Source organism: Zosterops lateralis (assembly GCF_965231275.1).
Source record: "Zosterops lateralis genome assembly, chromosome: 1".
Classification (NCBI taxonomy): domain Eukaryota; kingdom Metazoa; phylum Chordata; class Aves; order Passeriformes; family Zosteropidae; genus Zosterops; species Zosterops lateralis.
The window spans coordinates 99,122,042-99,243,937 of record NC_139762.1 but is presented as its reverse complement, the minus strand read 5'-3'; the positions used below and the strand labels follow the sequence as shown (position 1 = coordinate 99,243,937).

Below are 121,896 nucleotides of genomic sequence, written 5' to 3'. Positions count from 1 at the left end.
ACTACAATTCTAGGCAGATCGGTTTTTCTAATGTTAATGCTTGAATTTTCTGTTTTGTTTTGTGAAGGGAAGATATGTAAGTAGGAAACAATATGTCAGAGAGAGGCCAAGAGTTATTAAAATTTTTTTTTGCTATATAATATTCAAGAAAGATGTACTACAATGAATTACAATGAAAAAGCAGTTAGAATTGCATGACATAAATAAAAAATGTATCCCTGTTATCACACTGCATAAAATTTATTATTTCTATTTATTGAGCCATTAAAGTAGTAGATTACTTTAGTTTGAAGGTTGAAAAATGCAAAATAATTAGAGAATGACCTTATCACTAGAAAAACTTGTTACAATGATTTTTTCCAGATCTGTGCTTAAAAAACTATAGCCAATTCAAGACTTAAATTGCATGTGTTTTTGTCCCACTGTGTTTCAATTCGAAAGAGCACTGTAGGAAATAAACAGTATTTTCACAACATGTGAAAAGAGTAAGAGAACTAGAAATTGTAGCAGTAAAGAGCGCTATAAATAGTCCAGGCTTTCAAGGAGGAGACAGGATCAGTAGTTTTGGTTAGAAGAAGGGTGAGTGAAAAATGTGACCTCAGAAGGGTCAAGAAAAACACAAATACTACTTCCACAGCATACACTTTTTTTCCCATCTAGTATGCAAGGAATGCATCAACTGTAATTTATTAGTTATATTAAATACTTAGCAAAATCTCCGATTCTGTAGCCATGATCTCTAACAAAATAAGCAAGCATGGATTTAGCCTGCCATTTGATTCTTGCTACAAAGTAGATCTGTTAGGCCAGATTTTTATACCATGCAATTTTCAACATGTTGTGCAAATTTGGAACTTTGCAGAAAAGGCAACTATTAGGCTGCTTTGTCATCGGAAAGCAAGCAATGATCTTTTGGAGACAGATGTCTAGAGAAAACATTAGCAGGAGAAGAGGTTTTTCTTAAGCAGAAGACAGTCTAATTGTAAATTGCTAAATCAAAAATATGTAAGTATTTGCAATTTTATTACTAGTAATCCAGTATTTGCACAAAGATGCCACCAATGATTTTTTCAGTGACTTGCAGTATGAAAGCAAAGTAAGTTTTAGGGAATTTCTGGAGGTACACTGGTAATGAATTCATCCCTGAGGCAGTGCCATATGGTCAAACAGAGCTCCAAGAAGAAAGGATTCAGCCAACTTTTTCAAATGTTAGCATGTTTTATCTTGCACACTGAAATACAGAAAATGATAAAAGATGGGATTAGAATGCCAGTAGAGGTTTTGTGGGTTTTTTTTAATGAATCTGAGCTTTTTTTGATCAATTTTTCTAAAAGGAATTGTCTATGAAATTTTGTTAAATACTACAACATAATCCAGGAATGTATTAAACTCAGTACATGTGGGGGTCATGTTAATATTTACTTATTTATCAATAATTGTATTTGCTATTTTTGTATTGTGCTGTTGCAAGTGTTGTAGGTATAAGGTTGCTACTCAACATGAGAGATTAGTTAGGTTTTAAAAGGAAAAGATGATATTGCTTTTTCCCTGAGAGATGATTTTCATGCACTTAGTGGAGTGGTCAGGTTCTGCTCAAATACTGGTATTCAAGGTGACCAAAACATTTTTCCATGGATGGAAAACATTTTTCATTCAGTCAATAATATGTCACGAGAATTTAGTAATCCTATAAAAAAACTACATTATTTCTTCACAAGCGCAAATGAGAACACCTAAAAGGAATACTTCTTTTTTCAAGAGTGATTGGCTTTCTAGTATAATTTTCCTTTTTTATTTTCTAATTAGTTTGTTTTCCTTGTGTTTCCTCTTTATGGAGCTTTTGGAGGACATTCTAACCATCAAAAACCTAGAGGAGATGGTTGTTAATTTGATTATCCACTATCAAAATTAGTATTTAATTATTTTCAATTTCAAAAAGCAAATACTGTGATGCTTCTAAATTTATAAATTTATTTCTATGAATAACTTTATTTCCATGATTATCTCCCATTTATTTAAGCTCTTGATTATTTTTTTTTTGCTTTTTCTCACTAATTTTGCTTTCGCAGTTCTACTAACAAAATAATTTCTCTTGATGTAGTTTGCAGTGAAAGCTATTATAATGAATACAATTGCCTTCAGAAAATAAACATATCCTTAACTTTTCATTGCACCTAGATAAATGCCAACATTTACCTGTATATTTGGATCATTGTACTTGTCAAAAAGTATCTGTAAATATGGTAAAAAACGGAAAAGTATTCAGTTTTATATGAACGCAAAACCAATAAAGCCTTCAAGACAGGTATAAATTCACTTTTTTTGGAAAGCTCTAGTCATTCAACATTCAGGAGGAGCCAATACCTTAGAAGGGAAATATCTAGAACTTTGTGTTCTCCTCTTTTAGATCCTCCTACAAGGCAGGAGAAGTTCCCTCTTCTCCTTCTAGCCTGGTTTATGACAAGCATTGCTGATGGCACACTGTGGCACACAGCCTTGTCAGGCAGCCTTGGATCTGTTCAGGTCCCATGGGATGACTTTCTTCTCTTACCATTCCCTGCCTGATGGGGAGTTTTTTTAATACTTAATTGCAAAACACGCATCATCTTAAGGACAGCAAAATGAAGTTTCATGTAAAGTGATAGTGTCTCAACTGGGATTTCTAGTCAGCTATTAACAAGCAGAAATTCAAAGTTTAGTTAGGGAGTTAATTTTTAAGAAAGCTCACAAACTTCGAAATAATTTGCATAGTGAAATAAATAAAATGCAACATGAGAAATTTCTTGATTTGAAACTTAATATTATATATGACTTATTTCTCATTTTAAAAAATCTCTGAAGAAATCCGAACTTCTAAATAGATATTTATACATTTGTGGTTTCTCTCCAGATAGGAGAAGAACTGTTAATGCATTTTACAGTAATTAAAATTAGCAAAAATACAGAAAGTGTAAAGACAGCAATAAATATTATGAAGAAAACTCTACAATTTCAGGTCAGTAAAATAATTTGTCCATCTATTGAAATCTCTATCTAAAGATTCAGAGACTGAGGAATGATTTCAGTTGTTTTAACTTTTCTTTCTTACTTGAGTCTCAGAAAAATCTTGAGCCCCAGGGCACTCAGTGGGACTGTCTGAGGGCAAGAGCAGCAGTTTGTCTGTTGTTTGTTCTGAGCAGGAGGGGCAAAAGTGCAATCCTTTGATAAAGCAGGTTGAAGAACTCCTTTCATTTTCTTGTTTCCTTTTGTTCAGAGGGCTTTGTGGCAGGCTGAAAAAGCATCCCTACAATCCTAGGATTGTAGGTGCAGTTAACCTGGCCACCTCTACAACATTTTGTTCTATGAAGTTCTGATTTATCTTTATGTCTGAAGCTCTGATGGTGGTGTTAAGCTGATAGTGGAGTTAAGCTTGAGTGGGAGGAGTAACTTTGAAGAAGGGAATAAAGCAATTTGAAATATGACCTCCCAGTGTAGTGAATGGATAGGGGGAGGAGGTTTAACTGGAATGTCAAAGACAGCTCAATTTTTGCAATTTTTATATCACTTAAACCTCAAAAGGCAGACAGGTGAAATTTCTGATTCATTTACTTTTTGTGATGGCCATTACACTGATAAAAATCACACTGTTTTTTTGATCAAAGCACTGTTCAAATGGATTTTTCAAAACAATTTATCTGGCTAGTCTCTAAATTCATTGGCAACTGTTGGTTCTCTTCTATCAGTTTGGACATTTTTGACATCTTATTTTTCCTGTATTTAATTTCTAGCTTTATGAATAATCTATTTTTTTTAATACTGTTTGTGTACTTTCATATTCTGTTTAGTGTGAAGTGATTACTGTTTGAAATAAATGCTTACATTCTTTGGCATGCAAAGAACAGAGATAATCAATACAACAGCTTTTTCTACTGCTTTTTCTTTTCCAAGACAAAGAAGGCTTATGTTTCAGTTTGGAAATTGAAAAAAAAAATCCATTTCTTCAGGCATTTGTAGGATTTTCCCCCTGACTATTAATTAGTCTATAGTGTGCTTTTATTGAATGCTTCATTTGTTTAGTGTGACAGAAAATCAACAAAGACTTGGATTTTGTTCTCAATCTAGTTTGTATCTACCTGCCTATTACTCCCACTAAATACATTTCCCCCAAACAATGTTTGGTTATCTGTTATGTATAATTGAAAAGCCTCTTATATTGTTCATTTGTCATTCTCAGCCATGCATGGATACTAAGACTTGGAGCAAAAAATTGAACGTTTGCATCAGTAAATTGATTTTTGTGTTCTTGTACTAATCTTCACTAATCTTGTACTAATCTGGCATTTAGGCTCAGATGAAAACAAAAATAGAAAGAAAAAGGGAGGGATTCTTTCTTTTCCCCCCATTTAAAAAATCTTATATATTTTGTCAAGGCATTCACCTTCCTATCTTGTAGTCCCCTAATTAACAGGCACTCTTCTTTGTTGTGATTTGGTGGTATTGTATTTTGTTTCCCCATGGGCTTGTGTCCATTTAAATACAAGATTGTCAAGGTTGAATGAATATTGTTGTTTATGGTTTCTCATCAGCCCTTGGGACTACATTCTAAATGTAATTAAAAAAAAAAAATACACCAAGAAAGCAAACACTAGAAATGTGAGGATTCTTGACTTTTAATCTGGCTGTTACATAGAATGAGTTTTCAGCACTAAGCCACTTATAGGTGACAAATGGAAAAATTTCCTGGATCATTACATGTGTTTTACTAGATTTAAACTACAGTGAAGTGAAGTGAAGATCCTACGAAATGAAAGATCACTGCAATTGGCGAGGAGGTCTCCAGGAATGCTTTTTGAACAAAACCATGGCAGCCTGCACAATTCCTGCTAAATTGCCTGTTGTGGTCCAAGGCAGCCTGCAAGCAGAGCCAGAAAGAAAACTGCTCTTACAGACCTGCCCTGAAACATGCTCCAAGCAAACTCCATATATGCTGAATCCTCACAGTGTTTCCAGAAACAATGACTCTCAAGTTGCGATTTCTTTCTTCCTCCTTAATCTTCCTGAGCTTTCTGTGAATCAGGAAGCCAAATTCTGAAGGCACTTTGCTTCACAGAACAATCTCTCTTACTGATTCTCTAACAGACGAGACATAAAGATTTCCTGCACCCACAGCTGGGACAGTTTCTGATCATAATGAATCTGACTTTTTAATTTCTGGTACATTTTGATGGGCTTACCACTGATATGTAATAGAAGAAGAGGAGATAAAGTTTCTTTCTGTGTTTGTGGCCAGTAAGTTGAGTAAATGGGCTAGGAGAGGCCAGGCTGTTTTTAGCTTCCATCTCTTTTCTACCAATGGGCAGTGCAACCAAATCACCCTAAAGAAGCACAAGCAGCTGAGATTTTCTCCACAGTTCATTCATCATGTTACAGTTTGTATGCAATGTGAACACAGAATGTGCTTGTGAAATGGGTTTGCCATGGCCAGGGAAGTATTGGCACAGGTCAACTGTGATCTCAAAGTTGTTGAATCAAACACTTAAAAAAAAAATCCAGTTAAAAGAATATTTTTCCCATCAAGTTTATTATGTGAAATAGCTAAAACTGAAACAATTCTAAACACATTCGAGAAGCAGAAGAAAACATCTCTAAAAATCACATTGAATTAACACAGAATTCCTGTACTTTGCCAGTCATGTTTGATCTTTGATGTTTTGTAATAAAAAGAGCTATCTCCTTTATCTTTTTATTTAGAAAATGCTTTTCTTCAGCTAATTGTATGTGCTTTAAATTTCATCTTATCCCAGGGCTGCTAAAGAGCTATATTGGCTCTCAGCAGAGCTGGAAATAGTTTGTTCTTTATTCAGAAAGAAGGTGCATAATTACATTAAGCCTGAACAATGGTATACTTCAGAAATTGAAATGATGAACAACAAGAAGAACAACAAAAAATATGTACAGTTTGACACATTTAGTGTACTGATTATGAAAATTATTTCTATTTAGAGTAATTAAGGATTATTCTTCCATACTAATTTGCTTATGGAGTATAAGGCTAAAGAGAGAAATGTCAAAATGTGACAATAAGGAACAGTGCATAATTAATAAAAATGTTATTTAAACCCAAACTTTGAAATAATTTTAATTATAATTTCACATTTTAGGATAATGCTATGGCAAAAGAGAGAATGAGTGTATTTTGCCATCCATGACAGATTCATGTTTCTGCAAATGCTTATGCAAATCTATAAATACACCTGAGTGTAATTTTGGTACCAGAGTCTTGCTAAAAATTGGAGCTGAAGGAGCTATTTTATTTTTCCACTAAGAGGAGTCTGCACCAGGTGAGGAAGTACAAGATGTTAATAAGAAAGATTTTGAAAAAAGTAATGAAATAGCTGGTCATTATGCTAAGAAAATGAAGAGTGTCTTAAAAAAAAAATCCTGTAGATTATGCCATTTCCTTTTCTATTTATAAACTTGTTCACTTTGTCAAAGCAGCATTGCAAAGGGCATGATTTGGCATGCAAAATATTGAACAAAAGCAGAAGTTTTTATAAACTCTGCTTTATGTGCTTTATAATAAAAAGTGTTGCATGTAAAGTTCAAGGCATCACTGCTACTAAGCTGAAAAACAGGGAGATAAATATTGTCATAAATGGAGAATATCCACTAGGAACCATAAGGTTGTCGCCTAAAATTGTGTTCAGAACACTAGCAATGGTGCAAAGATTGCTCAAGAAGTCTGGAAACTCACAGATGACAAATACAACTGTTTAACAATTTGGCACACAGCATTGCAAATAGGCATCATTTCCCAAACGGCCATACTTGTCAAGTATTTGCCAAAATATGCAATATATAGAGATACGTACAAAATATTCTTTAACTCCAGTCTAATTACAAAGAGTTGAACAATTATCAGAATGAAACACTAGATTCTTGCTCATTTATCCAGGCTACAGGAGAGAGAGATCAGGGGTGATCTGAATACATCTTACAGGCACACAAGTAGCAGTTACAAAGTAAAGGGTTTTAAACATAAAACCAAAGGACAGAGGCCCAAAGCTGAAGATGAATGTATTCAGATTCTCATTTACTTTTTTTATAGTTAACAAGAGGTACAATGTGTGAAGGGTAAAGTCTTAAATAAAATTTAAATCTATGGGTGTCAGAATGCATGACCCTTGCAACATGGCTTAATTACTAGCTATTATTCTAATCAGTGATATTAACCACAATCATATTCTCAGAGGTCTTTAGCCACTGATTTTAATGGAAATGAGAACCTGAGTGCATCCCACTTGACACAATGTCCATTGTCAGAGTGCTCTCTGGGCGTTTTGCAATGGACATTTCTTCAGCAGCAAATCCTTTATGTGACACAGAGCATGAGCAAGGTCTTGCTCTGCAGTGGAAAAGTCTAGGACCCACCTACTTTTACACACTTCACTTTAGTTATTAAGACTAATTATTTCTCTGCTTATTCCCTAGATCTCTGCTCTAGGTAAAGGTTGCCAAATAATATGAACAGTCACTTAAAAATATTCCAGACATTTCCAGCCCAGTGGAGTTTAAATAGTCTTTACAGATCTCTAAAAGTAGATTTCTGAGAAGCTTCCCCTCCACCCCCTCCCCATATTGTAATAAAGTATCCTTTTACAAAAAGTAGAATTTCCTAATACACTGATTTGAGATATGTAACTATTTTAGACTTTTGACACTGTAGCTTTGAGGAACTTGTACATCAATTTTGCACTGTATGTCTTATTTTGACTTTACAATCTCTAAACTGTCTCTTGAGCAGTGATTTGTGAACAGACACAAGGATGGGTTGAATCTGAAAGGGGAGTGCAATGACTTCATTCTGTCATGAATTGAGATGCCTGTACGGAGCATTTGATGTGTGAAAGGCAATTTTCAAGTTTTCTGGTAGTTAAACATTTCTACTAGAAGTGAACTACCTCCAACCCTTCCTGGGATTGATTATTAATTACTCTATGGGATAAAGTCACAGTATTATTAATGGGAAACTGTGCAGATTAACTCTGGAAGATTCAGGAGGAAAAGAGGATTGAGCTTCACATATTAGTTTTTACACAGACATGGAGAGCTGGGGCATTTTTCTGTGCTGTAGCAAGGAGAAGAACTAAATTACTATGTGGGGAAATGTTTGCTGATAACACCAGTTTTCTTCCCCTTCCACTAATTCCTGCTTCTTTGCCAACCAGATTTTTATTACAGATGTCAGTTTCCCTGCTAGATTATGTCTTTGAATTGCTGCATTTGTGTAATCAAATCCTTGTGTTTAAACAGATTTATGTGCTCATTTAAGAGACAACCTCTTTGATTACTTTCTGTTGCAGGGAGAGGTATACAAAAAATACAATTATGTGACCTCCTGTATCAGGCTGTATGAGATATGATTGCAGGCAGAAAAAGACACACCCTCTCTCTGCATTTATGTCCACTTCTTGATTAGAAGCAAAAGGGATAGATTTAGCTGGATGCAAAATCTAAACGAATGGCTTCACTTTGGAGTTGATTAGCACATGATTGAATAGAAGTACAGTCAGAACTGGGCTGTGTCTCTCTGTAAGAGCCTGCTCAGACATATTCACCATGATCCTTGCATCAAGATTCTTTCCTCCCCAAAAGGCTAAAGCCTTGGTTGTAGGATACCCAAACTTGATTAAAAAAAACCCCAACAACACATCCATGACAACTCAAACTCTAAGTATTGGGGAATAGCTGGCTGTTTTCTATACTTTTTATATATGCAATAATACATAAGGCAGGACTCCACTGGACTCAAAGGATGCAGCTGTGGAGCACAAATAAAATCCAAATGGAATGTGCAAACAGAAAACAGTTGCTTTCTCTGTGTGTGTTTCTAATTCTTGTTGAAACCTGGTCAATGAGTTGCTTTTAATCAAAATCATAGGCTATTACTTAATATATAGAACATTTTTTTTGGAAGTATAATTATGGCAAGTCAGATCAGAATAGTGGAGATGCACAAGGAGAATAATGAAAAAATACCCCTTTTTGCTAACTTCTCTTGGATTTGGTAATCAAGGTGTGATATTTCATAAGTGTTATTGTAAACCTATATATAAATAGCTCAAAAAATAAGAAAAACTTCTTTGAGGTAGTGTCACAATTGTGAAATAGGAAAGAGGACAAACCTCTAGCTAATCAATATAATTAGATAATTTCAGAATTTTTGGTTTGTGTAAATTATCTATCATTTGCTCTAACACTGCATTAATTCTCTATTCTATTACAAGCAGGTGACAGACACAAACCTATTAGTAAACAGTTTAGTCTTAGACCTTTCACAGACATCTTTTGTTGACTCTGCTGTATTAGTAGAATAGTTACTATTGAGTTGCATTGATAGTTGGCTTGTCTAGCTCTAGTAAAATTACAAAAAACTCTCAGAAAAATAGGGCTAACTCCTCTGTTCCCTTGTCCCAAGGCAGAAAGACCTACAGCTATTCTAAGTTACACAGGTTACTTTTTTAACCTCTTATCAAACCCCTTTATTTCTGTGTATGTCACAACCTCCTGAAGTGTTTCCTCATATGTGAATTAAATTTCCTTTGTTGCAAAGTCAGTCATATAGAAATAGCATGATTTGAAAACGGAAATTGTGTTTGGACAGACTTGTTTTAACAGAACAATTACTTTTTCATACTTACTGCCTGCTTTTTGCTTTCGTAAGAGAAAAATGGAAAAGAAAGTAAAGGAAAACAATGAACTGTGAATGATTTTGATATTGAGGGACTCAAAGGGTCCCATGAGAGTTTCAGGTCAGCCTTTTCCTGATCCCATTTTTTGTATGGGACAGGATCTTCTGACATATAATAATGTTGTAATTATGGGTAACTAATTGAAAACCACACACTGTTTCTAGCCATTTTGCCTCTGCAAACCCATTCATTTAATTGTCCAGGGATATTAGAAGCAGTCTAGAAACACAGGACCAAAAAAGACTACAACTTAAACACATATCAAGTTCACTTCCCTGCAACAGAAGGAAATCAAGGACAGTACATCAGGAAGTTACATATCAATGAATTTTTTTTTTTGTCTCAGATAATAAAACATTTGACATTTCTCTGACAGAAGGGATTTGACATGACCACTGAAAAATCTGCCATGGAAGAGAGCAAGAGAGCTCAAGGGATGGTCAGTATGATCACACTAGCATACACCCAGAAAAATAACAGTCCCAGAAAGCAGTTTATGCTCAGAGATGCCAAAAAACTGGTGGTAAAACAAACCATCCAACCCAGCAGACATCCTCCATCCATCTGGAGAAGTCAGATGACACATGTGACATTTGATGTTATCTGTGTGTGTGTGGGCAAACTGGGGTGATGGATGCACTTGACCCCCTTAACCAAACTAGCAATAATTTGATAGATGCTCCAAAGGAGGTAAAAGACTGGGACACAGGCCAAGAATTCTGTAAGAAAGTCCACAAAGGGGCAGAATGGCTCCATGAGCATTGATGCATATGAGCTTGGAACATCAACTTTGAGATTAACACATGAATAGTGCATGGTTTTACCAAGAATCATTAATGAAAGAACAGAGAAAACTGTGGACACAAGGTGCATCATGCACCCCCTTTTCTTGGTATGCAATTTGACTGTGAGCCAACTGCTGTATCCCATGAATGTGACAGCCCAGGTGAGCCTTCTTTGAGCTGCCCCTGCTAGGCAATGTGGCTGCATGGCTGTGATCTCCCTGTTGGCTGTGAAACCTCTCAAGGCTGCTCCTTGAAGCAGAGGAGCTTTCTGCTGACAATAGATCTTTGGATGAGTCCCGTTTGAATGCTTTGTAAATTGCAGCTGGACTGGATGCCAGTGACTCTCTCCTTGAGATGGGATACCTCTCAAGGCCTGAGATTCCTTACTTGAGACAGAGAGACTCTTCTTCACCCAAAGAGACCCCTTATTCACAACAGATCCTCTGTAAATTGTTGACACCTTGCTAAATTTATACTAATGAAATCCATGCAGTTAATTCCTTTAGTTATGAACCATTATCCAGCTCTGAGACTAAGATTGGATCTAGCCACATCTAAATTTCCAAAAGAGTTCAGAAAGCAGGGGGTTCACCTCTGTTACTCAATGAGAGGGTCTCCTGTTCCCTTTTATGTCTTGGACCTCTGTGAATATCATCCTAAACTGATTTTAACTTGATTTTCCTATGTATATTTGATCCATGTGGTAAGTAAAAAGGACTTGTAAGAAGCCCTTGTAAGGTTTTCATCCATGTTGTAGGAAGCAGAATAGATTATGACACAGAGCAAAGAATAAGAAAAAGAAGGCATTAAGCCTCAAAGGATAGTTTTCAGCAAAAGGGAAAGAGAGTATTCCTCAGGATTTGCAAGGAGCTCGTGGATGCTGCTTGGTGATGCTATCTGGAGACAAACCATGCATGAAGAGGTGTAAATAGATAAATGAGGCAAAGACGACCTGTGGCTTGTGTGACTGGAAGAAGACTTAAAGAGGGGAAATGCAGATGATGTCAAACATCTTGAGGGAAGAAGGGCTGTACCTGATATACAAGGGTGTAAATGTATACAAGGGTGAAATATGTCTGTGGTAGGGTTTTCCTCTTTTCATGGTAAGACTAGGAGCAATAGGAGTCCTTCATGAAAAGGGCTACAAGCTCATAGGACTCTGCTCTGTGAAGTCTCCCAGATCACCTTTCTATGGATGATTTTCCAGTTTGCGTGTGGGACACTCCTTGGGGTGCCAGAAAACCTGTCATGGTTCCTCGTTATGTTCTGGTCTGAGATGCACCACGATGCATTGAGAAGGCTGACCTGGAACAGAGACTAGACAGAGCTAGACAATAAAGTAGGTATTTATTAAAAGGCCTTAAAGGATATACACCTTGGGCAGTACAAGAGCCTGGCTAGGGCTACACCCAAAGTGGACCCAAAATGGTCACAGAATGGCTAACAGGTCACAAGGTCTTACACTTTTATAAGTTTTGGTCCATTTGCATATTGAGATTTAATTGTCCAATTACAGCTTCAGATTATGAGGTTTCATCCTCCTTGTTTTCTCCCTTCAGTCCAGCGTTGTTTATACTTTTGGGCCTGAAAACTTGTATCAGTTGTCCTTCGTCTCTAGATTTGTTTTGTTTACCTACTCTGTGAAGAGAGCTTACCGGCACTTAATATGAAGCTCAGAACTACACACTCAGGCAGCACAGAATCTGGAAAACATGAAAGCTGAAACTTTAAGCATCAACAGATGTTGCACCGTATAGTTGTCTCTTATGTGGTGGTATATTGGGTATAAGTGCCAAAGTTTTAGTCTCAGAAGACAGGTTGACCAGAGTCAGTTCCAGATGGCTCTAAAACAGGTCATGGCTGGCCAAGGTTGACTCCATCAGTAATGCTGGTGACATCGCTGTGAAAACATATTTGAAAAAGGGCAAAGAATGCTGTGCAGCAGCTGTGAGAGAGAAGAGTGAGGAAAATGTGTGATAAATAGGTTTCTTCCCTTGTGAAGTGGAACTGATTCACATTGCTCAAATCACTTCTCAGGAGCTCTGAGGATTCCAGGATTAAGCAATATGTGATCACTGATTCTGAGAATATTGGTGCTGCCTGAACCATGATATTGTAAAAAGGATCTTCGAAGGAGCGACTGATGGTTTATAATTTTTCTGTCTCTTGATGTTGCAAATGATTAAGTTGATCCTATTAATTTCAGTTTGTGAATGGATTTGTATCTGTCATGAGTTTATAGGAGCGTAAAGAGAAAATAAAGGTTGTTTCATCTTCTGCCTGCTAAGCAGTATGATGATACTTGTTCAAATGACGATGATTGCTAAATATATCAGAGTAAATTATATCCTATCCTGTATGAGCAGTACTGCACTAAATTTTTTTTGTTGTCTTTTTTTCCTTTTTTTTTTTCCCTGAAAAACATAATTATACAGTGAAAAATCATTATTTCCTTGTTTACAAAGGTTCATGTGGCTTTGGCACCAGAAAGTATCCATTATCCATTTCAAAACTATGTTTTGAGGCAAACTAAGTAATGGCTCAAAGCTTATAGGAGAGCATCAAACCTCATGAAGCACTTGAAAATCATAATTTATGTAATAAGGTTAAAAAATAAGAAAGTATTCTAACTAACAACATAATCATAGAGATGAGATGCTTGCCTGCAATTTTCATTGGTAACACCAGAATGAATTATCTCTGATTATGACTCAAGTAAGTAGAAGAAGAGAGGTTTTAATGTTAAACTGCAATGGGTAAAAACTAGGTTAAACATTAGAATCAGGGTTTATGAAGTCCTGAAGAATGCAGTGGTCTATTGGTGACACTTCTGTCTGCCTTTCTTTCTGCAAGGTTCTGCCCTTTTTTTATTTTTTTTTTTAAACTTCAGGAAAATTCCTGAACTGTTTCCTGCAGGTTATGCAAATCAAATCAACTAAGACTTGATCACCAGGTCAGAACCGTAATTCAAAATCAGAAATAATAAGAATAGCAACAGCTTGGAGCACAATTATCAGTTTCTGTGGGATTTGACACAGTACTATTCCTTGGACAGGAACCTGTGTGCTGAAGCAAAGGAACAGAGTCCTGATCTTTGCTTGAAAGAGCAAATATATATCTAGAAAAGAAATAAAAATATATGAATAAATATAAACAGAAAGAAAAAAATATTAGGTAAATTAAAAAAAATAAGAAGAGAGACCAGCAGCCCAATTATTCTTTTCTAGAAATATAATGACTTTGTCTGGCAGGCAGCAGTAGAGGTCACCTGAACTATCCCCTTGCTCAAAGCAGGGTGAATGTAAACCTGGTTCCATATTGCAACCTGCAGTGCTCAAGGCTGTATCCAGCAGAGTTTTGAATAGATCTGAGCATGAAAACTTTACAGCCTCTCTAGCTGACCTGCAGCATTGTTTGGCTGCTCCAATCAAGACATATTTATAATGTATGGGATCAAAAGTTCATGCAAGGGATACAGTGCTGCTTAACTGTCTTGAGAACTAGTCTCAGTGTTTCAATCCTGTCCATGAAATGATGAAATACAATATGGTAAGTAAATAATTGTGTTCTAGTGCTAAAGTGGTAAATCTTTTTGAAATTTATTGTTTTATGACTGTGAACTGAGTTGAGACCAAGTATACGAGGCAAAAGGAAGCACCAGGAAAATTTTAAATAAATGTTTGTCTAATCTTTAAAACTCTTTTTTGTTAGGTTGATAAACTACAGAATGCTAATAACCAATGTTCTGGCACTTGACAGCTTGTTGTATGGATTTTGGTTTTAGCCAATACGATTATTACCACTAAATCATAGTAAAGAATATAGATACATGAACTTCCTTCATAACATTATTTCCCCAATTAAATAGATGCTGACATTTTTTAGGGTCAATACTTCATTGTGAGTGGGTAAAGAAGAATGTTCAGGCACAAACAAAAGCTTATTCCTTTAGGGTGAGATATAATCCTTAGTGTGAAACATTCTGAGATTTCCACCTAAATTAATTTTTAATGTTAGAGAAAACTAACTGAAATGCTTGTTTTTATATATGTAACCCTGCAGACAGCTAGTTCCATAAAAGCAGAAACAATAACAGAGTTCAGAAATTACAAATCATATTTACCTCAGTAATATATTAGTTTTGAAGTTAATTCGACTTAAATGCTAACGTTTAAAAAACAGTACATTGGAGTGAGAAAAATATTACAAGCTTCTTTATTGCTTTTAATTATACATCTAACACAAGAGTGGTGTCAAATAAGTCATTAAAGCACATATTGCAATGCTAAGCATTTTGTAATGAAGCCATGAAACTTTAGCTCATCAATGAGAGGCAGCAAGTGATCTGACAGCAGCCACTGCTACTGAGTGAGGCTGAGCTGCCAGTGGGATGCAGCAGTGTGTAAACAGGGACTGAGATGCCTCATGCTCTCAGGGTGACCATCCACTTGGCTATGTGGGTGTATGGGATTTACTTGCACAAAGTGGAACAGAGATGCTGACAGGAGAGGCTTAGACAAAATCCAACGTAGGATATAAAAAAGTCTAACCAGTTGCCAAATCGTTGTTCATATGTGGCAGAGGGTCTCCCGTGTCCCAGGAAATCTCCTGTCTCCCTGTAAAATGCCTGGCTTTGTTGCTTCAGCTGATCCCTGAACTTTGCTGCTGATCAGCTGAACTGCCAACACCTTCTGCACAGGTTGCTGGAGATCCCTGCTATAAGCAGTTGTCACTGCACTAAAGGCTGGATGAGGCAACTGAATCTCTAGAACAGAACAGAACATTTCAGCTGGAAGGGCCTTGCAGCAACCATCCCATCTGATCACTTCAGGAGTGACCAAAAGTTAAAGCATATTTTTAAAGGTATCCTCAAATACCTTTCAAAACCAACAGGCTCAGAGCATCAACCACCTCCCTAGGGTGTTTGACCAGGCTCCAGTGTTTGATCACCCTCTCATAAAGAAATGCTTCCTAATCTCCAGTCTAAGGCTTCTCTGGAGCAGCTTTGAACTGTTTCCATGTGTCTGATCATGGAATACCAAGGCGAAGAGCTCAGTACCTCCCTCTCCACTTCTCAGGAAGCTGCAGAGAGCAGTGAGGTTTTCCCTGACCCTCCTTTTCTCCAAACTAGAAAGCCAAAAGTCCCCAGCCACTCCTCACAGGTCGTGGCTTTCAACCCTTTCTCCAGCCTTGTTGGCCTCCTCTGGATGGATTTAACTACCTGAACATCCTTCTTAAATTGTGGGGCCCAGAACTGCACACTGATATAATCCAATTATATTGGGTAGTGTCCCTGAAAACCTTACAATCATTTCTAAATTTTTAATTCCACAAATTTCTGATTAAATGCTGCTGGAAATGAACTCAGTAATGTGAAGTGCCTGTTCAGAAATGACAAACTAAACAAGATTTTTGGATATGATTTCAAATCCTCCTGTTTTGTTTATTGTTTCAAATGACAATCTTATCCACTCAGCCTGTCAGGCACAAAGAAAAGGAAAGGACAGTTGGTTAATATGATAGCCCAAGTTTCTAGGTACTGTTTTCCCTCCCTTAGGAATAAACCTGAGCTTTAATGTTGTTGCTTTTATTGCAAGGTCTAGTTGGTTGTCATTTTCCAGCTGCTCCCAGCTTGAGGAGTCAGAAACTGTCAATTGACTTGGAAGAATTTTTCTTCGAGATGTCTTACTCTGCTTCAAGTTTGAGATGTTCAATATTATCCTACTAGGCAGAGGAAGATGTAAGAGAGGGGAAAAAACACATTTGTTAGAGAGTAGCTGTTGTGCCTTAATTTTTTGAAGAAGTTCCTGGAGACCAATCATTAGAAATGAACAAGTAGCATGCATTTTAACTTATAAACTGCCAGTTTCTCCTGTATCTCTTTTGAGAATAGCCCTTAATATACCAGATTACTCGAGTTTGGCAAGAGTTATTCTTAGTCTGGAGCTGGGAAGGGGAAAAAGTGAACCAGTTGCATAAACAGAGGTGTCTAATACTATTCTAGGTAGTTGTATAAGACATCCCTTCAGGTCCCCAGCTGCAACTCCAAAAGGAAGCAGTTCTTATGTCACACCTGACATATCCACCAGCCCACCCATCAGAGGTTGTGTGTGAATGTTGGGTCTCAGGTGAAAGAGAGCACCCGTGTTCAGGCAGTTGATCCATGCACTAGGATGCTAAAGCCCACCCAATGAGTCAAATGAGCTGTTTGAGCCCTCCCAACAAACCTACCCAACTTCTGTCAGCTGAGCATCCCTCTAGGGTACACTGGACTGGCCACTAATTGCAATGGAAGTGCAGACACATTGCCTGTACACAAATATCAATCTTCCAAATGGCTACCTTGAACTGTCTGAATCTAAAGCCTTTGGGAGCTAAAGCCCACCTTTACTGAGGCTTATACAGAGTGTCTCCCCGACAATTGTAATCATTTTGGCTGGGTTGTTTGTTCCTCATCTCTTGGATAGACTTGCACACATCTTATTCCTGCTTTCGTTGCTGGCTGTAAGAACACAGTAATTTTCCTTATAGATTTTTTTTTTGTACTCATCTATTTGATTTCTATGTGAGGGACAATATAATTGAATAATTTATTTAATTCTGAACAAAAATCATAGGAGTTTTTCATTAGCCTCTCTTTCTTCTCTTTGTTTTATATTTTATTTTAAATGTTCCATTTAAAGAACCCAGTTCAAAGCTTACTCATAAAATATCTGATTTTATGCTTTATCTGATAACTGTAATAGATGTAAAATAAGTAACTGTAGTTAGTTATTTTACATCTAATAGGGGTGAGGCTGGTACCCATTAAAGCAGTTCTTACTGCAGGACACTTAAATTACCTATTAGACTGATTTAAATTGTCAGGTACAAATTTTGTCTACAAAGGATGCTCCCCCTGATTTATATTCCCATAGATTTAACAGAAAAACTTTGTAGTTTTGACTGGTGTTATTCAAATGAAGAGTGTCTTATTCAATCAGAGGTCTTGTGGAATGAAGTACTGGTAAAATTTTTCACAGTGTTCAGTACAGCAATGAAAGCAGTTCCTCTCTCTATAAGAGACACAGTTACAGTCTGCTCTTATTAATATTCAATCAAATGTTCATTGGGTACTTGTTTTCTCCTCAACACAGAAGTTAACACATCCATTCCATAGGTTCCGTCATTTAAACTGAGCAATTTACATCACACTGGCACTTCCTAAATAATTTCTGCAAAAATAGCATTTGATCTGATTTTGCACATAGAAAACAAAATCTATATCTATTATTTAAAAAAACCCAAAACCAACCCAAACAAAAAATCCCCTAAAGAGCAAATTATTTTCTGTGTTTCAGCTGTGAGAGAAATATAAATCACCATCCTCTGTGGGATTCATTTTTCAGTATATTCTCTTTAGCTAGAACTAGAAGAAAAATCCCTTTATCTTCTCTGTGAATGTTATTCAGAGACAGCTAGAAATATTGTAGGAGGATATACATGTGGGACATAAAACCAGAGTATGGGTCTGGGCTTTTTAACATACTTTCAACTTTAAAAGAAACAAGTGTTAAACACAGAGAAACAGTAGTTTACAAAGATTACTTAGATGTTCTGGGAAACTGCTTTCCTTTGCATATATGTTGCAACTGTCCAGCATTGGCATCAGCAGCAGTTGCAGAAGAAGAGTTGCTGAAAAAAACCTAAGTACAAGCATGTTGGACAGCAATGGAGATAAAGAAAAGGCTGAAGAATCTGGTGGGACTTTTTTGTGTGTGTGTGTAAGAGTTTTTTTTTAAAATTATTTTCTTCTAATTAATATAAAGGAATTGTTACTTGATCCAGTGGAACAGAAACATACAAAAACATGTCAGAATATGGAAGAACAAAACTTTACAGACTTACCAGGCTCTGTCTGTGCCAGCAGCAGGACTGTTTGAGGTTACCACTGTGGCGATATGGTGCCCATTCTGGTATCCCCAGCTTGTTCTTGGAGTGCTGGTGAAGGTGTTTGGCACTTCTGTTCTGGACAAGTGTGGTTTAACAAGTCTTTAGCAACCGGCATATTCTGTGAAATATGATCCTACAGGTAGTGTCAAATCCCATTTTCACCTGGATCTAGTCAACTCTCCTGCATTGAACGTAAATGGAAACATTCAATTTAGGTTTTTTTTATTTTTATTTATTTATTTTTAAATGTTTTTGTTTGTTTGTTGATTTTGCCCAAACACATCCCCATAACGGTGCCACACTGAAGGTTTGAACAGTTTTTTTCACTTCATTTAAATCAAATTTATGTAAAGTTGCTACTGAAATTATCTATGCTACTACCTCACAACATTTGGTTTGGAGGCTGCTCACAGAATAAAACAAAAGCTCCCGGAAATGTGATGAGGCACCTTTTTCTGTGAAAGAAAATGGTTGAATCTCACAGGACTTTGCTTCAGGAAAGACAATTTCCATCTGATATTATTTCATCAGTTCTAAATGACGCATTCCACTTTTGCTGTGGTTAACTATAGAATAAATTTTAAAAGTTTATCTGTAAAAAGAAAGATCCTATAATCTATCTAACACATAATGAGACTGTTTTGATGCCAATATTCTTTTCAGAACCATTGTAAGTGTGTTTGGAGAACTAGCAAAGCCAAGTACTTCCTTTCTCTGAGGAATTTATCTCAGCAATCTTTTCCAAAGAGCTTCTCCCCTTTTTAATTATATGGCACATTTCATAGAAGTACATAGCCAATTTTATTGTGTTATGTTTTACTTGATGCATATTTTGATTTCACGAACAGATGCAATAGGGAATCTGAAGTTCCCAAGAAAACCATATTTAATTTTAAAAAAATTATCTATTGAAATATTGTAGTAGCCAATGCATCTAATTCAGAAACAGGAAATTTTGGATCACTCTGCTCGGCAGCATGGCAGATTTAAAGCCTCAGGCAGGAAAACTGTGGACAAATAATCTACAGAAGAAAAGTGGCCTGGAGAATATTGTTGTGGTTCCTGTTTGTGAGGGAGCAGAATTTTGCATATCCTTACACAAAATGTCTGGCTGATCTCTTCTGGTAGAAGTACTAAAGTGCATTGACTTGAATCTCCTCTTATATTTTTAGGTGATACAGACATCACTCAGACTTGTTCTTCTGGGCTCATTTATCCAATCTGATAGCACCAAAGTTTTAATACTCATTTTTTCTCAACTCTATCAAGCTCTCCCTCAAAATATTTATGGGTTGCTTTAAGAAATTTTATATACATGTCTAGAAATTAAGCCTTAGTAAAGAGGGTATTAATGAAGGGGCTGATATTTTTAGGCTGATTATGACTTTGCTACGTGTTATGTGTAGGTATCAGAGACTGTTTAAAAAGTGTTTTATTAGCAACTCTCTATATAGAGTTCCTGCTAATAGAGCAACTGGTTTAAAACCCACCTCAGCAGAGAGAAGATGACTGGTAGTGTTTTTCTCTGTCGCTCCATGGAATTCCCCTGGGCAGAAGCTCTTCTCTTACAGTACCTAGAAACATGGCACATCCTTGATTTCTGTCTCAGAGTTAAAATAAGAAAGACAAATCTCTCTCTGTCTCAGGGCTTTTATGGATTATTCATGATTGAGACTCAATTCTGGTTTTGCTTGGAAGTTGCAAGATAATTGCAAAAATAATGGGAAAAGTTTAAGGCTTTACTTTATTTCTGAAAGAAGTTTCCCTTTCAGGATATATCAAAACAGCAGAAAAATAAATCATGGGTCTACAACTTGTGATTACAATGAAGAAATTTTACCTTTTCTTATCAGCAACTGTGTGATAGAGGCATCACATAATGTAGAACCACAAGTTAGATTCAAAATTGCAGACTGAGGGGAAAATGCTGTTCAAAAAAAGCTGTTCAAATAAACAATGTCCAGTCTGATGTAATTCCAGATTTAGAACATGATTATTATATACTCCCACAATTGCAGATAATAGAAAACATGAAAATGTCATGGGAGATAAGATGGGTTTTAAATAAAATCTCAATTATGTTCCATCAGGTATTAATGTTTGTGTGCTCTGTAGTGTACTTGGTACTTAAAAAAATTAAGAAATGAAAATCCCACTTTCATCTGACTAGTAGGTATAAGTATCATTTTGAAGACTTCATTTGTGTGCAGAGGCTACAATGTACACCTACTGAGTAATGCAACCATGAGGGAAAAGTTAATCATGAAAGCACTTTCACTTCTTAAAAAAACTCCACTAAATCCCAGCCAGCACAGCTCTCAAATAGCCAGTATTTGCTCATGTCAGTTTGAATCCCTTTAATCTTTTGACATAACAGCCAGCATATAGCTCAAGCCAAGTCTACCTACCTACCATCCACACAAGAATTATGTCTAGCTAATTGTAACTCTGTGGTACTCTGTTCAGTGGTGTAAGTACCAATATTATCTTTCTCAGTGTTATAATCTGTGGTTCCACAATCTGACTGACAATCTGATCAATCTGATTGACCCACAATCTGATTTTGACATATGAGAGAAATAATTTGCATTATTTACAGGAATATTGTTTTGCTGTTTTGTTTTATACAGTCATGAGAGGTAAAGGTGCAGATAGATATTGGCTAATGGAGTGGTGCCTCAGGTGTGAAGGACAGTGGAATAAAAGCACAAAAGCACAAAGTCAGTGATCAAATTTGGACGGGACCTCTGGATGTCATCTGCTCCAGCCTCCACACTAAAGCAAGGTCATTACATCCATTGGCCAGGACCATGTCATAATGTTTTTTGGAATCTCAGAAAATGGAGACTCCACAATCTCTCTGGGCAAATTGTGCCAGTGTTGGGTCTCCCTCATAGTAGAAAAGTGTTCCTTGATCTTTAGAGGGAACTTCCTGTCTTTCAGTTCCAGCTCACTGTCTCCTGTTCATTCACCACCCTCAACCATTCCTGCGTAATTTTTTTCTTTTGCATCTAAGACATCTGAGTTGGAGATATGAGTTGGCATATCCAGTTTGGTGGTGTGTCCAAAGACATCTGAATGCTATTCACGAAGAAATCATATTCCAATGTGGAACTTGTGAGCTAAAATAAGGGGCAATCTGATAACTGTTGAACCAGATTTCAGTAATATGAAAATAATCACTTTTCCCCCCTCCTTGTAGAAAGATGGTTAAGACGTTTAGAATTACTTCAGAGACAAGAACAGCAAATAATTTATTATGTTCCATATTTATTGCAAAATTGCAGTATAAGACATGACTCAAGAAATATATCTCTTGCAAAAAAAACACCCTAAGACATTATTAGCTGACATGGAAACTTAAACTTAGAAGTGCTCTTTTTTTAAGTGAACAAGTGGGGTAATGGAATGAAGCAACATATTATGCTATTGAAACCCTCTGCTTTATAATGCACTTCATTTATAATGAATCATAGCAATTTTTTTTCCTTCTTTTATGCAGAATTGCTCAGCTGAGTCCACCAGCTTCCAAAGCAAAACACACCCCCAGAGTAACATATCATTATTAAATCCCTTTTCTGTAGTCTCACTAAAAATGCATGCCTATTCCCTTAAAATCCAAGGGGAACTTTCCTAATGTCATTCACAATGTGTGCTCTACAATAGTAACACTGCTAAAACAGGTAAAGTCATACATGTTGAATAGCAATAGTAAAAATAAAATTTTTAAAAAGGGGAAAAAAAGTGTGTTTATATCCAGCCAATATTTCCTGAAAATAAATATTATAACAGATAGAGGTGTAGACAGCTAGTGGGGATCTGTGCCTATGGAACAACAAATAGCATATTCAGCTTCATGCTTTGAAAGCAGAAATTTTCTAAACTAAAACCAGAGGATGAAGTAAAATGATTCTATACTTCAGCTGTATGCAGAAGAATATTGCTGCTGACTACCAGTGCATGAGTTACATAAAGCAACCTTCAATGAAAACTAATTCACTTTTGGTAGTTGCTGTCATGGCAAAGGCAAAGATAAAGGCCTGATATAACAGAACTGTTGGAAAAAAGATGTTCTGACTGGATTATTTGTTTGTTTGTTTGTTTTTTCCTGTGTGACATATTGATGATGGGTAGCTGGGGAATGCAGAAGGAAACTAGTGTGCCAGCCATATGTGGGCGTTTGATTATTTGCAGTGATGACTGTAGCTGTATTTTATTTGGGCTGAGTAATGTTCATTTTCTTCACAGCGCTGTTGGAAGGACAGTTTCTTCCTTCCATAGTCAGATATTTTAATCTGACACTTATAATAAAGGTATCATTACTCATGACTATGATTACTCTGTGATGCAGGCTGATAGCTCCATGCAAAAGTAGCCTTTTAATCCAGAATGGCTTGGAAAATGTCCCAATTTGAGATTCATATCAGGGAGTCAGCAATTTATTCCTTGATGAAAAAGAAATTTTGCCATCCAAAATAAAGGCAAACTCTTGATGAAAGTAAATGAATCACTTCTCTAACACTCTTCCAACTTTCTTGGGTTAAAGATTCTCATTTTCTAAGCACTTGTGTGTTGGTAATTATTGTACTTATTCCACATAAGACTAATATATATATTAGAATTTTGCAAAAATTGCTGTGGTTCCCTGGAATGAGAGGTCTCCAAGCACAAGTAGACCATTTTCTTCAGTGATGCAAGTTGTGTTATATCAAGGCTCTTGACTTTAGAGATAAAAGCAGATACATATTTCCTAAGAATTTATTCAAAGCATTTCAGTTTTTGTCTGTGGGATGTTAGACTTCACAGACATCTGAAACAGTGAATGTGAAAATGCAATTAATTAATACAGTGTTCAACTGGCACCCTGTACAAATACTAGATTAATCTGTCACTTGAGGATAATTACAGCACATCATTTAGACCTTAGGAGAGCTGTGGCTTTCACCACAGGTATACAATATAGAAACATCTCTCAGTACCCTTATTCTCTTGTCAGTGTTTTATTTGCTTATTGCAATTTCACAACAACATAATTTCTATAGTTATTGCTGTTGTTGTCATAACTATAACTACATTGATTATTCTGCCCAGGGAATTTAAATCTGGATTATTAATCTTAAACCTTTCGATTAATTATTGCTAACACTGTCAAGGTGGAACTGGCTTAACAAATTGGTGATTTAGTTGCAATCATTTCCAGCAGGATGAGACACTCTTCTTGAACTACAGGCCAAGAAATGGAGTAAGCCATGACTTGGCTTATTCTGGCTTTCAGTGACATGAGAAATACTGTCTTCAGAGATTCATTCTTTAAGGAAATGTTTGAATGAACATCATAATTCCTCTTTTACACAGGGCTTACCTTCTGTAACATGTTTTCTTTGGTAACTGAGAGGAATTTTTCGAGAAATAGTATTTTTTTGATGATATGTTTTAGTCAGAATACTCTTAATAAACATTGTTTTGACTGAGAAATATTTAATATCTTCCTCACTTCTATGGAATTGGCAATTGTTGCAAAAAGAGGCATGGTAATCTTCTACTTGTTAAAATTACATGGTCTACAATATGCATGTTGATGTAATAACTCTTTCAACACCACTTATTTAAGGGTGGGTAAATATTTGTCTGGGGCAATTTCCCTCTCTCTGTTTACAGAAGAACTAGATTAAGTGCTTGGACTAGATCTCTGACTTTACCCCTACTCCAGTGGATCACAAGATGTGCAGTTGAACTGATAGACATTTTCAGACCAAATATTTAGGGTTTTGAATAATTAAAACTATTGAATACCAAAGGTTAGATTCAAATTTAAAATGGGAATGAAAGCAAAAATTTTAGCAGTTTAAAACAAAATTAGATTGTTTTAATTCAATGATATGGCATGCTTCTATCCTAAGTTGGAAGAGTAACAAAGACATAAAATTAAAAAAAAATAGATCTTTCAATAATTGTCATCCACCATAAGTGGGTTAAGGTAGGAACTGTAGTAAAAAATTACTTGTATCCTGCTAGCATGGGATGAATTTTTGTTCTCTTAATATGAACTCTATGAGTTGATCATGTCTTTCTTTAATTTATTTCTAGTCTGAAATTATACCTTTTATACCTCCAGGATCTTCACTTCAGGCTTTTTGGCATTGTCAGCAATGCAGTTCTTGTTACTGGACCTGAACAAGAGTTGATGGTTGTTCTTGTATGTATTCTTTTGTGTATTGAGCTGAAGCTGCATTTCTGTTCCCTATTACTTTATAATTTACTTTCTGTGCAGTCATCCATATACTCTACCTCTTAATGAAGGTGTCAAAACCTCATTTTTTTTATTAACTTTCTGACTCTAACTTTCACAGACAACGAGCACTTTTTTTTTTTTTTTTGGCATTGTTTCTAACAGTTTGTTTATATCACTGCCAGTTACTGTGATCCTCCAGTTGTTTAATTTTCTTTCAACTAACCAAAGACAAGAGAATATTCAAGGCTTTTCTTTACTTAGTTCCTGCCTAAACACCTTCTCCTTTTCTATTTTGGCCCCAAGCTCCTTTGTTTACCTACCTCCTTTCAAATGAAAGTCTCAGCATTTTCTTTCCAGGCTGTCAATGGTTCAGAATATAGCAATTCATAAGAAAGAGTCCTGCTGCCAAAGTTATCTAACAAATATCTCTCTCTCTATATATATATAGATATAATTGAATTATCTGAACTGTTGAAGTTGGAGGTTTCATTAAAGCAGCTGAGAAATTGGAGCTGAAAAGTACTAAAAAAGTTGGTTTCTTATCTGTTTACTTGGCTGATGAGTCTCTGGCAAACCAGGAATATTTGTGGCTTTTAAATTGTGGCCTTAAATGTTACACTGATGTCAGGAACAAGATGTCTTTGATTCTGACCTTGCCTCATCCTGGGGTCAATTTCAGACTTCAGCTGTTTTAGCTTAAATTTTAACTCTCAACAAAACTTTACATTCATTTAAAATCTCAGAACTTTCTTCCCAGATTTAAATTAATTTGTTTGCTTCAACAAAGTATATGCTTTGTTGGTGAAAGTCTGCTGTCTTGTGATGGATCCAGTGAACAGAGAATAAGGAATGACATCTGCCTGGAATAAGCTGCAGGGGAAGCAGAGCAACAGAGAACACTGTCTCTCAGCAGATTTGTGGCAAAGATGGGAACAGGATCTACTCTTGCAACTCCCTCTCTTGGGACAAAAACAACCCTTCTGAAACTGCTGGTTAAAAATGTTCTACAGAAATTGCCTAGCATAAGATATTTTGAATTACTGCAAAATTTGCCAACCTTTTTATCAGAAATACTGCAGTGCAAAGTTAGCTCAAAAGAATTTCTAATGCCAAAAAGAAGAAAATTTCTTGAAAAAAAATCAGAAATGGTGAGAAATAGAATGAGGCCAAAGCTTTTGTTCATGCATTTAAATAAGTGTAGAGTGTTTAAAAAATATAGCACCCCTTAAAATTCAGAGGTTCAAATACAGACTGAAAAGTATTCACTTAAAATGCAAACATATAAAGAGTTTTAACCCCGGCATGCAGCAACAGTGTTGAGTGACATTAATGTAATGATTTTTCTATTAATTCTGAAATGGCTGTGGGCAAATATTAACTATTTGAGCTTAAAACAAAATTCAGAATAACTATTGCATCCTCCTGTGAAGATCAACAATTAGGAGATTCATAGTGTGCTTGCTGATGAAATAAAAGCTTTTAGAAAAAGTCACATATTTACTGGAAAAATAAAACATTTTCAAGACTGTAAGTTCCTTGCCTTGCCTTGCCTTGCCTTGCCTTACCTTGCCTTGCCTATGGATGAAACAACCAACCTGGTGCTCTTCTGTTGGCTATTAAATAGAGAACATCAGTGGAAATATGTGAATGAAATCAAAACACTCTAAAATTCCTTTCTAAGAAAGGAGAGTGCAGACTAAGTCCATAAACCAGTGCAGCCATGTGGGATGGGTCTCTGGCCTTGCCCACTCTCACTGTGTCCTGAACCCTGGGGATCTGATAATGCTGCCCAGGAAGACCCATTTACTGTTGGAAATGTCCCAGGGCCATAATGAGAAATTTGAGGAAGACCCCAAGACAAAGGCCTGGGAATGGATAGTTAGTAGCCACATCACTGCCCCTGGAGAGACTGACTGTCCACTGTAGGGACTCTGCTTTTCTTCAAACATTTTTGGATCAACCACAGAAGTACAAAGTTTATGCCACATGAGATTTCTGTGTAATATCACAGGGTGCGGGGAAGCTTCTTGCACTCTTTTGTTTCTACTTTATCTTTTCAAATAGAATCAGGCTGAGTTGATACTCTGCTTTATTTTGTTTCCTTTTCTTTTCATTTAAATTAATGTACTATTTTCCTCTTTTTGTTCATTGGTTAAAATGTTAACTAAAACTCAGTACATTCATAGTCCCTGAGGCCTTTCCACTTAAATGATTCACTGATTTACTGCAGAATCAGTATGTGTTTGCAGTTCCAAATTCGTATTCAGTCCATTTGGCAGATTTCATAGAAGAGCCATTTAAAAATAATTTTTCCAGATAGATAGGCTGACTCGAAATATTCCACAGTTTATTGGGTTTGAGATACTGTCAGCATTCATAACACTGCTGACAAAATGGGGAAAATGTAGTAGCTGGGTTTTTTTGTGAATTTTTCACTCTTATCCTTTTTCATAAAAGAATACCTAGTCCTGTCAATTGTATGACTTCTAGCATTTGTTTCTTGCCAACAGGGCTAAATATTTTCTGTTATAATTTATTTTTAATGAATACGATCTGGTTATCACTTTGGTGTTTATGCCTGTTTTTCAGTTACATCTCCTAGCACTTCCCTGAAAAACAGTGGAAATTATTTTTGCCATGTCTAAACTATCTCCTTTAAAGCTGTTTTTGATTTTCCACAGTTTTCTCTGTCAATTTTACAGCTTCTGTAATTTTCCAAAACCCAACAACTCTATATACTACTCATCAAAATCCACCTTGATACCATTGCTCTCAAAATCATGGTATGGACAAAAGGCATCAAACTTTGTTTATGGAGTTGAGATGTTATTGCTGGTTGAAACGTATAATCAGATTAGGACAATGAGTTCTCCTGAGTCCAGCTGCAATGATAGCTCTAATTAACATAGAAAGGTCTCATTAGTAATACAGTGCTAAATGTTATTCCAGAACGTCTGAGCATCAAGACCTTTTCTTCCAAAGCTGACTTCCAGTGTTGCTCTGGTGATGAGAAAGCTGGTATTTCTGACTTTCTTGGGAAGACCAGGAGGGGCACTTCACAACGAGGAGCTGACAGTGAACTGGTATCTTCATAGAGTAGGTGTGATACTCATGTCTTGTTTGCCTTTCTCCTCAGTATCTAATCTGCTTGTCTGATTTTGTTTGCATTTTTCTTTCCTTTAAGAGCGGCACCTCACAGGCTTTTTGTTCACTGTTTCCCAGTTAATATACTTTCATCCATTCTCCTCCTTGTCTCTGAAACCAATTAGTGTAACATTCACCAGGCTGCCCTCCTGCTCTGCCTGTGGTGTGACCTCTGTGATTTGTATTTGCAGTCTGAGCCCTCCTGCCACGAGGTGTGTCTGCACTTTGCCCCTGCACATTGTGTTCTGCATGGGCCCAGTCACAGGTTCTTATTGCTGTCAAACCAGACCAAAAATAATCCAAATTTAAGCAAGTTATTTGACTGATAGAAAATTGTTATTGCAGCTAAACTAAAGGTTCTCAGGCCAAGACCAGACCAAATAAGTTCTGAAACCTTGAAGCATCAGGTAGCTACAGAGCATATGGACCCTTATTAGAAATAAGTTGTATTAGCCAGGCTAAAAAGTTAAGTCTGGTGACCAATATGTGCTATATTCTGCTGTTTTAAGACAAATCTTTAAAAACAGATGTTTTGGTAAAAAAGCCCCAAGTTTCCCAATTTCTCTTGTTCATATTTCCTTGTTTGATAAATCAAATTTAAACAGTGCAATTGAAGAGCTTGAAGTATCATTTTTATTTTCTCTTCTTAACAAGGTATTTTAAAAATCTGTATTCATTTGTATGTACAGATAATTCTAAACAGTTTTTTTCCATTTCTCTTAACATATTAGTCAAATATTAGTATTATTTTCTCTATCATAACTTCATTTCTACTACCAGCTTGTTTAATTTTAAAAATAAACTAAAGCTTAGGTTTTATTTCAGCTTATATTCTTATGTCAGTGCAGAAGTCTGAAATAAAATGCTTTTTCATTTCATTGAAAACAAACATGCATCCTGCTTTTTCTTTAAATATTAACAACATACCATGTTATCTTCTTTTCTCTCATTAAGATTGGTAGAAAAGCTTGCTATTCCAAGTACTAAAGGTGACCTTTCAGACTGACTCCATCTTTGTAATTTCTGCAAAGAGCTTGCAGTTCCTCAGGCTGATTGTCCACCCTAAAAACAGTAGAACACATTAACGTTTATTCAATGTTTGCTCAAGCAGTGGCAGCTGGCCCAGGAGATTCCTTTGACTAACGCTATTATTAACAATAATTCAATATCTCAGGAAGGATTTGCTGCTCTATGAGAAAGTGATAGGAAAATTAGCTTTTAAAATCAGACACAGCATGAATAGCTTGCGTTGGTTTAGGAGACCCAAAGTATCTGGTGCTGCCACTGGAAAGTCTGAACAGAAGACTGTGAGAAGGAGTTCCTGTTGATGTTGGTAACGAGGGTCTCCTGGGATGACAGAAACTGCTTAAATTTCCCCAAAATGGGAACATTCTCTTTCCCAAAAATGGGTAATGTACTTGTGGGCAGAGCCTTTCCTTGTAACCATCAGATAACTGCAAAAAAACTAGGTACCAGCTGTATCTCAGGTATCTCTTTAGTCTAATGAAGAAAAGTAAGATCAGTAAAGTAAAAAAAAAGGTTTAGAAAATTCTCTGCATGTGCTCAATTTTTTGGTAACTTAGACGATTTAGAGGATTACTTATTCTTAGTTTAACTATGCCTGAGGGCCTCCTCTGTACAAGGAGGAGCAGCAGAGAAGGGCAGAGCAAGGGGCACTGCTGTTAGTGCAGGGCAGCCTCTGTGAGGGGAGCCCAAGGCTGTCCTTGGCTGTGCTTCCAGCCAGCTTCAACAGCCCCATCACAGCCCTCATCTCCCAGCCTCTACAATATGTTGCAGCTGGAATCCCCATTCAGGATTTATCACATGAAGATCACACAAATATCATCCTCAGAGTCTTTCTTGTGTCCATCAGGCAGTGTCCACGATAGCAAATTAAATAGGTGTACAACTGCTCTTGGCTCAAATGCTGGCTGGTGTTGAATTATTGCAATCAACTAATGCTACTAATTAATCTTCCTAACCCTACAAATTGGGGTGAGTGACTGGCAGTTTTTTATGACCCCTCACAAACCTTGCCTTGGAAGGTTTGAGTGTGAATTTGCACAGTCCAAACTCTATCAGGCACTTTAAAAATAATTAAGACAGAGATGTCTCAGCTGTAGCACCTGGAGAGGTTTCTTACCCTACTTTCCTTATCCATATAGCAGTAATTTTATACTTCACATTTTATTGCTTCTGTTTTATAGAAGTAATTCACAGACAGTTACTGCACTGCAGTCCTGTTTGATTCCTTTCCTACATTACTCTGTATTTGCTTGCCTGCTTCTGGTAAAGGTCCAGAGTCCATGAATCTGCCAGGTCTTTCAAATTTGAGTGTCAAGTTTTATGGTTCTTCCGAGCTGATCTCCGGCCAGCCCTGCTCTTCAGACAACCATATAAAAGAGTTATTCTTGTGGGTCCAGATTCCAGACAGAGAAGTGATCTTGGCTGGAAGAAGGAGTGGACTCACACTTGGTGGTAAGGAAGGTGTTTATTCAGGGTGAAGCCCAGGATGCAAGTGAGCTGTTCTGGCTCTTACCTGCCCCTAAGAACAGGGGGCGTTACCTTTGGAAATGAGGGGGAGTGACTTAGGTACAGGGGGCATTGACATGACCATTTTGGGGCAAAAGGGGAGTGGGGAACCTGAAACTTGGCTGAGTCACCTAGCTATTGCCAGAGTACTCAAGCACTAGGATGTGTCAATTGTCTTATCATGGAAAATACACTGGACTGGGAGAAGGCTATTGTGAGGGTAAACGACAGGTATTTGGAAAGGGGGTGGTAGGGATGAACTATTACAGAAACTTAATAACAAAAACCATACAGAACTCAAAATGCACCACAACAAGGTTTCATGACCTCTCAGTTTTGAGCACTGTAACTGTGGCATTCTTGATTCTTCTCGTCTTGACAGCAGAGCAGCAGTGTGGGTTCTGGCATGTAAAATATCAGTCTCAAGGTAGCAGAATGCAGAAAGGTGCAATTTAGCTGACAACCATCATATGGGCTTTTCTTGACAGGATGAATCTTGCACCTCCCATATTTGCTCCATATAAATTGCACATTACTGACTTGGGGTGTCTTAGGAAAAGCCTACATATGTTGTTGAAAGCATTTGTGTTGACAAACCTTTGTCTGTGCTAATTGCAATCAAACAAGAAAGCTGATAGAAATTGATTTTCTCATTATTTGGGAGGTATTTAAGTTGCAATATGGAATGGAATTCAGTCAGTTCTGCCTAAAAAATATAAAGGTAAAAAGATGAAATATTTTTTTAATAATTTCAGTTATAGTCAGTAAGCATCTGAGCTAAAAGCAAAGAGTCTTCGCTTTTCTTTCCCCTCATGGCTTTTCTTTCCATGAGAGTTGAATCTGCCCCTGCTACACAGACATCAACAGTTCTGCAACAAGCACAATGTTTTATAGTTTTTGTTAACTCCTTGGAGACAGAAATTGCATAAATCTGTATGGTGAAAAGATGCTTAGATAATGAATGGGAGCTGAGTATTTTGCTGATTTGCTCTAAAGCAGTACCCCACTACTATTACTGTTGTAATCTCCAATGTAAGAGCAAGCACTGTATACTTGGTTTCCACAATCTATTCTTGTTCAGTGAGTAAAATCTTATATTCTGATATAGCTGTTTCGTAACTTCCAAGTGGAACGTTCTAATTTGAAATCTTGTGAAGTAAAAATGTAGATAGAAGACATCTACTTAGGCTTATCCCTTATTTTTTTTTGAAGCCAGACCAATCTGTTTTATTCTGTCCATGACAGGGGCCAATGATAAAAGTGTCACCATGGGACACAACAGTCTTCTCTAAATGTCCAGCTTTACAAAATCTTGCTCTCAAGGGAAGTTTGTCACTATCTTTGAAAAGGTAGCAATGTTTACTTGCTTTCTGATACAGAAGAATTAAAAAGACTTTAAGGCAGGATTTTGAAACTTGAACAGTGACTCAAAGTTGGAGATTTGTAATCACTTTTGGCTCAAAGTTGAGTCAAGCTCACAAGCTCTGTGCAATTTCATATTCTTATTTTGCCTTTACATATCTCATTTTCTCATGTTTAACTAAGCTACATGGGGCAGAAAAATATATCCAACTATGTACTTCGGGTTTTTTCCTGGTTCTCTGTTAAATGAAGAAAGTTCTGACTTGCCTTAATGGTTCTACTGCTTATCTGGTGTAACTTTATCATTGCTCCTTTTACATCTCCTCTGTAATCTAAACAATACAAACCTTTTTTATTTTATACAAGACAGAAATCCTGCCAGACTAATTTTCTCCATTAGAAATGGGCGGAATATCAGAAGAACTATTTATCTTTTTGAATATCTGACTATATACTTCATGACAACTTCAAAGGTCAGACACTCTCCTGGTACTGCAAATGCTATTAGGTAAAAAAGATCAAGATTATATACAATTACCTTTTAGATGACACATGTATTTTGTCACTTCTTGAATCTGTACCAAACAACCCCAGATTTCACAGTTTTAACAGAAAAAATAAGATATACAGGGAGATTGCTATAGTAGCAAAATAAGCTATGTACAATACAGTAACAGGAAATTCATAAAGGTGAAACCTAAACTATTTTAAAAGTCAGTAAATTCTTAGCCTTATGAAACTTATAATTAAATAACATGCCAAAGATGACAGAAAACTTTGCAGCTAAAATTTTAAACAGCTTAGTCTCCAAGGACACACAGTGGGACAAATCTTTTAACTGAGATAAGGAAGGCATTAAATGAATCAGTTATCTAGTGGAAATGGGATTTAAGAATACATGTTCAGAAAAACAATGCAAGAAAATACCTGACTGGTGCTTGCAAATTTGTCAATGCTGCAAGCTTTGTGCAGTTTCCAGGACATCTGCAGCTGTGTTCTTGGACTTGGTGAACCCGTAGAGCCTCCTCAGTAGGATTTCTTCAGACTGAGCTAACTGGTTTGGCACCTTTCTTTGCTTGATTCTTTCAACCTGGCAGATAAGGTCACTTGACTGAGGCCAGAGTCTCTAGATTATTTCTGCTTTCTCTCTGATATTGTCCAAGAGGAAACATATGCTTAATCTGCCTGAGAACGTGGCAAATCAACTTTTGATGCAGACTCTGGCTTGGGGGTTTAGTTTTGCAAGTGCCCACCTGAACAATGAGGTGAGCAGACCACGCAAGAAACTTTAGCAGAAGCTGACCTTTGACACTTCCCATGGGCATGGCTCGATGGTATGGAGCACTGGTATCCTGAACTCCTAACTGCCTCTGATCCTGAAGTTGCCCTTGTGCTGCATAAGAATACAATACAAGGGCAACTTCAGGATCTGTCGTGCCTCGTGGCTGGGCACAACACTTCTGGTTGTTGCCTGTGTGCTGCCTTCATTGAGCACTGCCCTTGTGAGCACAGAGAACTGGTGTTTACCAGTTGCCTCTTGTAGACTTGAATCATTGTGGTAAAATGTGGTGAAAAAGGGGCAGCAGAGTGATCAAATAGATAGAACACTTGATAAAGAGATGAGAGTTTGTGTCCTTGCTTACTGAGACTCCCACTGCCTCAGTTGTCAGGTTGTTTGAACAATCCTTTACTCTCTTCAGGAGAATATTTTTTGAAGTTACAGTTGTTACATCCTTTATGATACTTTTCATCCTGTTCCCACTGCTCTCTACCCCTTTGTATTTTCTTCCTCATGTATTTAATTGCTACAAGGTATTTAATAATTTAATTAATTTGTAAATCTTTTTCTGATTATTCTATCATGTCTTAACACTTTTGACTAAGAGAGAACATAATATAGACACATTAGAATTTGAAGAAATTATTTCAGAAGAAATAGAAATTCTTCATCCTACAAAAGATTTTTTAAATGAAAGTGAAAATATGTATTCATTCTGATACTTTCTTTGTCTTTTGCCATTCTTTTCCTATATTGCTCTCTCATCACTTTCATGGCTGTAATTGTCAGTTCACCCACTTGTACTGCCTCTGACTTAACCCCTAACAGGAAACCCATTTGTCTACCTTAATTAATTCACCTATGGAATGATATAGAAGATGCTTCCATTTGCACATCTGGCCTTCTTTCACACAATTCTGCAGGCTATGGAGAAGCTGGCAGCATGGAGTTCATCATGGGATCCTTTTCCTAGCATATCTGTCCAGTTACCTGAGAGGCACAGTTATTGTTACACTCACTGTCAAGCAGCACCAGTAAAGTCCATCCTTCAGAGAATGCAAGTTCTTATCCTGTTGCTTTTTGTCTCCTGCCAAAACATATCACTGCAGTTTTTAATCACATGTGCCTTGCAGCTCTGTAGGCTGTGTGGACTATTAGAAATGACCATCCTAATTTGCATGCAGGGGTAGCAAGATACAGGGAAAGGGAGTCATTTTCTTGCAGATACAGCTTGCTTTCAACAGCACAGCATGCTTCCCTGTCACTCCTCCTCTTCATAGGTCAAAAGCTGCATTAATGTCCACCATAACAAACCATTTGGAGCTAAATGGATTCATTCAGGTAGAGCAAAATTTGACTCAGTGCTCTCGTATGAATTCTCCCACTCCATGGAAAACAGACCCAAACAGACATTAAGATTTACTCCCATTAATTTTAGAGTTCATTTTGAAACTTTGGCTCAGATATTGCATTTATAAATGTCAAATCACAAAAATAAAAAGTGTCAGCTTTTTCTTATGAATATTTTAAAGAAATTAAGCAACCACATTATTTTATGCTGTTCCTAATGCTAACTCAATTAAGTCTTAAAAAAATTAAATGAGCTTAATCAGTCCCTCTGGAGGTTGAAAACCAGATTGTTTAAGCATAGAAATATTCTTAAAAATCGAGATGGCAGGATATTTGAGGATTCACTTAGATAAAAATTACAGAGGGACATCTAAAGCTGGGATAAACATGACATCCCTTTTCCCTCAATGAAGATGTCAGATGTTAAAAAACTTTTTTTTTTTTTTTTTAAGTTGTTAAGTGATTTTGCTACCTCTTTTTTGTGCAAGCATTATTGAGTTTTGAGTGGTTGCTGGCTCAGTAGCACTGGTGGGCAAAGTAAACAGTCTCTATTTCCCCTATGAAGTAAGCATGAAAGTGGACAGTCACAATTATATGTGGCCCAGCATGCAAACAACTTATGAGTTCTTAATTTCACTCTCTTACATTCCAGTTACATAGAGTAGATTTCAAAATGTAGATTAAGTCAAACTGCATTGAAAGATCTCTCAAACAAATGAAAGGAGAGGATATGAAAAAAATAGGCAGTATTTGTAGAAAGCTTGTTCAAAGCATTGTGTTATAAAAGAAGTAAGAGAGAAGAAACTCTGATAAGAACAGAAATACTGCAGGTAAACTATATGAGAAAAAAGATTTATAATGTATGTGTGCAAAACAATACGTCACAGAAAAGGAATATTCAAAGTAGTTAAACATAATACTTTGGTTTTCGTCTAACGAGGAATGTATCTGGAAGGAAAACATTACATTCAACATGACAATAAGGGCACCAGTGCTTTTCCCAGTTCCGCATATCCACCAAGAAGCAACAATAACTAGATTCTGCTCTCAACTCAATCTTAAACCTGAATTTAAACCAGGGGAACTTTTTCTAATATGAAAATAGAATATACAGTCATTGAAAAGTGTGTTTTTAGTGTAGCCTTGAAGTTCTTGCCAGGATTTGCACTTATAGCAGGGTTATACTGTTATCTTTCCACTTTTAGGACTCAACCCCCACTGCTATTGGCAGGGACACCTCCCAATAGACCAGGTTGCTCAAGGCATTATTCAACCTTACCATGAATACTGATAGGGTCAGGGCATCCACAACTTCTCTGGAAAAACTGTTCCTGTGTCTAAGCACCCTCACGTAATATCCTAATTAATAATTCCTAATATCTAACTTAAATTTTCTCTCTTTCCATTCAAAGCCATTATTCCTTGTCCTATCACTACTGTTCCTGACAGAATCCCTCTCTGGCTTCCATGTAGTCTCCTTCAAATACTTGAAGGTTGCTGTGAAGTCTCCATGCAACCTTCTCTACTCTGGGTTGAACAGCCCCAATATTCTCAGCTCGTGATTGCAGAGGAGGTGCTCCAGTCCTCTCATTAATTTTGTGGCCCTGCTGCTGTCTTGCTCCAACTGTTCCATCTCCTTCTTAGGTTGGGGGCCCCAGAGCTGGATGCAGCACTCCTGGTTGGGTCCCACAAGATCAGAGTTGAGGGGCAGAATTACCACCTGTGACCTGCTGGCCATGCTCCTGTTGATACAACCCAGTATTTCATTGGCTTTCTGGGCTGTGAGCTGGCTCACGTCGAGTTTTTCATCAAGCATCACATCCAAGTCTTTCTCCACAGGGCTCTCAACCACTTCCCACCCAGACTGTGGGTGTGTCGGGACTGCCATGACCACGGTGCAGGACCTTCCACTTTGTTGAATCTCATAAGGTTTGCAGAGTTCCACTTCATGAGTGTGGCAAAGTCTCTGTGAATGGCATCCCTTACCTTCAGTGTGTCAACTGCACCACACAGTTGTGTTGTTTTTTTTTTTCCTTTTTATTTTTTTTTTTCCAATCACAGTGAGCCAATCCTACCCCAAAGCATTTTGGCTTTGCTTTTGAAAGTAAGAAAGAAGAAAATCGTCCCTCCTCTGATCGCCAAAATTAGATTTCCCTCATTCTTCAAGTGCATAATAAGGAATATTTATGCAAAGCAAATATTCAGTGTTCAAGAACAAGCTAATTGGGTTCTTTTCATAATTGGTAGTTTATTGCCTATTTGTATTCAAAACTGTTCCCACTGAACTCCCTGAGCTGTAAAAAGCAGACACAGAGCTTTTATATTACATACTTTTCTTAGCTGTCAAGCCTAACTAAAGAATCCCTCACTTTTATTTATAAAAGACCTTTGCAATATCTTCAGCTATGAGGAACAGGCTTTTACAGGTTAATGCTTGAACTGTTGCTGTGTCAATATTATTGTCCCATTCAGAGAGAGTGCAAGAACCTCCCAGGCTACAGGTCCATCCTTCCCACCTGGGAATCCCATTGTAGAAGCATTAGCTAGAAATAAATCGTTTTTTGGGGCAGTAGCCTACACCTCACTGTTCATCTTCCTCCAGAGTTCTCTTTTCAGATTCCTTGGGCTGTATTTCAAGGGCAGAGGCAGAGCAATTTCTTTGCTTCTTCTTTCAAGAATTTCATGTGTATCAGAGCACTATAAAAATATTGTTCTAGTTCTGTTTATAGATTAAGCACACTTTAGCCTTCAGTAAAATTCCCTGTCAGTGTTACTGAAAAGGAAGAGAAACAACCACCAGCAACTCATATAGGTTTTCTGTTGGATATATTAATGTTTATGGACTGTCAGATTGTTTTAGGGTAATTTTATTTTTTTTATTTTTTTTTAATTGTTTGTTTTTGTTTGTGCTGTATATTGAGTTTTGTACTTTTAAGATTAGTTTTGAGAGCAAAGTAGAAAAAGACAAAGTGTGCAGTTTGTTTTGAAACTAGTTTTTATTTTTTTGTATTTTTACTTTGAGACTAAGTGTGTTTAAGGTACAGATAGTAATAAGATTTTTTTTTGTTTGTTTTTAGTTTGTTCAGTTAGTTGAGGTAGAAAAGTTTCTTGAATTGGTGTTTTTTTTTTTTTTTTTTTTTTTTTTTTTTTTTTTTTTTTTTTTTTTTTTTTTTTCCCTTGAGACTGTTTAGACTTGTTTTAGATTAAAAAATTTAGGAGAGCACTGGTAGCTTGTACTTATAGCCCTCTGGGGCTTGAACCTTGGCATTTTGTCAGTGTCAGAGGAGCTTACGACAGCGAGAAAGCCGAGTTACAACTTATAGTAAAGACTTTTTAAATTTGCTATTTCACTTTAGAATAACAAAAGTTTTATTGTTTTATATTATTTACTTTTTATGCTTGTAAGCACTTTGTTTGTTAAATAAATAGTTTTTTCTACTTTTCTTTAAAGAAGTTTTTTTAGACTAGTTGAGAAGTACGTTTGTTTAGGTTTGTTTCTTGGAGGGATTTTATTTTAGAGTTTTTCCTTAAATTTGTTTTAAACTAGAACACAGATACAGACTACTTTTACCACAACAGCTAATCTGTGTTGCCGGGTAATTTTGCAGTGGATATTTCCCAAGTATAATAAATGTAAAGGTCAAGAGAAAAAAAATCCCTGCTTATAAATTTAATTTTTCTTTATGAAGCCCACAATGAAAACTGCTGAAACCTGGAACCTAACTCCTGCCATTTAATGTATTCCATGTTTCTAGCAGAAGTCCATAGATCTCTAGACATAAAAGGAATTTAAGATTAAAACTGAGAGACTACTGCACCCAAAGGATACTTTCCCTCCCAGCTTCTCATTTCTGCATTTGAAATATCTTGGTGTTATGCTACTTTTAATGAATTAATCTTCTCAAGCTGATAATATTTTTGTGAATTCCAATTAGCTGCTACATGGACAGAGCTTGTTGTTTTGCAAAATACACTGTTTTTTTGTCATTTTTGTTAGATCTAGCTGTATGGAAAGAGGAATTATCCACACTGCAGTTTATTTACTAGAAGAAAACATGTGGACAGGCTTTAATTACGGATCATGTGGAAAACATATCATTAAATATAAAATTCTTGTTAAGAGCCTTTGTTTAAGATAGAATTAAACCAAGGTGCACCTAACTACCGAAGTGGTATTTATGCTTGCTGTATAAAGTCAAAATCTTGAGAAGGTAAAATACATTTTTCAGATTCAATGGATTTTAATGGAGAGAGAATTGCCTTCTCAGATGTGTTATATAAAGAAATCAAACACTTTGGAAACCAGGACCTGTGTTTTCATCCATGATGAAAAAAGACAATGTTGGTCCCACATAGTTATGGTTATTTCATAAGTTGCAGTTTGGTAACAATTTCCATCAGTATTTCTACCAGTCCTGACTCTTCTTTAAAACCTTATTTCTGTAAACCCTTGTGTGGGTCTCTGTAAGCCTGTTATTCCTCATTCCCTCATACAGAAATATCTACTTTTCTTGTTTATGTGTACCACAAATTCAGCTTATATTGACCATCTCCAGATATAACAAGACCATAATTTAGTGAAGATGTGGAGAAGCAGCAGGGTAGAGGATTCCGTGAATCTGATCTCCACAGTGTAGATATTAATTAGAAAATCTTTGTGTGACTATAATTGATTTAGATATGGTCTTAATTTAATTTTCCACAGAATCTCTATTCTGTTGCATGTTTTAGTTTAGTTTAATGAGCACTGTTGGGTCTGATTTCTGGCCTCAGTACCTCAAACACTGAAAACCCCCCAGTGATTTTGAAAGACATTTTCTTGATCAAAGTGTCATCTTTCTGCCTCTGGGTATTGCAGACCCATGTATTCACTTTCTCTTTATGGACTCATTAGTTCAGCCTTGCTGCTCTGGATCACAAGAACACAGGGACAGCAGCCGTTTTTTTACTCTCTCCAGCAGCAATTTATGAAAGAGACTTTACATGGCAACATACATGATACCAGAGGATTTTACTTGGTTTTAGAAATCTTATAGTGCTATAATTTACTCAAAAACCAAACTCAGCTTCAGGAATAAAGTGAGGATGAAAAGATACTGCAAAGCATCAGCTCTTTGGAAAGAAGACATAGACTGCACAAGATTTTCAGAATATCAGCTCAAATAATTTTGCCCAAAGAGCAAAACAGGCAATACTACAGATGACACAGATGAAACTGAAAACTGTACACAGCATCATATGCAATCCTGTGGCCTCTTCTTTATGGATGGAGTTCAGTTAGCATTCACCTGAAAGGGTGAATCGCACCTCAACAGAGTTGGTAAAAAAGAGAAAGAAACTAATGCATCTTGCTGTTAAATCTTACAGCGGGAAGAATGTATGCAGCTTAGTAAAATGGGATTTTGAACTGAAACTAAAAGAAGATTGTAAGACTGCCATCCTAGAGCGATGAATAAGTATTTGTGCAAAGCAGAAAGACTATGTAAATTGCTTGGAAATACAGCAATGTGAATGCTTGGTGGAAAGAAGGTAGAAATAAAGTCAAAAATGTGCATTGGAACAAATATAAAGGCACAGTTCTACACTCTGAAGCAAGCCTGGGTCTTTGCAGTCTCAATCTAGAATATAGAATACCATAGAGGTGAATTGAAAGCACTAATTAATTAGCACTTCTCCAGAATCTGATATCTCCCGTCTAATTGTAGTAGATGGAGAAAGACAGAATGAAGAACCCTCAAATGTCAATGCTGTTGTCCATGGATGACTAAAGAATTATTGGGGTGGACCTTTTCAAAAGAGAGGTTGCAATGCATTTGCAAGCTCCCTTAAAAATCACAGATTGTTTGGACCTTTTAAAGAAAATTTACATTCCATACATGCAATAATGAGAATTGAACTGCATTGCTGATTGTAACAATAAGAACATGAGTTATACCTTGACAGTAAAATAGTTAAATAAATTTCAGAAATTAAGAAATATAGTAGCCTTCTTCCTTTAAAAATCTGAAAAGTAGTGTCAGTCTGTGTTTAACAAAGTAGATAAGTATAGAAGAAACGGCAAATCTCTGCAACACAAAGTGTGTGGAGTACCTGCAAATACTGGGTTGTTTGGTGAAAGGATGTGAGGACTGACTGTACTGTGATGTGTCAGGGGATATCTACAGTGATTTAAGCTGTTCAGGACACACAGGACAACTTTCAATTATCACTAATGGGATGTGGAGGTCTTTTGTTGTTCTCAGTCTCTATGTGCATTTCCTACATTACTTCAATATAAAAATGACAAATTTTGAATTTGAACATTTTCAGATATAAAAACCTCAATGAAAGTCATCTATTTCTCAAGATTTTCTGAGTCATGGGCAGGAAGCTTGTTTTGATACAAGACTGATTTTTCTGTTGAAACTTTCCTTTTTGCTACTTTGTCATTGCTTATTCTGTCTTGCAATCAGTGCCTTCTGCTATGGGCTTTAAGGCTGTTGTACTCCTGTGTGCAAGAGACCTTACTTCCAAAGAGAAGCTAGTGTTTTACTTTGCTGAGAAATGAGAAGTTTAATTGCTACAGGAGATGTGTTGACAAAAGCTGACCTGGTGTGAAGGGCTTTTACACAAGGCTTTTACACCCCTTGTGCATTTTCCAGGTCAAAACTGCTAAATCTGAATCTGGAGTAATCAGGTTTTTCTCTTCTTAGTGTCGCTACAGGCTCTCTTGAGTGCCCTTTCCATCTTGTTCATCCGTGCCTTTGGTAAATATTAGCCTAAGTCATAATTTTCAGATACACTGACTCTCCTTTATTTGTTACTGCCATCCTTTCTCTGCAGCTGTATAGGCTGATGTTGTTGAAAGAATGAAAGAATAGTTTTCAAATTGTATCATAGATGTCTTTTACCAATAATTGCAAAAAGTAAATATCCCTCAGTGTGACAGGAACAGAGAATTGCTGAATCTAAACCTAGAAAATACCTGTTTTGAAATTGGACTCTCTGATAGCCATTTACAAATTAAACTTTAAAAATATTTAGGGATTTTATGTTTATTCTTGAAATTCAGCTGTGTGGAAACACATTGGACTCAGGAATACACTGACCCAGGTCTAATTCAAGCTTGCCTTTGAAGTGTGCAAATGCAAACTTGCAGAATAGAATAATCACCTGTAATTACCTCCCACCACAGCACAGGCAAACAGCTGGCATGGTGCTGTTTGTTATATGTGAACATCGTGGTTGCAATCCCATGGAGCACAGATGTAAATTAACCCTGTCCCTGAAAGATTACAGTGAAAAAAACAAAATGAGAAAACCATATGTAAGCACATTTATAATAGGAGAATTATTGAAAAAGTCATTGTGAGGGAACAGAACAAGGAAAACATCTCATGAAAGATTTACACTGAATTTTAAAAATTTGCTTTTTAAAATATTTATTTTGGAGGATGTGCTGTGTGTCTGTCTCATTCAGAATTCCTACTGAGTCGTAGTTGAAAGAGTGATAAATCATTGTCACCTACAGTCTTGCTGCTTGGGAAAATCTGCACACATATTAACAGAAAATTACTCTGTGATAGCCACTCTTTACTTTTGAATGTGCAGTATGTAATGAAAGAGCTGCCAACAGAAACCTCCTCTCTTTTGGCAAAATGAAAAATAAAGTTAATTGATGATGGTATGCAGTCACCAGCTTAGCATATTTTACGACATAACATTGTGTGGATAATAAGTGTCTATCAAAGAGAGGTTTTTTTTCAGAAACAACACAGATTGGGTGTTAAATACAGGCAATAAAATACTATTAAGAAGTTATGGCTTTTATTAAAATGTGTTTGAATGCATAAGACACTTGTAGTTGTCCTATCTGAAGGCCTTGATTCCAACTCTAAAATGTAATTCAGCCCCAGAGAAAGACGGGTATTATCTTTTCTTGTGAAAGTGAAAAAATCTTGAAATTTGATAGCAGCGTAATGTAAAAAGCTGCCTTAATAAAAGTTTCTAAAGGGATATTTTGAATTAGTATTGCCTTGACATAGTCATTCTCTGGGTACAGTGTCCCTTGTCCAGTCCTATCCAGTAAAATCCATGGTAATCTTTGGTAAAAAACCTGCACAACTCCTGCGTTAAGAAGCTCTGTTAAGGTCAAGGATGATTTGCTATCTGTTAGACAGACTCAGGTCTACATTTTCAGCCTATGTGGAACAAATATCTTCTCTAAATGTTTAGACTGCATTTCAAAAATAAATTAATTAGTGAAGTTAAGATCAAGACTCAAGAGTCCAGGAGGAGGCAAGAGCTGGTAAAAGTCTGCAGAAAAATCACATATGACTACTCAGTGATTGAAAGTGTGGAGCTAAGATTGAATCCCTAGCTTGCCTTCCTGCTAGTCTGAGTCTTCATGCACTGCTGGAAAAAAAATCGTGTCTCTCTGCTCCATTCCCATTTAAGATATCCAATAAATCTTCAGAAGTTTTGTTGAAAGAAATGCTAGCTAGGGTGGTAGAGTAACTGGCATTAATTCTTAATTTAAAAAAGAAAGAAAAATATGATAATAATTCTATGCAACTTTCCATTGAGTTAAAATTAGAGTGTGTTGTTATTGCTGAGGAGATTTACTTGACATTGAGTGCTTGAGGCTTTATGGTAAGATTTTCATATCAATTAAAAACTGCTTAGTTTTATGGATTTAATATTCTTATATATTATGTATACATGTACACATCCATATATACACACCATTACTGAAACACTTTAAAAGTCACATTTTTATAAGGTTTTCTGCAAATTTCTCTTTCTCTCTCTCTTTTTTATTTTTTTTTTAAATTTTTAATTTTTAAATTTATTTTAGTATGTTTACTAACAGGAAACTACTAAGGAAATAATTTAGACACTACAGTGCCAGATGGCGGGATTTGCAATGGTCGCTGAATTTTCATACCCAGAAAGAATTGGTTTATGTTGTGAAAGCTCTATGAAACACCCGTTTCAGTTTTTTCAGGTCAAATTGTGCCCATATGAACAGTGTCATCCCCTATGACAAAGAAATCAGCCAGTGGGTTCCCCTGCATGCTGTAATTTCTTACTTGGAATAGCCCAATAAGAATGATTTTAATCAGAATTCTCTACAAGTACTCTATAAAAGAAGATATAATGGAAAAAGTATTGAACAAACATCTTATGTTTTGAATAGTTAATGGATACTAACAAATTTTTTTGAGCTAGAATTAATCAAAAGTATAAAATGAAAGGAAGCAATAAATGACTCTTCAGACTAATCAGGAGGAGCAATTAAGCTTCTTGATTTTGCAACAGCAATGGGAATGATGCAGGGAGGAAAAAGCCTGAGGCATTTGGTGATATGACAAATAAGACCTAAATAATGCAGAGTTTTCTCAGCTGCAGAGGCAGGTGTTTGCAGAAGCAGTGCAATTGTTCATCTTTTTGGATCTGCAATTCCCTTTAGTGACATATCTGAATAAAGACTCTTTTACTGCTTGTTTATCCCTAATGGCCCCAGGGCTTTCTGTACATTTCCAGATTCCCCCCTCCTCCCACCTGCCCCCCTCCACCCAATATGCAAAGATATTTAAAAATAGAAGAAAACCCAGGAACCTCCTTTTTTCAGTTGTCTATTAAGGACACTCCTCCAGAAGCAAGAAGGTTTTGTTTAAATTTCACTCATCATGATTGTGGCTGTCTCTATCACCTTGTTCAGAATATGTAACCATGTCATAAAATATAATATCTACTTGTCTACAGATGTGAATGAGATTTTAGTGAATGTGTACATACACATGTACATACACTGGGGAAGATTTGATAATATTCATGGAAGTATCACTGGAGAAGCAGTAATTCCTGTCTGCACTCTTATTTTCAAACAGTATTCTCTTTTTCCTCTGTAATAGAGCCATGCAGTATTGCTTACTGGCTATTTTCCTAGCTCTTATTTTTAATTGTCACATGCTATTAAGAAAAAAATTAAAATGAAAGAAATCTCTAACCAAACCATCCCCTCAAGAGACTGAGGAATCATTGTGTTGTCACAGTTGTATAGAAAAACTTGAAAGCTGGACTAAAGGTAACTGAATGTTACTATTCATTTGGCAGTGCTGCTTGATGCCTGAAAATAATTGGTTTGATCATATAAATTGACCTATGCAGTTTGTTATCTACCAGATTTGACACCAGCAATGATAAATTCAGCATCACTGTTCCTTTTTTCTGAGTTACTCCAACATGTAGAAAAACAGGAGCAGCATTTTTTTTTTTTAAACTAAAATTTTTTAGGTTAGTTCCTCCAGCACCTTGACTTGCAGGATCGCAAGAATCTGTCTTCCTCAGTTTAAGGAATTCTGGTGAAAAGAGCCAGATGATGCACCAGGGCTGCAAAACCTGGAGGCCATACATGTGAAAACCCTGTGTGATGGTGTTTCAGAGAGGATATAGGACTTCAGAACCACTAAAAGAGAAACATCTGAATTAATTCCTCAGAGAAATATTTCAAACATGCTGAAAGCATTACAGGTGGTTGACTCTTTGGGATGCAATTAGAGTAGCACACAAAAATTTGTTAGCACATTTTCAGGGAAAGAGAACAAATTTGAAACACACAGTTTCAAAACAAGAACACTTTTCAGGTCAATTGTTTTGGGGTAAACTCTTTTCCAGGACTGAAAAGGACCATTGTGCTCTATGGCATGGGAGCTACATGACTTAAGGACATTTGGATTGTCTTTTTTTTACCCATCATAATGGTAGAATAACAGAGCAAATGGGGTTGAAAAGTTGTAGACATCTGCCATGGGGACTGTGTGTCCCCAGGAGGCACAGACACTTACTAGCCTCTCCCCACATTACAGCAGACACCTTTGGAAACATGTTCATTGTCATAATTTCCCAATAGGTTGCTCTGGATTCTGAAAGCTGAATATATTATCTTCAAGGACACTTTACTTCTGTACAAGTGCACTACTTTTCATCTTCTTTTTTTGTGAGGGTCTTTAACTTGCGCTTTCTAAAAGTGGTGCTCCACACAGACAGGCATTGTCCAAGAACAATTAGCTTAGACTGGGGTTACATTTTGTAAGTATGGATGCAATGTATTCTCTGTAATTATTTAGCATGAATACCATTTGTTTGGATGGTGAGAAGAAATGTCTTAAAGGTGGGACAAATATGGGATAAATGTCTAGAAAATGGCAAAGTCATCTACAAGCCACTGGAGAAGGTGGTCCTGCTCTAAGCTCTTCTATTGCTTTAGATTTCTCAATCAGAGACTGAGCACTCAGCTCAGAAAAGTCAAACTCTATTCAAAACATTTTACATGCATTTGGCAAACAGAGTGCTCAATTGGTGCAAAGGAAATAGTTGGATTAGAGAGCAGAAACTGAGACAGAATTTGAATTTTTGGAGTATGATCTGTCTCCTCCATCCCCATCCTCACCAGAGAACTGAAAGATCTTTCCAGCCCATTTCAGAAACATTGCAGTTACACCTTGCAGATAAACCCATGTGCCTTTTTCAGTGCCAGCTGCATCCAGCATGGCACATTTAAGACATTTTAGGGCATGTTGTAATCCAGCATTTCAAGAAGATGGTGTTTCATCTACCTGTTACGTCTACCACTCCTCTGGCTTCTTTCCTTGTTCTGGCTTAGGTGAAACACTGGAACTTCCCTTAAAAATTGCCTGGATCAGTTTTAATCTAGATATTTCACCGCATGCATCTGGTATAACACAAGTTATATATTGCACAAGTGAAATGTGATGGGTAAGAAAGGTAAGAGGTGTGTGTAAGAACGGGGTCTATGTATTAGAGGCTGACTGAGCATCTTAAATTAAAGTTTTCTAGTTTAGTGGGATTGCAATTTTTTCTGTAGGGTCTGACATCTACAAATGTCACTGATGGGAGCTGCCATATCGCAGCCATTTAGAAACTCAAGTGCTAATACTCTCAATTTTTTTAGTGATGCAACATTTTTTTCCTTGACACCTTCCTCGGACCATAATCCTCCTTATTGTCCATATCCTACTAAAGGGCTTCAAACAAAGGAGCCCTACTGCAGATGTGAATATCAGAAAATTCCAGAGTACTATCTACTGTTCTCCTTGGAGTGAAATCTTGTACATATATTTTATTTCTTCCTCACATTTTCTTTCTAACTAAGGCCTTCTTATTTGATTATACAGTTTCATCACTTCTTTTGCTCCTGTCTGCTTCATGACTTTCTTTCCTTTTGTCTCTCTTGATCTTCTCTCATTGTCTGGTCCCTGAACATACTTTTATTCTCTACATTTACATGCAGAACAGAAATATTCTGTAGTGTTCACAGCTGTATGATAAGCTCTGATTTTAATATTCTAGGCCTGGGTACAAAGACTTGCTTACACAAGGGAATGACTCATTCTCCACTGCATTCTAATCTAGCAAGTTTAAATTGCACTGGTGTCTTAGCTTGAGATCAACTTCTTAAAGGAGTCAGAACTGGCTCCCCAGCAGCTTTTCAAAATTACTTTCTAAGATACTGTGCTTTCTACTTGAGATCAGATAGAAGAATATTCACAAAAAGCTGGTATATCTAGTCTTGTACTGTAATTTAAGCCTAAATATCTGACGTTAAATTATGCTTATCATGCCTTGAAAACTGCAAACATTAATAAAACAAGCTGTATTGGTTCCAGAGCTGCCAGACATTGAGAAAAGCACAACTTATTCTCTAACTTCTTTGTTCCCTACCACTCCTTCCTCCCACTCCCAATCACATTTCTACATATTGATAAGATGCCCCTGAGACTTCTCTTCTGCAAGCTAAGCAGCTCTAGCTCTCTCAGCTTCCTTTCAAATGAGGCATGCTCTGAGCTCTTACCTTCCTCATCTTTGTGGCCCTTCACTGGACTCCAGTAAATTGGACTCTTCCCACATCTCTCTTGTTCTGGGGAGCCCATGACGAGATCCAGCACTACAGATGTCTCTTACCTGTTGTCATGGGTCCACCAGCACCCTCTGGTCTGCAAAGGTACTTTCTGTAAGAGGGCTCTTATCCTAACACAGTGATCAAGTTTATCCAAAGGGAGCTTTTTAGACATGGATATAGCTCAGAGATTGTCTAAAACCTCTGTAGGAGTAATTTACTAGAATGTACTTATGATCCTTTTCTGGGATAGGGATTTCAGACCAAAATCTTTCAACAAATAGTTTAATTACTCTTTAGACGTGTCTGGACTCTCATAGTTGCAGAATTTTTACATCACATGATCTAGTCTCTATAATGGTAAACGTAACGTAATGGTAACGTAAATCTTTATCATGGTAACGTAAATCTTTATCATGAGGGAAAGAAATTGTTTCCATTGGAGATCTGATTAATTTTTTATTAATACTTTAGAATAATTGATTATTTTCAACAAACAAGCCTAGAAGTTTTATATTTGAAAATATATTATATTTATATTTGAAAATATTAGTCAGTTGTTAATATTATGTTAAATATTAGTAAGTTGTTAATTTTTATTTATTTAATTAAATAAACATCATGCTGAAAGCAGTCCATTATGTTATGGAGAACATCTAATTGCTTTTTTTTTCCAGGTCCAAGCTGAGGGCTGAGGTTAAGAAAATGCTTAAAAAATTTAATGGATAACTTTTCACTTGTGAACTACCATTGTAATCTCCCATCTTTGTTTTTAAGACAATGAGATGTCAGTTGCATTTTTCTTGCTAAAACATACCTTTCTGCATATGTTTTAATATCCACACTTACCCTACAAAATTCTCGCTAAGTGGATACAGGAATCTCAGGAAGAAGCTATAAATTAGAACATTCAAATAAAGTAGTTTTCAACAGGAGTTGGTGAGTACATGTAGTGGTGTGCTTTTGGTTTTATCAGTTTTATGTATGTTTTTGTTCCTTGTTTTATATTGTTTTTTATAAGTTGTAATGGTTTGCCCCATGTCACCCATGTTTAACCTTCTTGGTTTTACCCCAACCCCAGTTATATGTCAATCATAAGTTATCCAGCCCCTGGGTCTTGTCTGTCACTTTGGGGTCTCTCCCAAAAGCCTGGAACGTTCCAGTGAGGGCCTCAAGTGACTGGACAAGACTTCGGCTGTCTCCCCACCTGAGTTATTGATTTGTTGTAATATGTGTCATTTACCTGCAGAGCCACACCCACATGATCCCTGATTTGTCCCCAGTTAAACCCATCCCTGAGTTCCTCCCCCCAATAAAAGATGTTACCTGGGGGGGTTTCCCGCCTTTTCCCGCTGCTTCTGCCAAGGGGTCACTTCTGCTGAGGGGTGTCTGCTGAGGCAGATACCCTGAACTGAGGTTATCCCCACTGGGGGATGAATAAAGCCAGTGGATAAACCCAGAGCAGACTCCTTCTTTCTTTCCTGCTGTCCTTGCCTCACTCCTTTGGGCAAACAAGAACCCAAGGGGTGGGTGAGGTTCATCCTGCTACCAAGCTGTGCCCTTTACTGTTGAGGTGTCAGGGCTGGCCGAGGCAGAGAGACAAGAGACCTCTTCAAGTACACTAACTACTCATTTTGCAATGCAAGTTTAAAGAGAGTCACTCAAAAATGTGTTCAAAAGGAAACCAGTGCCTGCAAGATATGCCAAGCATGAAATGTCATGCCCACTCTCTTCATTTGTCAGAGATGTTTTGCTTTTGGTGCTGCTCAGGACATAAACTCATGAGCCTGGAAGGTCCAATCTGTCTGCCCATGCAAATGGGTAAAGGACTGCTAGAGAACCCCAGATGTCCCTTGGATGGTGAAGAATTGCTTGAGGGTCTGGTGAATTTTTGTGAGGAGGCAGCTGACATCTGCTCAGCTGCCTTCCACAGAACTGACTGTGATGCTACTTTTGTTTTCATGGTAACATTAATCTCTGATCAAATGAGCCTTAGTCACTGAGTTAGGAGTTGACCTCTTCCTCATAGGAAACAACAAGAGAGAAGACAAGGAATGTTTTTTCCAAACAGAAAGGCTCAGACTATTTATGTAGCTTGGACAATATTGCAAATGCATGTGTGCACAATTGCAGGGGGAAAATATCAGAAAAATATTTGCTATTGCTGTGATTTAACCCCAGCCAGGAACCAAGTCCCTCACAGACCCACACTCACTCCCCCACCAGTAGGATTGGGGAGAGGATTGGAAGAGTAACAGGTAGAAAACTTGTGGGTTGAGATTAAGACAGTTTAATAGGGAAAGCAGAAGCTATGTGTGCAAGCAAAGCAAAACACAGAATGAATTCACTGCTTCCCATGGGCAGGCAGGTGTTCAGCCATCTCCAGGAGAGCAGGGCCCCATCTCATGTAAGGGTGACTTGGGACTCCACCGCTCCAAATGTTCCTCCCTGCTTCCTTCTTATTCCCACTCTCTATGTACTGATCATGATGCCATGTGGTCTGGAATATCCCTTTGGTCAGTTTGGGTCTCCTGTCCTGGCTGTGTCCCCTCCCAGCCTCCCAAGCACCCCCAGTTTCCTCACCAGTGTGGCAGTACAGAAAGCAGAAAAGGCCTTGGCTCTGTATAAGCTCTGCTCAGCAGTAACAAAAACATCTCCATAATATCAATCCTGTGCTCATCACAAATCAAAATCACAGCCCCATACCAGCTACTGTGAAGAGAATTAACCCAGCTGAAACCAATACTGTTATACAAGAAAATACATTGCATTAAGCACATAAAGTCTTCTAATTCAAGTGTGTGATTAATACTATTGCATATGGGTGGATGTTCTTTGGAGTGCAACACTTAGCAGATTTATAATGGTTTTAAATTATTAAATAATGACATAGCAATTATGAGCATGCTTTATTCTTTTGAATACAAAGAGGTTACAGGAGCATTTATGATTAAACTCTGCTATAGTACAAAGGGCTAATAGATTCTGTCAAGGTGATTCCACATCAGCCTTTTTGTACACATAATTGAATTATTTAAAAAAGGGAACTTTTAGTAGTCTGAAGCAACCTTGTCACAGCAGACTGAGATATCATCGTGTTTTTTGACATTACAAATTAACTTATGCTGGTCTCTCTTCTGACATGGCAAAATTACTTATGATTTCTAAACCATTACATTTAAAGATAGCTCCTATATTCATGATAACATGACAAAATGTGCATGTAAATATGCCTTCAAAGAGGAGTTTCATAAACAAGAAAACATTTAGTAATGGCTGTAAAAAACTCAAAAAATAAATATTCATGAATAATTCTGGGTTATCATTAATGTTTTTAAAAGATAGCATGGTGAAATTAATATTAGAGCACAATCACTTGATGTAAAATATAGCAAATGAACAAAATTTGGGCATTATAATGCTGAATTAATTGATGTCAGTCAAATCTACGTCTGAAATAAATAAATGGATAGGTACAATAAAGTGAGAGAGATAATACCTCATATTACAAAATTATGGCTCCCTTATCTTGACCATTGAAGGAAGAGGGAAAAAGTAATCAGAAAGTTAGAAATCCTCCAAAAAACTGTGAGCCTACGCAGAAGTGACATGAAATATCACAATTCAGGGACTAAAGTTTGTGCTTTTTATGTTAGAAATAAAACAAAATCAAAGAAGATGCTAATTTAAAAAAAACAACCAAACAACAGAATCTGTCTTTGTCTACAAGCCAGGTGATTTTGTACACTGAAACAAGGGAGAGTCTTTCATGTATTCCTGGTGAAAAATGTCACACAATAGTGAAGCAGAGGTATTTTGCATTTGCCTGTAGAAAACTAGAATTCATCTCTGACAACTAAAATATCTCCTTTAATATATTTCAGCTGCCATATACCATCGAAGGCACTTCAGTCTCCTGCTGAGTATGTTTGAATGGTCCATCACTGTGAGACCCTTTCCTTTTTGGAAAAAATCCATGTGGCTTTTTCTGTCTGTTACTTTTTGGCTACGGAATAAAGAAGGGAAAGTGGCAAAGTATGATAAATGGAATATTTAGGAACTAATATGACAACTGTGAAATCAGTATTTCTTTGGTGTGGCAACAGTTGCTGTAGATAAAATGCAATTAATTTAGTTTGTATGTTTAATTAAAATCATGGATAATTAATATGTTAATGAACCCTTTTTAGACAGAAAATCTTTGAAAGTTTGTAGAGCTATAATGTAAAACTTATGTGTGAAAAGCTCGGCAATGGGATCTGGCCATGAATTCTTTCTTTTGTTTTTGTCATTACAATTTGAGGAAGAAGATTCTCACGAGAAAACTGCCAGAAATGGTTACAACACCCTTACTGCTTTATTTCTCAGTCTAAATCAAAGGAAGGGAAGTTCACATTTGTTCTTATTTTTTCATTATTTTTTAATTTGGGGATTAGCTAAATATAACTCAATTAGCAGTTCTTCTTCCTTAGAATAGTTATTATTTTTAAAGTTTGATAGTAGGCTATAGATGAAGAGATATTCTCAGCCTTAAATAATTTACTATCAAATGGCAGCACCCAAGTATCCAAAGGACAAGAACACAACTGTAAATTTCCTGACAATTATTGATTATTTATTGCATTTATCATTTACTCCTTTTGACAAAGATGAGGAAATTACACAACATTTAACAATTTTCCTTTGACTTCACAGGTTCCATTTTCCCCCTGAAGTTCTCAGTGTATTTCTATAGACTTTGACAACATCACTTTCTTAGCAAACTATGTCTCAGGTGGGAAGCTATGTACCATTGAAGATAATTTTGTTTTTTACTAAGTATTTACTTTGTAAATATATTTTTCAAAGTTGAAATCAAGTAATTCTGTTCTGTAAACATTTGGTAACTATACTGCCTCTTTGGCTCAAGGTTCTAGCACTGCAATTATTTTCTGCAGACTGATGTTTCAGGATACAGGCATTTTCTTTTGGAAAAACATTGAAATGTATGTTGTTTCAAACAAACAAACAAATGGAATTGAAGAAGAGCAGGAAGGAAAAATTATTAAGTACAGAATAATAAGCAACAATTTAGACTAGATGGTAGTCTGACTCAAAAAAAGGGATCAACAAAACCTTTGTGCTGGGGAAAAAAGGGAGCTAAGCACTGCTGTCATTACTTCTGACAGTGAGGCTCAAGGTCCCCGTGGTTGCGAGAGCATGCTTCAAAGAGCTGCTGAACAGCACTAGTCAATTTAGTTCCAGCTCTCTGAAACATAGTATTCATCTGGAAGTGTTCATTGTCAGGGCTATTTTGTAGAAAAATAAGACACCTGTTCTGTTCAAATGCTTCTGCTGTAAACCAGTCTTGCGATTTTGGGATCGTTGATTTGAGCTTTGGATACAGCTTCTCATGGCACCCATGGCTGAAGTTGGGAATGCTTAGCCTGTGCCTTAGGAGAGCCTCAGTATTAAATTGCAGCTAAAATGAAGTCACTGAGAAAGCCTGGCTACAGTTTCAAGGAAGATATAACCCTTCGGTGGCTGAAAATATGAAACGTGGAATCTCCAAAATATAACTCTTCTAGCAAGAAGCACTGAAAAGAATAGTACAAGCACAGTGAAACTTTTTCAGTGTTCTCCAGAATATGGGAAACAGATACAATATACTCTTTTGGTAGTGAATCTTATTAATGTCTATGTTAACAATAATATAATCATAGGGATAAGAAGAAAAAAAGCTCAATTCCAATAATCCCCTTTGGAAGCAGTTTGTCCTTTGTTTTAATAGATGACTCCAGAATTGAAAAGACTTTGTAGGACAAGAAAACACTATAACAACATAAAGGAAAGATCCTGACAGTATGATTATTTTTGTCCTTAAGTTATATTTAGTTCCATGATTACCAGCATGTAATTATTATGGTTATGAATACGACTTGTTTATTTCCCATATTGCAATATGATTGCAGTCATGAATGAACTTTCAGTTCAGGGTAGACTCTGTTGCTCTTGTGTGAAGTGGTGGTTTGCTGAGGCATGGAGCTCGTCTAGCTGCTAGCTGGCCTTGCAAAATGAAGTTGCAACCTTCCTCCTCCTCACTGCACTTCTGAGGCTCACCTTTCTCCCTAAACCAAGCTGAATCACTTACTGTGTGGGTTGCTAAGAAGGCAAGAAAAAAGGCAAATTTTATTGAACTAATACCGTGTTATATACCTTACATTTTATCTATTTTTTTAATAGGTACATATGTACTCCATAGATCAATTTGCATTATATTATTTATATAATGCAATTTAGACTATGCTAAACTTGCATTAAAATTATAGGAGTTTGGCACAAAGGCAGCTCTCCAGAGCTCAGGATATGCTTCATTATCAGCAGAATTTTAGCTTTAATTAATATTTATAAAGCAGTTTGGGCATAACAAACTGCAATGCAGTGGCAAATGCACTGATGTCTTTAGGAACTTCTAGCAGAACCTTCCTCCGTAATCAGCAAGCATGTTTCTGGTATGGCCTAGTGACATTTCCAAAAGTCTTCAACAGCTGTGCTGGAAGTGGACAAGAATTGCAGAATCTGTCTGTGCAATCACACATCATATCATGCAGATAGACAGGGATGTAGGAAGCTGGCTCCAAGAGCTGGTTCTGTATAGGCATACTTTGGGCCCACGGTCCAGACTAGAGTCTTGTCAAGAAAAAATAATATTTGATGAAACATGATGGTGACATGAAAAACAGATTTTCTGAGTGCAGACAAAGGATTTGAACATGAATAATTTGTGTTACAATTAGTTAGGATTCATTTCTGCATTTTCTGTCCCAGTTTTCAGTCAAGAAAGTCTTTAACAAGGATGTCTTTAATGAGATTAATTTACTTTAAATATCTTTTTTCCAGTATATCAGAAAGCTGCTTAAATAGTGTGAATCAGACCACTTTAGTTTCACCTTTACAGTCACTCCTTTCACTCACAGAGGCACTGAAAATTGTTCAAGTATCATATATGGCACCTGGATCCTTAACAGAGGCATGAATATTCCCTGGAATATCATGAAATTAATTGGAATTGTGAACTCAATTACAAAAGGATGCATAGTAAAAATGTTCCTACTTCAGAATCCAAAAAGTTCTTCTGATCCTATTGGTAATCCTCTGGTAATATCACTAAAAATAATAAAGGATGACACTTTTATTGTTAATATTATTACAAACCTGAGTGCAAAGGGTTAATGGTAAATTGAAATAAATCAGTTGAAAGTTGATAAACTAATATAATTCTTTTTAAGAAGATTATATTTCAATGAATGTATATTTTTCAGCTGTAAACTTCATGCAGTCATGAGTAGAAGACAGAACACTTCCTAGTGTACTATGATATGGAATCTCTGCAAATGAGTTCTCCTGAGATTTGAGTCATCTTTCATAATTTTTGTCATTTATTTATCACTAATTCATGGAAGCTGTCTAGGACAACAGCATGGAAGTTGTGCTGTTAAGGATGGGAGGTAGGAAAGATTCCACTGGCACTTTTTAAAAACACTATCTGAGGGATGGGAACATTATAAAACATGATTTTGTGCCTTTAGAGCACCTAAGGGAAAGTCATTTAAGCAGCTGATAATGACCAAAATCGGCAGTCTAGTAGTCAATTGGACAAAAACATGCTCCTCTCCCTCCCCCATCCTGCTGTGTCTTTCAGAAAGATGAAAAGTACTGCTGTGACTGGACTTTATTCTTTTGGATACTGGGAACATGAGTAAAAAGAGGCCATAAAGAAAAAAATTAGAACTTTGCAGGTATTAAAACAGTGGTAATTACAGGACTGAAAATAGTGACATTTTTTAGCTGCCCAGAAGAGTTTCTGTTTTTCTCTGCCAAGTATTGTACCTCTCATAAGAATAAAGGTGATTATTTTTTTTTTGCTGTAAGACCCTGACTGTGCCCTCTCCCTCAGCAGCTCTGGGCCTAATTGCCCACAATGATTACACCTGACAACCAGCAGGAAATCTGTCAACTCTTCCGGAGCTTGGTGCTGGAGTGGGAGAAAGATGGGTCATGTTGCTCTTGAGAAGGCAACAAAAATAATGACCTCTCCTTCAAGCCCAGTCTAAAACTGTTTTGGCGCTTGCTTTCTTGTCTGATTGAAAGAAATCCAAGGGGAAATTGAGTTACAAAGTCTAGTTCATGGCTAGAAAAGTTGGGGCTCTCTGACTGAGGCAGCCTTTAGGAACAAAACAAGTTCCTCAAAATAACATTTTTCATCCATTTTAGTAGAAAAATCCCCTCCTGTCTGATTCAGCTCACAGAAGTCTGGAATACATTATCACCAATACTGAAGAATTTAAGTCTTTGTACAGAGTAAACCCATCTTAATCTTAAAAATTTCTTGTAGTGACAGCCCCATGATGAACCACCTTGCCCTCATCAGTCATCAATCTCTACCACAGCTGAAATCCCCTGGAGTACTGAAAATATCAGTCCTGACAGAGGAAATTGTAAGAAGGAGAGAGAAGCTGGATGGTATGTTGAAAACCGATCCCAAAGGATTGGTAGCAACATTATTTTGAGGCTGGTGCCCTTAAAACAAAATGTACTTCATTCAGATTACCCTTCAGGAGAAGGTCCAAAACTTGCTTTTGCCGAAACATTTTAGCTTCATCAGGTGTAGGCTAGCAGAGAAAGAAGAAAATGTTTGTGTCTGTTTGGAGTGAAGGAGAAAAGTCGAGATTTAAGATATTATTAAATGATACTGTTACGGGCTACACAAAGCTCAATGAAAATTTTCTTTGAGGATTTGAATTGCTTTTTTTATCTTTATAGAAGTAAACATCATTATAACCTTCTCAAAAACCCCCAAGACCAAAAAATGATTGCAGATAGTAGTGTTTTATTTTGCATTGCAGTGTTAGGATGGGTTTTCTGTCATAGGGTAAAAGCTTCTTCCACCAGCTTCCCAATGTCATTACATTTGTTCCATAAGGCATACGGAAACATAAAAAAATCCCCAAAACTGATGCAATAATATTTGGGTGGATTTGAAATACGATTATTGAATAATTGTATACATATGATTATTTAATCATATTTAATCATATAAATATGATTTTTGATAATGATCATACAAGTTGCTTCAGCAAGAATTAGTGAAGACATTGTCTTGATGGTATCAGCAGGAGGTCTGCTGCTGGCAGACCAGAATCAAACACACTGGGCTCCCTTCAGCCTTACCCTCATTATGTCAGTGACCTAAAGAGCAGAGTGTGATTGAGTCCAGCCTCAAAGCTGCTCTACCTCTAAAGATGTGTATTTCTGCAGGCATGCTATGTCTTCCAAAAAAGGAAAAACAACCCAAAAAACAAACCAAAAGACCAAAAAAAGTGGGAGCTTAAAAAAAACCCCATTCTCTTTCCCATTCTTCCATTCTGATATTAATCTATACGTATGAAGATTCCAAATAAGTCTCTCTGACAGTGAGTAATACCACAGAGAATAGCAAAGCCAAGTGAGATTGACAAGACTAGAAATTATGACTTCTGTTATAATATCCCCTGCAGAATGGTAACATTTTTATGACAGCCTTCATCGTAATTTATGTTATAAAAATGTTATAAAAGACATTTCCACCTTTTTTTTTTTTTTTTTTTTTTTTTTTTTTTTTTTTTTTTTTGGTAAAGATTCTTTACTGCTTTCGTGAAAGAATGTGAATTATTTCCATGGAATGTTTCTAAATTAAATGCAATTTTTGATGTCTTTTATTCTTGCAGGGAAAAAAAATGTCACCACCTTGTTAACGCCAAACATGAGAGGGAGGAATTTAGAAATTTTAACAGAAAATATGGATTTGTAAATGGAGAGCAGAGAGGGTGTCAGTTTTTAAAGACAAAAAAGTCTTAAGTTGAAAGATCAATGGGCTGACATTTTGAAAATAAAGATTATTTTCATATAGAGTCCATCTAGTGAAAAAAAATAGAAAAGAGACAGTTTCCAGAAGAGTATTAGCCATGCTGAAAAAAATTTTAAAACCTCAATTATTAATTTTTTTCTGGTTTCAGTCAAAACTAGTGTGAAAGGAAGGTTTCCTGCGTTGCACAAACATGGCAAAAATTGAAGGAGGCAAATGTGTCAGTAATGGAGAATCCTCACATTTCTGTTTTGAGGCAGATTTACAGGTAATAAAAAGAAAAGAATATTAGTAGCAGAGTATTTACTTGAGAAAAATTCTGTTCCCCAGAAATTAGTTGAAATAATATAAATTTGAGTATTTATTTTTGTCCTTTATTCTACCTTTTTCTGACACTAATAAAATTGTTTATAGAAATAAACAGCTTATCCTTACCAAAAAAAAAAAAAAAAAAAAAAAAAAAAAAAAAAGAAAAGGAGAAAAAAATTTTTTTTGGCATTTTTTAATTTTACAGGTTTTTCTTTTGATTTCAGTGGTGGGGGATAAAAAAGGTATTTTTATCTTTATATTTTTAATAAATAGATTGTAACATTTTTTACCAACTGAAAGAGTAGCCAAGTCGTAATTTCTATGGGTTTATGATTTTTTTTTCATACCTGCCAATGTATTTAGTTCACATTTTTCATAACTGTGATCATCTCTGTTGCATTTTTACAATCAAAGGCCTTGATGCCTCTATCAGCTGAAATATCCACACACAGAAATTACCAAATGATAGTGGTAGTTGGCTTGTGTGGTCCTTATTTCTCTTCTAGTGCCTCAGTGTTTTTCTTGGTCACATTGTCTTTCCAAGCTAACTGAGGAATAATTCCTGATTAATCCAGCTTGGGCTACTTTGAATTCCCACTTTTGCAAATGAATGGTGGATGTGTAAGTGCCTAGTTACAAAAAACTTTCCAGTCTCCATCCCCAGTCCAAACATGGGGTAGGTACAGTGTCTCTGTGCATTTTGTCACGGATGAAGACAGTTTGGAGGCTACCTCATCTTCACAGATACCGAAATAAAAAAGCAGGAGAAATAGAGTGAATTTAGAAAAATGTACTCTTTCTCCCCAAATCCCTTCAGGAAAGAATAAAATGTCTTGATAATTTCCATGTTTAAAGTAATTTGGAGGTTTTTTTCAGTGAAGCATTTTTCTGCATTTGAACTCTCTCAGGCAAGTATTTACAGGTCCAAAAGATTATATAATTTTCTGGTGGCTGAAGTGCTCATTCAGCATTTTGGAGGTCTGAATATTGGTCCTTGCTTCAGCTGTTTCATATTAATCCATGTCCATAAGCAATAGAAAAAGTCTTGGATGATGACCAAAGATGATTGCAAAAGCAATTTGGAATTTGATATTTGATGGGGAAAACCTCTTTCCAGGTTTCACCAGGCTGGCTTATCTGTCTTCTGCAGCCTTCCTAAGGTGAAAGTTCTGTGCTGATTGGAAACAGAAACTTTTTAGAAATCCTTACAGACTTTGTGGGGCAAGAAAACTCTTTTTCTACTTATCTATATTTGCTCTTTTCACTATAGCTGCATGTTATCATGTACAAAATGTGTTATAGCAATGTCAGCTTTGTTGACAGGCTAATATCCCCCTTTTTCTAAAATTCATTTGGCCTGATGATCCTCTGTTTCACAAATTATAACACCTTTCATACCTACATGATGAGGGTTAGAATGATGACAAGGGCTTTTGTGAGAGAAGAAATTGAGTTTAATAGTGTACCTTAGATAAAATGTGGCCCTGGTAGAATGGCTGGAGAACATTCACTGTAGTGAAATGTAGTTGGGACAGGCATGTCAAAAAATATGTTTTTCAAGAGTATATCATGCTTTGCCTTTCCAAAGACTGGGCAGCAGAAATTAGCAGAGACATATAATTTCACAGACATCAATGAAATCCTGGCTTAAATGAACCTACAGCCTGCATGGGTACCTGGTTCACAATTCAGCATTGTATTTTTTGGCATTTTTCCCTTGGTCTTGGAACTGTGGCACCGCAGCAATTTACATGCTGAAAAAAATATAATTGACATTATTTTAAGAAAGACTACATGTTTTCTCCTACATATTCCTTTCACATTTTTGAACTTTGTTTTTGCACACAGAAGGGTTCAACTTCATCACAAATGCAGAGGCTGATGGACACATATATCAAATTGTCACTGCTAACCTTACAAATGAGCTCTCAGGAGTGCTGCAGTGTTGGGTCTTTAACTCTGTCCTATGCATTTCTATTCATGCTCAGCTCAGGCTGACACATACCTGTCTCTGTGACTTAAAGATAAGGGAATCACCACTCAGGACTATGCAAAGGCACAGTAATCTGCCTTTTCTGGTGTGTGTTTACTGATATATTGGGTGCTGGTCTTCATGCTGGTGTGTGCATTTCCTGTGTTTAGTCCTAGAGGAAGACAAAGATTAGAAAGAATTTACCAAGGTTATTAAATTCTGGTGCAGATGGACAGCACTATCCTTAAGGTAATAGCTGCTTCTGATTAAAAGAGGCCTCCTGGATATGTTAGGTATCAAAATGCTGAGGTGCATCCTTTCCACATTTTGCTTTGAAATGAATGCTATTTTCTGATGAGGTTGCTTTAGCTCCCAGATGAGATTTAAATTTGAATCCCTGTAGACACTTTGATGAATATTTAACATCCATGGGTTTTAGTGTGGTGACTTGCATACTAAAGGGAAGAACATTTTTTGAGTAATTGAAAATTTATTGCCTGAAATATCTTAACGTAAGTTAAAATATTAAAAAAGTGATGTACAGATATGTTGTCTCTAAACTGTTCCAAAAATAAACATCTTTCCACTTATCTCACTTCCTTCACTGAAGTTCCTGAAAATCTATTTGAGAGGGCTGTGCAAAACATAATCAACTATGTGTTTAGAATATATTCAGTTTGTACTGAGTGCAAGGTTTAAAGATGAAAAAATCCCTATAGATTTTATTTTCTTTAGTCCTTTTTAGTACCTCCATTTGTGTAACTATTCCAAATGAAAACATTAACTTTTATTTAGAGAAAATTTAGTACATCCATTTGGAAAGTTACTATAATGTACCTGTGCTACAAATGTTCAGGCATATAAATATTCCTCTTTCATTTGTCCTTTTCCTTAAGTATAAATTTGCTCTGTTATACCTGAAAGACAAATAGAAATGGAAGTACTGATTAGGCAATTATGTCCACAATAGCAAACACATCAGGGCCATTTTGTATTTAATATTCAGAGTTAATATAGCAAAAATCCTGATTTATATTGTATAGATTCATTATAAGGCAGGAGTGAAAATGCACAGAATTATCTCCCATTCCAGCTTGTGAGACTTTTGTTGAGTCTGTCTACTAACCAAAGAAGTCATCATGGGTCTTGCGGTGCAATCCCTTTTAGTACCATAAATCCTGATATTTACACCACAGAAGAGAGACGTTTTGAGGAATGGAAGAAATGAGAGTGTATCTACTTCCTTCAAGAACTCATCTTTGCTAGCAAAATGATTTCTGAAACTTCCACCCACATCTTCTAATATGGTATGCTGTACATTAGATTCACTGAGCTGGGATAGAAAAAAAGCCTGCATGGATACCTCAATTTAGAAACTAAAACCTCACATCCAAATGTGAGTAATAAATTAATGATGTGCATTCAATAAATATATACATTTGTAATTAATATAGTGTACAAGCAATTAGAATATATAGTAGAATATATCGTTATAAGGATTTGATTCACAGATATATTCAACTTTAATTAGAGCTGTCTGATCCCAGAAAATTCTATTCAGAGTAATTCAACTCTGCTTTTAGTCATTCTGACTAGATCTGGTAATGTCTGCCCCAAAAGTATGGCTAAAATTCTTAGGTCCAAATGTTGAAGATCTGATGGAATGCATAACTTCATTCAGAATATCAGGCAAGCTGAATTCAGTTCTACTGAAATTGGTGACTTACACCAACTTGGCGAATTTGACTTAATGTTTCTGCAATGACTGGAAAATGTTAGGAAAAACTTCTGGCTGCAGATGAAAATCCCAACAAAGTCTGTTCTGGTCACCGTGTAATGCATTCACTGGCAAATGTTTTCCAATGTTGTTCTTTCTTTGCAGTGTGATCTCAAAGCAGGAGACACAACACTTGTCATCCTCTGAGCCTAACTGTGGAAAGATACTTAAGGCTTTTCTTTCTTTGGTTTCTTTATGGGCTCCTCTGATTCTCTTTAGATGGAACAAATTAGGTGTTTTTTCCCTCCTCCTTAATAAAGAAGGAATTCAAACAATTTTTCGTCATAGCTAAATCCCTGCTGTCTTAAGGACCTGGTGAAATATCTTTAGCATTATTTGTCATTTCTGATACAAGACAAGAAGCAATAATGTCATATATTATTGATATAGATCTCTCTCATGACGGAGCTGCTTTCTGCTTCCTCCCTCAGGTGAATTTTCCAAAGTTCCTTCTCTCTCCACAGCACAGTGCCCATTTCTCAGAGATGTTTTCAAAGAGACATTTTAAAACAATATTTATGTGAAGTCAGTGTTTCAAGTTTCCTCTTAGTTCTAAAGCTTCCCTTCCCCCCCGCCCCTCCCCTTCAAGTATAATATTTCACTCTGTTTTTTTCTTCTCCTTTTTGTTCTGAAAATATATTTTCTATGCACAAACATCACAGTCTTAGTCTTGTTATTTTATGCTTTTATAAATTATCTCATCAGCAGTGTTTTTCTCTTATGCTTTTTTTTTTATCCTCTGCAACCTTTCTACAGCACTGTTGCCTTATTAATAAAACCAAAAGTCATCTATGAATTAATTACTTTGATTCTAACAACCCAGAGGGTGACCTTGTATTTATTTAATCATTTTCAAATATGAGTCACAAGGGTCAGATGTCATTATGGAGGCATGTTCAAGAGGCATGAAGTGCTCTGTTGATACAATGTCCAAGCTTATGAAAATGTCACTTCTCAGATATTTATAACTCAAAGTACAAATAGTTTTGGAATGTTTTACTGTTGTGGATGAAAGCTCTTGAAACAAAATGAGACACGACTAACCTTTTAACATGTATCTATCATCCACAGTGCAAGGTGCAACCTTACTTATGCATTCTGTAATCTTTCCATTCCTCCTTTCCCACTTCTTCTTCAAGGTCTACAATGGCAGTGGCAACAGAATCTTAGGACATTGAACAAACCAGAAAAGAATAGGATAGATGTTGTCTTGTCCCACTCCTTTTTGTCAAAATATTGTGACTGGGACGGAATATCAAATGGAAACTCAGCCTTGATCACCTCATTACTGCAAAGAGAATCCTCCTTGCATGGTCTACATAAATAGACAGTTCCCAAGCAGGATATGCATTGCAACATGAAAAACTATTTAGTAGAATAATCTGAAGGTCTCTGTTTTCTTCAAAACATGGAGCAAAGCCCACCTCATCCTCAATCTCTAACTTTCTAAACTTTAAACTGCAAAACTCCCACTCATCACTCTCTGCCAAAGGATAACTGACCAAGAACTTCTGGAGTCACTGGAAGGACTGTCTCTGACTTGAGTATTCAAGATCAAGATTGTCTTAATATAATTTAAGACCAGTATTTTTGAAAATGGCACTACTAACAAACCCAAGATTTCTAGCAATCCCTATAAATGTCAGGAGGCACTGACAAGTAGCAACACAGGAAACACTGCATATGGGTCATTTTATTCCTACAATTGTAATGAAAATAAAAACTTTCAACTTTCTTTTTATTGTAGTGAAAATTAAACAGAAACTTCTGCATTGCACTCTGGTGCATGAAGGACAAAGGAGGCTAAGAGGGCTGATCTTCAGAGAGTCAGGGAAGTACAGCAGAAGCCAGCTGGATAAAATGGGAACTAGTTCAGAGCTCAGATGGAGTATGAACTGTATAGAAGGTGGAAGCAGGGAGAGGAATTTATTGACAGTGCTTAAATGTACAGGGGTGAAGTTAGGAAAGCTAAAGTTCATCTGGAATTGAACGTAGCAGGGATGTGAAGTACAATAAAGAAATGTTTCTGTGGGTGCATTGCCAACAAAAGTAATACCAAAGAAAATGACCCCATTACTTGGTCAGGAAGAGGGCCTAAGGACATAAGTCATAGAGAAGACTGGGTTAGTCAGTGGGGTTTTTGTCTCAGTTTTTTCCTAATCTGATCTGTCCTCAGATATCTAAAGTCTTTGCAGAAAAAGATCTGGATGACATGGCTGTAAAGTGGATCATGAGTAAGGAGGGTGTCTCTGTACCAAAAAAAGACTAGTTGCATCTTGGGATCTATTACCAAAATTGTATTCATGAGACTACGGGGGAGTAACTGAGTTCTTCTCAGGTTGCTGACTATTTATGAGTTACCAAAAGCAGGGGACTGTTGCAAAGCAGTCTTTGAGAAACCTCACCATGTTTCACAAAAGCAGACACCCTTTTAAAATACTCGAGAGGTCTGGAAAAGCTCTTTGCCAATAACTGCTAGATTCAAGGCTTCATAACAAGTTAGCTGTTAAGAGAGAAGTGATGTCCTTCCTTACAAAATAGCCTTGTGTTTGCTAAAAGTCAAGAGCAACGTTTTTGTCTTCAGGTGGAACCTCCTCTGTTGATTCCACTCAACAGTGACAAACAGTGGAAAAAAAGAGTAAAAATTGGGTTTTCTTTACCTAGGGAAACTGCAACTTTAATTCTCTCTTTCACAGGGAGAAAATAACCTCCAACATTTAAGTAACTATATGATCCTTAAAAATATTTACTTCTATGTTTTTGTAAGCATTCTGATTTATTTTGAACTGGTTCTGAGTGCAGGATGTCTTTGGGCAATCTGTCTCTTACAGAAAAGGCATTGCTAGGCATCTTATCTGACCTACTGATATGCTCTTTTCTTATTTTCCTCTTGTCAGTGAGTGCATTTCTCTTCTGCAAACTCACCTTTTATACCTTTTGTTATGATGATTGATACATTGAATTTAAAAACAAAGATACTCACTCAGAACCTGCTGCAATCTTAGGTGGTAATTTCCACTGATATGCTGCAACTGAGTCCAAACCCTTCAGTATGAAATAATATTTTTAAGAGCAAAGCCTAAGGCCTTATTGAGATCACTTCTTGCTCTTGCTTAAAATGTTGAATGATCTATCTCATAAAAATGTGAAGCATTTCACTGAGAGGTCCTAAATATCTCTTATAAATTTTATTTGAAAGATAAGATGATAAAACAGTGGAGCATAGAAGAAATCTTCTCCCTGTTCACCTTGCTAACATGAACACGTGGGCTGCATTTCACCCCTCATATCTGTCTGCAGACCAGGACCATGTACTTGGTGGTGCAGTCTTTGCCAGTGTAATGGATGGGGCTAAATTTGACACTGTAATGAGTTTCACTTGTGTTTTCAGTATAGCGTTGACATAGTTTGGTCTTTCCCAGCAAAGTATTGATGTATTTTGGTCTTTTCCCAGGAAAATAGAATATAAACCCCCATGCTTCAATACTTCCACCTGCAATTGTGCCATCTGTCTCGAAAAAGCAAACACAACCTAAACAAAAATCCTGTAGTACAGTTTCTCAGACATTTATGTTACAAAAAACCTTCAAAATTTGATCTTTTGATTAGCACAGAAGGCGGTTTTATTCTTGCATTTGTGAGGAGACCTCTTTTCTTAAGACTTCCTCTGCTTTCACATAGTTTTATTCCATGATTTTTAACAGAAAAATAAACCTGATCCTAAAAACCAATTTATTTCTCCCCCTGCCTTTTACACAAAAGAAGGCAGGAACTATGTTCCTTGTGATTGCTTTGTAATTGTTTTCATGATAGGTGCTTTTGAGTGAGTCATTTCCACCCAAGTCTCCTGCGCAAAACTTTTCAAGTCAAACAAAATAAAAATGGATACAGATACACATTTCAAAACACGTCTGTAATTTCAAGTCTGCTCAGTCTTACCAAGTGCAAATTCCCACACAGTGCTCCTTCCGTGGCTGAATGGGCACCATACCCACATATCAGCCCCAATTCACCCTCTGTACTCAGGGTAGTTTTGGTGAGAATGCACACTGTAGGCAGTACTTGGAGTATCAGAGGGAGTATCTGTATCCAGAGGGAATTTCAGCACCATGGGTGGCATGTTCCCAGTGTGCAGGACTGTCATCATATGGGTCACCTGTAAAGCTGCACAGAGAGATAAAAGCCTTTTCTCCATCTGAGAGAAGAAGGACGATGCCTAGGGGTCTCTATTGTGAGTGGGACTTTAAAACCAAGTTTAAAAATCAGCCATGCAGGAAAGCACCTAGTCTAATGAGAGGCAGGAAAGGGCCTTCTGAGTGAGAGAAGAGAGGTTAGATCAGCTTTTTGAGAAGACTACTCTTGCCCTTTACTTCTTGTTCAGTTTGAAGGAATGCTGCAGAGTAGTGACAGTGTAGTACTTGTAGCACATGCCTGTGACTTGGGAGATCAGATTTGAAATCTCACCACTGAATGACTGAGAGCCATGTGGCACAGTCTGCTCCATTTATTAACCAGTTTGCCCCTCCTCATTGGCACAGAAGTCTGGAGAAGAGCATCTGAAGTCAGTTCATCACATTGTTTCTTCCACCGCTTCCTGCTCAAGGAGAGGACTCCTGACACTGTTCTGCTCCACTCTTCTCCTCCCACAGGAGACAGCCCTGCACCAACTTCTCCAATGTAAGTCCTTCCCATTAGACACAGTTCTTCATGAATCCTCCCACTGGGTGCAGCTCTTCAGGAACAAAGTTCTTTAGTGTGGGTCCCCCATGGGGCCACATGTCCTGCCAGCAGCCTGCTCCAGCATGGGCTTTCCATGGGGTCACAGCCTTCTTCAAGCATCCACTTGCTCTGGTGGATCATTATCATAAATTTTACAATTATATCCAATTATTTCAGTTCTGCCTGTTTTGTATTAAATTATTAATATTGAAGCTTTCTAGTTAGGCTGTTTTTTTTCAATTTTTGAGTTGATTATTTTTAAAGCTGAAGGTCTCATTCCCACGTTTCAAGGAAGATACAGTACAATTTTGTCAAAAGTTAAAGAAGGATGAGGGAAAAGAGTGAATCTCAAAATTGCAAGCACAATTATTTCTTGTTTCTGTATTTTTAAAACTACTTTTCCTGAGCATGAAAAGGCCAAGAACATTCAAAAGAAATAAAATACATACTTTTAAGAATATATATATTTGTCTTTGATAACTAAATGAGATTTGTGTTTGGTAGATCCAAGTCACCATGCAACACTCCAGCAGTATACAGTGTAGTTAAAAAGTGGAATTTAGAGAAAGGCTTTGACAGTGGTGATTATGTTTATCCTTCCACTGATGAGAAATCTGTGTCAGAGGAGAGTGGAGAGCATTGTGTGAGGAAAGCTACCTTTTGAGTCCATGTTTTTAGTAATCTTCCTCAATTCAATACCAGTGTTTTCTTCTAGCCTACATTGGAAGGCATCGATTTGCTTGCTTTTAGTAAGCTGAAGAAAAATATATGAAATAACACAGATTATCTGTAGAGTGAATACTGGAATTTAGCTGAATCTTTATCCAGTTTTCTTCTGGAAATTACATTTGTGCAGCCGCATGTTTTTATGGTTCTATTTTCTCCCTTTGGACCCATTTACTGCCTTACTGTTTCTCAAGTTATAAGGCTGGGTAGCTCACAGAGTGAATCAGCTACCAGAATGTTTGAAAGTCACACTCAGATCCTATTCCTGCTGTGCAAATTCTACTATTGAACAATTGCTGTGTGTGTCTTACATTTAACTCCATTCTTTGGTTTGCTTGAAGTAGTACAGAATAGCATAGCAAGAAATCTGCTGAAGTGCACTTACAACTTTTCTTCAGTTAATTACAAATCATTACTTGCAAAATTCTTAAAAGATATGTGAAGAAATGAATGTTTTTATTACTAAGAATAAGAGATCAATGATTTTTCCCAATAAATATTTTCACTGCCCTTTTATGGTGTCTGCATCTCTCTCTACTGCAGGATACTCAGCCCACTATAGCCACAATATTTTTAAAAACACAAACCAGCTAGAATCATAATTTTTTCATCACCATGGGTACTTTCAACTCCAGTAATAGAATCATAGAACCATTCAGGTTGGAGAAGACCTCTGAGATCATTGATTCCAGCCATTAAGCTAACATGCTCTTGTGATTTAAGCTGAGCTGGAAACTAAGCACCATGCAGCTGCTTGTTCTCTCTCCATGCCTGTCCCTGTGGAATGGGGAAGAGAATCAAAACTCAGACTTGTAGGTTGAGATAAAAGTGTTAGCGTTGAAACACAATCACAGAATGATTATATGCAGGTGCTTTTGTGGAAGACCTCTGGGAATCAGGGGTACAGGGTACAGACCCAAATCTGACTCCAACATGGATTCGAGATGGACATATTTTTATACCCTTTCGTTATATAACTATATAATATTAATTATTAAACTCATATTATTCTACTGTATATCCAAGCATGAATTCTTGTAGTTTTCATCAGACCCCCAAACATTGCTTCTCATGATTCTTAAACAATAATCATATTCAATTACCAAACAATCATTACATTTAACAATCATATCATTTATCGTATGATGATTATGTAGGTGCAGTTTCACATGATGTAGTAAAGACAAAGCCTAACCTTTCATTCTTAGGGCCTGCATAGTTTTGGTTCCCTTTCCTAGGCCTATCCAGGCCCAACCTTTCTTTCCACCTCCCCTGAATCTATTGTATACAGTTCCCATGATTTTTAGAAGCATTTTAACTCTATGCTATCAAAAGCATCTTAAGATTTGAAAACAATTTAAAATACAATAATAGTAATAGCAAATAATGATCATAAAAAGGGAAAGAAAAAATCCCATAAGACCCAAACAAAAAAGTGATGCATGATACAATTGTTCACACCCTGAACAATGTCAGACCTTGTTCCCAAATTCAGATCTGCCCACTCTTACAAGGAAGTCCCCCATTTTATACACTGGGCATGATGTTCTGTGGTGTGAAATATCCCTGAGGGCAGTTTGGGTCACCTGTCCTGGCTCTGTGCCCTCTGTTTCTTTTCTGTGCCTCCTCACAGGCAGAGCAAGAGACACACACACATGTAAGTCCTTGACTAGGGGTAAACAAAATGTAGCAAACCCCCAAACATCAGCTTGTTATCAACAACATTCTCATTCTGAATCCAAAACACAGCTCTCTAAGAGCTACTGAGAAGAAATTAACTCTATTGCAGCTGAACCCAGCACACACACCTTATTAAAAGCAAATAGAAACAGAAAAAATGCTCTTTACAACTACTGTTGTTCAGCTGCCACTGGACATATAGTTTTGTAGGTAAACTGTCCATAAAAGCACGTCTGTCTACTGAGTCTTTGATTTCTGCTGCGAATGACAGTAACACTGCCAATTAGCAGCAGCACTGACAACAGCTTGTTTGTTAGCAAGCTGCTTTGACACCACCCATCTCTATTTCACACCGGTCACTGAATAACTGCTTTATTCTAGGGAGTCTCAGTCATTATTGATATGCAGAAACTTCAAACCTATACATGAATGCTCTTTCCTAAGTTACTGAATTCTCCAAAATTAAGTTTGAGGAGGATCATAGAGTTGTGAAATAGAAAACCTATGTTTCAACCTATGTTTGAATGAAAATTAAAAACAGTTGAAGTCAAGGGGAAGAGTATATCCATTTGCTGTTAAAATACCAGGTGAGGCATCTGCATTCAAAATGCTGCAAAAGAAAGTTCAATGCTTCTCACTGTCTCTTAATAGGAAAAGTTATAGAGATAGGAACTGTTCTTCAAAAGCACCTGCTTGTATTTGAAGCATAGTATATGGAAATGTATTCTTCTGAAAAAATGCCTTACTTTTCACTCTTAAGATGGAGGCTGGCAGAGTGGCTGTCCAAAAAGAGAGAAGACAAAAGCTTTTACTGTTCTAACTGAATCTGGGTTTCACTCATTTTTTTATGAGTGGCAGAAACTAGTAAACTTTAGAATATTTTCATGTGGATGCCTTCACTGTATTGGAAATAAACCGGTTTACTTAGTCCTTTCACTGAACTGTTTGACATTTTGCTTGAATATGGAACCAAGCAGAAAAAGAATCACATCTCATTCTTACAACTCACAGCATGTAGCATTTGCTCATCCAGAGGTAATTGCTGTCAGCTTGACAAATCACTAGGTGTTAAGATTTCCCACTAGTCTTTTAAATTACTATAGATAAAATGTACAAGAATGTCATCCTGCAGTTCTGAGCACTTGAAAACCCCACTGCTAGTGACACAATTCTACATCCTAGAGGGTGGATATGACTGATGACTCAGTTCCCTTCTCTCCTTCCAGACCACAGGGGCAAACCTTTCTGGACATGGAGAGAAAATGCTTTTAAATAACACCCCTCACAACCCTGCAATGACTTCAGAAGACTTTTGCTATTTCTGTTGTTTTGGGACCATCTATCTGGCTCTTGCTGTAGTCTTAATACTTAATACCTCCCATACTTGGTATCACATCTGGATGTGGATATAATCTTCCTGCATCCTGGCCTGAATTCTCCAGAGTGCAAGTTCTCAACAATGGAAAATATCTAAGTTTGCAGTGAGGGTGTTTGCATGAAGTTCTGCAATACTTTGCAGTCAAGAAGTTAGTGTGGATGCACCTTAGATTTGTGGGAATACAATATTTTTATTTCTTAATTGGCTCAAAGCAAATCTTACCAAAACACTCTTTAAAACTAAGAGAATTTAAATAGAAGGGCTGGAATTTTAAGGGGATTTTCAATGAGACGACAATCGAAAAAAAGGATGACACATTATCTTCCTACAAATACCAAGGGACCATGGAAGTTGTATGGAAGAAGGAATACCTGAATGTGTGTTTCCCCCATTATTAACTTTGATTAATATAATAAACATGATTTTTTTACCTTTCCACTTGAATACCCTATGTTCTGCATTATAACGGTTACTTCAAATATTTCCTCTTCTGCCTACTAATAATTTCTTCCTTTAAAATGAGCTTACCTCAAGGGTTTCAAACTGTTACACCATCCATATCCATTCTTAAAAAAATATATTAATATATTTTGAGTGTCCAAATCCATTTTGTGTCAGATGTTTTGCCAATGTTTGCCAAAATTTTGTTTAAATTCACAGCTAGTTTTAACTACCTTGAGATAAATAGTTCTCTGGTTGTTAAAAAAGTGTCTTCCACAGTTTCAGCATTGTAACTTTTACAATTAATTAATACTTATTATTGATCTATAGCTTTTTTAAACAGCAAAATAATTACCGGTCAATTTAGTTCCAGATTGTTGTAATAAATTAATTTATATGCATTATTTTTCAAATATAATACCATTTCATTCACTCAAAAATGTTTCAGAAATGATGCACATATATATATAATTGTATATCCATTCAGAAGTAGGACTAATGTCCTTAAGACTCTAGGTGTAGAGTTATCTAACTGTGCAACCCTGGGAGGCTTTCATGTTTGCAAGGCACCTGAGTCATCTGGAGCATATAAAAATCTGAAATAGTATCAAAATTTCATTTCCTTCCTCCAAGATCTCTCTTACTCTTGTGACACCTTCATTTGCTGTAGGTCTAGTCACCTCTGTCTCCTTTGTTCCGATGTATCATTTTTGTTATCATTATCTCTGACTGCTTTACTTCTTTGTAGTTAGTGACTTCCTTCTTCAAGATACTTACTCAAGAAAAGTTTATACAGTTCCATGGATAGAGTACATTGTGGAGAATAAGGAGAGAAGGGACAATACTGTGGTAGAGGAGGTTTTGTACCTGTCTGTATGTGTATTATCAAGCCAGGAGCTGCTGGGTGTTCTGGCACTTGGATTGAACTTGCAGGGTTCTCTGGGATGCTTTTCACAGACAAAATGTGGTATGTGCGAATTAGCACTGAACACACACTTGCCAAATACATTGTACTGGCACAGAAACACAGCCTTCATCTCACCCTCCTCTCAGACTTTTTGGAAGTGTCTCCTAAAAGCAATGTTCTCAGGCACCACCAGCTTCATGTCCCTCAAACTCACAGCCTATGCTTATCAAGTTTATAATGCACTGATGGATAGCTCCCTCTCCCACCACTGTGTTCTGAATATAACTGTGGTAGTACAGTGTTGAAATACTTTGACAAAATTCTACATCATATTGCTTCAAATATTTAGGTGGAACGCTCTCCCTGGCATTGCAGCTCCTTGTTAATTTTCAACAATTCTTCATGCCAAGCAAGAAGATAATCATTAAGTAGAAAAAAAAAAAAAAAAAAAAAAAAAAAAAAAAAAAAAAAAAAAAAGCAAAGCAAAGAAAAGAAAAAAAAAAAAAGGTGCCCCACTAAAATTACATTGAAACATTTTTTACTGGCTTCCCAGTATTTCTGACTGTATTTTTCTTCTTAGTTAGTGAGTGGTAAAGCTGCCAAGGCAGAGATTAGAGATTATAACAAATCAATAATGTCAAAATATACTAATATATACTAATGTCAAAATATACTAATGAGATATTTATACATTTGTAATGGAGCCCTTTTCCTGGCATTCATTATATATGCAATAACAGAGAGAAGACATTTCAAGACAGGTTATTAGTTTGGTTCTCTTTTTTAATTGCTCAACTTATCAGGAGTAGAATTTTCTATGAAACTGTGTGGTTTCTTCCTGCTGATATCTTGAGGGAAAAATAGTGCATGGTCATAGAAATCCGTTTTAGGAGGCAACAAAATCAGTTCAAAGTGTTAGGTGACATTCATATGTTTTGTCTGACTTATGTAGGACTAGGTGGAGAGAAATTTCAGGACAAGGCAAGACCTTTGGGAAGACGATATTTTCTGTGTTGACTCCAGTATTTTTGTTTCTTTGGGTACAAGCTACAGCTTTCATTTTACAAGTAGCTAGGGATAACAGTCATCTATGGATCCAAAGGCCCCAATATTTTCCTGGTTTTGAAGAGAAGGGTACTCACTAATTGAACTGTGAAGAGTTTTTGCAAAGCAGTAAAGCTGATATTTTACCACTTTGAACCTCAGGTAATATGCATTGTCTAAAGTGGTTACCCAACATTCAAACAAGGGGTGACTCTTAAATAGTAATCTTAAAAGTTATAAAGACTTTTTTTTCTGTATTTTAAGAGTACTTCAGACTTCTAAAGCATTTTATTTTTGTGTTAAACTGTCTTAAGAAAAAAACTGTAGCATTCTTTTCTTTGTAGTTGCTTCAGAATTTATTGTACACACAAAGTATTCTGAAGGTTAATTTCCTGCAGTCCTTGAAAATTTTGTGCTTTACAAGTGGGTAGCAGAAAATAATTGCATGCAAGGTGGATTTACCACTTCCCAGCTTGTTGCTCTAAGCCCTCTCCCTTCTGTTGATTTTCCTGTTAAATGGTTTGTGAAAGATTAACAGCCGATAGAGTTTAAACTGTTTCTATAACTTTTCTGCCGTCATCAGCAACCAATGACAACTTCTCAATGTTAAATGTTTACTAAGATTTCTTTCCAGGGCACTATTCCCAATTTTGTAGGTTTTTTTAAGAATTACTTCCATGACTCTATTTTCTAAAGAAGAGTGTCCTGCCATGTGACGGTTTCTCTTTCTTCAGGATGTGAAGGCTTATTAATTTGACATCTTCTCCCATTATGTCCTCTTTAAAAGCTGGAACCAATCCAAACCACTGCTCTATCCTAAACCTATGGCCAAAAAACTTAATGTAAGCCAATGGAAGTCAGCATCCAAAAGAGGTAAGTTTTAATGAGAATACTACAATCCTAAGGTCTGTGAAGCAGAGTACATGATGATCTTTATTCACTCTATCATTTAAATTTTTGTCTGTTTTTTGAAGATTGGTTAAAAAAACAGTCTGATGATCCACTCTCAATACTGAGTATTCCTGTAGACAGTGATCTCTTAGAGTCCCTTGAGTATGGGCGCATGGGACAATCTTGCCATTCTTCCAAAAAACCCCTCATACAAAGCAAAACAAAACAAATCCCAATCTCCCAAAAACAAACTGAAAGAGAAACCCAAACTGGTAAGACGATCTGGAATGCACTGAGTTAGGGCCATAATGCATTCATAAAAGTAGCTTGAACTTTCATTATCTTTTGGTATTTACCCAGGAGAATTAACTGAAAACCACAGACTTGGAAAAATTGTAAATAAAGATTACCCAAGGGGATGTATTTGTTATTTTATCAGGTTAGAACTTCAGGGAATATTTTAAAACCAAAATGAAAACCAAACCAACAAAACCCCCAAATTACCATGACAGCAATTCCGAAGATTGGAAGCCTTGCCTCGAGGATAGGGGATGAAGGCAGAGAATATTAACTACCTGTACTCTCATTGTCAGAGGAAAGATTGTTCGGCTTAGTGAATTAACTTCCAAAGTTCCTATTTGCTACAGATCTGAAGGGTGACCACCTTCACAGTTTAAGCACAGAAGCTGAGTTAACAGTTTCCTTATACAGTGCTTGAACACCAGGAATTAGAATCTCCCTACAAACATGATGTGTCCATGAAGCTACAGCTTGTTTTGTTATACTGAAATTCCTTCTTATATTTTCAGGTAAGTTTTGGAGAAACTTTTCACAAAATTGTTACAAAATTTTTCCATATGGTTAATGTTGGCATTCTCCCTTCCCCTAGCCAAAAAGAAACCTTGCATTTCTCACAAGAAAGTATTTGTAGTTTCACTGTAAAGTATCTGTGAATTTGAACTCCACCGAAATTCTGCTATACAGGGACCAAAAAATGTGTGTGAGATAGATATGACATTCAAACAGCAGTAGAGCAGAATCTTCTGCTCTATGCTAATATTTTTTAATTTGCAAATTTGTTAATTTTATTTTGCCAGATAGTTTTGCAGGGTCTGCTATTGTTGGACGTTCTAGACATTGTTGTATTTTTTTTTCATTTTTATAAAGCTTTTATTTAGGAAAGATATCTCAGGTAAGGAATTATCATGTTTTTATTTTTAGATCACCCATAGTATCTTTCACAAATGTATCTAAAAAAAATAACAAGGCAGTTTGAAAACCCTGTGGAAGCAAAGATCTTCACATTGTGCTAGAAGGTTGTAACAAGTTACTGTAGATAAGAAATTTGGCATTCACATGGTCACAGACTTGCAGAATCATCACAGAATCATCAGAGGATCATTTAGGTTGGAAAAGACCTCTAAGATTGTGATCTCCAACCTTAAACCAAGCAATTCCTTGTCAGACCACAGCATGAAGTATCACATCCTGCTCCTGTGACATGGTGTAAGGAAGGAGTTTAACAAAACCCAGCTCCACTGTGATTCCATCATGCCACAGTAGCATGTGACCTCACTTCAGCTTAAGATGAGAAATCAACTTTGGGATTATTTAATTCATCACATTTCCAAGCAATTGAGAACAATTGAGAAAAACTATGGATACTTCACATACATGACTTCCTCTTGCAGGTGAGGACCTAACTTTTTATCCCTTACTATGTACAATAACTCATTCGTTGTCTTTAACTCTAATGTAAGCCAATGCACAACCTGATTCTTAAAATATGGGATCGCTGAGGATGAAAGAGCCCAAGATGAAAGAACTTTTGAATATTTAAGTGTCTTCCTGAAGTACAAAAGAAAAGAAATGATCGTACAAAGTCAACATTAAAATTGCATTGTTGAAAAAAAGGAATACAAAAGTTATTTTGTATCTGTGCTGGATATCAGTAGTAAGAGTCCTTGACTTGTATAAAATTTCAAAGACTAAATAATAACCAGGGGAGTACTGAAGATGATGGGTCACTGCTGTGTGTGTGTTTGAAGACAGAGAGAATAAGAAAACTTACTGGGATAGATTTTAGGAGAAAAAAGGAATAATTAAAATTCTTCTGGTACCTAAAGAAATAATCAAAATTAGTGGGATATATATGAGAAAAAATACAGTGTCTTGTCCAACCAAGTCAGTAGGTGATTTCTCTGACCTTCAAAAGAAGTTGGATTAGGAAAGCAGGGGATTATCAAAAGCCCAGGAAATATGCAAGGGTGTATAGTGGAATTTTAAATAAGAGCTTCACTTCCTCAGTAAATATTTAGACATTTCAACTTCCTTAGAAGCACATTGCAGTCACGTTTTTTTTTTTTTTTTTTTTTTTTTTTTTTTTTTTTTTCCAAAAGAAAATACTTGAAATAAAAAATCTGAACACTTTGGTAAAACAATGAGTAAGCTAAACAGTTTTAAATTGAGAAAACATATTTACTATCAAGAAACCTGTGGAAAGAGCATCCTGTTAGATATTTTATTATTTTTTCAGGTATAACAATTCTATCAGTTGTGTATCATATTGTTATTCCAGATACTTGATATGTTTTCATATAGTGACTTATTAGGAAAAAACTTGTGCCATCTGGGCTGTTGAGGAGCTTAGTTAGATTTTAAACACTCACTTGACAACATTTCTATAGTAAATTGTAATAGATGCCTGGATGTGAATATTCTCTGTGAAGAACTTGGGAAGAATATAGAATAATTTGCCTAATTGATGCAGTTTGGAATGGAACATATTGCATTATTGCACTGCCAAAGGAAAGGATATTTAGGATAAAGGGAAAAGTATTCATAAATTCAAGAGAAAAGGAACTTATTTCAAGAAAAGGTGTTGAGGCTAACAAATGATTTAACATGTATATTCATGGCCTTGTGGATAAGGCTTTGGCTTTTTTGTGTGCATGCATGGAAATATGGAGAGCATTCAGGACTGGAGCTTTCAGGACTTCTTGGGGATGCTGGGGATGCTCTGCTCTTCTGCTGACATCTTCTTCAGAACTTTTAATGGATGATTAATGGGTAAAATACTTTTCAGTAGATCTGAGGCAATATTTCAGGAGAAGAAGAAAAAAATATATTCAGAAAATATATTATGTAATCAAAGAAGACAAAATTCCTGCATGCATGCATATCCACCTCAAAAGTGGACCTCTATTTTTCAGTCATCTGAGTGAAAAATAGAAAAACTTTCAGCTTTTTCTCAAAGAGAGATTGTCAATCTGGCTGCCGTTCCTGGAAGCGAGTTTTTGATCAGTAGCCTGAAAATTGACACAGAGTTTCAGGAATTTTCTGTTTTGTTTCAAAAGAAAAGGAAGAACTCTGTGTCTGTGTGGTTCAAACCCAGCTGGCAACCAAGCCCCATGCAACTATTCACTCACTGCCCCTGAAGCAGGATGGGAGAGAATCAGAAGAGTGAAAGGGAGAAAACTCATGGGAGAAAGACCATTTAATGGGGAAAGCAAAAGCCACACACATAAACAAAGCAAAACAAGGAACTATTTCACCTCTTCCTGTTGGCAGGCAGGAGTTCAGCCATCCCCAGGACAGCAGGGCCCTGTCATGCATAATGGTGACTTGGGGGACATTTAGAGTACCACTCTAAATGTCCACCCTTCCTTCTTTCTCCTTCACTATTTATGTGCTGAGCATGATGCCATATGGTGTGGAATGTCCCTTGGGTCAGCTGGGGTCAGCTGCCCTGGCTGTGTCCTCTCCCAGCTTTTTGTGCACCCTACACATGTTCATTGGTGGGGTGGTGTGAGAAGAAAAAAGACCTTGGCTCCTTGTTAGACCTGCTCAGCAATAACTAAAACATCTCTGAATGAACAGTTTTCAGCACAAATCCAAAACATGGCCTCATACCAGCTTCTCTGAAGAAAATTAACACTAATGCAGCTAAAGCCAGCAAAATGTTTCTTTGTTAATATTGCATTATTTTAAAAAGAAATTGTTAAATCCCAGCACTGAGGAGAGAAAAATTACAAAAGCCACAAAATTGCTTTGGAACAACAGCAACTTCACAGTTGCTCTGGATCAGGGGTTTTGGGTCTGACCTAGGACACCTTTTGTAAGAGACAGCTTTATTTTTCTGAGTTTGTAAAAAGACTCACTTTTAAAGAAAGCTGACATGGTAGGTTTTATTATTTTCCTTCTTCATGACTGGGCAGTATCATTCACTCACTGTTTCAAGCAGAGGTCGGGAAAGAACAGCAGAATCATTTTCTGGAAATGAACAGAAAGAGTAGTGATACCTTTGCCTTGAAATTAGGCAGTGCTTTTTTGTGCATTCAGTAGGATCAAGCTCTTCACAAGTGAATGTGGAAAGAAAAAGACATCACAGTGATGCTTTCTGCCATCACCTATCCTTCTGGCATTGGAGAAAGGTTCCTGCTGGAGGGTGCATGTCTACCTGCCTGGCTCTTCTCTACAACTGAGGATCTGCCAGACTGTGAACACCACTGGAAAAAAATTTGAGGATTAAAAAACTTATCACCATCACATTGTAATGATTTTGTGCTTAATTTCTTACATATGGCTCTGATCTATAGAGAGATGAATGTCACTGTTCAAGCAGTGGATTGAAAAATGAGATTATAAGGCTGTGGTTCTACAGATGCCTACATTTGTGCCAACCTTAGGAGATACTTGGCACACATGTCAGCATATATCCATGTGGTACTTACTGAAACCCATGGTGTGTGGCTTTGAGATTGTATGCTGCACACTTGCTGAGCCTACAGGAAATCTTGCAGGTTGTTATCAGTGTTTAAAGACTTTGAAAAGGTGGGGGAAAAAAGAAAATACAGGGAAAAACCTTTGGAAAAGGCTTGGTTGTGTATTACAGCATTGCCAAGGAAGAGAAAATCAATAGTAGTCATCCACTCAGCCTTTCATCCATGAATTCTTACGTCACAAATGAGCTTAATCAGATGTATTCCAGCTGTTAATTTCATAAAGTAAATTTTATTTCTGTGATAAAAATCATTGGTGCCAGGCGAAGGGATATGAGGCATGCTGAAGGGAGTAATGGAAGCAAGCATCACTGAGCTCTCTCTCATAGACAACATGCCATCTAATCCTTTCCCCAGTCTAATTGGAGGATCTTTAAAACTTGCTAGGCCTCCTCTACTTTGTACTGTTTGATGAGTGAACAAGAGTTTTACAGCTCCTTATAAAACACACTTGAACTCTGGCCCAGGCAGGCTTCCTCCATTGACCTTCCCAAGTGCTTTTCAGGGGAGCCTGCAGCAGCCTGGCAGCTGTGTGATATCCTTCTGTGCTCCTCTGGTGCCCATTCCCACCTCAGGCACTCTGTTTCTTCCTGTAGACATTTTGATGTTATTGTTGCTGACATCCTACTAAAAATACTTATGAGAAAAATCTTCTCATAAAGTAAGTAGTTCTGTAGAACTCTTGCACCTCACTACAGCAAAGTGTTTTAGAGCTGAACTTGGCCACTAGATATTGTCTTTATGTTCTCCTGTCCCTGGTTGCAACTGGATTAGCACTTTCTTATTGTTATTAGTACAGCTGGAAGGCATAGGGTGTGCAGATAACCAGCAAATTAAAACAAACAATTTCTATTACAGAAAGTAGCTGTATTTGAGTGTTTATTTGATAAGAGAGGAACTTTTTCTCCCAACAGAAATTTTCTTTAAAGAAGAGATACTAGAGGCTTCCTGAATTTTGTGCCATTCTTTTATTGCAGTTTTCTCTCAGGAAATATTCCATGGCTTATTAATATTTTCAGAAGCTTTAATTTCTGTCTAGAATTCCTTCTAATCAAACATCTTGAGGATGAAAATCTTAAGAGAAAAGAGTGTCTGGATGTTATTTTTTTTCTGCTACTCTGACCAAACAGATGAAGGATAAATCATTGACAGGCCAAAAACCTGTTCAAAGGGAATGCATCAAACCAGAAGGCCTTCCTAGTGAGCAGGTACGTAAATGTGATGCTTGTTAAGAAGTACTAGACAAAAAATTCCTTAAAAGAAAAATTCCTTAGGGGTACTGTCCATAGATAAAGGAAAAACTCAGTTCATTACTAGGTTGTACACATCACATACTGGAAAGGTAGGAGGACAGGGCTAAAGAAATAGGTGGAGTGGATGGAAGCGATTGTGACGTGGTACAACAGGCAGGCAGGCAGGCCATCCTGGATAGAAAGTACTGTAGAGTAGTTACTATTTTCTCTCTCTTGACAACTCTGTAACACAGCACAGTGCCCTTACACTGTTAGAAAGAACACCTAAAACCATTAACCATCCATCAAAATGTGTGAAAATAGCAGAGACAACCCAAAATTTAATGTAAAATATAGCAACATGAATGAGGTATCTGCAAAGCATTTGCATCCAAGTAGGACATGTTCTTCATAGGATAATAAAATTGTAGGAAGATTCAGGTTGGAAGGGCCCTCTGGAGGTCTTGAGTCTGAGTGGAATGTTGCTTCGCGTATCTGTCTCTCAGGTCAGCTCAGCGTCGGCTGGGCCACCCTGCTAGCTGTGATACGCCCAACAGTACCTTTGCGTGGGTCTTTGGCTCCGCAGCGCTTTTGCCTTAGCTGTCTCGGCCGTGGTTCGAAAGAGGGGACACTCCGGAGGCTCAGGGAGAAAAGGTTTTATTTGGGTAACTCAGGGGCAGCCCCTGGTTCCAGGCCTGTGCCTCTGGGGAGTGACCCCGGGCCTCGGTTACAGGGGGTTTTTGTTCCCCCAAAATCTCAGGGGTGGACACAAGTTACAAGACCAATCACACAAAGCCAGGTGGGTAAGGTCAAAATGCAATACACAACATTAACAAATCAGGTGAATTTGGGATGTGGTCTTGTGAGACCCACCAATCCCTGTCAGACACCTCTCCTGAAGGTTTTGGGGTCTGGGGTATGCTGGACATGTGGGGGAGAAATACAATGGGATGGGGGAAAATACAATAGGATGATCGAAACCCAGGGCAGAGGATTAGAGTTGTCTTGGCAACTCTTATCAACCTCTGATAAGCACAATCCAAGACAGGAACTTTACCAGGCTAGGGTTAAAGTCCAAATCACATCAAACCTACAACTAAGAAACTTATGATAACATTTCAGCACCCCCACAGTGGAAGGCTTTATTTAGGTTCTGAAAACATCCACAGACCAACTGCAGTCCTCCCAGACAACATGAGCCAATGCCTGTCTGTCCTCAGAGAGAAAGAGATTTGCTTTATGTCCAGTCTAAATCTCACTTCTTTCAAGTTATTTCTGTTTTCTCCCTTTCTCCTATGAAACACTACTGTGAGGAGCCTGACACCATCAATTGCATCCTGCAGATCTGTCCTTCCCTGATCTATCTGTCTCCAAACTGGGTAATTTCAAACTCCAGGCTTATTTCTGGACTTGTCACATGTTCTTGTTCAGTTCCTCGTGGTCCCTGCTGTCCCCTTCCTCCAGTCCACCTAGGTCTCTGAATGGCAGCTCTTTCCCTGAAAACATTGACTGCTTCCCCCTGCCTCAATCCAGTTTTGTGGCACCTGCAATGCCAAGATTAGTATGCTCTATTGCCTTCTTCAGGTTATTAATAAAAATGTACAAGAAAGGTCCTGTCCAAGATCCCTGTGGTACTCTATAAATTATGGAGCACTACCCACAGATCTCTCTCTCAAACTGATTATCTAGATAGTTTTTACCAATCTGATTGTCCACCCATCCAGACCGTAAGTTCCCAACTCATATATGAAATGGTTATGGGATATATTTCTAAAAGCCATGCTAAATGCAAAGTAAAGGCCATCCAGTGCTCTTCTCCATTTGGTCAGGTGTCACAGAATCAGAACATTCTGAGTTGGAAGAGACTCAAAAGGATCATCAAGTCCAAGTCTTAAGTGAATGGCCCATGATATGACACACCCGTGCCAATATCTGCTTACTATTCCCAGTCGCTTTCTTCACCACATGCACAAAGATGTACTGCAGGAGGACTCACTCCATAAACTGTATGAAAATGCTTCATCAAGAAGTTATTCCCAACGCCCACCAGAAACTTTTGATGATTTGGTCCCATTGTGTTGCCCTTCCAGGATCTGGTGGATCCCAGCAAGCATCAGGGTCTGTGCTGCAGTGAGTTTCACTGTTTAAAGAGGATGTCAACAACTTTGTCATCCAGATTGGATGGTTTGTGAAAAACTGACACCTTGAAGACACCATTCCTGGCCTCTCTGCAGACCCTGACCTGCAAGCTCTCACCAAGATTTCTCTCCATCATGTACAATAACTGCATATATCCAAGCTGCTCCTGCTCCTAGGGGTCAACATCCTCCCTTGTCCCGCTCCCCGCTTGTCTTCCTTTCTGTACATATGTTAGAGGCTGTTGTTCCTTCATCCTCCATGACCACTCCTGAGCTCTCTCTTGTTCCCATTGTCCTTCATCCTTTGTTTACTACCTCTGTCTACTGTTTTCTTTTTAATTGTGGTCTGCAATCTCCCTCTACCATCATTCCTTTTCTAAGTGTCTCCTTACCAGCTTGGCCAGACTTGGCAAAGGTGTCCTTGCTTCCCTTTTCAGGTGGATACAATCTGTTTCTAGCAGTCTGCAATCTTCAGAGAGGATGGATGTAAAAGTGACCTCCATGAGGCTGAGCCCTCCTGCCTGAGGAGGTGCTGGCCTGCAGACCTGCATCCTCCCTCGGATCCTGTTCTGGGTCTAAGACTTCACTGTGCTGGGGGAGTTGGTCCTGTGGACACTGTGCCCTGTGAGGCATCACCTCCATGGCAATGGGACCTTTGCTGCCTTCATCCATTTCCAGTCCCCTTCTGTGCATCTGTTCACACATGCCTGCTGTGTTGTGATTTATCATCAGATAATTTCTTTCATTTGTGGAAGCATAATCACAACGTCTTGCACGTACAACAGACCATGTGAGGACACAAATTCTGTGTGATATAAACATTCTGCAGCTATTTCCATAGACAAAGAGAAACACATTTGCTACACACTGAGTTTCAATAGGGATCTAAATTGTCTTGCTGTGAAGCTCAGCTTGAGGCTAGAGTTGGGATATTCAATTGGCAATTCCAAAAGAAAAGAAGCAGTGTGGAAATGACTTTCTAACTTGGAAACAGAGCATAAAGTTAATGCTTTTCAAATAAAAAGAGAAAAAACAGCAAAAAGGTAATGTATGAAGTTTTCAGATCTATGTAAAAGGATCAGTGTTATGACTGTTATTTTCTCTTGCAAATGTTTAACAGAGACATGAAGGAGCTGGTAGCAATTAATTAAAACCTTTGGGTCCAAGCATGATTGTCATTCATAAGCTGATTCATTTTGGTCTTAGAACACACACAAGAATATGAACCAAAACAAAAGTAAACTTCTGCAGTATCTAAGATGCCATTACTTCTAATTCTAATTGAATTTCCCCCTGAAGTCATTACTGATCAATGTGATGTATACCACAACTCGCATTTCAATATTTTTTTAAAAATTGTTAATTTCCTTGCCAATCATCCAATTGTTAGCTCATTCATCTCTGCTTTTTTGTTGTTTTGAAAACACCATTTCTATTCATCAAGGTACTCAATATAATACAACTAAGTACAGTTTTAATTGGTATGAATACACAGAAGCAGGAAATGAACACAAACTGTCAGCTGGATGAATTTGAAGAGAATGTATGTGAAGACTGGAATTTCTTGCCATTCTAACTCAAAGGTTCTGTTTAGAAGCTGCTGTCCATCAGAGAGGTGAGGAATGTTTCATTGTGTTTGCTTTATAAATGAATTCTGCTAGCTTCCCTTTTGACCAAAATTTATTTTTTATTGTTGATTCCCTTTCTGTTCTCTTTCTTAACAAGAGATACAAAATACAGTTTGGTGCTTATTAAGTACAGTTCAGCACTTGATAAATACAGTGCTTGCACAGTATTTATGTAAGCATTTACATATGTAGTACTTGATTTTTGTCTGAGCTGTTTTGCATCGTGCTGTGGCAGCATTAGAGGACCAAACCCAGCTAGGGGCCCTCTGGGATATGATTTACGAAATACATTTTAAGTGATGATTACTGGATCAAAGTACTTACTGCCATCTGTTATATTCTGTAGATAGTGCAACTTACAGTGTCCCTCAGAACTCTATAATAGAACCAGATCCTGTAAATTGATAAATAAGATTCTATAGCATTTCATGTCCTCAACTTGCTGTGTGTGATTTTTTGTGAAAAGCAATTGAATGAACTCATTATTTGTAAAATAATTTCAGTTATAAAATATAAGAAGATACAAATGTTTCCATATAAAAAAGTATGGAAACATAATAAAGAGTGAAATGATAGTGCTACATTTAAAATATTTTAAGAGCAAAAGGGAGCATGGCACTTGTATGTATCCAAGTCTTTATTTTTAATTTATTTGAAATACTAGTAATCTAATCAAAGGACAGCAAATAGCTGTTATCAGTCAATATTAATGCTTTTACAATGTAAAAAATTGCAAAGCCTAATCAACAAAAACTTCAGACCTGTTGTGCAGAAAGCTTGCTTCTATCTCATCCCTTACCCTGCTGTGATGCTCACCCTTCCTGTGTGCCACCAGGATGAAAGAATGACAGTTTTAGTCCCTTCAAGAGGAAATAGAGACGATTACAAGTTGTTCATACACCTTCCCGTTCTTCTGTCTGCTTGGGGCTATTTTTATGTTGTTTGGTTGTATTTTTCTTCTGCCTTTTTTTTTTTTTTTTTTTTTTTTTTTCTCTCTCAGCCTCTTTTTTCCTTTGGCAGAGTGTGGCAGAGCTGCCTGGCTGAGCCCCAGCTGCCCTCGAGGGCTGCTGTTTGTCACCTGCTGACTCCCCAGCTGGTCAGTGCTGCGCTGGAGGTCACAGGTGAAGCTAAAACTGGAGAGGCCACAGTCACTGCTCCTCTTGACAAATGGCAGAGCAGGCTGAGGCCGCGGTGAGCCAGGATGAAATCTACTGCCAGGGGGGTACAAAGTCTGTAAAGTGTTCCTGATTATGGTAAAATCGTGTACTGGGATATTTAAAAATCCTCTGACTAATTATCATAATTCAGAACAGGTGAACAGGGTATGTGAGGACAGTGATTTCTTAATAAATTATAATGAAGTTCATAAATGACATGTCATTTTTTCATATAAGTATAGCAAAAATATAATAATGTATAATAATATTAATAGAATTCCTTTTTTCTTTCAAAAGACTCCTGAAGTAATGTCTGTACTTTTTGTTATTTTCAAGAAAAAACCTTTCACCTAATCATGGCTTGCAGTTCCTCTCCTCTCGTTAGGTGCATTTAAAATGCTTAGCTGTGCATATTACAGTTAAATGTGATGACTCAAAAACTTAGGGCACAGATTCAAGACTTGGCCTCCAATCAAGAGCTGATTTTTTTCCTATAGCATTTAATTGGCAAATTCAGGTTCTCAGAAGTCCAAATATGTTCTTATTATTTTAGAAATTGGCGAATGGGAGGGTACATTTATGAGCAAGTGAGTTTTGTACAGTTTTAATGAATTCTTCTGAGAGCTTCTCTTTATGTCTTAAGAGAAAACACTTTTCCCCCCTTCTTTCTCATATACTGTGGCTGAAAAAGTCAAGTCTCTCAAATTTTATAGTTTCTCATGCATCTCATCTCAATGCATTTTTTACTCCTCTGGAGAGGATCTGTTTCTTTAGATTGCTGTTCATGCAGTAGAAAACACACACACACAGATACTTGTTCTCCTCTTGACATTCACTAGTATTCTCTCTGCATTGTAAACAAACCAGCTTCCAGCTTTAAAAAAGAGATTTGGTTGTGGAAAGAGTATTTTCCTCTTGTACTGTGCAACAGGAATTATGACATCCTCTGTGAGCTTTCTGAAAGGAAGAAAAGTAAGTGATATGTATTATGTCCTACCATTGATCTAGAGATGGTTAAATTCATCCAAAATTACCTGCAAAAGGTGTTGATGACATTTTAAGTGAACAGAAAAACCTCAGAAATTTCAGGCTTAGGCAAAAGAAAACAGAAGGAAGAAATATTTTTTTAACAAATTATACCAACCAAAACTCTAAAGAAAAAAAAATCTGGAAATGAGAATATTTCTCAGAACATTAGCTTGATTAATTTCTTTCTGGTACTCCCCACATTTTCTTAAGCTGCAGCTGAATTTCAAAAGCACTGTAATATTCCTTTTCTTTGTCTTTTATGTGGGTGATGCTCATATGGTTATATGGTTAAGCTCAATGGGGCTTGCTGTACAAAACAGATTTGAAAGACAGAAGGGAGAAAAATCCATTCAGTAGGATGTTCTTTGCTTCTTTAAACCACTGAAAAACACCTGGCAGTCTGTCAGGAGTTTCTAAGGTCCATGAGTTAGATGGCCAATATCCTAAATAAGTCTTTCATTTGTTTGTATACATAGCCAAATCCCTGATACAGACTGAAAATACAAAATGACTTTAAGTAATTCCTTTTTTTCAGTCACCACATAAATATATCCCTAGTCTCTGCTAAAGCAGGATAGGCAACCTTACAATTTTTTGAGACTGACCACTGACTCTAGGAGAAATCCTCTGCACTTTGGACAGGGATTCAGTGATTTCCAAGCCTTCTGGGCACATAGAAGGGCAAATTTCTTCTATGGCCCTGACAGTGTTTGAGATGGGCAATTGTACTCTTAAATCCTTACACAAAGGTGCTAAGAATAACTTCAAACTATGTTAAAGTGGAATACAAGAAGCTGAAATACTATCACTGGACTTGTAGTGGTTTATATGTTTTCTTCTCTATCAGCCCCAACCCTTCTCAAGAGGCTGCTCTTGGTCACCTGCTGATTCCTTGCCTCAGTTACTGACATTTGCAGGGTTTACACTAAAACAATGGGGCAACTGCCCCCCTCACTAGCAGACAGATATTTAATCAGGTCAGGCCAGGACATGTCCTGAAATCCTGCTCTGTCAGGTCAGTAGGAAGCCATGGCCTTTTACTTCTACTGTGCCCATCACAGATTTTATGCTTGGTAAACATCACTGTCCTATGAAAAACGAAAAAGAGAATATGGCTCAAATAGAATGGGTTAAAATGTAAATTATTTGAGCTCTGATAACACTTCCCTGTGAGATATGGAATAGGTTGGGGCCAGCTAGTCTAGAGATGAGAAATCATGCTGGGCTTATTTCAAGCATGTGGTACAGATAAAATGAGTGAAAATTGTCTATTTTCTTAGTTAATAAAACAACCACATCTACCAGGATATTTCTTAAAAGAAGGAAGTCTACTATACAAGCTTACTAAATTTCTTGTCTTTGTTTTATTCACAAATGGGTGACATGAACAAGATAGTATGGTTCCAAAAGAATCAAATCTTACAAGACAAATATAAAGTGCTAAAAGAAAATTTGTCTTATGACAAGGCAGAGATGAAGATAAGAGGGTAGGAAAAAAGAAGCATTATATCCCATATAGGATGAAAATAAAAATACTAGAGAAATTTGGAGCAAAGAAGGGTACACATGCAGATCTTCTCACCTTTGTTAGGCTTCTCCCCAAACAAATCTTAGTGCAGTGTATTTTGCGGCTCGTAGGAGCCAGTCTAGTCCAGAGAGGATGGGCACATAAGGAAATGCAGTTCTATTAGTCATGATGATGCCTTAAGATTTGAGCCTTTATATTCTTCAAATCCTGTGCTGCATTAGTGCATAACTCTAAACTTCATATAAAGTGTTAACTGCTGTCTTCACACTTTGGTCAGACAAAAAGTTCCCATGGCCCTGGAACCCAAGGACACCCTACGGCCTCAGGCCCCAAAAAGTATAAAGAAAAGTGAATTGGCGGGGGAAGACTGGGGGTATATGCATTCAGAACCTGAAGCTGTAATTGGGGAATTAACTCCTGGTATGCAAATAGACCAAACTTATATGTGCCTGAAAAACTCATGACTGATGTCCATCTTGAGTGTAGCCTCTGTTCTAGGTAGCCACTCCAAGGCCTCAATGATAAGAATATCTTCTGATCAATATATTTCAGTTTTCATCCTAATATTTGCACAAATCTAGTTTACACTAAACTGGCTATGAGTCAGGATTTTCTGTGGAAAGCAGAAACTTTCTATATATATTGAGAAAAGAACTGGCTTCCACACAGAGGAAGGTTATTTCAAAGGTTTCTGTAACAGAGGCCCTTTCCTCTAAAAGTCCTGTCTAGTGCAGGAGGATACATATGAGCCACATATAGCACAGTAATTTCCAAATGTTAATGTGAACTATTTATATCTCAACCAGTGTAAACAGAAGTCAGAGTTCACAAGAGGTCTGAGGAAAGTAAGCTTTTCATGTTACTGAAATGCAGTGAATTGGGAGCTCATAATTCTCTTAGACACCTGAGCTCACAGATTTTAGTCTCCTCTGGGGAGAAACAGATTCTATTCTCAGCCAACTCCACATTTTCAATGTTTTTGCCCAGCGCAAAGCTAGTAAATACCCTGCTGGCATAATCTTTCTTTTCTCACTGTAAATGTCTCAAAAATCTCAAGATTTTCCTCATCTGTTCAACATCCTTTTGCTGTCAAAGCTTTATTTCTTTCTTTTGTCACACAATTATTCTTCTTGTCTCTTTTTTCACACCCAATATTTGGACTAAATTAAAGCAGTATCTCCCCCCTCACTGTTCATAATAAACTTCTGCTTACTGTTTTCCCTGTGAGAGTGCCACATCGAGAGGAATCACCCTGCTGAAGTCTCTGGTGGCTTGCTCTTTATCTCTTTCAATAGAGATACACCACTTCTGCATGTCCTTCTCATCAGTGCCTCGATTTGAACAGCTTAATTTCAACCCTGTGCCTTGTGTCATAGGTAAGACACAGTGGCTGTGAGCCAGGGTGAATCAACCCAGGGTGTCTGGTGACATTTGTGATGCCACTTGGCTGCCAACTTCCAGTCAAGAAGGTCTGTGGTCTCAGGTGGACCAATGATGTAAATCCAAGTGGATGTCATGAACAGAAGAGATTATCTCGAAAGTGCCTAGCTACTGATGTGTCAGCACTGGGTCTTTCCTGAAGTTTCATATGGCATTTGCCTGACCTAAAAATGACCTTTGAGTCACATCTGGGCCAGTGGCAGGAGGAAGACAAATGGTATTCGGATCACAAGACAAGTGGAAGGCTTCCTGACATTAAGTAATATTTGTTTAGAAAAAGACCCTCCCAATCTATCTGTAACAGAATCTTTAACAGAATAAGTTAGATTGTCTGGGTCCTCAAGAAGTGCCATCCCAGGTAAGGGTCTTGTGGGAATGAGTCAACGTTCAAAGTTTTGTGAAAACAGCTGGTGAAAATCTGCATTTTTACTATTTCAGGTCCCTTATTATGGGTGTCAAAAACTGTTCTTATTCTTTTGTACCCTTTAAAAGGAGGTAGAGGTGACTGCTGCTTAGAAAACGAAGTACAATTTTCCCTTTTCCTAAGCTGGAACTTCTGGATATTTTTCAAGATTGTGACTGACTCTCATTTGCCTCCTGTCAGTGAGCCAAATTTTCTTTTATCTTTCACAGACTTTCAGGCAGAGGTTCATAAACCTGCTCAGATTGCTTTGCTCAAGAATAGCTGTCAGACACATAGCCAACATTGATTACTGTATTTTTATTGGATTGAACAGATCCGCGGCACCAGAAGCACACTTGTCAGCAGTCTTCATGCTCTTTAAAGCAGATTTGCCAGTGACATGTCTCCACATCTCAAATTCTATTTTATTATCTGTGAAGTGTCAATCATTCACCTTCAGTCAGTTCATTTATATTTCACAGAGGTGAGATCTCCTGTGATGTTTAGAAGTTCAGCTCTTCCAAGCTATATCTTGTATCCAACGTGCAGCCAAAATCCAACTCTTCTAGGTCAGATTCCTCCACAGAGTAAACTCTTTAACGCAAAGGTCTATGTTTTACCTCATCATCAGTATTTTTAAATAAAACCCTTGCCCTTTCAAATATGAATTATACTGCATAATTAAATGAGAGAAACCCATATCTACTGCATGCAGTGTGTCCTGAAGCAGATGATCCCTATCCCAGGAGCTGTCTCCATCTCATAGCCTTTTCTGACTTATTTACCACCTACCTCTTTTGTAGTTCTTTATGGAGCTGGAGTTACCTGATTCTATTTATCCAGAGTTCTTCTGGGTCTTTCAAAGATTTTGTAATACTTATTGATGAAAGCCTTCCTGTTAGCAGCACTTATGCTTTTCTTGGAAAACAGACTTTAAACAGCACTTTCCCTACCTACTGTGTATTTTCTCACTCCTTTTCTGGGACAGTATGTTTCTGCGTCCTCAGTGCATTCCTTTCTCCACCTAATCACAGCATAGTGCTGTGGGCATCTTTGGTGTCATGGGTGATGTAAAATACTTAAAAACCTGTTTGTAAAGGAACTACACTCAATTTTTAATATTTTTCTTACTTCTGCTTCTGAAAATTACTGATCAGTTCTGACTCAGAATGTTTAAGTGGTGTGCAGTCAGTGTGGGAAAGGCACAGAACATCCTCCTCAGTTGCAAAGATGGAATTTACAGACTAGTGACCAAAGTAATGTTCCATTAGTGTTAAGTGGATTAAAATAATCTGATTCTAAGCACCCAGGTGCTTATGGAGAAGTTGATTAGTCAGCATCAATTCCCACGGACAATGTTGTGCTCTTTCTGTGTTGTGCACAGTGACCCGGGTGCCAAATGCCGGTGTGTTCCCGTCTCCTGCTGAAGCACTTGACTGCTGCTGCTTTCACAGGGAGTTCATGGTGCTCATCACACTCATGCAGGCCTCTGCTTTCTGTGGTGGGAGGCAGATCTGCTTACTTCTAAATTCCTAAGTCCCTTATTGGATATGCTATTTAAAAGCAGGTAACACTAAAATCTGGCTTTTGTCTTCTGGCAAAAGTGTCTTTCCTCAGCAGTGAATAAGTTCCATTGTGAAAATTGGTGTTTTAAAATTTGAATGCCTGCTTTCCTACCCCCATCCCTATGTAGGATATTTGTGACAGAAGGAAGGGAAATAGCAATAATTATGTGACATTAAAAAGCTATTCCTAAAACTGAACAGATAAAGCTTTTAATGTGATGTCACTGTTCAGTTCACCTGATCTTGCCATCATATCAGGTGTCACTGGTTCCAGTGTCTATAACCTGGAATGTGAGCTGCTGGGGGAAGGCTATAAAGTAACAGATTTTAACTCACCATGGATAATTTTCCTTAGTAATTGCAAATTAGTCGCAGTAACTAGTTGTTAATGCTACAAAAGTGTTATTTCAGAAGGTTTCAACATTGTTGTTTCTAATTTCTTTCTTGTAAAGGTTGTTTTTATTATGTCCCTGTTTTTAGCTTTCTGCAAAGAATGCTCATGAAATTAAACATCTAGGTAGCAAGCTAAAGTAAAGAATTAATTTTACTTTTGGAGAAGAAAAAAGATTTCATTTTGCAAAACACTGGAATTTATATGTATATATTTACATTTTTAAAGACACAGGTAAGTGTGCTGCCTCTGACTAATATCCCTATGCTTCTGTTTTGGCAGGCTCTTGTATCCAACCTCTAGGGCATGGAATCAGACACAAAATAATTACTTTTCTGACCCTTTGGGTTCTAACTGGCTGCCTTTAATGAGTTTAAGAATGCTGGCTTGCACATTTTCTGGGAAGTCTTTCTGATATAGATGGTGGGTGTCTGCTGCTCAGGGGCAGATGCTGGAATAGTCAAAGTACTGTCTGAGCTGATCTTTACAGAGGTCAGCACGAAGATGGTATTTCTTGGTTGAAACAGAGGCTGTGAGGGCTGCAGTAAAATGGAAGGTCAACCACGTTTTCTTTTTGGGTTGTTCCCTTGCTCTCCCTCACTCCTCTGGTTACTGTAACAGTCACAAAGCACCTGTGTGAGTTGGACTTTCCTGGATTCTGCAGTTTATCCAGCTAGAAACACACCATGGTTGAATAAGAAAAAATTTACATTGTTTACTGTCCAAAATATAGCCACAAACCCCTCTAATTAATGAGATGAGGTGTCTTCAACAGAATGATTCACACTGTAAAAGCTGTGCATGTGCTTAATTGTATCTAATTGCATTCTCTTTCTCAGGCTTACTAAGAAAGTCAAGATGATTCTCTCTGCTTTTAGGAGCTGGTTGATGAACATATAATTGCTCATGTACTGACAACCAGCAACACTAAATGTTGTTCCAATTTGAGCACAGATGAAAAATTTTCACTATAAACATGCCAATCAGGTTTTACTTAGATTTATCTGCTAGAATTTCACATAATTGGCAAAAATAAGAACAGGGAAAAAGTTGTTTATAAGAGATGAATATTTTCCTCAGATTTAAATGTACCACACTTCTCCGTTAGGATTTATAAAGAAGCTGAAATCTTGCTTTTTTATTTATATGAAAATGTAACAAAAAGAAAAAAGTTTAATGTTTTATATTACAAAAAAAAAAAAAAAAGTTGACCCCACTCCCACATATATAAAATAGCTAATAAATGATTGAAATCTCTCACTTTTTTTTTTTTTTTCAGCATGTTTGGCCATTATTCTGTTTTTTATTGATTTCTTGGTTGTCTTTTAATTGGAAGCTGTATTTGATAATGGTACCAACTAGATGAGATTACTGTACTTTTCAATATGTTGTGATTGTCAAATCTTATTGATTTTTCTTCTGTTTAGGACATGAGTTGCCAACCAACTTATGAGAAAGAACAGAAAATGGGAACTTGATTGGATAAGGGGCTTTAAAGTTTGGACAAGTTTTTATGGAGACCAAAAGCTGGGAAGCTTAGGTCTCTTTTTGCATTTCCCCAAAGGGTGATCTGAAATCTGTTACACAGCTTTTAAAAAAGAACTTCACAAGAAGATCAGATTTTCTTTAATCAAGACTGCTCCTTGAAGATGCAATCTATTATCAGGAAAACTAACTCCCTCAAAGCACTGATCTGGAGAACTTTGTCTTAAGCCAATTTAATTAGAATTAGCATATTTATTAAGGTCCACTGACATTTTTAAAAAATAGTAGATCTATTTGCATTCTTTAAAGATCACCTGTCTAAAATATTTCTAATTAAATCTATAATCTAGATTTACATATTATTTCCCATCAAACTGAGACAAGAAATAGGTGTAACATCATGAAAGGGTTTTACCCAATGAACTGAATCTGCCTCTTCTTCCTTTTTATTTCTGCATGTGGATCTCCTGAATGCTGTGAAAATGCTAAATTCAATGGATTTGCTCTTGACTTATATTATTGTGATGGAAGGAGGTAATTTAATAGTGTGGAGAATAGAAATAAAGGCAGAAATGCACAGGATCCAAAAGGGTCTGAAATTTTTAGTCTCTGATTTAAATAGCAGATATAGAAATAAAAACAAAAAACTTGCTCCATGAAGATCTCAAAGATACTAAGATTTATCATTTCCTTTCTCAGCATTAGCACTGTCACTTCTGTTTAATATCCTGCTTTCTTTGAGATGATTGCAGTTATTAAAAGAGAAAAGAAAATCGAGTTTACCTCTATTAGTCTGACCTTGAGATCAAAAGAATTACATGGATTTACTCCAGATGAGTCTCTAGCCTTGTTAATTTCCTGGATTGGTATTCCGATAATTTTGTATTTTCGAGTAAACTTTAAGATTCAGTTTGGTCTCCATATTAAAAGAAAATGAAACTACATTTAAAATAACAAGTTGACATAATTTTGCTCATGTATTTTCTATTCATGAAACTGATATATGCCTCCAAACTAACATATCATGAGACATTTGCTTGACAGAACTTGTAGTATGACTCATGCTCTTCTAAATCCCCATTTTCAGTTGTTTAGGATTTTTTAATGTTCTAGGTTATAACAAGGAAAATATATTTTATAACCCCTCCTTTTGCTGTGGTGGTCATCAGGTCCATGCTTTAGAGCTCAAAATTAGGAAAGGGTAGGCTTCCCTCTGCCATGATAGGCCACTAGCATTTGCCCAAATTTCTGAAACACTGTGTTGAACATGCTCTGGCCTCCCACAGCTGTATTTATACTGGTAAATTAAAATGTCCAGAAACCTTTCTGGGTGTGATCATGCACACTGTAGAGTGGTGACAATGTTCTATGCTGTGCCCATGGCCTATGCCAACCATTTTTGCATGCAATAAATCCCAGCATACTTAGGCTAGAAACCCTGTTTTTCTCCCAGTCTGTGCCAGCTGGCTTCAGTGTCTGGGAGTGATGTTGAGCGTATTTCATTTCCTGATGAGTACCTGGAGTGGATAGAAGATAATATTCTTCGATACTCTGAATACTTACTGAATGTTTTTTTGAATTCAGGTTCATTCAGCAAGAATAGAAAGAATCCTTCCTTTCAAAAAGTGGGATTGTAACCACGAGATTAAATTTTAAGTATTATAATAGTTTTCCTGTGACCATGATTTTTCATAATTTTGAAACATTATTAAGGTGAATGATATCAAAACTCCATTTTTGGATTGACATTTATATTTTAAATATAGTGCTGACATTTATACTTTAAATCTTCATTGGCTCATTTAGAAACCTATGTACCATGTATAGCCAGAGGAATAGGAAAAAAACACCCCCTTTTTAGATAGAGAACACGTAACCCATTATATTTTATTATATTTATATGAAAAATAACAGGCAATTTAAACCAGATATTAAATTGGTAAATGATCCACTCATGACATAGTGTTTATCTAACTAGTTTCATAATTCCTTTCACTTCTAATTAGCATAATAATTGCCACTGTCTCTAAATCAGTTGTTTTATCCACACAGTTCATTATTTTACGTGACAGTACAAGATAGAGTTTCCAAACATCATTGGCAGCTGACAGCTACAGAATGAAAGACAAGAGGATGTCAGGCTTATATCAGTCACCTGGGACGTGTGCAACCATTTCTTTGCTATTAAGGCAGTCTTGGGTTTTTTTGGCAATCTCTGCAGCATTGTTTTAAAACTGCTCAGGTGTTTTCATCCTTGTTGTGCCTTCTGTTCCTGAGCCTTTCTCAGCTCAAAAGTGGAAGACATGGATAAATAAAAGTGTACAATCACTACTCTAGGCTACCTTGCTCCTATTGTAACATTATCTTGAATATAAACCACTCTTCATCATATGGTATCTTTTCAGAGAATGACAGTTTCTTGCAGTTTCTTTTTGCTAGGTGGAAAGAGCCTCTTCTAGTCTCTGACCATTTAGGTTTCCATTTCATACTGCTTATCTGATGACTGATATCTGCTCCTCAAATATGAAAATAAGAGTTCTTGGCTGTTTCTACTCAACAGTTTACACTCATTAAGACACCCTAGTATAATAGGGTAGATGTAGTTTAACAGGTAATATACTAATTTCCTAAGTAACTCAATGGCTGATTCTCCTGTAGAGGCCTTTCTTCCACCTCAAATAGTTAATTCCATCTTATAAAGTCCTCCAAGAGACAAACTGTTTCTCCAGTTCTGTATCTCCCTTATCAATTCATCATGTAGAAATTATGCACAGGTATGACAGTGTACAAATAGGTTTTTCCATTCTAACATATTTCTCAAATATCTGTTATATGACAACTTTTCAGCTGCCAAAAATTCCAGGTAACATATCTGACCTTGCAGGTGCTTTCTATTAACTTTGTAAGTCTTTAGTTGTCATTTTTTTTGTTGTTATTTTTCACTAAAATTCTTAGCCCATGCCAAAATCTAGATCAACCTTTCTCTAGTTCAGGTGACAATTTTCTTCTAAATTTGTTCTCACTCACAGATGAAGAGTAAATTAAGGGAAGCACAGAAATACAGACAGCATAAAAAGCAATTAATTTACATGCAACTAGCCCAGCTTCAATGTCACTAGGATCAAATAGAAGCTGCATAATTTCAAGTGTATGCATCCAAGAGCTATTTCAAATGCGAGTATTTAGTCCAAGTTTTCTAATAGGAAATGGTACTTGTTTTGGGAAAAAAATGTAAAAAAATGATTAATTTGGCTTAATTTAATAATCCATCAATCTAAAAAACCACAAAAAAGCCCAAAAAATGAAGCCCCAAGCAACAGCAAGATTAAGATAAATAAAGCAACAGGAAATGGCAAAATGAAGAAAAAGAGAAAGAAATATACTCTCTGAATGTACACTAGATTAATGATCTTCATCTGTATGAGGAATTTCTTGGACCTGTATGATATCATGACCTATCACATCATACAAGAGACTGAATATATTTTAATGCACTTTTAATCTAACTCATGCTATTTATTTAATTTTAAATTTCCACTATATTCATTTTGTCCCCTGAAGAGATTACACGCTGTGTTTCTTGTGAATGTATGCTGGGTTCTCCCTGTTACAGGTCTTCAGACCTTAAAATCAACACAAAGTTTAATGTTGCATTAATCACAAAAATGTGATTAGAAAATTCCATACAATGGATAGAGTATAAAACTTAAAAGTTTAATATTTTTTCCCCCTCTGGTGCTGCTTGAATATATACTTTTTCAGTTAGTGTTCCTTTGTGGAACACATCTCTTTCTTCTGTAATTTTCTTTTTTTATCATTTAAAGGCTTTTAACTGAATATTTTTAATTAAAATACATTGATTCAAGATGCTGCTGTAGTAAGCTGTAGAAACTGTATTTAAGTTAGTTTGTTCCCAAGTCTCCTCTCTAGCACAGATATTTTGACTAGGTTATCTTTCAATGTGTTTGGCCAGGTAATTGTGTAATATTTTGATTTCTTCAATTTCTTCATCAGTGGAGGAGAGTATGATCTCCTTGGGAGTATATTCTGTGAGGCAGATATTTTAGCTTCTGGGTAATTTTCCATGTAATAACTTAATTTTTTGTTGGAAAAAAGGCCTGCTGTCCAGACAACCCTTGCAGCTAATTTTCTGCACCAACAGACAAGATCAATTTCAGTTAAAATAGAGGACATTCATCTTCCAAAAGTCCTATTTTTAAAAAAATCAGAATTTCTTCTATTACCAATATATGTACATCCTTCTCTTGATTTTTAGTTTTCACTTCATCTGAGATGTTTATAAACTCCTTCATTACTTTGTTGGTTTATATAATGATTTACATAGATTCTTTCAATTAAATTTCCATTCATCTCTTCTTTACCTCTTTTAGTTGTTGGTAGCCATATGCCAAAATTGTTGGGCCTTCCCTTGTCAGTTATTCTTGGGCTGCATTTGTATTTCTCATCAGATATAACATCATCTCTGATTTTCATACAGGGAGTCAATGTCAATGTTGCAAATGTCCAAATAAATTTAACTTGCCTGATTATTTACTCAGAGTGCCATAGTCATGCCCTTACTTGTTCCTTTCATGTCATGAAAGCAGAGTCCTAAAATGAAGTAAAGAGGTTGTTTGCTTAAGGCTTGCTTTTTTATATGACACTATACTACTTCAAATATCTTCTCTCCATGGCTAAATTGAAATGTTTCATCTTTGCAACATGCTTCTCTTGGTTCTATTGATTTTCTACACTCTCTCTGTTCATAAGAAATCTGAAAGTCTTTGTCCTCTAATGTCAAATGTCAGTTACCTTGGCTCGTCCCTCTCCTCCTTCAGAAGCTCTGAAGTGAATGACTCATGGGTATATTTTTGTGACAGCTTGTACTGCTAGCAAGATATCTGAAGGGGAGCTGAAGGATCTACAAGAGGGTCATACCTGAATCCCTCTTACTGTGACAGCACACTTTAACATCTTGCTGCCTTTTTTCTGCATTGGACTCAGAGCTGCTCACTTCTCCTGCTGCACTCTTCAAGGGCTTTAGCACTTCCAGAGGTCACCAAGACCTACCATCAGTGAGCTTCATTTCTTCAAACTTTTTGTCCTAAGGATTCCTCTAGTGCAAAAATCCCAATCCCTATCCCTTCATACTTCTGAGATACTTCCCTTTTATTTTCTCATCTCCTCCCCAACTCCTAAAATTTGCAAGCCTTGTTACATGACTGTAGCCTACATATCAGAATGTGATTGCTTTGTCTTCTGATAAGTGCTTGAGAGGAGGGTTAGGCAATCCAAGCCTGCAAAACTCTGAAGTCTCAGAAAAATCATCTTGGGCAAGACACTTGATTTCTTGCCTATAAATGTTGTCCTATGTTTAATGGCTGTTCACATGTAACTTTGGGTCTAGTAAGAAAACACATTCACATGTTTCAATTTAGACTTCAATGGCTGATTTCATATTTGATATTTTTGGTCTAGGATTAGTTCCTTGCTCTTCCATGAAATGATGAGTAGTGTTGGGAGAAGGCAGAACTGAGATAGACTGCAGATGTTGGAACAAGTCCTGTACATGTATTATTAGGCATAAACCACTCCTGTTAATCCAGGTATTTCCATGTACAATTAATTTCACCAAAACACATGCAAGATCTTGTATGCAAACTAGCTTTAAAAAAAACAGCAGGGAAAATTTCCTTTTTCAAGGCTGACATTGTAATCCATTCAGAGAATTAACTTAACTGTTTTCTTACCTACACAGAATTCAGGAATGTTGTGTTGACCGTTTGTCAGGTGAACAAACAGTGCTCCACCTCGTAGTTGTTTTCTTTCATAGCAAGTGTTTCAATAGAAGGAAAGATTTTTGCTATGATTCAGGATACAACATCTTCAGATGTTACTCAGGAATATTCCATTGGGATAAAACTTTCGGTAACTCAGTTGCAGAGCTATTACAGAAGCTCCTTTCAAATATTCAAATATTTCTGGGTTGATGTGCACAGAAATAGTTTCTTATCCAGAAAATAATGTTGCTCATCTTGTGTGGGCAAGAACTGAAAACTACAGTAGTGTTTTTCCCTTTATTGCTGTTAATCACAAACAAAAAGTTATCTTGAGTCAGCAGCAAACACAGAAATATCGTTGTGGGTGAACAAAATTTCTAACCTTTTTTGAACATAAAATTTCCTGTTCTGTGATAAAAATTAAATAAAACACTAAAACAACAGATTTCTAATGCACAGAAATCCAGTGCTTGGTGGGATACACCATGGGAAAAAAAGATAATGCTACCATTTAATATTTCACAGAATCTTCTTATTCTTTTTATTGGAAAGAAATACACAAATATTTCTTCTCAAGTCAGTTGTTCAAGACACACATTAGAACCATTAATATATATAGCAAATGCATTGAGACAAGAAAATAAATTAGAAGCAGGCTATTGAAATTCAAATAGAAGATGCCTGCATAGAATAAATGAAAATCTTGCTTAGGATAAAGAAAGATCTAAACATAGAATTAAGTAATGGTGAACATAAAACAACAAAAACTTAATACCTAGCAAAGCATAAATTATGTCAAAAGTCCTCAGATGATAGAAATATGAGTAAAGCTCTTTAGCTGTTGAGTTAATTCTAATTTTCAGCATCTCAGGATGAAACATTGATTTTTTTTCCTTTCTATGGAAAAACAATCCTCCTTTCTCTGTGAAAGATTTTATTACAGACATAGCTTATAAATTTTTTTTAGTTTCAGAAAGTAGTTTTGAATTATAGTAGTGTGACATCTGATTTTTTCCAAAGAAAAATAATGTTACTATCTTCTCAACACTCTTGAATGAAGGAAAAATATATTTATAGTTCACTATTGCCCTCTTGTGGAAAGAAATAAAAATAAAAACGTGCATCATAAACATAAATTCCAAACCAAGAAATGATTACTTAGATTCCAGTTCAGAAACCTTCATTCATATTGTGCCCGTAGTTTGGATTCTGATTTGGTCCTATATTATAGCAGTTTTTACTCTTGGTGCATTATTCACAGTTATTGTCTTTAAACAACTCCTGGGGTACTGGCTGCTGTAACATTTGACTCTCCAAAGTATCAAGGATGGCTTCAGCTCTGTACCAGAAAGTCTTTTCAAGTAAGAATTGACACACTGCCACAAGCAGATCTCTAAAAAGCAAGTTCTGCTGCTGCTGCTCTGACATGTTCAGCAGCTCCAACATGAGTCTACAATTGTTGTTAAGAAAATGAGAGGCAAGGTTATTAGAAAAACAAGCAGGACAAGAGATGACTTTGCATAGAATTTAACACAAATACATATAAACATCACTTATGCATTATATGTATATGAAAGAACATAGTTTGAAAATTTCACAAAATTGTCCAGACTTATCTTACAATACCACTTTTTAAGATTATGCAGACGTATTTAAAATGTACTTATGAAAGTGCTGAACTTCTGCTTGCTCCTGCTTTCTTGCTCATCTATCCCTCCAGATGATGTGTCAAGGTCTTTCTAATTAGGACAAAGAGGGCTGTAACTCTAGGACTCAGTCTATTGTGGTGCCTTTTTCCATCACATTGAATGCCATAGAAAGCCTCTCTAGATGGCTAAAGATAGGTGAGTGCTTTGCTGGATGTCTCTCACTCTCTTCTTTGTCGGTCTAAGTTTGGCCAATGCACATAATGCACATTAAGATGTTACAATACACCTTGATACAGGTTAGCACGTGGTTAGAGTGTAATGAACCATGTGTAAATGTACCAGTCTCTGAGGATCCAGCCTTTGCAGAGAAGCGGCTAAAATGAATTAGCAAGACTGCTCTTCAGATGTGTTTTGTAAAGCAAAAGGTTTAATAAGGAAAAATAACAAAATAACAAATGTTACAAAAAAACAAAAAAACAAAAAACAAAAAACAAAAAACAAAAAACAAAACAAAACAAAACAAACAAACAAAAAAAAACCAAACAAAAAACCCCAAACCATAAGCTGTGCTGTGCACATTTGTCCAAGAAAACTTGTGACACCCAGCTAAAACACTCCAAAAAGCTGTTTACTTTCTTTGGTGTTCCTTCCAAAATACTGAACGTTTTAGGAAGGACAACCTGGTCTGCTGCCAATAAGATCACCAAGAGTCTTTGAGTTACACTCTCAGAGCCCAATCCATGCTCTTGTGTTGGTGTTGAGCCAATTACATAAGAGAAAAATACAGAACTTTCTAGCTAAACTTCCTAAAATGTCAAAAGGTAAACTCTTTCCTTATTTGGAAACACCTGCTAAATGTGTGAAGTACATTACCACGATAACTAATTTTTCTTTTGCTTTCTTTTTTAGAAGAGTGGATTCTTAATGTCTGGAACCACTGCTCTGCATTTCCTCGTGAAGGTGACTCAAAGCCAAGATTTAGAGCGGGAGGACTATTTTGTTACCATCTTCACTAGGATTTCATGTACTCTGGCGAATCGTTCATAGTGGCCAAAGAAATGGTGCAAAGGAGGGTTTGTGTATTACTTAAGTCCCAGTCTCAACCTGGGAGACAGATCGGAATGGTATGTGAGTTTTTGGTTTTCCTTTTGCGTGAGATAAATTTATTCTATAATTTCATTTCCATTTTCTGTTACCAAAGGAGGTAATGAAGGCTCAGAAGTTTGGCACTGGGATGTCAGGTGTCTTCTCCAGTTTCCACAGGAATCTCCCCTGGATGTAATTCTATAACAGGATTTTGGAGTTTATGCCAAATCTCTTTTAACCATCTGATTTAACCCTGCTAGAAATATTTCCTTCCCTTTATGTTCCACCAGCTCCAGAGGTCCAATACTCCAGTAGTCAGACCCACACATTATAACAGTTCAACCTGGAGAAGAAACTCATTTGGAACTCCCCACTACTCTTTTAGACACTAGTCATGGACTAGCAATGCACTGAAATGGGTCAGATAATCCACCATTTTAAAGGAAAATACACTTTTGGATACACTTTTGGTATACACTTTCACAATCATTCTGATATCCTAGCAGTGGAAGCTTCCAAAAAGTCTGGACTGAGATAAAAAAACTGAATCAAAAACCCCAAAATAAAATCTGTGAAATTAGTTTTTAATACCTACCCCTTACTGAAACTAACTGTGGTATATTCTTTTTCAAAGGATGATTACAGATGGAGATGCTTAGCACTGTAGCTGATTTCAAGCCTGATTATGCAGTGCAGAGTGATTTCCCAAGCATTAGATAGGGAAGGTTGTGAATCTCTTTGACATTCTATAGGGAAAAAGCCAGATATGCCATGTCACCATGGGAAAGATCTGTTGAGAGGATACAGAGGGGCACAGAATCACATCTGCTCTGTAAGCAAAAGGATACACAGGTCATCTGACTCCTCAAGCCTAAGCCATGCAATCACTGTACTCCTGTGTTTGCAGGCTCTGGTTGCTATTTCTTTCTGTGCCCTGCGACACCAACAGCATCCAATTTGCTGCTTACAACACCGAAACACCTGAAAAATATCTTGCTTGTTTAAATGTGGTGACTTTCTGGTAACAGAGCTATCATTTACTGATAAGAACTAGTGAGACTGATGAAAACAGCCCTTGATGTAGTCTCTAAAATGGAAAGCCTCAAGACAAGTATTTGATATTGGATCAAATTAAAAAGAAATAGGTTGTCCTTAGTGCTTACTGAGGAGTAATATACTGCTGGAGTCTGCAGAAAACGAAAGACTATGTATCCTTCAGCATTCACATTTAATTCAGATCCTGAATGAAGGAGAGACTTTCGCATATTAGAAGTGAAATACCTAGCTAGTTTTTATCTTATTAGTATTTAGTTAGTATTTAGTACTAGTATTTCTCTGGCATAGTATTGATGACCTCAGCAAACCCTAACCTGTGATATTTGGAGACATGCAGCCATCCTTTGGCCTGGATTGTATTTGGTGTTTTCCACAGGATAATGCAGAACTGAAAATAAAAAGCATGGCTGATAAAGCAGAAAATAAAAATAATTTACAAAAAGAAATAAAAAGTTGGGAATGCCCCTCTGCCAGTTCTTGACACCAAACCTGTGATTATTTTCAAATACAATCAAAATGTAAATCACCACTTGATGTCACCATTGGTCTGTACCTGTGCTGTGCAGCTCTTCAAGAAATCTTGCTGAACATCACAAAGAAATTATAAATTCAGTTAAAATATTTAGAGACCTATTATGATGTTAAGTAATCACCATCTATTTTTTGGTCCCATTCGAAATACTGGAAGTACAGGTGCACTGGATTTGGAGCACTATAAAGACACCATGAGAAGTAATTTGAAAGGTGTTGTTTATGATTAAAATCTGTTTTCATAAGGAAATTTGCAATAACCAGCAGATCAAGTCTGATCATTGCAGTATGTCATATAAAAATTACTACCATCCTACTGCAGAATGAAAAGGAAAGAGTACATGAACAGAAGAGTCAATGCCTCTAACAGCATAAAATGAAGAACTATAAGGGTTAATGAAAGTACAAGAAAGATATTTGAAATCTCTTTCGGAAAAGTTCAGATTGTATTTCTCTATTCAGGCACAAATAAAACTATTTGTTCAAATTTCCTTTGTTTCTAACAAGCAAGATGAGGCTGACTTGCAGTGTGTTAGTTCTGGACATCTGTTCATTAGGGGTCTGAAGAGAAATTTGGCAGCTCAGGTTGATGTGTAATTATAAAGGAATATTACCTTGTATAAAATCCTGCTTGATATTAACAAGTACGCTATTAACAAGTCGCTATTTTCTCAGTAGTTGCCACACTGTAAAACAAGAATTGTGTCTAAACTGAGTGGACATGGTCACAGCACCAAGCTTGAGGGAGATAAAGAAGTGTTTGGAACAGGGTGTGAGGCTGCCTTGTGCAGGGCCAGGAGTTGGATTGATGATCCTTAGGGGTGCCTTCCAAATTAACAAATTCTTTGAACATATGAACTGTGAAACATTTAATTTAGACAAGACTGTGGGTGACACAACATTAAGTACAGGACACCAAGTAGGACAGAAGGTGGAATTTCCCAGAAGCTTGAAACACCAGGATGCATGGTACAGCTGTCCCTTGGCATGAGCTTTATCAGTTCCTTACAGAGATAACATGAATCCTCTTACTGATATTTTACCTGAACTTTTAGACTGCTCTAGTTTTTTACCCCCCAGCTTGGCATACTGTGAGGCACCAGGTGTAGTAATGCACTCCCACACTCAAGCAGGTGTTTCTATATGAGGGAAAGAGTTTCAGCTTACCTTGGAACATGCAAGGAAGTTAAACTAGAATTTTCCATAGCCTTCTCATTGTAATTGGCTCAGGGGCACTGGTTGGGCTGTAACAATGTTTCTGTAAACTTGTAGCTGTTTCTATTGGCAGTTTGCCAACAGAACCCTAGTGGGTCATTCAGTATTTAAGGACAAGCACAGAGTGCTCTGCGCTTTCTGAGGTGTTCTAGAAAGGTGTCAGGCTTCTCTGACATCTGAGCTCGGTTTTTTCTTTTATTTTTGTACTGTTTGTTATTTTGCTTTTAATAAAACTTATTGCTTTAAAAAACACCCCTGATGAGCTGTGTCGCAATTATTTTAAGTCATTCTGAGAAGTGCAGGACACCCAGAGAGACTTGATAAATCTTCACGTAGCGTATTCCATTCTGGCCACGTGCAAGGTTTTATCAACCAAGCACTTGTTGAACCCAGTGTTCAGTTAATATGATAGATTCTTATGGCTCTGTTTGGATACTCAGCATGCTGCACATTCTCCTCCACAGCAATACTGTCCACAGCTTGTACAGGCCTGAACACCAAGAGGTCTATTCAAACATCATTCTAATGCATAAATTATTTTAGAATATATAAGAAAACACAGTAATTCTGGACTTTCTGTCCATTTTCTATCTGCCCATCAGTCTTAAGCTAGTGCTGTCCTTTTCTTCAGTTTTGTGGTTGCAATCACTGCAGTAATTCTTTTTCAGGTCTGAACAGCAATGATTCTGCTCACAGACAGGAAAATGTTTCCCAAGGAAGTTTCCAAGCAACTCTAGCACTGGGCACATGCTGAATATGTGAAATTTGCTCTGAAGTAATTGGAAATTGGAAGTGCTCAGGAATTACTAGTATTTTTCCTTTTGCAATGCTGAACGAATAAGCTAATTCTATCCAATTTCAAGCTCCTTTCAGCATAATAGTTTCAAAATTGAAGCTCAGAGTTTATCACTTGACTCTCATTTCAATAAAGAGAGGCTAAAAAATCAAAACGGTGAACGGACAGTAGGAATAAATTTACTTAGCAAGCCAAAATAGAAAAGTGAAGTAGAGAGTAAAAAGCAAATTCAGAGTTGGAAATAGAGCTGGCAGAAAAATGGAATAAACGTATAGCATAATACATACACATAGGACACATGAACTATTCCAAGAAAGTTAAATAAGCTTTTGTAGCTAATGCCAATGCATTGTTATATTTATTTATAAATGCTTTTTGTCAATACATTGGTTTCTATTTGATAAAATAAATAAATGACACTTAAAAAATATTACTATTCTTATATAACCCAATATAATTTGTGCATTAATTTAATAACATTACTGTATTCTAAAAGGCTTTTGAATCTCAGCAAAATTAAATATTCAAAAAGCATCAGACTCCATATTTTTACATATTTTTTCCTATATCATGTGATAACATAGAAGAAAACTCCTAGAAATTCGGATAAATCTAGTTTGGGTAGTCACTGGGAGAAAATATAATTCTTGTTCTTTATTTGTTTAAACAGATTTTTCATTTACTCATTATTTTTTAGCAGGGTCAGCCAGAGGGATATTCATGGTTTTTTGTCTGTGTAATTAAACTCTGGTGTGTGGAATCTGATCATCTGTGTCTCTTAGGGAGAATAATTATTCAGCTATGAGTAGAAAACACAAAGAACAACATAAAGTTTAACTTAAGATTCCCCCATTTTCAGCTGCTTCAGAAAATGCATCATTGTGAAATGGAGAGGTATTGACAGCATTTTCAGGATTGGTGCTTTTGTTTAGGGATGAATTCTGTGCATCAGAGCAGCTTCCAATGGGCTTGTGTCCCAAGCTTAGGGTGTATCTAGCTTTAAAATTGTCACACAGAACACCTCAGCCTCTCCATTTGCACTGTAAAAATAAAAATCATACACAAGGTGAATCCAATATCCCTTTCTTTGCACTCTGAATTGTACGAAATCTACTTAAGCTATTTCTAGTGGCAATAAGGCCACACAAATATTAGCTCACCTAGTATGTCCTTCCTCTCACAGCTGAGCTAATGGATTGCTGGAAGAGGAAGTGTGGGGGGGTCATTCAAGTCTTCCAGTATCCTGTTACAATGCAACGGCATGTGAGTGAGTGGTAGATTTTGTTTGCTAATGATGCTTCCAAACAGATTCAATATTTTCCACTTCCACAGGTATCCCTGGCTTTGGTTTCTACTACAGGACAAGGTACACAACCATAACAGAGCCATCACAAGAGGCCTGAACTGCAGCACATATTCTCTTTCCAGTCATTATCATCATATTTACTTTTCAAATGAAAATTCTGTTGGGATCATTAAAAGAAGAGTGAAGCCAAGGAAACTGCATTATTTTGTAAGCATTCATGTGAATCTAACATGGAATCTGCTTCGTCCTGGTATAAGACATACATGCTTTCTGTGAAAAGTCAGAAAATCAGAATTTAATTATACAAAGGTGCGGAAAAACCCAGTGTTGGTTCCCAGAGATGTATAAACAAAGCAAAAAGCTGTTGTTGGAAGATTTACAAAATTTGAAATTTAGTTTCAGTCTAGATGACACCAAGGAATGACACAACAGTGCTGATTCACAGACAGTCTCTGTGAGCCTTTAATGAACAGCAGACATGTAGGTGCTCCTGGAAATAAATCATGCCTCAGAACTGTCTGAATTCACCTTTGTCAGAGGCTGCCAAGACAGTAACAAGTTACAGAACAATAAGGACAGGCACACAGTATGCTAAAGACGAGAATTCAAGTACTGAAATGCCATCCCTCAGTCTTGTGTAGGAGGGATTGTGCTGACCCAGAAAATCTGAGGCCACACACCAACATGAGTGCATTGACTTTGTTAGACAATACATGCTGTTCTTCAGGGTCCTATTGATTATGTACATGTTGTGGGAATAGAATCAGTTACTGGAAATGTAGATCATTTTGTGAAATACCAAGTGAGGCAGGCAAAGCAAAGAAGATACAGATGTTTGCTACAGGCTCAGATCCCTTCATGAAATCCCATGACAAGCAATGTGTTGATGCAGGACTGAATGACACACTTCAGCTTACCATGAATTTAAAGAATAACAGAATTGGGTATGCAACACATCTGACATAAAATGGAAATGCCAGAGGGCTGGGATGTCAAAAGCATTCCAGATTATGCTTTCTAGTGAGAAAAGCTTAAAATTTTATCCTGAAAATCTGTGAATGAACATGCAAAGGAGCAAATCAAGTATTGTCAGTCCATTCCTTTGTTCTCAGAACAAATATTCTTAGTTCTTTGCGACATATTAGAAAGATGATTATTAATAGCTACCACAATTACCTTGTTCAGAACTTTTTGCCAACCCTATGTCATAATACTTAATGGGGATAGGCAAGAGAAAGGATATTTTACAGAAGTTGACTGAAAGGAAGAAAAGGCACCTAATTATCATACAGGCTGCCTGTAAGTGCACTAATGATAAGCGAAAACAGATAACTCAGCTTCCATGGAACCTTGAGCAGCAAAGCATTTTCTATATTCTTCAAAACACAAGGGAAGGCTTTAAATGTTTTGAACAGACTTGATCAATAATTCCAGTCTAAAAATCTGACATCCAGCAGTCACATACCCTGTCAGGTATGGCAAGAGCAAAATGGAACCCACTGATTTGTTTGTCACCAAGCTTCCCTAGGTAGCAAATTTTTCTGAGTCTTAGATGTGCACAGATGACATTATACAGGGACCAAATAACTGAAAAGTGAATTTCAACTGGAGACAATTTCTGTGAACAGTAAATGTCAGAGAATTCTCTATGTACCACATGGGACATGATACTATGTGCCTTTTTTTCCTCCCTCTATGGAGCATCCATCAGAAATTAAGAGGAAGAAGATACTGTAAATTACTTATGACGAGATATGGGACTCTCTGAAATGAGGCAAATATTTTCACTGATTCTAAGAAGAGTTACATTCACCTTTAATAGAGATTTTAATTAGTGACAAAGATTTTTGTGTCTTATCAGAACAACTAAAGACACATGAGCATCCCCAAGTGAACATGCTGAGTATTTGAAGCAATTTTTCTGACAGGAGGAGAGAGCTCTTACAGTGCTACTGCTTCAATAGAAAGGACTCTGTGGGGTATGAAATACTCAGCATTTTTAATAAAGCTCAGTGCATCATTATTAGAGAAGGTAGTTCATTTAGATCTCAAATTCTGTGCTTGCAGTGCTTTAGGTAGTTTTACATTTACCCATGCTGTTTTGTTTTTTTCTCTGCCAGACAATTGTCAAATCTAAATGTTTCATAAAGGAGCAACCTATGAGCAGCAGTTCTTTTGTGTCTGATAAGCTGAAAACAGGGTTTCCAGCATGTGGCATTAGATTTCTTTAATGAGTTTGGTCAGTCATAACCATACAATGCATTAATTTCAGAAAACTTTCACAAGTGTACCTAAGATATCACTATTTCCTTTACTTTGGTTACCCACACATTTTGCATAAAATGATCTGCCTTGAATCCAACCTCTCCAAAGTAACCTAGCAGCAGAGATAATACTTAATGATGGAGTAATTACTTAACAAAGATTTTGGAAGCTAGGAAGGACTTTTTGAAGGCAGAAACAAAAGGGGAGAGTTTTTTAGAGACTACCCTATGCCATAAATACAACAACCGATGAAGGAAAAGGGTGTGATAATGGCTGACATAGAAGAGGATGATGTGACTTGTTCTCTCCTTTATTAAGAAGATGACAGTTATTGATGCTATTTTTGTGCTTATTGGTCTCTAGTTTTTTTCCCAGGAGGTCTTTCTTTTAGCTTTGAATAGTCATGAACTATGTAGGAATAAAGTGTATTTTCCTTTGGCTCAGAAGGCTATGACAGTTAGAGGAAAGCAAATGCAAAAGAGAAAGGAGAGGTGAAATTTCCATCTCAAAAATAATTTGCCTTCATAAGAAGAATCTTTGTGGGCAACAAATGGTGAATATGTTGTAAGTAATAATGGGAAAGTCAATAGTAACAGAATAATAGAACAGGAGCAGAATCTGGAAAAACATGCTTAAGGAGCTAAGATTGTAAATGTTACAAGATGCTGATGAACAAGGTCAGTCTAACCCTTTGTGGAATAAGGTAGGGAAGGTTTCCTGCATCTTTTACTTCTGTTTTTCCTTTTATTAACTTCAGAAACACAATCCCAAATGATGACCATACTTTAAAATAAAATTTAATTACTGTCTTATAAATAAATTCAGGACAATCTTTTCAAACAGAAATGTTAATTTTAATGCAATGTGAAACAGACAATCTGGATATTTGATTTCCCTCTTGCTTTGTTATATCCAGACACATCTTAAAGATTGTTCTATAGTGTTTTCTTGTCTGAATATTAATAGTGTTTGATTATAAATACCAGCGAGTATCTGTTATGGAATAATGTTGGTTATATTGATTTTTATGACCAACAGGAAAAAATTAGTGTGCCCATTAAACTAAACTTCTGTATAAAAGAGCCTGAGATCAGAAAAGATAAATATTTTTAGCACTTCCATTCTCCCTGTCAGGGTAAAATAGTAACTTTGGTGCAGGATGAAACATTTCAAAACACACAGATTTGGATTCCTGTATTAACTGTTTCAGTCATTAATTACATTTCACAGAAATATTCCTTCTGGCCCTCATTTCATACCTAATGTAATTTTCCCACGTTTAACTCTCGTTTGTCCTTGGTTTGCAAGATTCTTCTCACCATAAACCCATTCCCTGACTTGACTTTTAAGGACCATGATCAAGTTCCCCTGCTGTTACGAACAATATGCTTGGCATATAATTATCCAAAGGCAAGTCCCCAAAGATCTAAAGGAATCTTTAAACTTCTTTCTATACCTTCATGGTTTTGTTGAGAATATTAAGATGAGAACAGAAAGCTGTGACATGAAGTGTCTGTACATCCTGTGTGACACTTTGAGTCTTGTTTGAATGTTAGCTAACACTACAAAACATTAATGCTAAACATACACTTAATGTGATTCTGAAAACCAGACTGCCAGTTTCCAGTGGCTTCTAATAAATACCTTTAAAATTAACCATGAATTTAAAACTTGTTTGTGTCTGTGATCATGAAAACTCACAATTGATACCTGAGTTTCCAATGGAATAGCTCTTTTCTGTATTTGTTCAGTTCAGCAGCTACATTTAAGTGTCTGGTGTGTGGTTATTACTGTTGAAATGTCCAAAACTTGAACTCCTATTTAAAGTTAAATATGTTTTAATAATGGCATTGAAAAGGATATAACTGAGCAACCAACAGCATTCTTCCTCATTGTGTGGGATTCTGAAATAAATATAATAATGGCATGTATTTTATAATGCTTGGAAGAAAAGGTATGGTAGCAAGAACATTAATTAGAAAGACATCGGGTAGAAGCCATGTCAAGATGAGTGGACCATATAAATTTGAACTAATAAAATATGTTATAGTAAAAAGGAGTCTGGCAAAGCACTACAGGAACTTATTAGAAGAGAATTGCTAGAGGGGCCTAAATAATGAGGAGAAGTAAAATCCAATACTAGTAGAGTGCATGGTCTTGTTATACTTTGTCTTTTAGATTCTTTGGAAAGCAATGATTATCTTTCTGGAAATGGATCAATCACCCCCAAGGCAACCTATTGTACATGAAGAAAACCATTCAGTGAGCAAGCAGCTGCAGTAGGAATATAGACAACCCTTTTCTATGCTAATAATTTTAATTGGACTATATATTTTTCTCAATATTGCAATTTTCCTCTGACTTTCCATTGCATTTGCATTTTATTCATTATTTCCCAAGCATCATTAGTAGGGAAAGAATTTTTTTAAAGATGTGATTAGGTAAATTCAGAGATAAAATGACTATTTTGTTTTCATAAGGTTTGTAAGTAGGTCAGCTCTGCAAACCAGCAAGCTTGGCAAAGCAAACTTTGCTATGGCAAGGCTATGGCTTCATTAGTCCCTGAAATATCAGGATCCCATCTGCACACATAGGAATGCAGAACTGGAGCTGATGAATTGGGAGTGGTCCATGTTGCTTGCTAATATTTTTGTTGTTTCTTCAAGGAACCCATGAACAGTAGGGTCAGAAGTGAATACTGTAATGCACAAAGCCCCAATAATTACTTAGTCAAGGTCACCTTAAGGCAATCAAGTACATCTCTTAGCTAATAAAGACTGAATAATTTCAACACATTTTCCGTGGGAGTTGGGTAAACTCTTTGCACTCTTCAGTTTGCAAATGATCAGAATTAGCATCTGGGCTTCTAGCTTGTAATTTGTTGCAGTTACACAATTAATTTTTCAGTTTAATAAACTAGGGCAAATTCCTTTATTGTTTCATTGCATTTGGGTTTTCATTAGGAAATGATGGTATATTTGGTATAACTGAAGATAATATTTTGATGTGTCTGTGGTGAGAACAGTAATGGTATAAAATTGGTCCTTTCTTTAATGGCTTTGTGTTTTTGATTCTCTGCTTTATCATGTTATGCCAAAGCACTTTTGGAAGTCACAGTTTTGATGGTTTTCTTGCTCAGTCTACTTTATATCTTTATACTGAAAAGATAAAGAAAGAAAAACTGTATCTAAATTTTAAGCAGATTATACATTTCTTCAGATCTTTGAAATTCAGATGGAACCTTCTAATTCACATTAATTGCATCGATTAAAACACTTAGAAGGATAACAAATCATTAGCTACATGTACCAGACTACTCACAACATTTCTAAGTAATGTAGATCAGCACATCTTTAGTCATAATGCTGAGAAAAATACCAAAGCTGATATACTGGAAACAATTCATACAAAAATTTCTTGCATAATAAATCACATCTAGTCTACAATAAAATCATTAACCACAGTTCTGTTCCTCTGCCCTGACGTGTAAATCACCTGTAACATTGACTTATTTTAAGTCAGTTTGCATATAAAGTGAAAAAAAAGATCTAGTGAAAGTCTAATGAGAATGAAAATAAATTCCTACCTATACCATTACTCATTTAATAGAATGCATATATGTTGCAAGACTACATTAAAATTCCCCAAGAAGATAGATCTATCTCAGAATGACTTCTTATGATCTGCTTCTTATTTTATGTACATACTAAAATATAAGCTTTGCAAAACTCCTTGTGTTAAGGTACCATTGAAAGTGTAACTTCTTTAGTAAAATCAAACATAGCTTTCATTTAGCCTGACAATGTTGGCTTAGGCATATGGAATATTAGTTTCACCAAGAATTCATTGGTTTCACAGTAAAATAAGGTTCCTTTGGTATCAGCCCTGGAGAAATATATTGGTTTCAGCTAAAATGTATTGCAATGCTTTCACTAAAACATACAGATATTATAAAACTGTATATTGGTTTCAGTAAAAAATGTATTCTTTCCAATGGATTCATGAAGCTTTCAGCAAGAATGTATTGATTTCATTAAAATGTGCAGCTTGAGATAAACAAAAATTCAGTTAAAATGCATTGGTTTCTGTTAAAGCTCATTGACTGAAGTAAAGAACATTCTACACTGGTTTTGGGCAGCCTTAGGGCTTTTTAAACAGTGAGTAGAGAAATGCCTGTAAGTAATTGTAAAGGTAATTGTAAACAAACTCTACTCTGTAACATCTAAACATGTAGACATGCTAAATAAATTAGATTTTTATATTTCCATCCCATTTGCATCTGCTGCTCAGCACGGGCATAAATATTGATACAGAAAAAGCATGACACCCTTAATTCTGATGAATAGTTGTTTAATCTGGGGTGGGCGTGGGCTGTAAGATTTTTTTAACCTGTTTACTAATAATTTGTTTTCCTGTGACCAGATTTTGACCAGTTTGCTTTAAATCAACTTTGACATTTTCCCGCTTCATTGGAAACAGATTCTTTTTTAATTCTCAGCTAAATTAGAGGCAATACATTTGGTTACTGTGACATCTTCTTTTTTTTTTTTTTTTTTTTACTGAGAAAGTTTTTATTTTTCAATATTTTTAAATAACTTTACATTTTACTTTTATACAGTAGTGGTGCCACTGACATAGAGAAACATGGAGGAATATAGCTGAACAATCCTTCCTACATGCAGTTCATTGCTGTCCTACTTTGGAGCATTGTCCTTTCCCTACTCTGATGTAGATTTCCCATGCAAAATGTATTTAGTACACTTGATGTGTAAGTAGTATGAATAAAGTTTCAACTACTTAAATTTACTTCTGTAATTAAACAGAAGAAAGTAGGAATGATCATATTGGACTGAAGAACTAGTCTAGCTTGTTTAAGTCACGTCCTACAGTTGCAAACATGAAAAATGCCTGGACACTGCTAGAAGAAGCTCCAATAAATCCTACATAACAGATTTCTTGAGAAGATGACCATTTTTTGGTTTTTTAAAAATTATTAATGGCTTTTTGATGTATTTTCCTTGTAACTCCATACAACTTCTGCTGTAAAAACTGCATTCACAGCACCCATGGTGAGGAGTTCTGCAGCTGATCTCCCCCCACACAAGTTTTTTTTATTTTTGAATGTTGGTTTGAACTTGTAGCTTGTTGTTTATTGCTTTTATTTTTTCCTTGAATCATAGAATCATAGAATGGTTTGTGTTAGGAGGAACCTTAAAGATCATCTAGTTCAATCCCTCTGTCAGCAGTGGACAGGAACAGCCTCCACTAGTTACGTCCTGATCTGGAAAACAAAATGAATTATCTTTTTTCCTGCAACTTACAGTTTTGCAGGTTCCTGCCACATATGGCCTCAGCTGTCCTTTTTCTAATAAGAAAACTGTTTTATTAAGCCACTCCTTGTTTGAAAGTTGTTTCATAGCTCTGGTTTTACTTGTTGTGCTGCTTTTTGCTCATTCTGCTAGATCTCTTTTAGTGATGTGAGGACAAGAACTGCATATTGCACTCAGCTTCGGCATCATAGGTTTGTCTAGTATCACAGAAAATTGTCTTATATATTTCTTTTGTAAATCCTGTCTTATGCCTCTTGAAAATGGGGCAATCTACCTCTCAGTTTTCCAAATATGCTTTATTTTCAAATGCTTTCTCTCACACTGTTTCCTAATACTGTAATACCACTGTAAACATTAAGATTGTAGATATCTGTTTTCATCTCTCTTGGCAGATGTAGAAAACAAGATATCAAGCTGTGGTAGAAGAGCCTGTCCAAAAGGTAATAGTTCTTGTTCTGTTCAAATCTGCAGCAGCAAGAGAATGGATCTGATTGTTTCACAAATCAATGCAATTTATCAGCACTTTTATGCATTGTTCTAATGTCAAGGGTCAGCAACTCATCCTGTAAAAAAGAGGAGTTTTACTAGCCTTCTCAAAAGAATGAGTCAGTAGTTATACTTTTTAATTCCCAGGACCCTGGCTTGCTACAAACCTTTGGAAGTGCAATATATGACTTGTGAGAGGAAAGAACTGCACAGGTAGATGATGCCAGAAGATATTTCCCATGTATTGAATTACATAGAATCCATGAAGAAAAAGTGAATTGACTTAACTGACTGAATATGAACATTGTTATTAGCAGAGCAAAAGCAGTGCTGAAAAGAACAGTGCTGAAGGGTGCAATTTCAAGCTCAGTTTCTGGCTGTCGCTGGAGCTGCTGCCTGCTGTCCCATCAGCTATGCAGGGACCATCCCAGTGGTAAGCCATTCACACTGCAAATTTCACAGCAGCTTAACTCCTGTCAGTGTTGACTTACACAAATCTATGCCCCAGTCCCCTCCTGACTGTGTATTCATAAAATGTATTTATTATATTTTATAATATATTGTTTATATCTAATCTCTTGTAATCTAAAAGCCCATGGTTGAGCAACAGACATTTTGGTTTAGTATCAAGGCATATATCTATCTTAATGTTTAAGAAATTTAAAGCTTTCACATGAACCTGGAATTTTTCCCAGTAGATAATAATGTTACAGTGCTCTACAGACTGGTCAGCTGAGCTGGAATCAAAGGACTAAGGTACAGAAATACAACCAAGATAATTTCCCCATAGAAAATATCCCCATAGAAGCTACTTTTGCTAGATCCCCAAATCTTTCTTAAAGTAATAGCCCACCTTGCTGATTAACCCAGAATGAAAATTTCCTAGACCATTGGATTCACTGAATCTCTGACTTCATTTATGATAGTGTCGCAGATAAACCCTTTCAAGTATAATTCTACTGTGAATACACTTAGATCAGAACTTTGCTATTTTATTAAGAACTTTACTTGGCCTCTGATTTTCTGTTTTTCAGATACAAACTTATTAGCAACTGTAAAACATATCCTCTAAAATTGCTTGAAGCTGTGGCCTCCAGAATAATTCAGATAAAGCAACTTGTAATCAAATTCACTTTTGTCTTGAGACCCTATTTGTATGTTGTTTACTTAGAAAGTTCATGGCTTTTTGGAAATTTATAGCTTTGGCAGGATCTGATGAATATGCAACATTGAAGAAGGGTTTGGAAATAGAAAACACAAAGTGATGTATCTTTCAAGTTATTTTATGAAAGTCCTTCAGCAAGTTGACATAGTTTCTGGACAAGTGGAAGAATACTCAATATATCAAGTTCATTCAAACCTACAATTGTTTTTAAACACAAACTACTTTGACAGCTTTTAATTAGGTGTGCAGTCTCCTAGAAGGAAAAAAAAAAATCAGATCTAAACAGCTGGGCATCTCAGTGGGATGTAGGGTTTTTAAACCAGGAGATAGAAATACGCTCAATCAAATCAGGGGAAAATAATTTTTTTTCCACAACTCATTCCACAACTCATTTCCACAACTCATTCTCAACTTAATGAATCAGCGTTCATCTTGTCAAATTCTGTGCCCCGAGACATGAAGACAATTGCATTGTCTGATTGTGTAAATCATACAATTGCATTGTGTGCATTGTGTAAATCACAGTTATCAATAGAGCAGCCATGAAGGCAAATTTCCCTTTTACAGTTATGCAAGGCTATAAAGAGGAAGGTCTTTCTATCCTGGCGTCCAGGACCAACCACATCACCCGCTGAAGCGGGGGGTTTCTTCTTGTGTCACAGTATCTTGGCAGAGGGTCAACTGTACAACACATTTGCCTCATTCCTGCTCCCCCTCCATGTGAAAGTTTTGTGTGACTGTGGCTGTGTGTACAGACACTGCACCAGAAGCTTATAGAACAAGACTGGTGCTTGCTATTTCTTATTAAAGTAAAGTAGGAGCACACAGATGTAAAAAAGGTGTAACAATTATTACTAATTGTTAAAATATTCCCCAGAGGAGCAACTTCTCTGCAACCATAAAATTAAAAAGCAAACTGAAACTTCACAGGCACATTAGGCATCTTTCACCTCACAGGAAACATGAAGTCCAGTTGCTGGGGACTGGGAGAAAAATTAAGCAAGAGCCACATAGTGCAACACAGTCGGTGATGTGTGGGAAAAACGACTTTGAGCCAGAAGGTTTTTTTTTAATGGCAGATACTAAGATAAAAAGAGTATGATAGAAGAGAGGACAATGATATTATTGATAATAATTATAGTGATGATGATAATTGTAAAAATGCTTAGAAGCCCTTAAAATTAAAACCAACTCCCCTTCTGTTAGGTGTAGAGCTGCAGTGAAGAGGAATTTTATTTCCTCATGGAATGGCTACAGATTCTTTCTATTTGCTGTAAAGTACTCTACTTATATTTCTCCCTGGCTCCATTTAAACTCTTCCCCGTCTGGAGTCTTTGGACAGGTTTTATCTGAAGAAATAAAACAGAATAACCTTTTTCCTGCTGAGGAGATTCCTATACTGCAAGTGACATCATTAACCATAAAGCACTTTTACACATTTCACACCTGGATGTCTTAAATAGAGGATGAATTAAATCATGTTTCCAAATCAATTTCTCCTGATATTTACATTTCACTGCTGCAGTAATAGGAATACTGAATCCATTTAAAGTCTCTTTTATCCACTGACTGAATGACATATATTTGCCTTAGAAAAAAAATACTCTAGATTACTGCACTCCTTAAAAGAGCTCTTCCACTAGCCCCTGGACAGTTTTTCAAATTCTAGAAATTCATAGGAAAGAACAATTACTTGGATAAACTGTGGTCTCTGTAGTATTCAGGTGAAAAGGGCATAAACAGGCCAATACCTTAAAGAAAAGCTTCTTTTTTTTCCCCCTCACTGAAAAAGATGTAGTATTTTATATTTAAAACTTTATTTATCCATTGGAGTTTCTAATGAAATAGTAAATCATATTATATATAGTACTTTTTCACTCAAAACATGACAGAAGCTCTCATATAAAGGGCAGCATGTTTTAGCAAAGCTTTTTCTTGCAGTATCCTCCAGAACAAAATGTCCAGCATGCAACTAGACATGTACACAATGTGGTGGTAGTTCAATTCCCAGAAAGCTGTAGTCCCTGAGTTAAGACCTGACTGGTGTCCAGTCACTCACGGTGCTCATTCACCAGGGCTCAGTTTAAGAGCTGGCTCTCTTCCATGTTTTTATCAGTGACCTGGACAGAGGAGTTGAGTGTACAGTAAGCACATTTTCTGGTGATACTAAATTAGGAGAACCTGTTTATTCCCTAGAGGCTAGAGAGGCTCTACAGATAGATCTTGACAGATCAGAGAGGCTTTACAGTTAGATCTTGATAGATTAGAGCACTGGGCAGTCACCAACCATGTGAAACTTAACAAGGACAAATGCTTGATTCTGCACCTGGAGCAGTGTAATCTGGTGGGTGTACACATAGACTGGGGGACATGAGGGTGCAATGTAGCCCTGCTGACAGTGATCTGGGGGTTTTGGTTGATGGTAAGTTTAATATGTGTCAGCAATTTGACCTGGCAGCCAAAAGAGCCAACCCTTGTGTAGGGTGCTGTAAGCATGGCATAGATCACAGATCAAAAGGAGTCATTGGCCTACTGTGCTCATTGTTGATGCAGCATCATGTGTATGCTGTTAAGGCTTCCACAACATGAGAAAGATGCAGAAAAATTAGAATATGTCCAGAAGAAATAATGAAAAATATTTCATGGAAGAACTAGAGGACAGGACTTCTTAGGAGTGGCTGAGGATACTTGGTTTTGTTCAGCTTAGGAAAGAGGAGACTAAGAGGGATCTCATTTCAGTCTACATCTTCTGTAGAATCAGCAGAGGGAGATGCTGGAGGTATTGGTGGATGAAAGATTGGCCATGAGTTGGCAATGTGCTCTTGCAGACCAGAAAGGAAGCAGCATCCTGGGCTGTACAGAAAGAAGTATGACCAGCAGGTTGGGGAGGTCATTCCCCACCTCTACTCCACCTGGAGTGCTGCATCCAGCTCTGGGCCCCCAACATAAGAAGGACCTGGAATGAGTGGTGTATCCAGAGGAGGGCCTCAAAGATGATCAAAGGGCTGGAGCACCCTTCCTATGACTAAGAGGGTTGGAGTTGTCCAGGCTGGAGAAGAAAAAGCTCCAGCGGGACCTTGTTGTTGCCTTTCAATACTTAAAGGGCACTTAGGAGAAAGATGGGGTCAGACATTTTAATAGGGCCTGTCACAATAGTGCAAAGGGTAATAGTTTTAAACAAAAACAGGGTTGATTTAGACTAGATGTAAGGGAGGAATTTTTTTTATGATGAGAGTGTTGAAACACTGGAACATACTGCCCAGAGAGGTGGAAGATACGCCATCCCTGGAAACAGTCCAGGTCAGGTTGGGCAAGGCTCTGAACAACCTGATCTCACTGCAGATGTCCCTGCTCATTGCAGGGAGGTTGGAGCAGATGACCTTTAATGGCTCCTTCCAACCCAAATCTTTCTACCAGCCTATGATTTTATGATCTCTTCTTCCTGATGTCTGCCAATATCAGGGAACGGTTCAGAGTTATGTCAGGGATTCAGATTGGATATTAGGAAAAAGTTCTTCACAGAGAGGGTGTTTAAGCACTGGAACAAGTGGTCCTAAGCCCCAAGCTTGCTGGTGCACAGTAAGTGTTTGGAAAATGCTCTTAGGCATATTGTTTAATCTCTAGGTTGCCCTTTGTGGAGTCAGAAGTTGAACTTGGTGATCCTTGTGGGTCCCTTACAGCTCCAGATATCCCATGGCTACATAATTCTAATTTACCAGGAAACCAAGAATTCGCTGCATATGGATCTTCTTTCTTCAAACATTAATAAATATAATTCAGATTTAAAAATATCTCTGAAATCATTTGCAGCCTCGTTTATCTTTCTGCAGACACTCATTTGTCTTTGGATGTTTTGCAGAGAGCTCAGAGTTGTAAGATGCTGCTTAATGTCTTAAAAGGATTGATTTTCTGAAATATTGAATATCTGCTCTTAGAATATCTACCTTATCTTGGGAAGACTGTCATGCTGGGTAGGCAAAATATTCATTCTTCTTTTTAATGTCAAAGAGCAACCTTTTTCTGTTGCACCAAAAAGAATGACTATTTGAGAACAAACAAAATAGGAAAGAAACAGTATATAATGAAATAAATTTTTTCTTATGATTTCTTAAAGTAATAGGTATCCATTTAGTATATATTTAAATTTGTAATATGAAATTTTACTTAAAAATTATATGTAGTCATGGTACAACTATAACACTCTTTTTCTGCCAAAAATATGTTACTAACACTTTTCTGATCAGACCTAAACAGATCTTTCATTTTACACCAAATAATGTCTGGTAGACTTAATGAAATGAATTCTTCATGGGTGTTAAAAGGGCAGAGCAAGGGCATTTTATCTTCTGGATGTTATATGGCTGCATAAAATCGAGCCTTTGCTCAACAGCTGTTTTTATAGTTAGAGTGGACATAAAGAAGGGGAACAAAGGCCCTTAAAAGCACAGTTGTGCTCTCTGCACTGTGTGCTGTCCACTGACCTGTGTTGACTCTTGGTGTATATTATGCAGCTCTAGAGCCATCCTACTTTATGTTTTACTGTCATGGTCTCCCTGATGGGCTTGGGAAACAGAATCACCTGCACCTTGCAACACCTGTTCTAATCTATGTACCTCTGCAGACCCCAGCCATGGGGAAATCCTCACCAGCAGTCACCTCAGAAGGACAGGCTGGGCTCCCTGCTCAATAATGTCAGTAGAATTACCTAACGTAATTCTGTACCAAGGTATTATGGAAGAATGTGTCTAGCATTTTAAAAATAGGGATTATTTTTTAAATAGGAAATAAAAGCACAGCAATAAAAAGGAAAAATCCCATAAACCCCTGAATTGGATCCTGCTGCTGACTTTACACTAACATGCTGACTTTACACTAACATACAAAGTGTATTAAAATATTAATGTGGGATTAGGTGATACAAATAATAGGTCATGTTGAAAAAAGATCAGAGAGATTCCAGGACACGTCCATTGAATTGTTTGACTTAATAGCTTTTGTTGTAATTTAAAAGCCTTAACTGTGAGGTAGAGACATACGTGGAAGATTGATTTTTGTGTTTTTGTCTGAGGCACAATAATGATTCCTGCTGAAATCTTTGCAATACATATGAGTACTTTTAAAGATTTCTCAATATCTTTCTTATGATTAAAAAAAAAATAAATCCATGTATTTTAAATGAAATCATATATTTTAAATTTAAATGTAGTTTTTTCTGAGTAAGTAAAGAAATTATGCTGGTGCCAATCCTTTTCTCTTTCAAAATACTTGATAGTTCTTACTAATTCTGCAATGATTTCACTAACAGGAAAAATATCAATACCTCAGAAATCCAAGGGAATAATTTCTTTGTTCTGCTAAACTAACAATGTCAACATGCTGACAGCTGGATAGGTAAAAGAAAGGTAATTTTACCTATTTGTTGATTACCTATTTGTCAATAGGTAATCAAAAAATATGATTCTTTAATAAGTTGCACTAAAGTATTTTCTGCAGGTGAATTTCTACTTAATTTTTAAAACATTTTTTTCTAATAACTGCCTCAAACCTGTTCAATTACCCACACCTTTCAAAAATCAGTCCAGCAGCTGTTTCTTTTGCCAAATTTTCACTCTTTTCCAGTCTCAGTAAGAGAAAACAAACACCTCACTAAACATTTCTTCCTGTCACTCAGAGGAGGAACACGTGGAGAGGAAAAGCTGAGATACTGAAATACAGTGGAAATCAGTTTTATGTTCCTGCCTCAGCAACCTAGCATGCAGTTGTATTCACTGACTTGGTGCAGCAATTTTGATTCTCCTTCGCCTGCCCACAGCATCATGAGCTGGAACAAACACAGGCAGCTGCTGTGTGCAGCTCTGCTTTTGAATACACGGTGCACTAAGAAAATAAACGAAGCGACACGCTAAACTTTTTGGTCTATATAACACAGAATGTGAAACACCAGCCATATTGATACACTCACTGATTATAACATTTAAACTTCGGTGCCCCTCAGCAGTCTCTGAACAGTCCATTTCCATGGGCACTCAAAAGGTTAAGAGCTGGGATGGATTCAGCTGTTTAAAATACTTATTAGGATCTGGGAAGTCTATGGAAACGGCCATGGGGTCTAGCTGCTACAAACTATCACAGCATGCTCTACAAACATTTCTTATATTTCTGTGTTAACTAGGTTTAACTAGTTGTCTACAAACTATTAACACCCTTGCTATTCTGTCTGAACCTTGGGAGTCGTTAACTCCCAAAATAATATCTCTGTGTTTAAAACCACATTAAGGAATAAGCTGTGTGGATTTGGCAAATGTAGAATTAAGCTTGTATGATGAGTTTATTTTAGCCTGTTAACATAGACATATGAAATATTTTCACAGATTTATACATTGCTTGTTGTGTAAGACCTCATTTCAGCAGGGAGTAAATAAATGGGTGAGGTAATAATCTGGTAAAATTGCAAGTTGGTTACCTATTTGCATTCAATGCATGGGCTACTCTCTTCAGTACCTCCCAAGGGCTTGGTATCTTCTTTACTGCTATCACTAGTTTTTATCATTTTGCCGCTGTCCAAATTTATATGCCTATGTTTTTTATTTGCTTCTGCCTTTCTAAAGTTCCTTGTCCATTACCCTTATAACAGCCCCATGATCTTATTCTGGTGCCTTTCTCTAAGGCTGGTATTTAGAGAAGAGCCATCTTTGTGAATTTTTGTTACTCCTGGAAGATGTAGAGATTCACAGATCAGAATATCTTTGATCAGCTCTCCTTATTCAGACCGGAAACACTAAAGAAAAGACTTAGTCATGTTAACCTCCCAGAGAAATAACGTGTAATTTATTTAGTAAACAAAATCTTATAAAAATATAACTCCTGAGCTGCTGATTTTGTGGTAAGTTTGCAGATAATATTTTGCAGAAAAAAAATTGCATCTCTGAGTAGATTCCATTGCAAGGCTTTCTGAGTCAGCAGCTCAAATGCAGAGGTGCTGGCACTTCAGGCACCTTAATGTGAGCAAAACATATTTCGCTTGTGATTCATTCTGAGAAATAGCCAAGTTTTTAAAGCCAAAAACCTGCTTTAATCTACATTCAAGATCAATTAAAAATGTGTCCTCAGGCAAACACATGCCGTGGAAAATGACTGCCTTGAGGAATTAAAATTTAGCAGTTATAAGTAGTGAGACAGAGGATTAAAAATTGTTTATCTGAAGAAAGCTGTACAAATATTTCTACCTATGATGTTACACAGCTCTTTCAGTGAGAAAAAAATAGGTATTGATATAAAAGACCTGATTGCACTGTTGCCTGTGTTGAATTCATGTCTCTCTCCTGTTGTATGCATTTTGCAAGTTCATTCAGATCTGGAATCTCACAATAAACCTACTGCCCACTGTGAAGTTTGCCTGTGTAAGCCCCATGCAATACTCTTGGGAAAAAAAAGAGCAATAAGAACTTTAAATATCAAGCTTTTGTCTCACAGGTTCTT

At 36.8% G+C, this 121,896-nt stretch overlaps 1 protein-coding gene and 1 long non-coding RNA gene across 9 annotated transcripts; one reads left to right on the top strand and one right to left on the bottom strand.

Annotated features, from left to right (window-relative positions):
- Window positions 1-1,145: 1,145 nt before the first annotated feature.
- Window positions 1,146-28,847, bottom strand: LOC310910603. Its single transcript, XR_014590383.1, has 3 exons — window positions 28,752-28,847; window positions 19,939-20,022; window positions 1,146-1,231 (listed from the first exon to the last, which is right to left on the bottom strand). It is a non-coding gene; the product is annotated as an uncharacterized lncRNA (long non-coding RNA).
- On the top strand, window positions 28,577-92,340 carry LOC310910580 (uncharacterized protein). 8 transcript variants are annotated; one of them, XR_014590376.1, is made up of 8 exons: window positions 28,577-30,302; window positions 65,728-65,866; window positions 72,872-72,957; window positions 74,441-74,666; window positions 78,887-78,964; window positions 82,622-82,741; window positions 90,357-90,501; window positions 91,695-92,340. XR_014590376.1 is itself a non-coding variant. In XM_083863402.1 (4 exons), exons 1-4 carry the CDS (start codon window positions 30,131-30,133, stop codon window positions 74,473-74,475), a joined length of 432 nt encoding a protein of 143 aa, XP_083719528.1. In that variant the 5' UTR covers window positions 28,577-30,130; the 3' UTR covers window positions 74,476-74,769. The 8 variants fall into 8 exon arrangements, 2 of the variants coding, with proteins under 2 accessions (XP_083719528.1, XP_083719529.1); XR_014590377.1 differs by having other exon boundaries at window positions 78,796-78,964; XR_014590378.1 differs by having other exon boundaries at window positions 30,244-30,302; window positions 72,819-72,957; window positions 78,796-78,964.
- The last annotated feature ends 29,556 nt before the right edge of the window (window positions 92,341-121,896 follow it).

Coding starts and splice junctions, on each gene's coding strand:
- LOC310910580 (XM_083863402.1), top strand. CDS start 30,131: ATGAATCTGCCAGGTCTTTCAAATTTGAGTGTCAAGTTTTATGGTTCT. Junction 30,303..65,727: donor GAGTGGACTCACACTTGGTG/GTAAGGAAGGTG, acceptor TCATTGGCACAG/AAGTCTGGAGAAGAGCATCT. Junction 65,867..72,871: donor CCTGCACCAACTTCTCCAAT/GTAAGTCCTTCC, acceptor CCTCTTTAAAAG/CTGGAACCAATCCAAACCAC.